Genomic DNA, 118,316 nt, shown 5'->3' on the forward strand with positions numbered 1-118,316 from the left:
GGACATGGTCATCCTCTCTGAGCAAAGGACTACAGTAAATGAACATCCAACCAAAATTGGGGCTTTCTCAATAAAAAACAGGAGAGAGGAGAGGTATTGGGTAGATAATCAAAAGTGTTTACTTCGCTAACAGATGTATTTATTTTCTGTAAAGCTTTTGTGTGTGTGTGTGTGTGTGTGTGTGTGTGTGTGTGTGTGTAAAATATCGTAAAGGGTATATATCCGTCTATTAACATAGTTTAAATTTTGAAATGGAACTCTGGGGGGTGGAATGAATGGATATTTTCACTTTTTATTTGTGACATTTTTATTAGTTTATATTCCTTTGGTAATTTAAGTTTAAACAGACTGCTTCAATCTTAAAGTGGGCTCCTAGAAATGGAACTAGGATTTTTTAAAAAAGAGTCAGAGAAGCATATGTTGGTGGATTCCATTCCCAGTTCTGACGCCCAGTACAGTCAGGTGCCGGTGACAGGTTTGTTCCTACTGAGGATTGGAGGCACAGGGTTCTCAGAGCCTGATGCCATCAAATATTTAAACCATCCAACTCTTTCTCCTCACACTCTCAAAGCAGGCTTCCCATGCAAATTTTCCTATAGGGGGAGAATTTGCTGGACATGGCAATCTGACGCCTGTAGCAGTTCCATTTCTCATAGTATATTAATACACTCGTTCTTTGGCTCAGATAGCAGGATAGGAGCTGAGTTAATATGATTTACTTCCCAAGCCCCCAATATATAGTCTCACTTTTAGTACTGTTAAGTCAAGTTTATGAGCTTGGACCATGATGAATTCACCAAGGTAAATGTCACCTCTGAGGCCACTTGGCAGCTGGCCAGCCAGCCTGCCATGATAATATTCCTGTCTCTTCAAACACATTTTCTTTCAGGCTCCTTTCTTTCTAGACACATTCATCTTAACCAGCTGTCTCTTTCTTTATCCCTCATTCGGTCTTTTCCTCCATGACTCTTTGTCTAATTCTGTCTCTCTCTTCCTACCTCACCACCTAAATTTCCTTTATGCTTTCCACACTTTCCTTTGTCCTTTCCTTTTTTATTTCTGGTTTTCACCTTACTTAACCATGGAGTTGAATAATAAAATATACCAGAACTACATGCCAAGCACTGTGCTGGGCCATTTATATAAATTATATTCTGACCTCATGATAACTTTGGAAAGTGTTTTCATTCCTATTTTACAGAGGATGAAGTAGAGGCACATAAAAGCTATGTTGTGTTTGATAATCTAAAGGTTTTCTCTACTTAATTTACAGTCAATAAATTAGATGTTTTTTGTTTCTTTTATCTTAGAAAATGGTTTAAACATTTGTTTATAACCTCCATCTTATTTTTGCATGTAAGTCTCTTGTCCTAGAAAAGCATTCACATTGGATTTTTTTATTTCTTCGGTTAGCAAGTGGGAGATGGAATGAAAGAGGAAGGCGACAAATTGGAGCTGTCCCTTTGAGCAGTAGGGCTTCTCGTTGCTCTTTGTTCCCTCCCTGTCTTCTTTCCTAAGATCAGGGCTTGACACCGAGTTCCCTGGAACAACCTTAGTATTATTCATGGGGGAAATTACTTTCCCTGTCCAGGCAGGCTTCATGTACTTTCTGCTTCTGTGCAAAAGGAAGAGACCAAATTGTCAGCCCCTGTATTTGTAACTTTCAGTAACTTGGAGATGGAGGTTGCGGTGAAGTTGGATCTGATCCATGGAGGACGGCTTTTCATCATTTGGTGTTCCCCCCATTGTCCTGGAGATAGTGTGGTAGAAGTAGAGAGAAACATCTCTTCCATCCTACCTCAGATGGGGTCTGGGAAGAGTGGAAGAGAAAACAGGAGTTTCTGGATGGATTCCAGGCCCCTCCACTTTTACCCTCGGGAGTAAGGTTGCTTGTTTCCTGGAGATTCGAATAGCTGCATCTTGGTGATAGGCTGGAATAGGCAGCGGGCCCTGGTCCAAGGATCAGACCGCGGTAGCAGAGAAGTCCCAGGTCTGATTTAAAATAGAGGATGCGGACTCTGGTGGGTTCAGCACCATGGACAGAAACAAGCCCGCCGCTGCCCGCGGGCTGATAGTTCAGCACCACAGCCTGAAAAATCATCAACCATCCACCACCACCACCACCACCAACAACAACAACAAACCCACTCCCCACGCTTACTATTTCAGGGAGGGATCTAACCCAGCCCTTAGCTGACTGGCCCCCAACACTCAACGTTTCAATAAGCCATGGCTTAGTTTCTATCTAAGGCCCTTCTGAATTTCTTCATGAGGTGTCTATTCCTCAGCCTCCTTGTAGAGTGGAGTCCACGTTGGAGCAACCCTTATTAGGATCCGGCTCATTTGCATATATCTGCATGCACTGGGGTTTCTCCCTTCTGTTTTTATTATAAATGAATCGTTCAGAGGAAGAAAAAGAAGCTTATTTCATTTCTTTTCCTCTTCTTTCCCTCATTCCTAGGGTCTCGATCTGGCGATTCCCTCGAGGTGTCTGCAGGTGTGTGTGGTGGGAGAGGGTGGTAACCAGACTCCTGACAGTCAGGGGTTTGTGGAACATCCTATGTGGCTTTCCCCAGATTATTTCCCCCTTATGCTTGGCTCCTGAAAGATCCTTGTGAGGCTCATAGGAAGTCTGCATTTTATTTTAGTCCACAGGGCCAGAACCTCTGCACTGAAGTCTTTGGAGCCACAGCTGGCTCCTTAGAGACTGCAGAGGGGATGGGACCTAGTTTTGGAGAAAGGAGTGAGGGGTGGTGGAGGGAAGACTCGTTTTGAAATGAAAGGAGTCCTGGGTCTCTAAGCAGCTTCTAAAAATACCATCTCCCAGCGCTGGAGGGAGGTGGAAGGGGGAAAGCGAGCGTGAGGAGAATGAAGATGGGAAGAAGTGTGTGTGTGGGGGGTGGTTTAAGAGCCCTTCTTCAGGTAGATCTGATTTCAGACCCGCCTCCCCTCCCTACATCAGCATCCAAGGACTGGCCGGAGGCCACACCTCCTTCTGCTTCCTCAGCGGGCTTCGGTAGTCCGAGCCCAGCCCCTCCTGATGACCTTTCTTTTTACAGGCAAATGAACCCAATTCCTCCCAGCTAGTCCTATTGCTACTGTCCAGCAGGTATGTCTGTGAGCAAGCAAGTGTGCTTGTACACATACTACAGAGAGAGAGACAGAGACAGAGACAGAGGGAGAAAACACATGAAAGCAGCTTGTAAATGGCCAGTGCTCTACGATGCCAGAAAATTTCATTACACTCTGTGCTCTCAAGGAGGTATGGACGGTGGCAGAGACGGGGTTGACCCAGGTATCCTCAGCACAAAGCACGGCTCCCAGTAAGTAAGTGTTGGTTGGAGGGGTAAGGAATACATATACATAAAATGCACAGACACACAGGCCACACAGGTCACGTAGACACAGGATTCATATTCATTCTCAAGACTTCTCCAGCTATTATCTCCTCCAAAAGGAGAGGGGTTGGCTCCCCCAAGAAAAGAGCTCTGAAAAGCCACAGGGTGGATGGAGCTTTCTCCGTTCAAGTTCAGCCCAGATGGTGGCGCTCAATAGCCGCCTCCCTCGTCCTGGAGGGCCCCAACCCTTCCCACACCAACGCCTTAAACCCTCAGCTTGCACATAAATGACCTTCACGAAGTAGAGGTCGTGTTCCACGTTTCCTTGCGGCTTCTTCAGCTCTGGTTGAACTCTGCGAGGATTACTCCGCCTTTCTCGCAGACATCTAGGAGTTCTGGCCACTGCGCTCCTCACCAGTCCCCTGGGATGGGCGTAGAGGGATTATCAAAGGGGGGAACTCCAGGCTCTGACCAGAATGGGGAAAGGGGTGGTTGTGAAGAGTGCTGCCTGCGTCCTCTTGCAAGAGCAGGAACCTGAGAAATCGATCGTTTATGCAAAAATCTGCCACTGCCCCATGCCGGCATCCACACAGTTTGCCAGCGTTGCTGGTAGGGTGGGACTCTTTCCCACTTCGTCCTCCTGTCTTGAGCAGCTCCCGGGGCCGGACTTGGCCCCTTCAACCTGCCGGTGTGTGTGTGTGTGTGTGTGTGTGTGTGTGTGTGTGTGTGTGTGAAGAGGGCGGGGAGAGAAGGGGGCGGGATTGAGCCATGACACGCCAGGAGCCGCAGACACTGGAAGAAGCCAAGAGCTGGGAGATAGAAGAGCTCCGCTGAGCTTGGGTCAGGATATCAAAACCCTCTGCAAGTCCTGGGAACAGCGGAGCTTCCAGACTATCTCAGAGGCTGCGCGTGTAGCTGCCTCCCCGAGGCTCGCCCCTCCGTCAGCCACGCCCACGTCGTCTACTTCTCAGGAATGAGGGGCTATGGGTTAGTGCTCCAGGCCACCGAGACAGCTCAGCCCCTTCCCCAGGAGTCCAGCCAGCGCTCAGCGCTGCCCTACCCCCACGATTTGGAGGCTGGCGGGACCCCTTCCTTTCCCCGTTCAGTTCACTGTTCCACCCCTGGCCTATGAAACTCCGCCCCTTCACCCTCTGCTGGCGGGGATTGGTGGAGCTCGGCAGCGGTGCCTAGTGATTGGTCCCTATGGATGACGGTAGCCTGTGAGATCCCGCCCCCAGCCGGCTCTGTGGTCTGAGGGCACTGCTCAGCGGTGCTGGGGCTGTCGCGGCTTGAGCCGCCGCCGCACAGACAGCTTGGTCTGCGGACCATGGAGACACGCGTCGGTCCACATCCGCTGCGCCTGTTCCTTTGCCTGATGCCACTCTGTCTCACGTTGCTTTTGGGACCAGGGAGACCCGGGACCGCCGAGGAAGGTGAGGAGGCTGGTGGCTGTTCTTGGAACCTGGGATGCCAAAAGATAGGGGGCTGAAGAACCGGGGTGCTGGGGAAGGAGTCGTGTGGAGAGACTGGAGTCCGTATAGGGGTTTGAAGCAAGCGGGCAGCGGGAATCAAAGAACTGGAGAGACACGAGACACGGTGGCTAAGCAATGGAAAGAGAGAGGCATTGAGGAGCTCGGGGGCTGGAGACCTGGAAGGCTGGGGCAGAAAGACCAGGAACCGTGGGAGCCAGAGGAGGAGGTCCAGGGGTCGCTGAGACGGACTGGTTGAGCGATTGGAGGTGGGAGGAGTGGGGGCAGGGAGAAGAGGAGAGCGCAGGAGACAGGAAGATGCGGAGGTGAGGTCGAAGTATGGGGGACGGGATGGAGCCCGAATAGCGGGGCTTAGGGGACCACTGTGCGGCCAACAGGAGGTGGAATGCTGGTAGGCGGTGGGGGGTGGGGGTGGGGCTGCCCGACGTGCTGATCCAGGAGGTGTCCGCAGTGCTGAATGTGAGCGTGGACGACCTGGAGCCGTCAGCATTGCCCGTTTGGGCGGCCCGCAGTACCAGACCCCCGAGTCCTGCCTCTGAAGCTGAATTTAGGGGAACTGTACACTTAGTTGAATCCAGAGGCGTCATATCAAGGTGCTGACTCCTGAGGAAATGGAATTTGTGGCTTTGCCCACCGGGTTCGTCCTGGACTGGATTTCTGACCCTTTACAGTATGCAATTCTAATTTACTGTCAGTTATACTAAAATCAGGACGCTGTTGGCGGCCCTGCCCACTATCCATGATGCCTTTGGGGCCAACCCACTAGAGGCCCTCACTTTGGGGCCTCATCCCTTTGCTTAAGCTCCAGATGAGTAATCTTTCAAGATTTCAGGATGGCCTGGGCTCCTATATCTGAGCTGCTGCTGTGCTATCCAAACCTGTGCTTTTCTGGGACAGATACTGAGAAGAATTCAGACTGCTGGGATGATGTCTTCTAGGGAAGAAAATTACTCCAAGCCTCTCTGGAACAGGAGGGGGTCATGGTTTTATATATATAAAAGGACCACTGACATTCTTTCAAAGGCAGTTGAGGTGAGAGCAGCTGGAAAAGGCGCTGGCTGAGAAGATGAGAGATTTTTATTTCCCCTGCTGCTGAGAGGGTCTCTCCATTTCGTTTTCCCCCAGAGGCCCTGGAAGTCAAAGTAAAAAGGTTCAAGTGTTGTCCATTCCTGCCTGGTGACCCCAGATCTCAGAAGAGCCCCTGAGTCTGAATGGATTCTGGGATGTATACAGGAATCTTCTGATACACTCACTTTTTCCCTCTTCTTGATGCTTAGTTATAATTTAGGGAATCTGGGACGGCCAGGGGGGGTTCACTGACAACCCCCCATTTTAAAGCCAGCCTTAGAGTACTTGCCATGTACTCTGTAGCAGGCTGAATAATGACTCCCCGCAACACGTCCACGTCCTAATCTGCACAACGTGTGAATGTTATCCTAAATGGCCAGAGACTTTTCAGATATGATTAAGGATCCTGAGATGAAGAGATTATTTGGATGGGCCTGATATAATTGCAATGGTCCTTATAAATGGGATGCAGGAGAATCCAGTCAGAGGAGAAGGCAATGTGATGACAGAAGCAGAGATTGGTGTGATACGTTTTGAAGATGGAGGAGGGGCCACAAGCCAATGAATACAGGTGGCCTTAGAAGCTGAAGAAGGAAATGGATCTCCTCTCTGAAACTCCAGAATAAACCAGGCTTGCAGACACCCTGTGGACCAGGGAAACTCATTTCTAACTTCTGACCTCCAGAACTGTAAGAAAATAAACTGCTATTGTTTTAAGCCATTTAATTGTGGTAATTTGTTACAGCAGCCACGGGAAACTAATACAGGCTCTTTCCCTAATTGTGTGGCTATCCTTCTCTGGACTTGAGCTACTCACACCCCTTCCTGGGGATGTATGGAATGGAAAAAAACTTGTCTGTGTCCTTTGTCACATTTGCCATCCCTTAACAAATTTGCAGTGAACTCACCAAAGGGGCCACCCTTCTGACCTTCTGGCTTTCTGGCATCTCTGTTCTCCCCTCCCTCTAGTCATCCTCCTGGATTCCAAAGCCTCCCAGGCTGAGCTGGGCTGGACTGCATTGCCTAGTAATGGGGTAAGTGCAAACCTTCCCTTCCCCCCCTCAGGGATCGTGTGGTGCTCCTGACTCGGTCGCATTAGCTCCCCATGGTTACTCAGGTTAAAGTGCTCCTTGGAACACGTTGAAGGCAGCAGCCCTGACTTCAAGGCAGAGTCGCCTATTAGAAAATGTTGAGTTTTCAATCAGACAGTCAAAATATAAAGTAAAATAAAATAAGTGAGGCGAGAACTGGCTGTGTCTAGGAAGAGAAATGTGGCCCCTGGCTGGAGCCACTGCTGGACAGTGTCTTGCATACAGTACATCCTCCAAGCAGTGGTGTTGGTTGATGGATTGGTAGAAGAAGCAAGACTTGGAATTCTAAAAGAGGCTTGGAAACAGGGTCGGTGGGGAGATGTGGCGGTATGAGAGCAGCTTGGTGTTACGGAAAAGGCCCCGGGGGGAGAGCCCGGAGGCTCCAGGCACTATTCCTACCTGTGCCAGTAACTCCACGTGCGTGTGTAGTCAAGTCCCCGTCCCTCTGGAGCCTCAGCTTTCCCATCCATAAAATTAAGGCTTGGACTCAGTTGTCTCCAACGTGTATCTCTGCTTTGCATTTCATAATTTCAGGGGTGTGTATGGCGAGTGGGGGAGACGGGGCGGCGAGGGTAGGAGGGAAAGGAGAATGTGCAACGACGGGGCAGGGGTGTTGCAGCTTGAGTCACCGCCAGGACTCGACCTACTGGGGGCGCCTTGGCTCTGAGCTGCCCACGCCTTTGTTCTCCTCCCCAGTGGGAGGAGATCAGCGGCGTGGACGAGCACGACCGTCCCATCCGCACATACCAGGTGTGCAACGTGCTGGAGCCCAACCAGGACAACTGGCTGCAGACCGGCTGGATCAGCCGCGGCCGCGGGCAGCGCATCTTCGTGGAGCTGCAGTTCACGCTGCGCGACTGCAGCAGCATCCCCGGCGCCGCGGGCACCTGCAAGGAGACTTTCAACGTCTACTACCTGGAAACCGAGGCCGATCTGCTGGCCCGCGGGCGTCCCCGCCCTGGCGGCAGCCGGCCCCGCAAGATCGACACGATCGCAGCGGACGAGAGCTTCACGCAGGGCGACCTGGGCGAACGCAAGATGAAGCTGAACACAGAGGTGCGCGAGATCGGGCCGCTCAGCCGGCGGGGTTTCCACCTGGCCTTCCAGGACGTGGGCGCATGCGTGGCGCTGGTCTCCGTGCGCGTCTACTACAAGCAGTGCCGCGCCACCGTGCGGGGCCTGGCGGCCTTCCCAGCCACCGCGGCGGAGAGCGCCTTCTCCACGCTGGTGGAGGTGACCGGAACGTGCGTGGCGCACTCGGAAGGGGAGCCCGGCAGCCCCCCGCGCATGCACTGCGGCGCGGATGGCGAGTGGCTGGTGCCCGTGGGCCGCTGCAGCTGCAGTGCGGGATTCCAGGAACGCGGTGACATCTGTGAAGGTATCCAGCGGGTTGGAGTGTGCGGTGTGGGAGTGTAGCGCGCAGGTGGCAATTTGGAAAGAGTGCCCTAGATGAAAGAGGCGGGCTGGGGGTGTGGGGGCGGGAAGTGGGGACGTGGAAAAGCTGTGGGTTGGGGAGACTTGAGTCCTGAGCTTCCCGTGGGTCCAGCTAGGGCCAATGAGTGAACTAACTAGGAGGTAAATTTGACTCTATATAAGGGAGCCTTAGGGGCCTGTATTTCAGGCACTATGATAAGCACCTCACCACACAGGTCTTCTCATTTATTCATGGCAGTAAAGTAAGTCATCATTATCTCTGCTTTGCAAATGAGGAGACAGAGACTCAGAGGGATTAACACCTCATTTGCAAAGTTAGGAAATAGGGAACCAGGATTTGAATCCAGATTTGCCCAACTCTCAAGTTCTTTCTACTACACCATGTTGCCTCCCTCCCTATGCATAAAGAACTCTATAGGGGCCCAACTCTACCAGCTATTGGCTGCTGGGATTGGCTACTTATAGGGAGTGCGCGCTCTCTGTCACTGACAGTTCGCAAGTCAGGCTGGTAGGGGGATTCTGGAGCTTGGGAAAGAGAGATTGGAAGGTTGCACTAGATGACTACTGATATCCCACCCAGCTCTCTCAACTAGAGTCACTGTACCCCCTGGGGTACCCTCTGTGTTGGGGGTTTTGTGGATTCTCAGGTCTGTGGGAACACCAGAAACTGATGTCTCCTTCTCTTCCCTTCTATGGCTCTGAGGACTGAGGGTGACGATGGAGTATGGATGTGTGCACTTAATGGAGAAAGAGCAAGTGATGCCTTTTCTAAGGCCGTGTCCTTTTCTGGGTGCCAGGGCAACTGAAATGAATCAGGCATAGTCTCAGCTCTTAAGCTCACAGTTTAGATGGAGAGATGTAAAAATTTAAAAATCACAACAGGGTGACATACTCATATGCTCTAATAGAGGGATTAACACAGTGGTGGGAAGACAGGGCAGGAAGTGGTGAAAGTTGCTTTCATTTCTTTATTCAACCATCCATTCAGTATGAATTGAGAACATAACATCTGCATTTACTGAGGGTTTATGATATGCATATACATGAATGTCATCATTTCTTCCCTGGGGAAACTTGTGACTTAGTAAGGGAGTTGGAGGAATGAACCTTCCTGAGCTCCCGAGGTAAGGTTAGGATCCACCTCTGTGCTCTAAAGGCACCTGTTGCAACCTCTATTTCTGCACTTACCTCATAGTATGCAGTGTTCTACTTATGTGTTTCCACCACTGGACTAGGAACTTCTGAGCTCAGGCAATGGGTTGTATTAGTCTCAGTAGCCCCAGTGTCCATAACAGAATGTGGTATAAGGTAGGTGCCCAGTGGAAATTATCAGGTGAATAAGTGGTTACCATAAGGTGTGATACATATCAGCAGAGAGCTGAGAAAGCCTGGAGAAGGGAGAAGCCAATTCTAAGGGTGGAGAGAGCCAGTAAGAAGGCCTTATCTTCCAGACAGCTGAGAGAATTCTGACTTAAGAGATTGTGTGCAGAAGCATGGAGACAGGAGAGAATGTAGCATGATAGGGGCTGTGCAAGTTAGCATGGCTCGAGCACAGGGCACCTGGAGGGCTGGGAGGCGTGGGAGCGATGGAGCTGGAGAGGGCTAGGGGCAAATCATGGAGGACCTTGAACATTGAGATAACGAGTTTAGACTTTATGTTTTAGACCACTGGGGAGGATTTGAAGCAGGAATCACTTGAGCTGTAATTGCAAAGAAAGGATTGGAGAAGGAAGAATGAGAGGCCAGAAGATAAGGAAGGAAGACGATACGATAGTCCAGAAGAAAGAGCACATGGCCTGTAGTAGAGATCATTGAGAGATGAGGATGGATGTGATAATGAGACAGCATCCACAACACTTGGTGACCATGGGATACAGGGCAACAAAGGAGTCTTTCGACTCCTATGCTTCTGGAGGATTGAGTGGACAGACGGTCATTCACTGGGGTAGAGAATACAGGACGTGGATGGACATACCGAATTTAGGGTGTCCATGGTGCGTTCAAGTGGAGGAAGCTAGAAAGTGGGTCTGGAGCTCAGCAACAGAAAGAGATGCTGCTTGGAGCTGGGGGTGTGGTTGGGACAGAGCACGGAGAATGTGTGGGGTAAGAAGCAGGAGGACCAATGATGAAGACTCACAGAACAGCTATCTTTACGGGGAAGTAGAAGAAACAGAGCCCATAAAAAAGGCAGTGGTCAGAGCTTGGAGGAGAGTGAGGAGAGTGTGATTTCATGGCAGCCATGGAAGATGGAGGTGTCTGGAAGGGAATGGCCTACAGTGTTGGGAGCTCTCAGATAAGGCAAGGATTAGACAATGTCTGCTCCGTGGCTCTGGTGACAGCAGTTTCAGTGGAATGATGTTTTAGTCAGTTTTATTGTTTTTAGGTACTATACAGACAGTACCCTACTAAACGGGCCGTTTTTACTGCCCCACTCCCTTGTTCTGTCACTGGGGAGAGCCAGTAGAGAAGGAACAGTGTAAGGTTAGGTGACTGGTGGAACGTAGTCTGGGAGGAGGTGAAGGGACAGGACCCAGAGTGAAGGAAGAGGAGCTGTTCTTCAACAGGAGGCTGTTCATCCCCTCCACTAGGCCTGGAAGAGAGGAGAGGGAAGATGGGAGTGAACGGAGGTGTTTGTGGGTTTGATGGCCAGACTTTGAGGAAATTACTGATGGCCTCTCTTCTTCCTATAAGGTGGGAGGGAGGGCATCTGTACCAGTGGACAGCAGGACGTTGGTCTGTTTTCTTTACTGCTGTATCTCCAGAGCATAGACCAGTACCTGGCTCGTAGCAGATGCTAAAATAAAATTGTTGAATGAATGGGTCAGCGGCTGGAGGAGGAGGTTTGGATGTACCAATCTGGGCAATCGCACCACACATGCGCACACACACACACACACACACACACACACACACACACACTCACTCAGGAACGCAATCCCACTCCAGAGCTGTGTTGAACTCCCTCAGGCTGAGACTGGACAAAGGTCACTTGTAATGGCATCAGCTCTGCCTTGGGGAGTAGGGTGCTGGGGAGGTTGCCAAGGAAAATTTCACAGAGAGGTATTATTTTGAACTGGGGTTTGAAGAAGCAGAAGAGCTTGCCAGGACAGAAGGGGTGTAGGATATTATAAGACTGGTAGGACCTAGGACTCATAGGTGCTAAGGGAAGAGTTCCGTGTGGCGTGAGTAGGGTAACAGCAGTGAGGAGCTGTTGGAGGGTTTCAAGCAGGGAAGTGAAATGGTCAGATCAGTATTTAGCAAGTGAAGGACATCCAAGGGCCTTCTGCACCTAAGTGGAGGTCCCTCTGTAAAGTGGATGGATGTGGAGGGGACGGAGCAAAGATGTTCTCTCCCCTTTTTGTTTTTCTCTTTAGGGATCCTGACTCTTGTACCCCTCTCCCAGCCACTAGAGGAATTATTGAAAGACTTTGGGAAAAACTCAGGGCATATGACCTGTGCCTTCAGATCTCTGTAGGACCACCTTGGAGCAGAGGGACCCCAGCAGATATGTCTTCTAAGGCTCCGCAGGGCACACTGAGACCCGTGATGGGGTGGGACGAGGGGGATTACAGGCAGGGAGGTTGACTGGGGCTCAACATAAGGAAGCACTTTCTAACTGCCACATTGTTCAGCGGAGGCAGCCTCAGAAGAGGGTGGGCTCCCCATCACCAAGTATATGAGCAAAGACTGTGGCAGCTGCTGGGAAAGCTGCTGGAGGACTAGGCCAGCTGGGAGGTGAATGAGATTACCTCTGAAATTCTAACTCTGACCTTGAGGAAGAGAGGGAGGGTCTGGCAGTCAGGAGTTGCTTCCATGAGTCTGCCCTTTAACACAAACCTCTTCTAAACAGAACCTCTCCAAGATAACCAGTGCTGTCTCGAATGGGACTACCCATCTCTAGGACACATATCCACAGAGAAAGGGAGCCCTCAGCATTCTTTCCCTACAGCTATGAGCCCCTGCAAACAGATCGCCTCTTTTATTCCACGACAGAGGTGGGCAGGCTATGGTTATTTGCATTTGACTGAGGGTTTCTTGAATCCAGAAAGGCATAGGAAGTGGCAGAGCTAACACTCAAACCCAAACCTTCTGAGTCCCTCCCAGCCAGGATCGCTTGCTGCTGCCCAGCAGATTACCGACCACACACAATGTTAGTGGGTTCCATGCCTTGTTCTGAGGCAGAGACTTCCAAAGGCTCCTGGGCTGCTGAGGCCCTGCCCAAAGCTGGGTAGCCCTGGATTCTAGGCAAGATGGACTCTCCGAAGCCTAAGCCCTGCAGGTGATGGAAACCCTCAACTCTTCCCCTCTTTTCCGAGGCAGGCTGAAAGTTCTTCCCAAGGGCTCGTCTGCATCCCTTCCTTTCTACTATGTCTTCTTGGGACTGGAGAGCAGTCAGCAGCAGCCAGCTAAATTACAAGGGAGGGACAGAGAAGTCCTGGTGGGGCTAGGGAGCAAGGTGAGAACCACCCAGGCTCTGAGAGGAGGGGCAAGAGCCACTGCCTCTTTCCCTGGCCCAGCTGGTGAGAAATTTTTAAATGTGGATGTGTAGCAGTTTCCACTTCAGGCTTGTGATGAAGGCACAGTAATTACAACCATTATTGTGTAAATGTCATCTGTACTTTGCTAAGCAGTTTACACATCTCATCTCAGTTAATCTTCTATTAACCATTTTGAGGTAGGTATTCTACACAAGGCTCAGAGTGGTCAACCACTTGTCCAAGGTCACACAGCAAATAAATGGTACGACTCAGCTGCAAACCCAGGATGTTCAGTGAAAAGCCTGTGCTTTTAACAACCTGTTTTCTGGGTGAGGTGAGAGAAGCAAAGTAACTGAGGACGTGTCAAGAGTAGAACCAGGGAACTTTCACAATCCCTGTTCTCTCTCTCCTCTCCTCCACCTGGCTGGCCCTATTTTAAAACTGGAACCAAATGTGTGAGTTGAGGATTTATGATGCATTAACCCCACATGGTGGAGGGAGGATGAGCTCTGACAACATGTGTGTGTCAGAGTATTTGTGTCTGTGTAACTGGGCGTGTGTGGGTGTCTGTCCCTCGGTAACTGTGGAGGCACCTCTCTTCTATCCTCACATCGAGACTGGAAGTTTGGCACATTTTCTTCCAGTGGGCACTGGGACGGTGGAATCAGTTTACTGGGGTTGGAATCCCACCATTTACTAGCTGTAGGACGTTGGGCAAGTTACTTAACCTCTCTGAGCCTTAGTGTCCTCATTTTGTAAATGGAGATAAAGTACATACTTCACAGGTTGTTGTGAGGATCAAATGAATTACTAAAAGTAAAACACTGCACTGTTTTAGAACACGTTAAGTGCTTACTAAGGGTTGGTAGTATGGGGGTGTTCAGTCAGGAGCTGCCACTCCATACATAGGGCGGAGAGTAGCTGAGACACCACCCCCCTTTCCCCACCACAATTAGGGACAACTCTCATCCTAATAAGGGCTGGCAGAAAAGGGAGGGAGAGAGAAGCTGTGTAGGAGCCCCCTCCTTCTCACATTGCTCCTCCTCGCAGCCTGTCCCCCAGGCTTTTACAAGATGTCCTCTCGGCGGCCCCAATGCTCGCCATGCCCAGAGCACAGCCGGGCCCTGGAAAATGCCTCCACGTTCTGCGTGTGCCAGGACAGCTATGCGCGCTCACCCACTGACCCGCCCTGGGCCTCCTGCACCCGTGAGTTCCCCTCCTGAAGGCCTTACAGAGCGGGGGGTGGGTAGGTGGGTGGGGAGCCGGTTAATAAAGGCAGGATAGAAGTGTTGGTGGGGGCAAAGGGCTCCACACTGGGGAGAAGAAGGGTGGGAGTGAGGGCCAGCCACCCCGGGTTTAAGGAGGGGAGCCTGGGGTGGGGATGGGAGCCCGGGCTTTGGGATGGAAGAACCAGGAAAACAGGGAGAGTCCAAACAGAGGCTTGAGGTTGGGCTTCTGGACAGATCACCCCGAGTGGCCCGCCCCCACCTCGTCTCACTCTCCAGCTAGAAAGCGGACCCCCGCCCCTACACTCTTCTCGACCCGCCAACCCCATCCTCATCCCCTCACTAACCTCCGTCCACATCAGGACCCGCCGAACCCCCCCCTTCATCCCACCTCTTCACTGGCCCCACGCCCCGCCCCTCCCCTCGCGGGCCCCACGCCCCTCCCCTCCCCCTCGCGGGCCCCACGCCCCGCCCCTCCCCTCGCGGGCCCCACGCCCCGCCCCTCCCCCTCGCGGGCCCCACGCCCCGCCCCTCCTCTTCGCGGGCCCCACGCCCCGCCCCTCCCCCTCGCGGGCCCCACGCCCCGCCCCTCCTCTTCGCTGCCCCACGCCCCGCCCCTCCTCTTCGCGGCCCCACGCCCCGCCCCTCCTCTTCGCGGCCCCACGCCCCGCCCCTCCTCTTCGCGGGCCCCACGCCCCGTCCCTCCCCCTCGCGGGCCCCACGCCCCGCCCCGCCCCCTCGTGGGCCCACGCCCCGCCCCTCCCCCTCGCGGGCCCACGCCCCGCCCCTCCCCCTCGCGGGCCCCACGCCCCTCCCCCCGCCGCCCCGCCCCCCCGCCACCCCGCGCGGCTTTCGCGCCCTCTCCCCCTGACGACGCGGCCCCCTGTGCCGCCGCAGGGCCGCCGTCGGCGCCGCGGGACCTGCAGTACAGCCTGAGCCGCTCGCCCCTGGCGCTTAGGCTGCACTGGCTGCCGCCAGCCGACTCGGGCGGCCGCTCGGACGTCACGTACTCGCTGCTGTGCCTGCGCTGCGGCCGCGACGGCCCGGCGGGCGCGTGCGAGCCATGCGGGCCGCGCGTGGCCTTCGTGCCGCGCCAGGCCGGGCTCCGCGAGCGCGCCGCCACGCTGCTCCACCTGCGGCCCGGGGCGCGCTACACCGTGCGCGTGGCGGCGCTCAACGGCGTCTCGGGCCCGGCGGCCGCCGCGGGAGCCACCTACGCGCAGGTCACCGTCTCCACGGGGCCCGGGGGTAAGGCCTCTCCGCGCCCTGGAGAGGCGCCCTCTCCTCCCTCCTGCGCCCTCCCCAAGCCTCCTCTGTCCGTCCCACCGGAGCACCCCTACACCCCGCAGCCTCCCCAGGAAACCACAATTGGTGCCAACGATGCCGCAAATCAGCGCACATTGTCTCTCCAGGAGACGAAGTGACGACAAAAATCCTCAAGCCAGTGACCCCCCATCGAGGTTCAGCTCCCTTATCAATGCCAAGGGGGGGGGGAGGGAGTGAGGGGGGCGCGCCAAGACTTTGCCCTACACTTAACTCTGCAGTTGCCTTGCCTCTACTTTCCCGGGGGAAAAGAGGTGGAGAGCCCCTCAATCTTTTTTTCTCACTTTTCAAAAATTTCAGTAGGAAGCAGAATCATACCTCCTCCGCTTCTGTTTTAGAAATAGGGATTCTCCATCCTTCAGCCTCTGCAACCTTGCTGTACCCGTCAGCCTCTTTCCTGGTCCTGGAAAAGAGCAAGGAAGCAGGAAGGGTCAGACTGTAGAGGAGATAGAATCCACTGGTCAATCCATAATAGTCACGTTTCTGAGTCTGGAACTGAGATGAATGAATAAAGACCAACAACCCTTTTATCCTACATCTTCCTCATTCTTGAAATTACTGTAGACCTGGCTCTCATTTAGCTGGGGTATACCTTCAAGTTACCTTTTGCAAGGATAGGTGAGTGGTAGTTTCTGTCTTTTCATATCTGAGAAGATAGGATTGGTTTGTGACTCAACTTCCCTGTCTTTTGACAGTTGTATTGCAGAAAAATCTGAGGCCAGTGTAATTTTTATTCTTTTGTAAATATATATACGTATATATTTACGTATATATGTACGTAAATATTTTACGTACAAATATATACGTATATATTTACAAACACACAGGTGTGTGTATAATTCTTTAACCTACTGATGAAAGTAAAATTTGACAAGTTATCACTCTCTTTTCATTGAGTTTGACTGGAACATAGTAAAACGTTTGATGTGCACACCTTTTTTTTTTAATTCCTGAAAAACTTTATTCAGTTATTGCTTTGACTAGAACTTCTGATAGTTCTAATATCTCTTTTAAGAATCTTTCTAAGCCTTAGGTTGTACATCTGTTTCCTGATTCTCAAATCTTGTTACTTCCTTTATCATTTTTTAGCTCTTAATCCATTTCCTCTGCCTTTTGGGAGACATTGTCCAATTTGTCTGGTTTTCTGGAACAACAGTTCTGGGTTTTTTTATTATCTCTGTTGTGATTTAATATTTGCTGTTTCATTTACATTTAAAAAATTTGTATAGAAAGAGAAAAAAGCATCCATAATTCTATTACCCAGGCACAAACAACTATTAATATCCTTCCAGTTTTTTTGTCTGTATCTTCATATCTAGAACTATCTACTGTAAAATCCGTTTTGTATAATATTATATGTAATACAAATTTTTTCCTGGTATTTCATATTAATAATCGTGTTGTTTTGATAGAAGTGGATTTAGAAATCATATTAAGGAAATACTCTTTTATTTCCATTTATTAATAAAAATACCAAAGTTCCACTGATTGAGCACTGTTCTGTGTTTGGCAATGTGCGATATGAATTTCTACATTAATTCATTTCAATGGAATGATAATCATCTCTCAAATGATGAAACTGAGGACAGAGAAGCCAAGTAAATTGTCCAGTTAACCAACTTGTAAGTAGAGACCCATCCTTGAACTCAGGTCTGTCTATTGCCCGAGTCCCTTGGCTATATAATGCTTCTACTTTTTTTTTTAATTGGGGAACAGTGTGTACTTCCAGGACTTTCTTCCAAGTCAAGTTGTTGTCCTTTCAATCTTAGTTGTGGAGGGAGCTGTTCACTTCAAGTTGTTGTCCTTTCAGTCTTAGTTGTGGAGGGCGCAGCTCAGCTCCAGGTCCAGTTGCCGTTGCTGGTTGCAGGGGGCACAGCCCACCATCCCTTGCGGGAGTTGAACCGGCAACCTTGTGGTTGAGAGCCCACTGGACCACGTGAGAATCGAACAGTCATCCTTTGGAGTTAGGAGCACAGAGCTCCAAATGCCTGAGCTACCGGGCTGGCCAATAATGCTTCTACTTTTTATTAAACATAAAAAAAAATCAGGAATGGATGTTAGTTTTATAAAATGCTTAAGCACATTTCAAGATGAGCACGTTTTCTTCTCCTTTGACCTATCAGTATGATGAGTTCTATTAATGGGTTTTTTTTCGGTGTGAATTCTCTTTGCATTCTTAGATTATACCCTACTGGATATGAGTTATTCTTTTAATATTTTGCTGAGTTAATTTGCTTGAATTTCAATATTTTTTCTATCTACATTTATAAGAGAGGTTAGTTTAGTGTTTTTTATTGTCCTTTATCAAGTTTTGGCATTATAGTAATTCTGGCTTTGGAAGAGGCATCAGGAAGAATCTCTTTTTGTTTTTTGCTCTGGAAAAGTTTAAATAGCACAATTATACATTCTTTGAAGGCATGCAAAACACCTGGGAAACTCTCTGAGCCCTGCACCTTTTCGGGGGGCAAGGTTTGATGATATTCTCAATCTTTCCATAACTTCTTGAATCAGTTTTGTTAATTTGTGCTTTCATAGAAAATCTTTGGATGATCTTTACCTAATTCATTAGCCTGGAAATGTATACGTGCATGTTAAAACTTTCCTCAAGATCTGGAGTTAACTCTGCTTTCTCCTCCTTCATGTTGTGTGCTTGTGAATTCTTTTTTCTTAATTATCTTTGCCAGAAGTTAATTTTATTGGTTATGTCAAAGTCAGCTCTTAAATTTATAAATTCATTGCTCTTTACTTTTGTTGCTTATTTTATTGTTTTATATTTATTAATACTACTCTCCTGCTTTCCTGAAGTCTTTTTCTGAGTGAATTCAGTGCTTAGTTATGTTTTGCTTTAATATTTTAAGCCTGTGAAGTTCCATCCGAGTATAGCTTTGGTCACATTCAGTATGTTTTTATACATAATATATCACATTGTTAGTATTGTTAGTTTTCTTTTGAGATATAATTCACATAACATAAAATTTCATGTACCTTTTAAAGTGTACAGATCAGTGGTTTTTTTCATATAGTCACATGGTTATGTAACCAGCACTATTTCCAGAACATTTTCATCACCCTAAAAAGAAACCCATTAAGAGTCACTCCCCATTCCTCCAGCCCTCCAGCCCTTAATAACCACTACTCTACTTCCTGTCTCTGTATTTGCCTATTCTGGGCATTTCATGTATGTGGAATTATACAATATGTGGACTTTTGTGTCTGGCTTCTTTCACTTAGCGTCAGCTCCAAGTTGTCCTTCAATCTAGTTGTGGAGGGCGCAGCTCAGCCCCAAGTCCAGTCGCCGTTTTCAATCTTCAGTTGCTGGGTGGGTGGGTGCAGCCCACCATCCCATGTGGGAATTGAACCGGCAACCTTGTTGTTGAGAACACACACTCCAACCAACTGAGCCATCTGGCCGCCCCTCCGGAAACTCAGTAGCAGCTCATTGTCTTCAATCTAGTTGTGGAGGGCACAGCTCACTGGCCCATGTGGGAATCAAACCGGCAACCCTGTTCAGAGCTCACGCTCTAACCATCTGGCTGCCCCATCAGTACGTCATTTTTTTAATGGCTGACTAATGTTCCATTACATGGTTATACCAGTTTCATTTATCCATTCATCGGTTTATGGACATGGGCTGTTTATATGTTTGGGCTATTATGAATAATGCTGCTATGAACATTTGTGTACAAGTTTTTGTGTGAACATGTTTTCTCTTGGATATATATCTTGGAATGGGATTGTGACTATGTTTAGAGATAGGGCCTTTAAGGAAGTAATTAAGATTAATGAGATCATAAGGGTGGGGCCCTAATCCCATATGACTGGTCTCCTTCTAAGAAGAGGAGGAGAGCCACCAGAACTTGCCTGCTGTCCCTGAGTGTACACAAAGGAAAGGCCAGGTGAAGCCACAGCAAGAAGGATGCTGTCTGCAGGTCAGGAAGAGAGTCCTTACCAGAATACAATATGAGTCTGCACGCATCTTGATCTGGGATTTCTAGCCTCTAGAACTGTGAGAAAATATGTTTTTGTTGTTTTGGTCTGCAGTATCTTGTTATGAGAGCCTAAGGTGGCTAATACATATGGTAAGTTTTTCCTTTTGAGGAACTGCTTAACTTTTTGAGGCATGGCCAATATTTTTATCTTTTCTGGATACTAGACTCTTGTATTACTTTCCTAGTGCTGCTGTAACAGAGTGCCAAAAATTGAGTGTCTCAAAAGAAAAGAAATTTATTGTCTTAGTTCTGGAGGCTAAAAGCCTAAAATCAAGGTGTCAGCAGGACCATGCTTCCTCTGGCTTTTCCCGGGGAGAATCCTTACTTGCTTCTGGCCGCTGGCCTCCCTTGGCTGTGGATGCATTATTCCAGTCACGTGGCCATCTTCTCCCTGTGTGTATTCACATCATCTTCCCTCTACGAGTATCTGTCTCTGTGCCCAAGTTTCCCCTTTTCATGAAGACATGCGTCATATTGGATTAATGACCTCATTTTAACTGGATTACCTCTGTGAAGACCTTATTTCCAAATAAAGTCACATTCTAGAGGAAGTGGGGGTTAGGACTTCAACATATCATTTTTGGGGACACAATTCAACGTGTAACAACCCTTATCAGATACATGATTTGCAAATATTTTCTCCTTCTCTGTGGGTTATCTTCCACTTTCTTGGTAGTATCCATTGAAGTTCAAAGTTTTAAATTTTGATGAAGTCCAATTTATCTATTTTTTTCCTTTGGTTTCTTGTGCTTTTGGTTTCATATCTAAGAAACCATTGCCTAATCTAAAGTCATGAAGAATTTACACCTGTGTTTTCTTCTAGTATTGTAGTTTGGACTCAAATTATTTTAGAAAATGTGTTTCGATTTCTGGATGACTTGCTTGTATTTATCTTTTTGTTTCTGATTTTACTTCTCCATAATTAGAGAAAGAGATCTGTACAGTTTTTACTCCCCGCTCCTTTTCTTCCAGCAGGGAAGGGGGATGTGGCTGTTGAGCAGGTTTCCAATAGTGTCCACTGTACTCTTGGCCCCCGCTTGGATGCTGGCTGAATCTCATCACAAATCTACAGAAGGAGAGCAGGTGCTTGGGCTCAGTTTTTAGCTTCATTCTCAGGATTTAGCAGGCTTTCATATAATCTCTCTCTGTGGGGCTGAAATGCAACCTTCTCCTATATCTACATCCTGGCCACCTGTTGCTTTCAACAAATGTTTCAAAAAATGACATTCCTGGGCCGGCCTGGTGGCTCAGGAGGTTGGAGCTCCATGCTCCTCACTCCGAAGGCTGCCAGTTCGATTCCCACATGGGCCAGTGGGCTCTCAACCACAAGGTTGCCAGTTCAACTCCTCGAATCCCGCAAGGGATGGTGGGCTGTGCACTTTGCAACTAAGATTGAACACAGCACCTTGAGCTGAGCTGCCCCCTGGATGGCTCAGTTTGTTGGAGCGCGTCCTCTCAACCACGAGGTTGCCGGTTTGACTCCCACAAGGGATGGTGGGCTGTGCCCCCTGCAACTAGCAACAGCAACTGGACCTGGAGCTGAGCTGCGCCCTCCACAACTAAGACTGAAAGGACAACAACTTGAAGCTGAACGCTCCCTCCGCAACTAAGATTGAAAGGACAACAACTTGACTTGGAAGAAAGTCCTGGAAGTACACACTGTTCCCCAATAATGTCCTGTTCCCCTTCTCTAATAAAATCTTTTTTTTAAAAAAAGGCATTCCTAGCTATTTCCTATCTGTGCCTTCTGCTTGTATCTCCAAGGGACTACGCCACCTCCTGGGATGCTTCATCACTCCTCTCCCCTTTGTGCCCACATCTTTTCTGGGAGCTGCCATCTCAAGTGGATTTAGGCTGAGAGGTGCTCCATAGGGATAAGGAAAAGCACTTTTCCTCAAAAGCAGCTATGCAGTCAAGTGATGGCTGTCCATTGTCCAGTTGACAAAGACATTGCTATTTTTTAAGGGTCAGACAGTGGGAGGATGGATAAAGGACCTTTCAAGTTATTTTTAGGATAGGAGGCAGTGCCACTCTGTGGGCAGCTTACCCTGGAAGTTCACTACAATTCCACGTCTCAATCTGGTTCCACTGGCTTTATCACAGGCAGGAAGATGCCAGTCCATACCTCCTCCCCCTCAGCTGTCAGGACTACTCTATGGTGATGTTCTGGGTTTTCAACTCTTTCTTTTAATTGGAATTCGACAAAGACTGGAGGTGGGGCTGCTGGATGGGTGCCACTTAAAACTGGAAGCCACATTCACAGACTTCAAAGAGTGAGCTACGTATGCCCTGTCTCCATTTCCTGGGCCCATCACTACCTGACATCAAGCTCCCCTCAGTGCCCTGGAGTCACGGGGAACCTCCATGTGGTGAAAGCTGGAGGGCACTTTGAATCATCTTTCCCCATCTCTTCTTAACACACCACGCTGCCAACCACTGGCCTCTGTTGTTGGCAAACTACTGAGTGCTCACCCTGTGTCAGGTATTGTGCTTAAGCTCTTTGCATTCATTACTTCATAAAATTCTCCCAGCAAGCCTGTGAAGCGTCGTCATTGTTTCCATGCTACACATGAGGAGACTGAGGCACTTGCTCATAGACCCGTAGCTAATAACCGGAAGTGTCAGCAGAGAAGCTTCTTAAATGTTCTCTTCCTGGGACTTCTGTGACCTTGTTTGCTCTAGGTCCTCCTGTTAATTCTCCGGCTCCTCCTTTCCAAGCACCTTTTCCTTCGTCTGTCTTTGAATGTTGTGGTTTCTTGGCTTTACTTCCTCGAAGTTTTTCCTCCTCTCCTTGTGGGTAGTTTTACCTAATCACTTTCTAATGGGTCTTGGATCTCCATCTTCCTCCCAGACACCTTTTGTGAGCCCTGGAACCACTTCCCCAGCTGCCTTTCCAGCTCCTGTCTTGGAAACCCCTTGGATCAACATTGCAGTGAAGTCGTGATCTTTCCCCCCAGTAACCTGGTGGTCCCTGGCTTAGTTCAGGCATTAGTACTTATTTGTTTGTTTTGCTGTTGTCCATTGGCGTTATCTAGACTAGTGGTTCTCCAGCTTGTCTACGTATTGGAATCACTGAGAGCTTAAACTATCTCTCTCTCTCTCTCTCTCTCTCTCTCTCTCTCTCTCTCTCTCTCTCTCTCTCTCCTCATAGTCTAATGCCTAGTCCCACCCCACAGAGAATATGATTTAATTGCTTTCAGTTGTACTTGGGCATCAATATTTTTTTATGTGGTAAAAAAAAACAACATAAAATTTAGCATCTTAACCATTTTAAGTGTGTTAACTCTATGCACACTGTTGTGTAACACATCTCTAGAACTTTTTCATCTTGCAAAACTCAAACTCACTGACCAATTGAACAGCAGCTTCTATCCCCCACGAGCCCCTGGGCAGTTCTATCTGGCGGTTCGTATGGTCATTCTATTTCTAATTCTTTGAGGCACCTCTATGCTATTTTCCATGGCAGCTGCATCGTTTTACATTCCTACCAACAGAGCACCAGGGTCCCAATTTCTCCACATCCTTGACAACACTTGTTATTTTCTTATTTTTCTTTTTCTGTTTGTTTGTTTTTTGGGGGGGGTTGATAGTCGCCATCCTAATGGCTGTGAGGTGGTATCTCATTGTGGTTTTGACGTGCATTTCTCTGATGATTAGTGATGTTGAGCATCTTTTCATAGGCTTGTTGACTATTTGTATATCTTCTTGGAGAAATGTTTATTCAAGTACTCTGCCCATTTTTTAATTGTGTGATTTGTGGGATTTTTGTTGTTGATGTTGAGTTGTAGGAGTTCTTTATATATTATATATATTAATCCCTTATCAGATATATGGTTAGCAAATATTTTCTCCCATCCCATAGATTGCCTTTTCACTTTGATGATTGATTCCATTGCTGCGCAGAAGTTTTTAACTTTGATATAGTCCCATTTATCTATTTTTGCTTTTGTTTCCTGTGTTTTGGATTTCATAGCTAAGAAATCATTGCCAGATTTGATATTAATTTCATGAACTTTTCTCCCTATATTTTCTTTTAGGAATGTTATAGCTCCAGGTCTTATGCTCAGGTCTGTAATCCATTTTGAGTTAATTTTTGTATATAGCATATGGTAAGGATCTACCTTCATTCTTTTACCTGTGGATATCCAGTTTTACTCACACATTTGTCGTAGAGACTATCCTTTCCCCATTGTGTAGCTTCGGCACCTTTGTTGAAGATCATTTGGCCATACAAGTCAGGGTTTATTTCTGGGCTTTCTATTCTGTTCCACTGATCTATATTTATTTGTGCCAGTAGCATACTGTTTGGATTACTGTAGCTTTGAAATATGTTTTGAAGTCAGGAAGTGTGAGGCCACCAGCTTTGTTTTTCTTTCTCAAGGTTGTTTGAATATTGATGATCCTTTGAGAATCCATATGAATTTTAGGATGGCTTTTCTCTATTTCAGTAATAATATGCCATTGGGATTTTGACAGGAATAACATTGGCTTTATAAATCACTTTGAATAGCATGGACTTAACAATATTAAGTCTTCTACTTCATAAACATGGATGTCTTTCCATTTATTTGTGTCTTCTTAAAGTTTTCAGCAATGTTTTACACTTTTCACTGTACCAGTCTTTAGCTTTTTTTGATTGTTTATTCCTGCGTATTTCATTTTTTTTATAAAAAGATTTTATTGGGGGAATGGGAACAGGACTTTATTGGGGAACAGTGTGTACTTCCAGGCCTTTTTTCCAAGTCAAGTTGTTGTCCTTTCAGTCTTAGTTGTGGAGGGCGCAGCTCAGCTCCAGGTCCAGTTGTCGTTGCTAGTTGCAGGGGGCACAGCCCCCCATCCCTTGCGAGAGTCGAACCGGCAACCTTGTGGTTGAGAGGACGTGCTCCAACCAACTGAGCCATCCGGGAGCTCAGCGGCAGCTCAGCTCAAGGTGCCATGTTCAATCTTAGTTGCAGGGGGCGCTGCCCACCATCCCTTGTGGGACTCGAGGAATTGTACTGGCAATCTTGTGGTTGAGAGCCCACTGGCCGATGTGGGAATCGAACCGGCAGCCTTCGGAGTTAGGAGCATGGAGCTCTAACCACCTGAGCCACTGGCCAGCCCATATTTCATTTTTTTTGATGCTATTGTAAGTGGGTTTGTTTTCTTAATTTCCTTTTCAGATTTTTCGTCATCCTTGCTCAGGGGCCATGCTAATCTTCTCTGTATAGTTCCAATTTTAGTATATGTGCTGCCGAAGCAAGCACCTCCTTTTCAGATTTTTCATTGTTAGTGTATAAAAATCCAACTGATTTTTGCATGTTGATTTTTTTATCCTACAACTTTGCTGGATTTGTTTATTAGTTTTAACAGGTTGTTGTTGTTTTGTGGAATTTTTTGGGATTTCTACATATCATCTGGGGACAGAGATAATTTTACTTCTTCATTTCCAGCCTGGTTGCCTTTTGTTTCTTTCTCTTGCCTGCTTGCGCTGGCTAGGATTTCCAGTACTATGTTGAATCGAACTGGTGAGAGTGGACATCATTGTCTTGTTGCTGATCTTAGAGGGAAAGCTTTCAACCTTTCACTGTTGAGTAAGATGTTGGCTGTGGTCTTTTCATATATGGCTTTTATTGGGTTGAGGTAGTGTCCTAATATTCCTAGTGTGTTGAGTATATTATCTCTTGACCAGATCATTAGAATAGTTCAGTAGCTGGCCTTCCTACCTATTAAGCTGTCTAATGTCTCTAATCCACAGAAAGTGTAGAAAGAGCGTGGGTGATTAGAACCAATCACCATAAGGGTACGCAGCAGGAGGCTGGGTGCTTCCCCCCCACCCCAGGAGCCACTGAAGTAGAGAGCTGTAGGGTGACAGGGAGCTTGCTTCCCTCTGGTCTGGACCCCTGAGGCTCTGCCCCTCAGGGACCTCTTGTCACACCCACAGCCCTTTAGACCATGCCCGCAGCTGTCCCTAGCCCCTCCCCCACTCCTGCATGCCCAGTCCTTCCAGCTCCCTGGCCTTGCCCTGCAGTTGGATCTCTGTTGAGAATCCCACAATACTTACTTTCAGGACCCTGGGAGGAGGATGAGATTCGCAGGGACCGAGTGGAACCCCAGAGCGTGTCCCTGTCATGGCGGGAGCCCATCCCTGCTGGAGCCCCTGGGGCCAACAGCACGGAGTATGAGATCCGCTACTATGAGAAGGTGAGTCGGAGCCTGGGAAGGACCTGGGGCTGCATCCCCGGCTGTGGTCTGTCCCCTTTGCCTGTCCACTTCCTCTTCTTTGCAACCTTCTCCCTGCAAAAGCCATTCTTACTTTCTTACTAAACATGTCCACTGGCCTCCCAGGCTGGAGTTTCTTCCTGTCCGCTCCACACCATGGACTCCCCTGTTCTTCCTCTTTCCCTCAAGTCTCCGTTCCTCGCTAGGCATCATGTCCGTTTTCACCACTTTTGCCTAGCGTGTACAATTGACAAAGAGCTTTGTCTGCGGGCTGATCCAGAGTTTGTGTGCCCAAATCATATGCATACAATTTGCAACACTTTTAAGAAAAAGAATGCAGAAAGATTATGTTGTTTCCATTTGTATAAAAATGTGTGCCTGTTGGAACACATTGCTAAGTCAGCTGGTATAATTGCACTGATACAAAGGATGTGTGACACACCATTTACAAATGAAGAATCTACAGTGCCCCTTATTGTAAACTCCACCTGCCATCGATTCTCATAGGATGCTTTTCTGACCTCGTGTCTGTTGTCAATCTGTGGGTGCAGTTCAATCATGATATGACGAATGGAGTTACAGTCCAATCCACTCTCTCTTTTCCCCATAAATATATTGTCTTTAAATCTGATATATAATGTACCGTTAAACTGTTTCTCACCTTGGTGCAAATTTTATTAAAGTGAAACCTGGCTTTCAACTTCAGCACCATATGTGTCAGGACTTCACTCACTTCTCAGTGACTCAAGGGACTTCTTTGCTGAATCAGACAATAGTTTTTAAATCCCTGAAGTCTATTGAGAACTATGAGTTGGGGCGGGAGGGATATCAGACAGGAAGGGGGAGGAACTTCTGAGTCACTGCTGGGCGACCTAGAGGGTAGGGTGCCCTGACTGAGGTGGAGAACCACTGAGGGGCAGGGGCAGGTTTGGGGTAAGGTGGTGAGCTTGGCTTTACCCACGTAGCATTCAAGGGGCCATGGGACATCCAAGTGGACTTGTAGGTCTGAAGCTGAAGGGAGAGGCGTGGGCTAGGGAAGGAGAGTTGGGGCTTTCAGCATACAGATGGTCGCGAAGCCAGAGGACAAGAAGAGATGCCCTAGGAGGGGAACGTGAGTGGGAGGAGTGGCCAGGACAGAGTTCTGAGGAGCCCTGCTGTCTAGGAGACAGCAGCAAAGGACACTGGGAAGGAGCGAGGCGCGCAGCAGTAGCTTAGAAAGGGCTCATTGAACTGACACTTGGGGATCAGAGTATAGACACAGAGTCGTGGAGTTGAGCTGGTGGATGCTCGCAGGCCCTCAGAGAGTGTGAATTTGCTGGGAACTAAAACCCTGGAAAGGAGGAGCCAGTACAAAAGGGACTATTTGAAGTCTTCAGGACCATCTCGTGGACCCCAGTGACTGGGGGTATTGCTGGAGCCACAGCGCCCCTCATTTGGGCATCTTTCTGCACCCCAGTCCAGCCTCCTCCGCAGAGGGGACTGCTCAGAGCTCATCATGCTGCCGCCAAGGTGGGCAGCCTTGCTCCTTTCCTCCTCCCCATCCCCAGCCTGCTCCATTTCCTAGGTCCTGCAGCCATTGCTTCACTGTTTTTCAAAACTGTTCACATGCCTGGAAGGGAGATTCTGATTGGCCCAGCTTGGGTCAAGTCTTCCCTGGTCCCTAAATACCATGACCAAGGGACTGGGGCCACAGGATGTCATGGAGGTGCCCTTCTGTGGGTGTGGCAGGGGCTCTAATAAGGAGGCGTGGGCAGAGGTGAAATGGTGGGAGTGTCTGTAATACCTGCCGTTATCAGATGTGTGGAGGCAGCATAATGTAGAACACAAAGCGCGGGATGTGAAGGAATGGAGCTGACACCCTGACCCTTCCTTCATGTGACCTTCACCTCAAAAGAAGATAGAGATGCTGTTGCGAGGATTGTAGGAGGTCGGGCTTCTAGAGGGTGTAGTACGGCACCTGACAGTGAGCAGGGCCTCGCTCAGTGACGTCTGTCACTGGGCCCACTTCTCCTGGGTGAGCTGCTTTACCCCTGAGCCTGATTTCCTTATCTGTGAAACAAGACAAACAAATCAAAAAGATAGGACAGTTATGAAAATCGATGACAAAGGGAAGAAAAGGCTTTGTGAGCTGACCAAGACCAGGCAGGTGTCAGGGCCCGTTTTCTTATTTTCCCTCTGAGGCATCAGGCCCAGCTTACCCCTTGGACTGCTAGGCCCTGATGTCCATCATCCTCTCATCCCCGAGAAGGAGGATCTAGCACCTTCTGTAAAGTTTCTCTTACTTTGAGGTGGGGCTGTGCTCACTGACTGTGGGGTGGGAACTTGGGGGGACACTATGGAAGAAACATGCGCAGTCCCCCAAGACGACTGGAGTCAGGTTCTCGTTCTCCTAAGGGTGCTCTCCAGCCCCCTTCCCTTTCCCCGTCCCTCTCCCAGAGGCGTGGTTCTGGGCCTCACGCCTCCATTGTCCACAGGGTCAGAGCGAGCAGACCTACTCCACTGTGAAGACAGGGATGCCTGCAGTCACCGTCACCAACTTGAAGCCAGCCACCCGCTACGTCTTTCAGGTCCGGGCTGCTTCCCCAGGGCCCTCCTGGGAGACCCAGAGCTTCAGCCCCAGCATTGAAGTACAGACCCCAGGGGAGGGTAAGTGCCGAGGGCCAGTGGACAGGGACCTGGGCAGGAGACAGATGGGAGAGGGATTATATGTGACATTAAGAGAGCCTACAAAACAGTTTAATTCATTACAACCTAATTAAGTAATAAATTGGGAGGCCACTAACTGATATCTACTTGGTGACATGAATTAGATTGGGTACCCGTCCTGGAGGAGCTCACAGGGAAGGGGTTCATGAACCCCTACACTCCAAGTCTCTGCTGTGGCTCCCTGCCTCACAGGACCTATCCCATGTCTTGTGGAAACATCCCTGCCCTCCCCAAGATTCCTGCTATTTCCTTGGAAGGAGTTCTAGTGTCATGGTCACCTCTTGTCTGACCGCTAAATTCTTGTTTCCATTCTGCTTCTTGCTCTGCCATGATGATGGACCCAAACATGGCACACTTGGCCTTAGAGTGTGAAGCCAACTTCACTGAAGGTGGGGGCCACGTAGAGGGGGTGCACTGCAGCAATCAATGAAACTAAACAAAACGAGAATTGTACACTTTCAATGGTGAATTGTATGGCCTGGGAATAATTTCTCATTGGAGCTGTTATCAAGACAAAATAAAACAGAAGCTGAACATTTAGCTATCTTGATCCTAAAACAGCTCCAGCTTCTCTACTGCAGTGCTCTACCACAGCCCCCCTTCACTTCTCTCCCCTGGTTCCTCTTCTCCCAGCCACCCCCAAGTTCCCTTTCAGGATGCCCACAGAGCATTTAGCTACCTCTTTTGTTGTTTCGCCTGCTGCTAACCCAGCCCTTGGGGTCTCACCTCTATCTACCCCAAGCAGCTCGTGAAAGTATTTTCCTAGACAAAGGCAATTCCCCCTAAGAGGCATTCTGGCACCAGCTGTCAAGATAATAATTCTTTCCAACCTGCTACACGAGTCTAATCCAAGATAGGAAGAGCTCTGAGCCCGAAGGGAGGTAGAGATAAAATGTTGAGGGAGTCTGAGTTCTGGGAAGGAAGACAGCACTTCTTGCTTGGATGCCTGTCTGCGCCAGACCGCAGCCAGGTGCTGGCAAGGGGAGATTAGAGCCATGTCTTGACGGCTGGGGAACATTTCAATGTGTGGAGACAGGCAGGGAAGGCATTTGGAGAAAGGAAGTCATCTGAGCAAAGGCTCATGGCTCTTGCTGGCGTGAGTGTGGTGTGTGTGGGGGCGCGGAGCTGGGGCTGATTACCTCCATTCTTTTGGTGTTTCTACATTAATAGCTACTGTTCAGCTCTGAAGCCTCCTTTGGGCCTGGCTATGGGGGCTGGGTCTCTCAATCAGCAGAGTACTTTTTCCAGTGAGCTGTGACCCCAAATCAAGATTATGATGAAAGCCCATGCTTCACCACTGTATTAATTATCTATTGCTGTCTAACAAGTTGCCCCCAAAATTTAGCAACTGAAAACAACAAACATTTGTTATCTCATGGTTTCTGTGGGTCAGGAATATGGGTGCAGCTAAACTAGGTGCCACTTGGCTCAGGGTGTCTCACAAGGCTGCAGTCAGGGTGACCGCTGGGGCTGTGGTCATCTCAAGGCTGAACTAGGGGAGACTCTGCCTCCCTGCTCGGGTTCTTGCTCGCTCTTACAGTTCCTTGCCTCATGCGTTTCTCCGTGGGGCTACTCATAACACAGGAACTGGATTCTTTTAGAGACTGTGAGTGAGCAAGAGTGCACCCAAAACAGAGGCACCATTTCTTGTAACCTAATTTTGGGAGTGCTATCCCATCACTTTGCCACATTCTGTTCATTAGAAGCGAGCGAATGTGTCCAGTCCATGCTCCAGGAGGAAGAACACCAGGAGGTGGGGACCCCGGAGGGCCGCTTCCCACGAACACCCTGTCTCCATTCTCCATTTCTGTGTCCACCTGGACCCCGCATTTCTAGCAGTCCTTGGCAACCACACCCCCTCTGCCCTGGCCAGACCCTGAGCTCTGTTCCCCACCCTGGAACCACGGGCTCTGAAATCCCCTCTTTGACCCTGGCTTTGGCGGCCTCTGACTCTCCCTTCCTCTTCTGTCCCTCTTTACTTGCTCTGTGACATCCTCCTAACAGCTCTTAGGGTCTGACCTCATTTCCCAGGCTGTCAGCCCCTCCTGGCCACACATCCATCTACCCAGCTACTGCTGCTTGTCCTGGCAGAACTACTCACCAGCTCTGCCTGCCTTCCTTCCCTAAACATCGTGCTGCACCTGCCCCACCAGCCCCCAGACTTGGGTCATCCTGCTCTGTCTGTCCCGCATGAGGCTGCCCCGAGAGGTGTATTTTGAAACCCCAGGTTAGTCTTCAGGGTTGGGCAGCATTTTCCATGCTCAGTAATTACCCCAGACCTCCACCTCTCACAGGCCTCCCCTCCCCCCACCCCCCAGCCAATACCCTCATTCCTTTCCCCTGAGGCGGACACTCTGTCCACTGTCCCCTGGCTCCCTGTGACCCACAGGATAAAGTCCACACTCCTTGGCCTAGCACTCAAGGCCTTCCAGGTTCTGTCTCCTCCCTGGTTCCCTGCATCCCCCCACCTTCCAGCTTCCCATCCTGCCACTCGCTGCCTCCACAGTCTCTTTCCAGCCACAAGAGACGACTTGCCATTTTCCAGACCCAGCATTTGCATCTGAGCATCAGCCACCTTGTCAGTCTTCCCGGTCAGACACCTCTTCTGGGAAGCCTTCCTCACTGGCTGAGGAAGAAATTATTGTGCCTCTGCTCAGCTGTGTTCATTTCTGTGTTTCTTTTTTCATTCTACAGTTAAGATTTTTGTTTCTGTCTCTGCCACTGGTCTGTACACTCCTCCAGGGCAGAGATTCTGGCTCATTAATTACTGTCTCCCCACTACTAGCACCAGCCTGGCACACATGATGGATGGATGGATGGATGGATGGAGCTAAGAGCCTGGGGTCCTCTAGGCCCCTCCCTTGGTGAAATAATTCAAAGCAGAGTCTTTTGGAATCAGGTTCAAATCTTAAGTTCATTATTTATTAGCTGTGTGACCTTGGGCAAATTACACAGCTTTTCTCAATGTCAGTTTCCTTGGCTATAAAGTGGAGACAGTAACACCTGACTGGCTTATTGTGATGATGAAGCAGGATCATTTGGTTAAGGCACATGGCATAATGTCCTGAATGGAGTAAGTGTGCATTAAATGTTAACTCTTATTATCATTGTTGGTGAATGGTCTGGTTTGGGGCTGGGGAGCTCAGACGAGAGACAGTTCCCCCTTCAAAGCTACCTTAAGTCTCTCATTACCCATCTGAAAAGTAAAGAGGGAGGCGCAGGCCAGCCTGCCTGGATCCCTGTTCTCTCTCAGAGCTGGGCTGCAGTGGAGGCACCCTGCCCTGGAGAGAAGGAAGCCTCAGGTGCCTCTTTGCTGGGGGCTGCCTCGTCCCTCCGCTGCGGGAAGGCCGGGGTCAAGTGCAGAGGTGCTGTGAGGTGAGGACGGGAGTCTGTCCTGGGGCTCACCCATGAGCATGGTCCTCTGCCTGCCTTTGCAGCTGCCTCCGGGTCCAGGGGCCAGAGCCCTGCAGTTGTCATCACCGTGGTGACCGTCTCAGCCCTGCTCATCCTGGGCTCCGTAATGAGTGTGCTGGCCGTTTGGAGGAGGTAGGTGGCTGGTTCCGGCCTGGCTGGCCCCAGTGCACATTAATGTGTGCTCACAGGCACGTCTGTACCCGCATGTCGCATGCAGATGTGCATATGCGCGCACACTGCTGTGGAGCTAAGGCCTGGCTAGCGCCGCCCTGGCCCCTCCCCCCACTTACGCTCTAGCGGCTGCCAGCACTGCAGCTAGCTCAGCCGCTCGGGATGAGGGGGATTTAGCTCCTTAACTCATTAAATGTCAGAAGGCATTACTGAGGACGGAATCAAGCTCGGCTGCTCCAGTGTGATTAGGATTCTCCTGAGGCACTCAGAGGCCCGCAGCCCCCGCCCCCAGGGGTCTTGAGGCCCTTGAACACAGCTACAGAGAAGACAGGCATAAATTGTGTTGCGTGTGGGGGGGGGGACGATAAGGAGGGGAACTCATACACCAGAACCCCCCAACCCCCAGCAGAAGAAAGCTTGCAGAAGAGTGGGCAGAGAAAGGGGATGGGAGGAGGGGAAAGATGTGGAGCTTGAGTCTGGCTCAGAGAAGATTCCAGTCCTTTTGCACACAGCAGAACCCTCGTGGTATATATTTCCCCCTTCTCCCCAGGGCCACACTACCACTTGCAGAGGTTCGCCAGGCAGGTGCCAGGGTGGGGCTGAAGTCAGCCTACTTGAGGGGTTAGACCGTCTACATGCAAAGGGCTGCATTGTACGGAGCAGAGGAGAGAAGTGGGCTGGCCAGGAGCCACATCTCAGCAGCCTGGAACTGCCTGTGGGCCGAGGGGACACTGAGCATTCATTTGGCACTGACTGTTTACTTGGCTGTGAGGCACTTGAAGTGACTGAGGCGGAGATGACCTGTCCTACGGGTCTGGGAGTCAGCTCTACCTGGGCCAGGTGAGTCAGGAAGGCAGGACGAGAGGATCCAGCTCTTTAGTCACAGAACTTAAAGGTCCATATGTTGGACCTATTGGGAAAGCAGGCAAGGACAGGAGCTGACAGCATCTCGTCCTGGCTGTGAGGTGAGCAGCTCAGAGAGGCAGAAAGAGGAAAGGGGAGAGGTGAACAAGGAGCATCTCTCCGGGAAGATTCTGCAGGGCCAGAGCAGCTGCCCAGGAGTGCCTCGGATACAGACGCACTAGGCAGGCAGAGTAAGCCAAGGAGTGGATTTCAAAATGTGCTCCAAATCAAATGCAGTGAAATGGGGCAGAATCAGCCGGTCTAGTGCTGATGGGCCTGGAGGCAAGCTGCTCCAGCAGGCGTGTCCCAACTTCGCAGACCTTAAAATCTCTCCCCTTCCCCCCCTTTCCGAATCTCTGTAGTGCTTGCTCTATGCAGTGGTCTCCTCACCTCCACTTTCCCTCCTCAGTCCGTCCTGGCTCGCCCCACTTCTCACCAGAGGGGGTCGTCCAGAGGAAGCTTCTCACCTTCTCTCCCACTCTTGCATCCATTCAGCCGTCCCATCATCTCTACCCACCTTTCCTGGATGTTCCCCTCATTCATGGAAGGCCTGTCACCACGCTGGGTGACCGCAGAGCCATTAGACCACCAGTCCCAGTTCTTGGCCTCTCAGTTACCTCACTTCTCATTCCCAAGGACCTTCTCTTCTGTTCCACCTCTGCCTCCCCCTCCCATATCCTGACAAGGACCTGGCCATCACCCCAAATACTGATCCACTTCTACTGTTGCCCTGCAGCTCCCTGTCCTTGCAGCGCGTTCCTTCAGCCCCATCTGCTGCACCTGCTCTTTAACCCCTTCATTAGCCCCTCACCTTCACGCCAGTCTTCTCTGGGCCTCTCCCTTCTTTTGCTCTAGAGGACATGTCTTCCTCTTAGCCAGGATCAGTCCTCCTACCTGGGACCTGAACCCACTCCCTCTTACATCTCAGGAACCTGTTACTATTTATAATGTCCCTTTCTCCCCTGCATAACAACTAACATTTATTGAGTTAGTAGGGTCTTAGTAAGACCCTTAGTAAGGCCTTTGCAACAGTGCCATCAGGCGAGGCTGTCATCTCTATCCTGATTTTATTAAAGAGAACATTGAGCCACCCTGTCCCACACCTGCCAAGTAGAGAAGCTGGGGAGCCGGTTGGTGCAGTCACGTTCCAGAGCCCATGCTGTTCACTTCCTGTTGCGACCACTTCCTCCTGTATGACAGCCTTCCTCCCCTTTCCCATTGGCATGGAACCGCGACCACCCCTCTCCATCCTCCCTTCATGCCGCCTCTTTGAGCCTTCACACGACCTCTCTCCCTGCTCCACTTTTCTTCCCTTGGTACCTAGACATAGCCACCCTGACTTCCCTTTATTTCCCTTCTACTTCTCCCACCGCTCTTTTGTGATCTCCTTGGCTTCCTTCTCCTGCACCCAATCTAAATGTTGGGGGTCCTCAGACTTCTTCCTCACCCCACTTCTCACAGCTCCCGAATTTGTATCTCCAGAGCCAACCTCTGTTCCAAACTCCAGACACACACGCACGCACGCATGCATGCACACACGCACACATGCGCACACACGCGCGCACACACACACATGCACACACACACCTAACTCCCTATTCATTGAATCCCCTGCTTATACCGTAGGCCCTGCAAGCTCACAAGTCCTTACATGAACTTCTGCTCTCCCTGTCTTGGTAAATGGCAGCACCATAAACTCTGCTGGGCAAGCTTTCTCCCGCTCCCTTCCTGCCTTCTAGCAATCTCCAAGCCCTGTGGCCCTGTCACCTAAATGTCACTTGAGTCCTCTCACTTTTCTCTCCATGGTCACCCCATAGCCTGAGCAACCCCCATCTCCTGCAGGGACAGCAACAGCAGCTGGGATGATCTTTCTAAAATGCAAATGGATCACAGCATCCCCCTGCTCAAAATTCCCTAGGGGCTCTCCTCTGCTCCTAGAATAAAAGCCAAAGTCTATCTGGGCTGCAAGGCCCTGCCTCAGGGGCCCCTAAATGCCAGGCTGTGGCTTTGTTGATTGTGATGCAGTCCTTTGTTCCACAGCTGCCGCTGTCTCAGGGAGCCGTTCTGATGGCTCTGGAAGGGGTCAGGTCCAACCATTATGTTGGTTTTCCCGACTAGACCCGAAGCTGCCCCTGAGTGCGAGGCCTGCCTGTTTGTTCACCTGTAGGCAGGGGGGCAGCTTGAGCTTAAAGTCAGGGGTGTGGATTTGGGTGCCTCTGGAGTGGCGAGAATGTGTACTATGTCTCAAAGTGAAAATAACTAGGAATGCTGATGGGACTGAGGGGTTAGGTCTGGAGCTAGGGTTACGTGTGTGCTGTGGGGAGGAGCTTTCAAGCCAGCAGAAAAAGAAGGTCCATCCCCTGTGGCACACATCTTGTCCTTTCGAAAGGACAAAGAGGTGCCGCCTTGGGATGCTGGTGAAATGGTAAGGGCTGGGGCAACCTGGCTCAGGGAATGGCTCTGACTCTGCACCCCCTCCCCTCCTAGGTCCTGCGGTTACGGCAAGGGGGGTCAGGACACCCATGATGAGGAGGAGCTGTATTTCCACTGTGAGTTGTCTGGGCCTGGCTTCAGGGGTGGTGGGCACCATCCTACCTCACTCCTCAACCCTCCTCCTTGCTGCTGTTACATGACTCCCACACTTCCCGCCACTATCCTCACTATCCTCAGGCCTCTTTCTCTCTCTCTCTCTCTCTCTCTCTCTCTCTCTCTCTGTTCCCAGTCAAAATCCCAACACGCCGCACGTTTGTGGACCCCCAAAGCTGTGGGGACCCGCTGCAGGCTGTTCATCTGTTCGCCAAGGAGCTGGATGCGAAAAGCGTGACTCTGGAGAAGAGCCTTGGAACAGGCAAGCTGGGCGTCCAGGAAACCTTGTCATTCTGAGAGCCCTGCCTCTGCCCTAGCTCCTCCCACCCTAGAAGCCCTGCCTTCACCCCACCGTGATTCTATAAGCTTTCCTCCGCCCCAAATGCTGCCCCCATTTCTGGAAGCCATGCCTTCACCCCAGTCCCCCTCCCTGCCTAAGAAGCCCCAAGTCCACATCCAGCCCCACCTCCACCCACCAGGTTCCAAAGTAAGGGCTGGCAGAGGAGTCTGTGACCCTGCCCTGCCGTCCTACCTTCTCCCTGAACCCAGGGTGCCTGAGATCTCTCCATTCAGGCCCTTTCAGAGCTGGTCTCTGCAGACTGCCACTGGCAGAAGTTTGGCCCAGGCCTCCATGGGGCAGTGGGGAGCGGCCTCTGCACACTTGGCGGCCAGACATACCCGAGCTTTAGTCCTGGCACTATCGCTGACCAGCTGCGTGATCAGTTTCTCATTTGTGAAGTGGTCATGATAGCTGCCTCAGCAGGAGCTGATGTGTGCACTTCACAAGCTCCGCACAAGGCCTGGCTCACGGTGGGTGCTCGCCCCCTAACGGTTAGTCTCCTGGTTTCCTTTCTTCCCGTCTACAAACCACCGGGCCCTGTGCTCCGAGAAGGCAGCTGCTGTCACCAGGAGCCTGATGCTATGCCCTGACACTGTTACCAGACCCACTGGGCAGAAGCCGGAAGGGGCCGTGGGGCAGAATGGATGTCATCATTATCCGTCCCGGGGCAGCCTGGGCTTTGGTAACCTTCAGTGTTCTGCCATATGCCACGTCCTCTCTCTGAGGCTCTGAAACCTCCCGCTGAGGCAGGCAGGGAGGAATCCCCGGTTCACACAGAAGGAAACTGAGGCCAAGAGCAGGAAAGAGAGGTGAAGCCCACCACACTGCTGGTCCTCAGTTTCTCGGGGGTTGACCCCAGGAGCTCTGAGTCCCAGACCAGAAACGCCCGTGATCCAGAGTTGCTCTCTCTTCAGCTCACCCTGCCGGGTTGGCCGGGAGTGGCCTCCAGGGGGGTGTCTGAGGTGCTGTGTCCCCACAGGGCGCTTTGGGGAGCTGTGTCGCGGCTGCCTGCAGCCCCCTGGCCGCCAGGGGCTCCCTGTGGCCGTGCACACGCTGAGGGAAGGCTGCTCCGACTCTCAGAGGCTCAGCTTCCTGGCCGAGGCCCTGACCCTGGGTCAGTTTGACCACAGCCACATCGTGCGGCTGGAGGGGGTCGTCACCCGAGGTAGGGCCCATGCAGGTGGAGATGACGGGGCGGGAGGGGGGTGCTCCTGTGCCCCAAGGCCCTTCCCTCAGCCTCGAGAGGCAGCGCCTGCGAGGCCCAGCATGGAGAGGCCTCAGCTTTCTTTCACTGACTCAGGGTGGCCCCTCTGACCGAGTGACCTTTCTGACTTGTGGTCACACTCTGGGGGGTGGGTCATTGGACCTTGGGTGATCTCTCTTAGCAAACTTGTTGCAGCTCCTGACATTGCCTTTGTCACCCTGCAGCTGCCTGCTTTTTTGTTCTTCAGCATAGGGGATCCTGGGCTGGGAAGGAAGGTGGCAAGATTAGGGGGGTATGGCCTTCGTTCTGGCCATTTTGGCCCAGGTCGGAACTTATGTGGGGGGAGCATGTATGCGGAGGGGAGCAGACAACTCAGCCTCTGTATGTTCCCCGTCCCTGGGCACAGGAAGCACCTTGATGATTGTCACTGAGTATATGAGCCATGGGGCCCTGGATGGCTTCCTCAGGGTGAGTGGCCTGGGCCCTGGGGGGTAGAGATGACCATTTTATTCTTGGTTCCTCACTTTTCTCTTGGGTGGGGCTTGGAGTTGAAAAAGTACCCACTGACCAGGCTGACCTGGTGGGTTACGGGGCAAACTGAAGCCCAGAGAGGGCCACATGACTTCCCGAGGTCACACAGCACCAGAGAGGCTGAGGGTACAGCCCTGGCCTCGGTCTCCTTCTCTCCCTCAGAGGCACGAGGGCCAAATGGTGGCCGGACAGCTGATGGGGCTGCTGCCTGGGCTGGCGTCGGCCATGAAGTATCTGTCAGAGATGGGCTACGTTCACCGGGGACTGGCCGCCCGCCGCGTGCTGGTCAGCAGTGGCTTCATCTGCAAGATGTCCGGCTTTGGGCGGGGACCCCGGGACCGAGCAGAGGCTGTCTACACCACCATGGTGAGGGCTTCCTTCCCCCAGGCAAGACTGCTCTATTTCCCATCAAACTGCCCTGGAGTCGCATCCCCCCGACTCGTGCCCCCTTCCCTGCTGTGTCAGGGTCACTCCCCCCACCTGCCTCTCCACCCAGTTGGTCCCGAATAAATGCCAGTTTGGACGTCTCTTTGTGGTTAGCTTGTGTGCCTTCCCCAGATGTGCCACTGGGAGGACGGCAGGTGGGGCTGGCTCTGAGGCTTGGTGGGGTGGGGAACCTGGGTATGACCCCGTCCCTTTCTGCCCCTGACCTGCGCACCTGCCCACAGAGTGGCCGAAGCCCCGCACTGTGGGCAGCCCCCGAGACGCTGCAGTTCGGCCACTTCAGCTCTGCCAGCGATGTGTGGAGCTTCGGTGTTGTCATGTGGGAGGTGATGGCCTTTGGGGAGCGGCCCTACTGGGACATGTCTGGCCAAGATGTGAGTGACCTGTGGCTCCAGCTCCTTGTCTTTTGATCCTCTTGCCCTCTGACCTCAGACCCCAGTTCCCTGACCCTTGACCTCCTAGCCCCAAGCCCCTCCTCACTGTTTACTTGCTTCTTGTCCCGCCTGGCCACCACTTGAGTCTTCCTTGGGATAGAATGTGTGTGTATGTTGGGGGGACCTAAAACCTCCTGTCTGCTCCCTCCCCGCCCCCATGGCCCAGGTAATCAAGGCCGTGGAGGATGGCTTCCGGCTGCCACCCCCCAGGAACTGCCCCTCCCCCCTGCACCGGCTGATGCTTGATTGCTGGCAGAAGGACCCAGGTGAGCGGCCCAGGTTCTCCCAGATCCACAGCATCCTGAGCAAGATGGTGCAGGACCCAGAACCCCCGAAGTGTGCCACAGCCACCTGTCCTAGGTACATTCCCATCTAGCCCCATCCACAGCACATACAGCTGACCTCTCAGCTGTCCACAAGTGGCCGCCCATGTGCCCTAAGTACAGCTGCCTCACCTGTTACCCCTCCTGTCTAGGTATGACTGCTCACCCAGCTGCCCCAGATAGAGCCAATATTCATGCCCACTTGCCTTAGGCACGTAACCTTTCACCCAGCTTAGTCACTTCTGCTTGTCTTGGATTTTGCTTCCCATTTCCCAAGTACCATGACCATTGACTCGATAAGTATATGTGGTAATAGTCCTAACACATTTGTCGTTCCAGTAAATAAAATACATGAAATTAGTATAAGTTGTCCCCAAAATGGGTCACTTCCCAAACTCTCCTCGGTATGTCTACTCCCCAAGCTGTTCAGATACTCCCAGTCCGTGTGGCTGGCTCAGGTGCAAGCCACTCACCTCCACCTGCCTGAGAATGTCGAAACTTCATCTGCTCTGAGAATGCCTAGCAATCCATGTGAGCCAGGTCTGCCCTGGGGCTCAGTTGCTTCCTCTTCTCCTGTCCTTTCGAGCTGGCCTCTCCTCAGGAGAGTGACCAGGTCTGGGCACCGATCCCTGCTGTCCGCTGACCACTTGTCGTGCAGGGTGTCAGCCGGGATCTGTGCTCCCGCTCCCCACATAAGAACACAGGACATGGTGAGGCCAAAAAGGAACACCCACGGAGCCATAGGTAGGGGAGTCATACCACTATGTTCTCGCTGGCGGCTGGGTTGGAGACACAGGAAGCAGGAGCCACACTGTTCGCAACCCTCACTGCTCCGCTTGCAGGCTCAGCCACCATCTTCTTGCTAGCCCCGATTTTCTGCTAGCGTAGCCACAGCAGTTATATTAGTGGCCAATGGCTCACTGGTTACAGCTGACGGCCAACTAGCCACAGCTGATGGCCATCCAATCACAGTTGATGGCCATTTACTACCTGAGCCAGCCCCTTTCTAAGTGAGGCCAAGAGCCTGGAAACTGCTTTCTGGGGCTCTGTCCCCACACCACTGCTCCTCTGCCTCTAGGCCTCCCACCCCGCTGGCGGACCGTGCCTTCTCCACCTTCCCCTCCTTCGGCTCCGTGGGTGCGTGGCTGGGGGCCCTGGACCTGGGCCGCTACAAGGACAGCTTCGCTGCAGCCGGCTACGGGAGCCTGGAGGCCGTGGCCGCCATGACTGCCCAGTGAGTCTCAGCAAGTCAGGGGCCCTGTCGCTGCCCATGTGGGAGCTCAGCCTGTCCTGATTCTGGGCCCTTCCCTGTCCAGACAAGGGGAGGGAGAGGAGAAGGGGGGCGTTGGCTTCTCCGACCAGCCCTTCTTTGCAGGGACCTGATGAGCCTGGGCATCTCTTCTGTGGAACATCGGGAGGCTCTCCTCAGTGGGATCAGCGCCCTGAGGGCACGAGTACTCCAGCTGCAGGGCCGTCGGGTACAGGTGTGAGCAGCCTCCCAACTCTTCCAGGCCAGGACCCCAGGGAGTCTGCAGACCCCAGCCCTGGCAAGCTGCTCTCCACTCTTGCGGAAGTGAGCATTCTCTTCCTTCACGTGGGGCCAGTTTCCTCCCATTTCACTGCCTACTCCTTCTACCTCCCCCAGTCTGAACACCTTGGCTGACTCAGGCCCCCTGGAAAAAGGGTCAGATCCTTGGAGAGGACCCTTGAGAGAACAGCAGGAGGAAATGCAGGGTCTCAGACACTGAGGGCGCGGAGGGAAGGTACAGCTTTAAATCCCCGGGCTCATGCCCTTCTGTCTTCCATGCTACAGGGAGCCCGGGCCTACCCCACTATCCCACAGACCCACTGGCCCACAGGCAGCACAGGTCACTGCTGGGCTCTCACTAGACCTGCCAGTGACCACAGCTGCCTGGTCCGCCCATCTTATTGGGCCCTGGAGGGGCAGAGTCCTCAGCTCCTTGTACTGGGCTCAGCCCTGTCTGGACACTTGTCCTGAGGCCTAGGCAGCAGAGGTGGCGCTGAGCTCAGTGCCCCGAGGGCCCTAGACCCAGGAGCTGACTTCTGCTTCCCCTGCCCTTGGGCTGACAGTTCAGGGCCAGGGTGAGGGTCGTGGCGAGGCCACTCAATGTCCCGGTGCTCCCACTCAATGTCCTGGTGCTCCCACTCAATGTCCCGGTGCTCCCGAGGCCCTGCCAGCCTCCCCTTCGCGCTCCTTTGATAAACTCTCTGGCCAGGACACCTGGGAAGAGCATGGGTGAGATGTTTCCTCCCCAGGGGGATCCAAGGACTTTGCTCTCTAGCCTTGGGGAATGATGAAGGAGAGAGTCTCAGAGATGGGTCTTCTCTCTCTGATAGGCTGGTCCATCCCTCCCTGTGCAGATGGGGAAAGCCGAGACCCAGTGAAGAGCTAGGGCCAGGCCTGGGCTGCAACCACGTTGGCCAACTTCCTGTCTAGGGGTGAGGTTGGATCTGGAGAGCGCGGCCTTGGTCCTGCCCTGTGATCCCATCACTCCTTCCTGAGGCAGAGATACTCAGGTGACCCCTGGTGGAAGCTCCACCCCCTGGCTACCATCCAGCCTCTAGGAGTGCCTCCTCCCTCTGGCTTCTGCAGGCCTCTGGCAGCAGTGGGTGCACTTAGCTGACTCCAGAGGTCCTCATCCAGAAGGTCTCCCCAAAAGTTGTGATGATTGTGAGGCCACGCTTTCATAGAATGGCAGGAAGGCAGCTGGGGCTAGATAGGGCCATGGGGGCTGAGTCTTTCCGAGTCACCCCTGACATGCCTGTTCTGGGTTTCACTGTGTATGTTGGGGGTAGGAAGGAAGAGCCAAGGGCTGGAGGAAAGGGGTAAATGAGACCCAGAGCTGGTCCTCGTAGGGCTCAGACCAGGTGGGGAGATGAGCTCAGGCACCAAGTAGCACCACAAGGGTGCCTTCCAGTAATGCCCCAGGGCCCCAAAGGAAACCTCGGGTCTGTGGGCTGGTGGGTGGAGGGGCAGACGGACACTCTCTTGATCTGTGTATTTGGGGGGTGTCTGAAAAGGCTTCTTGGCTGAGAGGCTGCCTGGGAAGTTGCCCAGGGTCTTAAAGGTGGGAGAGAGTTCCTTCTTTGGGTGGGTAGAGTTTTCAGCAGGCCAAGATGGAGGGCCTAGGACAAGAGGAGTCCAAGCAGATGGGCTAGCCTGAGAAGGAGCCTGTAGTGCATCTTTGGGGCGCGCCCATGGTGGGGGACGGTGCTCACAGCAGTGCCTTTGGCCTGGCCCTGCCGGGGCAGCTCTGCCCTCCTTAGAGTCCCTCCACCCCCCTGCTCCCCCATCTCCTGGGCAACTGCCCAAGTTCAGTGACTTTGGGGGTTCTGGGAGAGACTGAGCTATTGCTCAGTGCCAGGTGCCCTTCAGACTCTGCACCCCACCCCCTGCCCCCTGGGAAGCCTGGAGAGGACACTACATGGGACCAGCGTCCAGTCTTGGGTGGAGGGAGCCTCATCTCTGTCTCCAGCTCCATCTGTCATGCTCTGAAGGTCAAAGTCCCCTCCACCTCCCCCAGCTGTTCTGCAGAGGGGCTCCTGCTGGCAGGACTTCGGTGTCCAGGGTAGACCTCCCTCCACTGAGGAGAGAGGTCCCAGAACCCTGAGGGGTCCCAGGCCTCAGCCCTGCACGGGTGCTGGTGCGATGCAGGCTGATGGCTCTCTGGGAGCCCTCTACAGATCTATTTTTATATGGAACTTGTTCACTGGACAGAAGGAAGTGGCCTGCAACCCCCCAGTACTCCCATCTGAGCTCACCCAGGAAGGGAAGGGGCTGGTTGGGGAGGTGATTTCTTTGACTAAATGCTGGAGATGTTTTTATAATTCTTGGGTTCTACATGCAGGACAAAGGAATAAAAACTTGTGTGTGATATGGTGCCTCTTTCAGCGACAATTGCTTAACCATTAAGTAGCTTGTGTGGGAGGGTGTCCTCCCCGCCCGTTGAGGGGGATCTCCAGAGTGTGTCCGAGATCTCTGCATAGAGACGAAGCAGACAGTCCCTGCCATGAAACATCCCCCAGTCTAGGGGAGGACACATTTAGGAAACAGATGACAGCTCTGCTGAAGTCTGCCCCCTTGGGGCTCACAGCCAGAGCATGGAGGACCCCCTCCAACTCTTAACACAGTGCCTGGCACACAGGAAACACCCACTAAGTGATACTAGCAAGGTGTGAGGCAGCAGGTAGACATACAGTATGTGGCTGGGAAATGAAGTGAACGTCACTGGGCACTGAGGCTGCTGCCTGGTTGGCAAGGATCTGCTCCTTCAGTGAACATGTACTTCGCACCTACTAGGAAGTTAAGCCCTCACTGCCTAATAGGGGGAGTCAGTTAAGGCCCAGCGATAGGGATAAATCCTAGGTGTTGTGGAGTCCAGCGGAGGGCTTTGCCTGACCTAGGCCCTGGGGAGGTGTGAGAAGGCCCCCAGGGAAAAGCAGGTCGTGAGTTCACTGCCCTTATTAACTGGTGACTGAGTTCTGGACTCAGCTCCTTACATCACACTGCTCAGGACCGAGTAAAACTTACTACTGTATAGCACCCTCTCTCTAAATCTCTTTGTACCTTTGTCATGTAACGTTGAGTGTCTGCCAGTATCTTGAAAAAACCCCGCTAGTCTCCTCAGGATGTTTCCTATCCATATTGATAGCTGTCCCCGCCCCCTTCCCACCACCCCGCACCCCCACCCCACACCCCCGGTCTTGGGGCAACAGAGAGAAGTCAGAAACTCCTTCTGTTCAGAGACCTCATGATGCCTCCCAGCGTCTTGTGAGCCCAGCATGGGTATCTCAAGTCTCGCCCCAAGAATATGTTTGGACCAAGATTGCTCGTGTACGTTCAGAAAGACTAAAAATCCCAAACGAAGTTTGTTTCCCCATTACAGACACCTTACATCCCCCCGCAGTGAGGCTCCATCTAGCCCCTTCTTCCTCCACCACCACACGCCTTCTTGACAATCAGCTGGGGCACTGCTAGGAGTTGAGATGAGTAGGTTTGCCAGGATGACGTTTGCATCAGATTTGCAGGAGTTGTGTCTTTGGAGACGGGCATCTGCCTCCATCCTGATGGCTCTTGGGCATATTGTGACACGGCAGCATGTGCTTGTGGGCACTGACAATTTGCAGATGGGGAGCTGGGCTCTTCCTGGTATCTCGGTGCCAAGGGTATGTTGTGTCCTCCACCATCTCCATCATCCAAGGATCAGAAAACACCAACTACATAGATGCTAATATCAACTAAGGAGAAGATGATGGAAAAATGCAGGAGGCAGAAGTACGGGTTATAGCTGGTGGGGAGGAAATTGTGGGGAGAGGGGACTTGTTCAATCGGTGAGGTGATGCAGGTGGGGATGATAAGGGGCTGGGAAAATGCCTAATCCTGGATAGGGTGAAGAGAAGGCGCCTTAGCCAAAGTAAACTGGATTCGACTCCTGTGAAGTGGGAGCTCAGTATAGGCCCTGGTTCGGATTGGTCACTCTCATGTTGTCTCTTTTGTGAAGCCACATGAATTACCTATCAGCATGTAGGTCAGGCTCAGTTTTCGGTATGGGTTAACAACTGCCATTGTGTAAAATTAGGAAAAGCAAATACATTTATCAGAGTTTGTGCAAATGTGGACATTGAGACATACTTTGTTTTTCAGGGATTAGGACACATCGCGAACTCATTGTTGGTGATGGGGATAGTAGTTCCTTTGAGCTAAAAGGTATGTCTGATGCCATGAATGAATGACGGTTAGGTGATGTCCTGTCACACACACCCTAGGAACTAGCTCTTCCTATGAATAACTTAACTCTACGTAAGGCATTATATTTGGAATTCTTTCAATAGGAAACCCAAGGAGGGCTTTTGGAAAGATCAGGGGGCTTGTCGGGCAAAGAATGAACCTGTTTATTGAAATTCTAGGGTTCTGAACTCCAGGCCCCATCCTCCCTTCAACTCAGAGCAGCTACTTTTATTTACTTTATACACACGGGCAGTGGGTACAAAGTACATGGCCCACAGGCGTGAGGTAGGTAACAAAAGGAATTCTAGTAGGGATTGCTTTCAACGGGAAGAGGGTTCTCTAAGGGCCAAAGAAAGCTGCTACTCGACTCCAGTTGATGTGGCCTGTGTTGCCAGATCTTATTTTTGGAGGCTAGAATCATTTTTGTGAAACCTTGCAATTTTTAAACTGTTACCAACTAATTTGAAAAACAAACTCCAAACAGTGAAAGTATGTCTGTGAACTGGGCAGTAAGGTTTAAATTTTCTTTGCAACATTCCAGCCCTGTGAGTTCAGCCAAAGCTTTAAATCCTGGAAGGGGGAACTCGTTACCTTCCAAATCAGCCCCTTATATGGAATGGACTGCTCTCTTTTCATCACACGATTGGCATTTATTAGGCACCTACTACACACCACACGCTTCCTACAATTGGGTTCCTTTGGGTAGTGGAGCAAATGGAGTGAAATAGGGCGAGCCTGGTTCTGGGTAAAACATGTTGGATCCTAAGTGTTTCCTTGATGTCAGGCTCTTAACACTATACCAGGTAAAACGAAAAGATAGAAGCCTCAGGTTTGGGGACTTAATTACTTGAAATGTGTAACTTTTATTCCAAATGCTGTCACTGACCAAAGCGTTCTTCTCCATAAACTGGCAATGTCAGATGACCTGGCTAAGTAATGACCTCAGGTGGTTCTCTTCCACCATGAGTTCCATGCTGATCATTTTCAATGCAGAAAGAATTCTGGGAAGGCAGACCTGCCAGAGCCCCAGAACTCTGGGAAGTGAGAAGCAGGATCACTGAATTACTTGTGCCCGGGCTTTGTTCCTAGCCAGGGAACAAAGTGTACTTGACTGTATAGGTGAAGTATAGATACCGAGGTTTTGACCTCCCAGATGTAAATTTCTAGCTCATGGAACAAAGGTACTGGGGGAAAAGTTCTTGGGGTAGGTTACCTATGTCCTGGATTTGGGGGTGAGGGCCCTCTCTTCAGCTATCAGAGACATCCTGCCTGAGGTAAGATTTTCACATCTTGTGAGACAAGTAGCTATTCACAGACCCCCACCCTCACAGCTTCAGCTCCAACACTGCCTCTAGTCCAGGTAGCACGGCTTGGAGATGACAGGCAAGCTGAACACTGATGAAAAACACACCCACAATTTATTGAAAAAAGACACCTTTCAGTAGCTGATTAGAAGAAATCAGCCTAGAGATACCATTACTGAGGAAAACAGTATGTAAAAGTCTTAGGAAAGAGAGACTGAAAGAACCTGAAAAGAAGACAACTTACACAGGACTGGATTACTAGGTTGGTCACGCAGCAAAATGATACACCGTACAGCAGAGCCACACATGAGAAAAGTGCTCTCAAGCCTGGGGTGGGAGCTCTCAGCTCCCATATTCTTGAACCACATCAGGTGCTTCTTGGGGGCAGAGGTGCCAGTTGGTCCAGGGCACAGGCCACACGTGGAATGAGGCCACCGCACCAGTTACACCCACTGCCCCCACGAAGCCCACGAGAGAAGCGCTTTCTGCAAAGTGTACAGATGTGGCAGGGACCATGGGACCACGGAGAGCTTAGAGAGAGTTGGTCTGTGCCAGTCATGTAAACCCCCAGACTCATCCAAGCGCCACAATTCCTTTTCAAATTCCCACTAACTGGAGAGGTAGAGGAGCAAGACATGGAAACTGGCTCCAAACCAATTTTTGGTCTTCGGTAAACAGATAAATACAGAACGCAGTTCTATAAGCCAGCCTGAAAAACACTACTGAGCATAGCAATGCGATTCCAAAGCCCCACTGAGTACCCCCCACAGGAGGGGATGGCCGGGGAGGGGGAGGTGTGTCCTGCTGTGGTCCCTGCTGTGACTCCTCCTGTCCCACTGCATTTGTATGGTTCCTCCCAGCTTTCTGGATCTGCCCTGTCATGGCCCAGAGCTCTCACTTCTTTGAGCCCAAACCTCCCAGCTTCAAGCACAAACAGGAGAAACACCAGATGCAGAGGGTTCTGTGATGAGGGCGAGTAGGCAGTCTTCCCCAGAACATGAGGTTCTTCCATGCCACCTCCTGGGATTAGGGCGGGGTGCAGAGGACGCTGGGTTACAGGAAGCAGGCGGCTGGGGGAAGGACAGGAGGTTTTCAGGGCATGGACGCGGCAGGCAGTCTCTGTCACCCGGACCGGGAGGTGTGAAGAGCAAAGCTTTAACTGATGGGGGAACAATGTCTCCTCACTTCCCGAATTCTCCGAGAGGAGCACCTCTCCTTGCTCTGGAACTTCACACTCAAACACACAACAAGCTTTAAGGGAAGAAGGTCCCAGAAATGCCCACGGAAGATCCATCCTGTCAAGTTTGGCTTCTTGGACTAGCAGCCTCATTTGTGAGTCCGTATGCTGCTGCAGATTTGGGCAAGACGGCTCTAAGAAGAAAAGGAGACAGGCCACTTAGAGGAGATGACACTGGGTATGCTTGCCCAGTTAGCCACTTAGTCTACTGAGGAAACGCTGGATGTGCGGTCAGGCAGGGCTGAGAGAATCAGCCCTCCATTCTCTATTTGTATCACAAACGATTTCACCTTTCTGAATCTGCTTCTCATTGGAACAAAAGAACATCTCAAATGAGACAGTGAAGGTATAATTTGGGAAGAGTAACGCTGTAGGTCAGCTAGATGATGAACGTCACCAGATTGGGTGGCTGCGTGTGTGTGTGACCTCACCACGTTTAGTAGGATATGTTTGGGAAAGCAGCTGCGCCCTTGTCCTTGGTCCTAGGCTGAACCCTTCACAGGCTCCCCAGGAGGGTGGACCTACAAAACCATGTTTGTACTAGGTGCTCCCATCCACCACCCAAGACTGGACCTGGGAAGCGGCCCATCTGACCAAAACTGAGCCAATTAAATTCCTCCTCCTGAGAATTTAAACAAAGACAAGAAACTGGGCAGTTAGTGTTAGGTAATGGAGCAAGATAGTTACAAGTGTGGCTACTCAAAGGCACGACAAACCAATGTTCAGGGAGAGCAGAACCAAGCGCCTTTGTGGAGTCTGCTGAGGGACAAAGTGCAAGAGAAATGAGTGCATGGGGGCCCAAGACAGCAAGATGCTGGAGGGGCTGGCGCCCAGAGTGGAGCTCCATAAACTCCCGTCGCTGGCAGTCCCACCGCCCCGAGGCCTGGCTGTTCTGTGCTTTCTTTGACTCTGTGGGATTCCTCGTAACAAGCCCCTCCCCCATTCCTGAACTGTTGTGAGGAAGTTTCAGGTCCTGGAGTTCAACTGTGACCTGACACCTGGGCACCAACTACCTGAATTTTGATTCTGTTGTACAACTTCAGTGGCAGGTACTCTGGGATGGACTGAAACGGAGCATCAAGTAGGGACAGGATTGCTGCTAGGGAAGCAGGGTAACAGGCAAAACCCCTCGTGGGAAAGAAGGCAATACAATTGTTAGCTATAAAGCATTAGCCTAGACCCCACAGACAAAAAGCTCTCGGAGGCATCCTGGGTGTGGAGAGGAATATGACTTACGGAGAGCTGCTTGATGTTTCCCAAGGCCTCTGGATCCAGCTGTGCGATGTCAACCCTCTGCAACTCACTGGCCAACAGCCGCATGCTCTGTGTGGGGGGCAGAGGGCTTCGATTGGCATGGCCCTCAGGGCAGGAACCTCCCTCCAGCAGCCCAGTGCGCCCCACACGGTCCCCTTGGTGTCCTGCACTTGGGCGGGTGAAGCAAGGCAGACAGGACCCAGGCTGTCACTGTGTCTCTAAGGAGACCGTGACATCAGTGCTTTGCACTGGCCAGGGGCTGCATCACCCCGGTGCCAGGGTATGCACATCAGCTTAGAAACGCCCTGCAGACCACACATCTGAGATGAAGCACCCTCCCTCCCAGGTGGTGAGGTCAGCAACTTGCTGTACTCAGCCTGCTTCCGAACCTCTCAGTTATACAAAGTGGAAGAGACAGCTCGTGCTCCCCCTTTCAGATGACGCACACAGCCTTTAAGTCCCACGCACTCCCTTTAAGATTTCCATTACTGCACACGCCACACGATGATGTTATCATTAATTGGGAGCCTATCTGACTACTGAACTGCTTTTCAAGGGCAGGAACATCTTCTACATCTTGGACCTGCTGTAAGACAGGTGCACAAACATTAGCTGACGAACAAATGGAACCCATGGCTGGCAAGGACCTTCCTAGTCTGGGCCTCTAACCTGGGAGAGAAAACTGGGTTCTAAGTCCTGTGTAAATGTGGAGCCCAGGATCCGTACAACCAAAAGGATTTGGGGGGAAGGAAGTGGGTGACAGACCAGGCAAAGCAATACTGACTAGGCAGCACGCTGTGGCCCGGCTTCCCTCTGAAACACTTACCTCTCCACCTCCCACTGGCACAGTCAGGAAAATCTCTTTGCTGTCGGCAAGAGGGCTGCCATTCACTGAGATATTGTAAATCCGCTCTCGGGCTGCTGGAGTACGCAGGCCTGGGGTCTTGAAGACCCTATAAAGTGGGAAAATCTCTAAAGATGGCTTGGCAGAGTCAAGCACTCCAGGCTCTATGAGCCCTTGATGAACTCCATTTGGCCTCAAGCTGCAGTTTTCAAATCACACATTTCTAAGAAGGCAAGTTCTAAATTTAGGGGGAAAAGTCTTTTTAAGCAGTAATGATTAAACACAGCTGGAGAAGGGAGGTTGTAATTATCAAACATACATCCAGCAACAGTTAATTCTTTTCTATGTAAATTTTAGGTCAAAAGTTCCATATGAATATCAGTCATCCATCCATCCATCCACAAAGCCAGAAATAAACTATGGTTAATGTATTTCCAGGAGTAGCTAAGTGCTTCAAGAAGATCAAAGGAGGATGATTTAGAGATTATATCATTGTATTAATTCCCAAACTAACTTTCTCAAGATAGTTAAAATGCTCCTACATATTTTCCCCTAAATGTCCTTTGCTGTATACTCATGTGGGGGAAAAAACACATACCCCAAAACAAATAAGAATGGGAAATAAAATAGAAGTTGAGTCCTCACTCTCTCCACCCCAGAGATAAACTCTTTCAATTCTTTATACACCCTTCCAGAGTCGGAAAGCAAATGGGTCGTCTGGGACAGCCTGTTACAACAGCCTGGAGATGCTTGTAATCCGGACGCTCCTCTCCTACCAGCACATATGGATCTAGTTCTTTTTCACTGGCTACACAGCATGTTCTGTTTAGTTGACCAGCTTATGGAAGGGATTAACTTATGCTGCAAGAACTTCTTTTGTACACTTGTCTCCAAAACAGTGGTGTCAGTTTTCACCAAAGGTATAGGAGAATGCCTATCCACTAAACCTAACTAACTACCTACCTACCTACCTCCAAAACTTTGGCTCAGAATCGGAACAACCAAAAGTCACTAGAGGCCTCCTCGTCATCAGACGGCACGTTCTCCCTCTCATCAGATAATCATTTTGTTGCTGAAAACAGATGAACCTGCACCCGAGGGAGGCCCAGATGATTACCTTCCTCAGAGGGCTTCCCCGGAGATGGAGTCAGGAGTATTTTCTTAAACACCCTTTTTTCCAGACTAATGGTAAATGTTGGGCTCCCACCAAAATCCAAGCATTGCTCTCAATACTCACCTTGAGTCAAATCTGGGTGTCACGCCTGGAGTTGGTTTCACCATAGACAACTCCATTCGGCCCACAGCTGGGGTAACAGTGTTATAATTGCTTGACCTACAGGTAAGAAATGGCCATTAGGTGCATCAGCTCAGGTCAATGACCGCAGCAGCAGAGGCAGGAAACACTCGGAGAGCACAGACCTTGTCAGCTACTGTCCTGGCCGCCTACATAAACTCGTAACCCTTCTAACAACCCTACGAGGAGCGCCTTTATTATCCCCACTTACAGATACAGAAGCTGATTGACTTTACACAACTTGCCCAAGATAACAGCCAGTTAGGAGAGGGCCAGAACTTGGAACCCAAGCAGTCTCCCTCTAGAATGTGACTTCTCAATCAAGAGCTGTAGGCCCCCCAGCTGGAGTTGCTGTCCTCTTGCTAGGCGGTCACCACTGCTCAGGGAGACCGGAAGGAGTCTACTCCTTCCCAGACACCCGCCTCCCATGACGATTTTCCTATGCGTGAGACGTAGCTAGCTCCCACTCCTGAGCAGAATTAGGTGAAGCCCATGGTGATTATTTAGCAAGACCAGGAGGGACATTTCAAGGAACTAGTGGTAAGTGACAGCCACTTTGTGACTGGCCGTGGGGTAGCTCCACATATAGACTGTTAGGCAACTAAACAAAATATGCAGCACTTCCCAGGTTTCTGGGCCAAATGCTCCCTGTTTGCATGTTTTAAAAAGGTGGGGTGGGGGAAGAGAACGTGCGCAGAACTGGAGGCGGGCTTGGGTCAGATCATTTCTAGAGGCCCTCCAGTTCACATACTCTAGGATTTGATGACTTCAAGCTCTATTAGAACACGAGTCACAAAAGCCCCTTCGCCTCCTTTCACTGCCATGAATGTGGCTCTTCAATAAAACCAACAACACACAGCTGAATTTGGAAAACCCATTACCTTTTGCTTTTGCCTTTTCCTTGTATGGACTGCGTTCTCTTCTTGGATGGAGGACACCTTTTGACCTGAAGTCACAATGAAATGACACTAAGGTTACAAAAAGCCTGGCCCACAAAGGAGAAATATAAGGGAGAGGGGGACCAGCTCTGGAAAAGAAAACTAATATTGAACATAAGAAGGTTATTTTGCAGAATTCAGTGACTTAAATAATTCAACATAATTGATCAACTAAGGACTTATACCTGGCTTGGTCTTCAAAATAGTAGAGGGTTTTGGCCAAGATTAAGGGTAAATCTCTTTTGAACTGATTGCAGCCTGGCTGGTCACTCCACCCCTCCCCACCTTTACATAAAGTGTACCAACCACAAAGGTCATCTTTGGATTGGGTATCCCAGGTGCCCAATCCAAGGAACCCTCAGCAGTCCTCACCCTTCATGAGTCCTCGGAGATAACTGACAAGAGTTTCTCCTTATCTTCTGACAATTCTCTCCTCCCTTACCTTCCAAGATCGACCCACCTTCCCTGCTTCTCTGCTGTTCCTCTGCAGTCTGCCTCACAAGCTCCTCTCTCTCTTCCCTCAGCCCCCACCCCCTCCATGCTTTCCCTGCACCTCATCGACTCCCACACTGAGACAACCACCTGAAGATCTGGGAGTTAGTGTGGCTTTCATTCTCCTCCTCCTCCTCTCTGAGCTCCAGGCTGAAATTTCTGTGTAGGCTAGATGTCCTGAAAAAGTATTAAACACTCAACGTGCCGAGAGTTGACACATGAACTGCTCCCCTTTCCCTCAGCAGCACCACTGTTCCTTCTGTCCCACATCCCACCGGATGGCAGTCGCCGAAGCTAGAAACCATGTAGTCATTGCTGGCTCCTCCTTTCCTCCACCAATCTTGCCCGTTCTCCCTTTTAAATCTTATCTCAAAACGATCTCTTTTTATAGGGTCTGTTAGAGCCTCAGTTCAAGAATTACAATAACTTCCCAACTGGTGTCCTTGTCTCGTTTTTCCCCTCTCCCATTTATCTTGAATACTATTCTGAAATACTGATCTGGTCCTGTCCCTTCTCATTCCCATTACCTACCTGATGAAACTGAAACTCCTGAGCTTGGCGCACAAGCCCATGCATTACCTGGCCCCTACTCTACCCAGATTACCCTCAGAGTTTATATCCCGGCCATCCCATACTGCATCCTGTTCCTTAGAGGGCCACGTTCATAGCTCCTCTGGGAATTTCCTCCCCCTTCTTTCCAGCTAATGAAATCTCACTCACCTTAAAGGCCGGAAGGCCTAACTGTGTCCTAAGGGGTAGGTAAGACCTAATAGCTTCCTTTTCTATGTTCTACACACTTTGTACACACTTCTGTGATCACTTTTATTAGCCATGTTAAGAGCTGTCTTCTCTACTAACCTGAACTCTGGGAAGGCAATATTGTATTTTAAGTATTTCCTCATCTGTCAGTCCACAGCCCTGAATCTGAGTACCTACTTACTCTTGCCGTTTGAGGTTTCTTATTTTTCTTTTCTTCTTCTTCCACTATCATTTCATCCACTTGTATTACCTTTCGCGCTGTAAGAAAGTTTAACAGAGTGGTATTTCTCATGAGAATAAACTTTTATGCATTCACATTTCTTACAGGAAATAAAACTTAGGCAATCTTAGGCTGTAATCAAGAAATAGACCCAATATAAAGATGGCTTTTAAAAAAATGAGGGCTTAGACAAAGGAAACTAACCAGAGTGGTTAAGAAACCCCATATGATGCCTTGTGTGGGCAGCGCAGCACTGTGACTAAGTGTGCACACTCTGGAGATGGACAGAGCTTGAGGACTGGCCCTACCACTAACTACGTCATGTGGCGTCATGGTGGTGCCTCGGTTCCCTCATCTATAAAAGGGAGGAGTCACTTAGTAGGGATATGATGAAACCTGGAATGTGTGCTCCACAAGAACAGGGTCTTTGTTATTTTTATCCTCAAACCCTAAACGTGTCCTTATAAATGTCTATGTATTTATGTGATGAATGAATGTAAGCCCCTTGGACAGTACTAGACACATTGTATTAAGTATGATTATCTGCTATACTAAACTATTATTTATGTAGATGCCAGGAGGAAACAGCAGGTGTCTCACTGCTAAATATGTACAGTTAGGAGCTAGACAGTCCTAAATGGGGATTCTAGAGAGCGAATTCTGCACTTATTTACGGGTGAGAGATCAGACTAAATGACTTTTAAGCTTTTTTCTCCCCTGACATAGTAAATAAGAATATAATTATATTTACATTAAAAAATAGCTTACAATGCAGTGAAATGCAGTGGGCAAGAGGGCAGAAAAACCATTTTCCCTGCTTGTTGACATTGGTTCTGGTGCGTTCAGTTCTCGGGTGAAATCAGAAGACTCCCACAATGTACAGCAAGTAAGCAAAATTGGTAGGACTCAAAAGAGAAACTCGTATTACCTAAACGTAGAAATACTACAAAGTGACCCAACAGATTGTAAATACGTGGCTGAAGGGAACTCTGGGAACACCCAAGTCCAATTACATCATAACTTCAGGGAGGCAGGCTTGGGATATGGCACTGGAAGAGTGAACAATCTCCCCATGCTTTCTTCACACTACAAGCCATTGCTGACGGAGGGCAAGTGGGAGGAAGAACAGGACCGTGTTTCTGGCCCTGCCCAGTGGAGCGGGTTGCCCGGGTGGGGAGCCCAGAAACCATGGATGGCCTCACAGAGTTGGACACACTGAGTTACCAAAGATGGTGACAGTGACATTAAGTCCACAAGAGAGCCCATCCTGGCCTGACTAATTACAACCAGCTTCCCCTAAAACTTTCCCGTAAGTGTTTCTCAGAGTGTGGGGAGTATATGTGAATTTTACACGGATGCGTCACTGAACCAAGTAACACTGAATTACATGTTGAGCAAGTTAGTCCTTTTACAATTCTCTCTCAGCCCTTCTGATAATCAGGGAGAGTCACCGCTTGTATGGCTATGTCTTGTAACACCTCTCAATCTTGCTAACCTCTCCAACTCCGGGGAAGCAAGCAGGTAACATGTTCGGTTTTTCCAGCACAGCGTTTGTTTTTTCTCCTTTCACTTTCGCTCACCCATCAGTCCGCAGAGTTAGGTTAGTTCAGTCCTGCATACAACTACCTGAATGAGGCGGCCAAAATCCAATTTTTCCATTTGTAAGACCGAGGCCCTTGGAGGGAACAGGCTCCATCAGTGAGGCCTCCCTGAGCAGCCAGCCAACCACCCTGGGCTGCAACTCTCTTGGTTCAACAAGGGATTTTAAAAAGTACTCACTTCTGGCAGATTTCAGGGGTGTCTGAATAGCTTCTGCTGTTAGTTTGTTTATTTCTGTCATATCCAGGTCAGCCTGTAACAAACACCAGGCATATTCCATCAACTATGAGGAACAATATTTTAAGATGAAAAACAATTCCTTTTAAAAACACATTATTTGATACATACAAAAGATTATTACGTTACTTATAACACAATATAATAAATTCCCATCAACCCACCATAAAACCCAAGACTCAAAACATTGCCAATAACTTGCTCCTAGCTATGTATTTTTCCCTTTCAATTTCCTTGTCTCTCCTCCGAAGGTGACAAGTCTCCTGACTCTGTCATTCTCCAGAGAAAACCACTATCATCCCATTTGCTTAAGAGTGTGTGTTTTCACAAATATATATGTGCTTAAACAATATTTTGTTTGGTTTTGTTTCTGACCACTATTTGTGGCTGTAGTTAATCTTTTTTCACTGCTATATAATATCCCACCATGTGGATTTGTTCAATATCCTGTCCAGACATTTGCTATTACAAACATCGGTACTTTGAACTGTCATTACATATATCTGACACACATGTACAAGTTTTCTCTTGGCTGTATACTTAGAGGTCGGGCATGACAGGGTTTTAGGGTACACAAATGTTCAGCCTTGATATTACGCCAAATTACTTTCCAAAGCAGTTGCTCTTGTTTCCATTCCATCAGCAAATACAAGTTCCTAATGACCCTTGCTGCTGTGTCAGACTTCTCATTTTTCTCTTTTTAAGTCTAGAGGGTCCATAAGATACTCCTGGGCCTTTCAACAAGGCTCCCAGTCACCATTCTAATTAAACTTCACAGTGGTGACCACCTACATGTCTGGGAATAGCCAAGAGCAGGCATAATTTGTAGGCCTTTCTTCATAGGGCACGCGTAAATGTCAGAATAATTTGTTTACAGACTACGAATGACACAGGTTTCATCTCTGGATTGGTAGGGACTACATGGAGTGCTCAGAGATGGATTCTGAGGCTGTCCGGGCTTACCAAGAAACAGTACTGGAATAGATTAGTGATGTCTGAAATGGCTGATGGAACAAAGTGGTGGCCAACTTTCTGCCATCTCTAGGAACAACTGGCATGTTATGAAGGTATCACTGGTGGCAGGCCACTGATCACCTAATGTGCAGACGAGTTAACCAGCCTAAGACTGATAGCCATGGAAAGACCTGTTTACATGGCTGGCCCATGCCTGGCACTAGAACTTGGATTTCCCAGTTCCCACTGTTCCCTGGTAAGAGTGGCTCGCTCTGCCTAAGATTTGTACAAACAATATGGTTTATGCTGAACACCTGCTTTTCTTCTGGAAGTCTGGAATTTTGGTATGTGCTAGGTAGGAGATGCCTGTGTGACCAGGTGCCAATGAAAACCCTGGGCACTGAGTCTCTAATGAGCTTTTCTAGTAGATTACAGTTCACACGTGTTACATTAAGCGTGTCTTGTGTGACTCTATTGGGAAAGGACTCTTGGAAGCTTGCGCCTGGTTTCCTCTGGACTTTGCCCCATCCACCTGTTCCCTCTGCTTATCTTCTGTCTCCTTTCACTGTAACAAATCATAGCAGAGTATGACTACAGTAGTCCCCCTTTATCCATGGTTTCAGTTACCCATGGTCAACCACAGTCCGAAATATTCAATAAAAAATCATAAGTTTTCAATTGCACACTGTTCTGAGTAGCATGATGAAATCCCACCAGATCATGCCTTTGTCCAGCAAATCCACGCTGCATATGCCACCTGCCCTTTAGTCACTCAGTAACAGTCTCAGTGATGAGATCACAGTGCTTGTGTTCAGGTAACCCTTATTTTACTTCAGAATGGCCCCAAGCACAATAGTGATGTTGGCAATTTGGATATGCCAAAGAGAAGCCGTACGGTGCTTCAAGTGAAAAGGTAAGTACAGTATATTTTGAGACCACATGCACCTAACTTTGATTATAGTTGTTATAATTGTTCCATTTTATTATTAGTTATTGTTGTTAATCTCTTAATGTGCCTAATTTACAAATTAAACTTTATCATAGGTATGTATGTAGAGGGAAAAAACAGTAGTATGTACTGGGGGTGCCAAAAAATGTATACAAGTGGACACTTTGGTCAATGTTGCTCAAGCAGTAGTTTGCCGTAACCAGAAGTGTCTGGATGCTGATGGTAACCACTTTGAGCACCTCTTGTCATTGCAGAAGTCAATCGTGAATTGTATTCATCTTCTGTTATCAGTATATATTGAGTATTACAATTTTAAATACAGTTTTCCCTTCTTAAAATGTGTATACATATTTTTGGCACCCTCTGTAGAGTTCAGTACCGTGTTTCCCCGAAAATAAGACCTAGCCAGACAATCAGCTTTAATGTGTCTTTTGGAGCAAAAAGTAAGACCCAGTCTTATTTTACTATAAGACCAGGTCTATAATAATATTATAATATAATATAATATAATATAATGTAATATAATAAATATAATATAAAATATAACATAATATAATACTGGGTCTTATATTAATTTTTGCTCCAAAAGACGCATTAGAGCTGATGGTCCGGCTAGGTCTTATTTTTGGGGAAACACGGTAGGATCTGTAGTTTCTGGGGGTCTTGCAACGTGTCCCCCGTGGATAACGGGGACTACCGTATATGCTGAACCCTGAGTGTCCTCCTAGTGAAAATTACAAATCCTGGAAGTCATCGTGGGACCCCCCCCACATACCCAACCATTGAGAGCTACATTACTAAAGTATCATTCCTCCCCTGGCTTTGAAATCATATTAACTAAGGCTAATATTCTCTTGCCGTGGTGTGGTGACACCGGCTATCATTAGAAACTCTGATTTGTAGTTCTAAAGAGGGTGATGCATTAGCTAGTAATGAGTATAAATCATCTCAGAAGTAAGTCTTTTGAAACATTAGATCTGAATGTGTATGTGGGAGGAACATATAACAAAGAAAGAGAAAGCATAGACCAAAAATGTTTTACTAGTTCTAATTTTTATTTTTCAGTTATCTCCCACCCCTCTCTTACAATATTTACCCCCAAACTCTCGAATTTTTTCCTGATTGAACAATTGGCTCCTAAGTATCTTTAACTTCTGAGGCTGGTGGAGAGCCACTAATTAGTGCTACCCTTTGTACTCAGATCACTTCAAAATCTTGAGATTCCAATGATTCTAATCAACTCAGAGAAGGATGTAGATTTTTTTGGTTCACTTTGTAAATCTGATGAAGGCTATAATAATTTTTTCCCCAGAAAGATACACAAATGGATTTACACACACACATTGCTCACGAATGATTTTAGAATGCCTCGGGTCCCTGTGAAACCCATTTATGGACCAGCTCCCAACACTGTCTAATAGAACTTTCCGCAAGGGCTTTCCAATATGGTAGCCACTAGTCACATGTGGCTTCCAAACATCTGAAATGTACCTAGTGTGTCTGAGAAACTGAATTTTTTATTTTATTAATTAATTTAAATAGCTACATGTGGCTGGTGGCTACCGTACTGGACAGTACAAATTACACTATTTTGCCTCCCATCTTAGTGTCTTCAGTCCTGGTATTGATGCTGGGAGGAAGGAAGTGAAAGGGGGTAGGGAATCCTGAGAGTCCCTAAGTAAGAGCACAATTTCTATAGCAAGACAGAATAAAGCAACAGTCTTTGTCACCTAGCAGGTTTCGGTTACCATTTTATGACCCAGGAGCTTGAAGGAGCTTGGACTTGAGGCTTTTTACTTTTCCTGAAGAGGTCAGGGCAAAGGACTATAAAAGAACCTGCCCAAAACAGAACTGCCTCCCTTCGTAGGGCTCAAAACTATCATATATGAGCTTCATCTGAAACTCAGCATTTGACAACTGTGATTTTTTGGTTGACATAAACAGATAATGTCCCCTATGGAACCTCTTCCGGAGTTAAGCATCCACTAGTTGGATTTTGTGAGCAGAACCAACTTAAAAAAACACCAACAGTTCCAAAATAGGACAAGTCACTTACTGTAGCTGCCTCTTCCAGGGCCTGCTTGTTTCCTCCCAGGGCTGTAAAAAGAACATTTTGTATAGTTACTATCAGATTTTAATGATAAATCACCTTCCCTAATGTGACTAGTTATCTTTCTAAAACTGGACCAGGTTAAGCCCTTGGTCCCACAATCAAGGACCTTTGTAATCTAGTCCAATCTTTCTCCAGGCTTGACCCCTCCCTACTCCATGTTCCACCACATGCAAGTTCCTGTTCTTCCCATATGTGCCACTGTGTCTCATGACTCAGTGGCCTGGTACTTATCAGTTCCTCTGCCCCAAATACTCCTCGGACCCCACAAATGTCTAATTCATCCTTCAAAACTAAGCCCAAACCCAAAACTCTTATTTATTTTTCTATTATAGCAGATTACTGCGAGGTGCTGAGTTACTCATTGTCACCATACCCAACAACTACTCAAAGTGGTTTAAGTGTCCACCCTATCTTGAACTGAATTCCTTGAGCACAGGGATAATATCCATAGTTTCTAGCAAAAACATGACATACAGTAGGTATGTAGTAAATGAGTGTTGAATGAAGAGGTCTGTGCAAGCTTAGATATAAAGTTAGGTTAGGTCCTCCTGCTAGAAACTCTTATATGTACTGTGTTTCCCCGAAAATAAGACCTAGCTGGACCATCAGCTCTAATGCATCTTTTGGAGCAAAAATTAATATGATACAATATAATATAATACCAAGTCTTATATTAATTTTTGCTTCAAAAGACATGTTAGAGCAGATGGTCCCACTAGGTCTCATTTTCGGGGAAATATGGTAGTGTCCTGTGTGACAGTTAAGAACTCAGGCTTTGGAACCAGAACATGCTGTATCCAGATAGACTCTGTCACTCACCAGCTCATCAGATCTTGAGAAAAGTAACCAATGTTTCTGGGCCCTGATCTTGTTATCTATAAAATAGGGATACTATTAATAGATTGTTATGAGGATAACATTAGTTAATACAGCAGCTCCTTGAATAACGTGGTTCCATTCAACATCATTTCATTATAATGTTGATGAGAGGGAAAAAAAACAATTCCGGTCCAGGCTACTGTCTGTGTGGAGTTGATACATTCTCTCCATATCTGTGTAGGTTTTCTCTGGATTCTCCAGTTTCCCCCCACATCCCAAAGTTACGCACGTGAGGTACATTGCTATGAATTGTCCCTGTCCGAGTGAGTTTAGGGCTGGGAGTGAGCGGCCCTGCGATGGAAGGACATCCTGTCCAGGTTGGTTCCTTCCTGCCTTGTGCCATAACAGACTCTAGCCACCTGTGACCGTGAACTGGAATCAGTGGGTTGGAAAATAATTCTTACTTGTTTCTATTAGTCTTTCTTCAATATATGGAGAGGTCACACTTATTTCAATGTTTAATATTAGAAGTGTTTTGGGTCTTTATTTAGAAATTTGGTGATGTTTTTCGTGACCATAAATAAATAAGCCATAGGAGCTTAACTTTTATTTATATCAGCCTATGGTAAATTGATTCTGTTATATGTTGTTTCACTTAAAGTTGCAGTTTCCAAGAACCTATTGATATTAAGTCAGGACTTACTGTACATGTAAAACACCTGGTAAATGTCTGATGTGTGTCTGGCGTAGGATGCACTATATAAATGTGCTTACTGACCACTGTACTATCTCTTTTGTAGTACTTACAAGTTTATATAATTGTGTGAATTTTTTAAATGATTCTTCTCTACTAACTTGTAAGTTCCTGAGAGCAGGGACAATGTCTGTTATTCCCCAATGCATCTTTATTTATTTATTTATTTTTAAATTAAATTTTAAATGTTTTAAGGAGGGCACAGCTCATAGTGGCCCATGCAGGGATCACACTGGCAACCTTCGTCCTACCAGCACCACGCTCTAACCATCTGAGCTAACCGGCCACTGCTCCCAATGCATCTTTAGCACCTAGCATTGGGACTGACACATGCTCAATGAATATTTATAGAAATGTGCAAAAAAAAATAGATTAATAAATAAAAAGGCAAGCCAAAAAAGATCATTAAAATACTATTTGAGTAGAGTATGCATTTCTATCCAGGAAGGAGGTTGAATACTGAGTAATTAATAATAAAAAAAAGTAAGGGTAACCCAGCAGAAAGGACAATCTCTTGCATTTCCTAGGACATTTGACAAGGGGATAGGGTACAGGTTGGGATTTTTCTCTGGCTAGGAAAACTCTTAGGTCCTTGCACTTCACAAATTGATTTGCCCTTTTTAACTTGGCAATTCCCATAAGCTTCAGAAAGCATCGGGTAACTTTCATCTGAGCTCTGGTAACAAACCAAGTCTTCATTCATTCATTCATTCATTCATTCACTTGTAAGTTGTTGGATAAAATATCCGGATAAAAAGGCTATTGCGTGAGACATGCAACTTATGTGAAAGTCCTATGTATCAGTGTGCCCAAAGGTAAGTTTTATTTAACACTTGCATGCCCATTCGTTGCAGCTCTGTTGGAAATGTAACAGCAGAGGGGGGTAGTTGCACGGAGAAGCCTCCGGCCCCGAAAGCCTAAGCTCTTTACTGCCTGGTCCTTTGGAGGAAACGTTGACGACCCGCAGGGGTAAACGACGCGTAAGCGCCAAGGAGGAACAAGAGCAGGGAAGGGAGCTGGGAACGCGGCTGCACTTTCCTGTGTTGCCAGGGGAGGCCCGGCGCGCAGGCTGTCCCGGGAACCACGGGGCTCCAGGCCGAGGCCGCAGGGAAGGCGAGCAGCTCTTACCGAAGTAGTCGAGCCAGTTCATGTCGCGCAGCGCCTTGGGGAGCCGCAGGATCTCGATGTTGTACAAGTTATCCATCTCCTTGAGGAGGTTCTGCCTGTCTGACTGAATCTGCTTGGACCGTATCTGCACTGTGAGGGCGCAAAGCAACCGCACGCGGGTCACCCGGCGGGGAATGGCCCGTGAACCCGGGTCCGCGGCCCCCTCCGCCAGCACCCCGCCGCGTCCCACGGAGCCTCCACGACACCGACGGTGCCCCTTACCTTCCCGATCGAAGTCCTTAAGAAAGGAGGCGAGCTTCCGGCTCCGTGACGAGTTGGTCTTGGCTACCCGACTGCTACCCTTCCTCGCCGGAGCCATGGCGCTTCGCTGGGGGCTGGAGGGAGCGGGGATGGGGAAGGACGGTAAGGGGGCCGCGAAGGGGCGGGACAGGACGGGCCCCCCCGGGGGTTAGGGTGGGCTGGGGAGGGCTGCCCTCCGGGGCCTGAGCTAAACGAGTTACGAGTACCGTACCTGCGGGTCTCAAAACAAGGGCTGAGGAAAACCTCCCCGCCGACGCGCGGAGGGAGCGGTTCAGTGCCTAACAGAACGTGCGACCGCCGTCACCAAATTCAAACTGCTCCGGGCTGCCGAATGAGAAGTCGCGGTCTTAGAAGGAGGGTCCACAACGTCCAATCACAAGGAAGCTCCACAATCAGCCGGCCGGCTCACACGTAGGACTACAGCACCCAGAAAGCATTGCGGTTATACGACATAGTTCCTCGACGTCGCTGCATTGGGGCATGCGCAGAGAAACTGCGGGCGCAGGCTGGCTGCTCTGGCGGGTCCTCAGACTTGGATGCCTTTAGCTTTAAGCGTTCCTGCTGGTTGAAGGCAAGGAGCCAGCAGTCTCAAGGAGAGGACACAAGATTCCGGCTCCGGAAGCCCGGGTCCGGCGAGGGGGACACTGGGCTTCGGAATCCGCCGTCGGCAACAGCGGACTGTCCTAGCCCCCAAAGAGCCTCCTCCGAGGGATAGTCGGGGAACCTTTCCCGAGGTGGGAGACGAGGGCCCTGCTCTCCAAGAGCCCCTTAAAGGTAAGACGGCGCCTCGCACCAGAAGCTCCTGTCGGAAGGGATAGACAGCCCTACCTGAGGAAACCCTAGTTTAGTTGAAACGCATTGAGAACGGAAATAATTCCCACCCTTGACCCGGTACTTCTACCCACCTGGGACCCAAATACTGTTTGTTTGTTTTCCTCTGTTGTTGGTTTTGTCTTCAACAGAAGATGACTCAGGACCGACCGCTGCTCGCCGTCCAGGAGGCCCTGAAGAGGTGCTTTCCCGTGGTGGAGGAGCAGCAGGGCCTGTGGCGGGGCTCTCTGGGGGACTGCCGGCCGCTCCTGGCCTCGCTCAGCAACTTGGCGGAGCAGCTGCAGGCGGCGCAGAACCTGCGGTTTGAGGATGTGCCGTCGCTTCGGGCCTTCCCCGGCTTACAGGAGCGGCTGAGGCGCAAGCAGCTGGAGGCTGGTGACACCCTCCTGGACAAGCTAGGGGAGAAGCTGTAAGAGGCGCCATAGCGCTCTTTCTTGGCGGAATTTTATTTTATTATCATTAAGAAAAAGAATTTATTGGGGAAGGGGAGCAGTGTGTACTTCCAGGGCCTTTTCCAAGTCAAGTTGTTGTCCTTTCGGTCTTAGTGGTGGAGGGCGCAGCTCAGCTCCAGGTCCAGTTGCCGTTGCTGGTTGTAGGGGACGCAGCCCACCATTTCTTGCAGGAGTTGAACTGGCAACCTTGTGGCTGAGAGCCCACTGGCCTATGTGGGAATCCAACCGGCAGCCTTTGGCATTAGGAGCATGGAGCTCCAGCCTCCTGAGCCACCGGGCCGGCAGAAGTTTAAACCCAGGTGTTCTGTAAGTGGCTAGGATCAGTCAGGAGAGTGTTTTCCTCCTTACTGGGAGCATGGCATTTGGAGGTGTCTCAACCTTAATCCTTTGCATCCGTTTCAGTGGGACCTCTGTCAAAAAGCCATTTTTGACATTTCCCTTGTCAGAGGCTAGGCATGGCAGTGGTAGACTTAGGAGAAGTTGCAGAAATGGAACAAAAAAGCAGTGGAGAAAGTTATTAGTTCTCTACAGTTTTCTTTGGTAAAAAACAGTGAGGCACTATAATTGACCCTTGAACAACAGGCAGGGGTGGGGAGAGTGTTAGCGGTGCCCCCCTCCTGCACAGTGGAAAATCCTGGTATAACTACAGTCTGCCTCCACAGGCCCCTGGTTGGGTATCCCTCCGTGGATACGCTGGAACAACTCAGGTTTGAACTGTAAGGGTCAAGTGAAAAATATCTCCCTGCAGAGTTCAAGCCCGTGTTATTTAAGGGTCAACTGTATGTGTAAACTTGGTGGATGCCAGAGCTAAGAGTTGTTACATACATGACCTCAGAAAACCTCAACACCTCTGTGACTTAACCTCATTTAATCCCATTTTGCAGGTGAGGAAACAGGTTCAAGCAGATTGCCTCTGGTCTCACAGCAAATAGCAAAGCTGGGATTCTAACCCTCGTGTGCCCGGCACCAAGGCCAGACTGCTTACCCGCTACTTTGTTCTGCTGTACATTAGTGTCTTTGGGCCCAGGGCCAGCTCATCGCTCAGCCCTTATGATGCCTAATGTTAGACTCTCTATCTTATAGAGATTATGGATTAGAGGACAGAGATTATGAGGACAGAGAAAAGACAGGGCCCGTGTGGCCTCTCCTTGACCAAAACAAAAGACGGTTCTAGCATATAGAGTCTGTGCCATAGACTAACAGGAAACTGTCAAAAATGGGAGCCTTCTTTATATTCAGTTGTACGAAATACATTTATTAATCACCAATGGAATGCTAAACACAGGGTTCTGAGAATACAACAATGAACCAGACTTAGTTCCTTAGTTGAGTAGAAGGGAGACATTCAGTGAACTAACTGAAAATAGTGAACTTTTATTTTAATTAATTACATAGTTGTGTGTGAGTACTGAGCTCTTATTTTAAATCTATTTTTCAGTTGCGAGTCAAACATTTTGAAAGCCACAATTCTAAACTAGGGTATGTCTTGCCTTGGGGGAAGTTGTAGCCTTAGTCTTGGTGTCTGGGCCCCTTGGGGTCACCAATGGAATAAGAAAGATACTAACTGTAAGCTAGGAACTTCCCTAAGCACTTTATATGCATTATTGCATTTAACCTTCACAGTAACCCTTTCCATTCATTCAACAAGTGTTCTATTGCCAGTCACAGTGTTCTAGGTACTTAGGATGTGCAGTAAGCAAAACAGACTTTTTATACACGATTGTCAATAAGTAACTTTCCTATGATCCACAGTCGTCTGTGAGCATCGAGAGCCTGAACTGTACTGAATTTCAAGAACTTAACTATGTTGGGCTAGGTAGCATGTGGATAGTACTTAGTTGGTTGCTTCAATTTCTTCTTGGTTATTCCTTTCATGTACGTGGTATGGGACGGTGTGAGCAGTTACTCCTTATGGCAGCTGCAGAAAGGCCCGTTGGTCTTCACTTTCTTTGGCAGCTGGGCTTATCACACAGGTTTGAGAGCCATGTCACTTCTTCAGCTTCTCCATCCTTAAGTCAGTTTTTAAGTCTTGGGCCACTGTCACCAATCTCCATAGATGAATGAGTCTCGTTTGGAGGCAGTTTTTCCCACTGAGACATTTGATACTATCTGGAGATGTTATTGATTGTTACAACTTGGGGAGGGCTGGGGGCATGGTTTGCTCCTGTCATCTAGTGGCTGGAGGCCAGGGAAGCTGCTAAACATCCTGCAGTGCAGAGGGCAGCTCTCCACCACAAAGAACCATCTGATCCAAATGTCAGTGTGCCAAGCTTGAGGAAACTTGCCTTCGGCCTTGCTCATGAGAAGCCTAATGTCGGACTCTTTCCCTCAGAGATGCCCTCCTCAAGGTGCGTGACACGGTCAGCAGCCACGTGGGACAAGTGCTTCGGATCTATGAGCAGCACGCAGACGCAATCGGCATTGATGCTGTCCTGCAGGCTTCAGTTGTGAGCCCCTCTGTGGCTGACATGTTGGAATGGTTGCAAGATATTGAGAGACATTATCGATTTTCGTATCCTTTGCACACATTTCAGATAGTGTCCAGAGCTTTTCCAGGAAGTCTTTTTAATTTCAAAATTCATAAGAGTACAAAACTGTAGAGTATGGCTTAGTTCTCTTTGGCTCCTGAACTTGGTTTCTTCCTGCATTCCTTCGTACAGTCATTCCTCAACTCATTTATTGAGTAGTTACTACCTGCCAGACATTATTCTAGGTGCTGGGAGATAGACAATAGAAAAGGAAAACATAGGGGGTGGCTGGTTAGCTCAGTTGGTTAGAGCGTGATGCTAATAACACCAGGGTCACCGGTTTGATCCCTGCATGGGCCACTAGGAGCTGTACCCTCCTTAAAAAAAAGGATTAATAAAAATAAGTAAGATAATGATTTTAAAACAAAAAGGAAAACAGAATAAGTGCTATGTAGAAAAATAAAGCAGGGGAAACGAGGGGTGAAGGTGGGGTTGTAATTTTAAATAGGGTGAGCAGGACAGGCCTCACAAAGAAAGTGACATTTGAGGAAAACCCTGATGAGCGGGAGGGAGAGAAGCATGTGCTATTTGGGAGAAAGAGTGTTCCAGTCCGAAGAAACATCACGTGCCGAGGCCCTGGTGTGTGAGTGTGCCTGATGTTCAGGAACTAGCAAAGCGGCCAGGGTGGCTACAGCAGAGTGAAAATGGGGAGCCTAACAGGAGATACGGTCAGGGAGACGGGCCTAGAGCATGTAGGCCTCAAAGGTCTTTGAAAGGATTTGGCTTTTACTGTGACTGAGACAGAAAGCTATTAGAAAGTTCTAACATAATCGAACCTATGTATATTTTTTTTGTGTTTTTTTTTTAAAGGAGGGTGCAGCTCACAGTGGCCCATGTGGGGATTGAACTGGCAACCTTGGTTTTATGAGCACCGCGCTCTAACCAACTGAGCTAACGAGCCACCCCCCACGAGTATGTTTGTAACAGAATCACCCTGGCTGTGTTCTGAGGAAAGACTTGTGGGTGGTGTGGGCCGGCTAGAAGCCGAAAGACCAGTTGGTTGGGGTCTGGCTTTTTTCTCAATTTTTGCCTGATACTCACATTTATCTGCTGGTTTAAGGTTCTACATTCATTTGAATAACTTCAAATCCAGTCTTTATTGTTATGTCTAATTTTGATTTTCAGTTTCCTGGAGATACCTCAAACTGGATTGCTCACAGAACTACAAAGTCAGATTTACAATCAAACTCCTCTGTCTAGCCCTCACATTTAACTCCCTTTTCCATTAGTTGTAGAATCAACCCTGTCTAATCACCCAGTCTGGAAACTTAAGTAACATCTTCCCCCTTTCTCTCTCTCTTTCTCTCTCTCTCTCTCTCTTTAATTTTTTTATTGCGGAACAGTGTGTGTTTCTCCAGGGCCCATCAGCTCCAAGTCGTTGTCCTTCAATCTGGTTGTGGAGGGCGCAGCTCAGCCCCAAGTCCAGTCGCTGTTTTTCAATCTTTAGTTGCAGGGGGCGCAGCCCACCATCCCATGCAGGAATTGAACCGGCAGCCGTGTTGTTGAGAGCTCGCGCTCTGAGCCATCCGCCCCCCCACCCCTTTCCCTCTCTCTTCTTTTTTAATTGCAGTATAGCAGCAGCATGAGCAGTAGGAGCTGTAACTGCAGCGAACATTACTGAGCACTTACTTTGTGCCAGGTACTGTTCGGAGCATGTTTACACAGTCACTTGTCAAGTCCTTTGGTTCTGTTTCCTGCTGCTTTTTGTACTTTCCTCTTCTAGCCCCACTGCCTCTTCCATAGTTTCTTACTCCTCACTTGGACTTTAATCGCATGCAGCCTCTTGACAGGTTTCTCTGTCTCTACTTCTTTCTCTCTAAGCCATCCCCAGTGAGTGACCTCACTCCATATATCTTCAGGAGGTTAAGTTCTGATCCTGTTGCTTGTATAGGAGATTTTGGTAGCTTGTGTTGCGGGGAGGGCAGGGCGCAGACGCCCCATGTTGGTCTGTAGTGCTCTTTGTGTTCTGGCTCAACCTGCCTTCTCAACCACCTTTCCTCCTACTCTACACATTGTTCCATACCAGCCAGACTGGAAGGTTTACTTGTCCCTGAATCCATTCCAGGCTTCCCTACTTCTGTGCCTTTGCTTGTGCTTTTCCTCCCAGCTGGAATCTTCCTGCTACCCTCTAAACTGGATGAACTCATCCTCTGATCGTCCACTGAGTTTTATCTCACGTAGTCTTCCTTTTCAGTTTCTGGTTTTTTCCTCATCGTGGTGAGATCCTAGGTTGCAGGAGCAGTGTTCCGTTCCTCTGTCCATGTAGCACAGAGCCATGTGAGTGAAGAGGTGCTCAGTAAAGTCGGGTAGCCTAGGCGAATCCTGCCACTGAAAAATAGCTGCACTTTCACTTTTATGCCCCTGTAGCTCTCTTCAGGGTATTGTTTTCCTTCAGCGTACTTCATTTTCTTTTTGAGCAGTCCTTAACTTCTAGGAAGGTACCTGAAGAGAAAGTACCTCCTGTGCTCAATCCACTGGGGAGACTTGCCGAACATCCAAGCTATGCCCAAGGCCTGGGACCGGATTTCGGAGGGTGAGCACCAAGACCTCGTACAAGGTACTGGTTCTCACTTACTCCCCCATGTCTCCTCACCGCCTTTTTTGCCGTGTCTCTCTTCTTTGGAAGCATTGCAGAGATGCCTTCCCACCACCTCTGTATCCTTTACCAGTCTGATGTGTTGTGTTCTCTGGAGAGGTGGTATGTCACAGTCTTTCTCTCTTCCTATTCCAGATGTCCTATTGAATGTTTCCTTCTTCCTGGAAGAGTAAGGAAGCTGTGTATTTATCTGGAGGCCAGAAGACTGATAGTGCTGCTCTCTGGTATTTGTAAAGAAATTTCAGTATCGTAACCTGACACGTTTGAAAAATCAGTGTGTAGAGCCTAAGGACTGACTTTCGGGAGGATTGTGCTAAATGTTTCTGATGTTGGGGCTTCTCCCTGCCAGGTCATGGCTGAGGGTACATGGGCCACCTATCACCCTTTCCTAAGGCTCAGGGGAGTGGATGGAGGTAGAGAGAATGGAGGAAGAGCAGTGCAGAGGAACACGGTGGGGCAGGAACAGCAGCCACAGAAGTGGGAGGGAAGGAAAGGATGGGGCTAGAGACTAGTGCCGCCCTTGGTGTCATCCAGCGCTCTGAGCCTAGTTGATACCAGGTCCTGGTTTTGTGTCAGTCCTCAACCCCTTAACGAAAGAGAAAGTGACTTTGATGATTTAAAGAAATAGAAGTGATGTTGATGGAAAACAGTAATTGTTTTCTAATTGCCAGAGCTCCTTATCATCAAGCCCATTTTAGTTTCCAGAGCCTACCACCAGGGGGAGCTGGTGCAGCAGGAAAGATTCTGAATGCTTTGTCTTTGAAGGTGCTCTCTCATTGCTCTTAATATCTGAGCGTAAGTAACAGGATAGTGGGTCTCCTAAAATCACAGGGGTTTTTTTGAACCAAAACTGGCAACTGATTTGCCACATTCCTCTGATCTTGGAGTAGCTGCGTGGGTGGGAGAACACTACCCCCGAGTCCGGTGATCAGGTTTGTGTTTCTGAGGCCTGGTGGCTTCATCTGTGAAATGGTCGTGGTACTTGCAGACCCACCGACTTCCTAGGCTGTTGTAAAAATCTGGGTCGTTGGGTGTAAAGGGGCTTAATAAAGAGTATAGATAATTTTCAAAATAAAAATGCCTTTTTTTTCTTATTACAAAAGTGATGTATGCTTTTTAAAAAATCATAGGAAAATTTTTTAAAAATTTAATGTACAAAAGTACAAAACAAGCTCCATCAGGGAGATTTTGATATGTATCCTTTCAGTGTCCATATTCACAAAATATATATATATGGTATCGTTTATACATAGTGTTAAATGTCTTTTCCAAAAATATATAATTTGGCCATTTTTTCATATCAGTAAATCTAGACCACCACAATTATGTACCATCATATACATTATCATATTCCATTTTATGAATGTATTTTACATTTTACCTGTTTTTTCAGATCTTCATGTTTACCTGCCTGTAAAGATAATACATTCTGATGGTAAAAAATTGAAGTATTAACAGAAAGTGAAAGTGCACATTTTCCACCTACCAGATAACTGTTTTTAACAATATGACATATATTCTTCTAGGATTTTGTTTTAAACTATCCTATTACATGCATAATAATTGTAAATAAAACTTAACTCAAAAGACGTTTGGGTGTCAGGTCTTGTGATATGTTCTGAGGACAGAGATGAAAGAGAGCTTTAGAAAGGTTTATAGTTCAACCAGAGGAAGATTTAAACCAGTGTTTCTCAAGCTTTAATGTGCATATAAATCACTGGTATCTTGTTACAATTTAGATTCTTATTCCGTGGGTCTGGAGCGGGGCCCTAGATTCTGCATTTCTGAGGTTCCAGATAATGGTTTTTTTGTTTGTTTGTTTTTGTTTTTTAAGGGGAACAGGACTTTATTGGGGTACAGTGTGTATTTCCAGGACTTTTTTCCAAGTCAAGTGGTTGTCCTTTCAGTATTAGTTGTGGAGGGTGCCATTCAGCTTCAAGTTGTTGTCCTTTCAGTCTTAGTTGTGGAGGGTGGAGCTCAGCTCCAGGTCCAGTTGCTGTTGCTAGTTGCAGGGAGCGCAGCCCACCATCCCTTGCAGGACCGGCAACCTTGTGGTTGAGAGCCTGCGCTCCAACCAACTGAGCGATCTGGGAGGCAGCTCAGCTCAAGGTACTGTGTTCAATCTTAGTTGCAGGGGGCACAGCCCACCATCCCTTGCAGGACTCAAGAAGTTGAACCGGCAACCTTGTGGTTGAGAGCCCACTGGCCCATGTGGGAATCGAACCTGCAGCCTTCGGAGTTAGGAGCACGGAGCTCCAACTGCCTAAGCCACCAGGCTGGCCCCAGTTCCAGATAATGTTGATGCTAATGATCCCAGGACCAGAATGAGTTGAAGAGATTTAAATTATAATACAGTAATTAAAGTGTTGTATTTCAGGTTAAAACAGAATGCTGTGGGAGAACAGAGGTGACAACTAGTACCTGCTCCTGAGAATACTTTGTAGTGACAGTGATAGTGACACCTGAGGTAGGCTTGAGGCTAATTTTACTTGGTTGCTAGGAGAGGAATGTGGGGCATTCCAGGCACAGGGGACAGCCTGAGTGAAGGCAGGTTTTGAGAAAGAATAGAAGGCAACATGTATCAAAAGCTTGTGTGCCAGGCATTGTGCTTATTGCTTTATACAAAATTCAAAGCGTACAAGCTCATATTCAATGAAAAGGTCTCCCCCAGTTACTCATTTCCCTTTCCTGGAGGCAACCAATGTTAAACGTTTCTGGTGTATTCTTCCAAAAATATTCTTTGCCTGTGTAAGTGTAGTGCTGGGTATCCTCTAAGCTAGCCCTCTGTGATCCCCCTCTAGTCGTTCACGCCGTGTACATCTCCTCCCCTTCAGTGTGGGCTGGACTTACAGATTTCCTTCTAGAGAAAAGAATACTACAGAAGTGGTAGGATGTCACTTCTGAAACTAGGTTATGAAAAAAGACCTCTGTGAGAGACCGATGCCTGCCAACAACCACCTGAGTGAGCTTGGAGGTAGAGCCTCTCTTCCCCAGATGAACCTTCAGGTGAGACCACAGCCCCAGCTAACAAGTTGATTATAACCTCATGAGGACCTAAGCCAGAGGCAACCAGCTAAACTGTGCCCGGATTCCTGACCCATGGAAACACATAATAAATGTTTTAAGGCAGTAAGTTTTGGGGTAATCAATACTATTATACAACAAGCAAATATGTTTTTATGTGTTTTCCATAATTTTGTATGAATAGTAGCATATTGTATACCCAGTTTTGCACCTTGTTTTTTCTACTTACTATATCTTGGAGATCATTCTATGTAAATACATAAAGAGCTTCTTCAATTTTTTCTAAACAGTTGCATAGTTTTCTGGGTATACCATAATTTATTTAGTCCCTTACTGACGGACATATAGGCTATTTCCAAAGTCTTACTATCTGTTAGGTATCAGCAACCCTCCCTCAACTCCCACCTGCTCATGATGCCTTTTTCCCTGGAATTTTTCAATTAGCTAATCCCACCCTACCCACTCACCCCCCAATAAAAAAAGAATTCTGTTTGTATTTTTAGTGGAAACATATTAAATTTAGAAACTAATTTTGGGAGAATCGTCATCGTGGGAGTCCTTCTAGCCCTACTCCAAGCATGCCACTGGCTTATGTGTTGAGATGTCAAATGTGAGTTCTTTTCTGTTCCCTCAGTTGGGGAAACAGACTCTTTGTGTTCAGAACCCCCTTCCCTGTCTGTGAGACAATCTGTTGGGATGAATGAGGAATTTGGGTTTCTTTCTTTTTCCTGTCTCCAACCCATCCACATTTAGAAATCAATCACAAGATTCTTCTGCCAGGCAGAGGAGGGGTTTTTCAAACCCAGTGGGATCCTAGGCTCTAAAGAGGACTTCCCCCTGCCCAGCGTCTGGGCTTTTTGGTGGTTATATTATATCTGACTTTAATCAGGCTGATAGGGGCCAGGCGCCATCTGCAACTTGTAATTCTTCTCCCTGGGAGAAGGTAGGGAGAGTGCACAACTGGGGGCGCAGGTTCGGGGATGAGGGGAAAGAACCAGTGCACTGATAATCAACCCAGGGGAAACCTCGCCGAACTGCAAATGACCAGACATGGGTTCAAGTCTCAGCACAGCCAAGTGATCTGGGGTAAGTCATTTCCTCTCTGTTTCAGTTTCTTCATCTGTAGAATGGACAGGATATATGTCCTTACACGGTTATAAATTTGAAGTGAGAGGAGGTATGTGAAGGCTTTGAGGAAATGTATAAACATTTAAGCGGTTGAAATTCACTTGAGATTTATTAGTCACCTAAGTGTGTAACTCTGTGCTGTGAAACAAGTATGCCTTGAGAGACATAGTGAGTTTTCGAAGTGTCCACAGCGTGTCAGTGACAGTGCCAGAATTCGCACCAGGGTTTTATTGGTTCTGGTGAAAGGGGTCTTTCCCTTACCTCACTGTTTCCTCTCTGCCATAGGAAGCAAAAGCATCCCTAACACCTACGCAGTGGCGACAAGAGTTGGGTTTCCTGAATACCCAGCCCTGCTTAGAACATGATTCTTCCAAACAGCAGGAATAAGCGCCACCCTCATCTGGCTTGGCAGTGGCACAGGAGGCAGCCAAGGTTCTCTCAGGGCAGCTGCAACCTGGCCAGTTAATCTCCCTTCTGATCCCATAGCCAGGAGGGCTGGAGTGAGGCCTGGGGCTGTCTGCCAGAGTCTTACACTTTTGCCCTTAATGCCAGGTGCTAGGAGGAGAAAGCCAGTCCTTAGGGAATGATGGGTGGGGGTGGGGAGGCTGCCCCTTCCAGGCACTCTCCCTCCTCCCCATCATTCCTGGAAGGCTCCTTCTTGGTTTCTACAAAGTGCAAAGGAAAGTCATTTTTTCCAAGACTAGTACCTGGTACAGCATATTAGGGCCGCAACCACAGGTTCTGATCCAATATATGTAGGGAGGGTCTAGGTATCTGCCTTCTTATCAAGTACCCCTCATTCTGCTGTGGGGTCATTCTTTAAGAGATAACCTTAATCCCGAGAAAAAGGAGAGAGAGAGAGAGAGAGCAAGAGTGAGCACTGGGTAGAGTAGCCACAGATTGCCCTTGGGGAAGAAACTAGCCTTAACTTCCTCATTGTACCCCTTCTTCCCTTTTTCTTGCTTCCCAACACCTAGCTCATCTTCAATTCCAGCAGGCACCTCAGCTCTGTCCCCCGCACTCCTCCATGCTGTATGCAGTGGGGTAGTAGGAACGTCCGTGGTATGTTGCCTTACAGCCTGCCACATCCATATGGACTCAGAGGCCTCCCTGACTGCCCAGCACACAACCGATTTCCGGTGATACAAAGATCAGTAAGAGAAGCACACAGTTTAGTAGGCTAGGCAGATTCATAAGCCTGTTGTGAGAAATGCTATCAAAATGTTCAGGGAATGCCATGGATGGAGAATGACTGATTGTTTTTGTGGGAGGCAAGAAAGGGGAATGTAAGAGCAGATCCCCAGCAACTTGATTCCAGCGAGCATCTTCCCTCTGGTCTCTAAGGGAGTAAGTGACGGGGGAGGGGGTCAGCATGGTCCCTTGGCCATCATGTGAGCAGGGAGCAATGCTCTGCGCTCAGGCACTTGTCTTCCCGATTCAGACATGCGCAGTAGTTCTTAATTCTCAGAGAGCCCAGACTAATAAATCCACTATTCAATCGCAATCCCCACAGCGCGTTTATAGGCAGCAGCTGACTTTTATCAGCTAGTTTGTTCTTTCATATAAGGATTTTATGAGGGTCTCCTGAGCTGGCTCCTAACGTGATGAAACGTCTGCAAAACTTTAACCATAAATCCCCGACACCTGCCAAGCAGGGGGTGCTGTTTTCCAGGCACATTTTGTCCAGCTGGCGGCTCTGTCCCCTTGCCCAGTTTGCATTTTTGCACTTGTCTCTTTAAACTTGGATTTGTTTTTTAGCTCTGTGCGGCCCCTTTAAAGGCAACTGAAAAAATGAGGGGTAGGAAAAAGGAACTAGAAAGTTACGTCTGTGCTAAAAATTACCCCCGGCTTATGTTGCTCTGAAAGTTGGTTTTGATCCCTCTGGTGGAAGGGAGACATCAGGCTTCCCAGCCACACGAACCCCTGCATAGGGGGCTGGAGGACCATGCCAGCCGAGCCCGTTATTAATACTTTGATTCTTTTCTGGGCCATCACACTTGGTACTTGCCAAAGGCCCCTATCCTTGGTTGTCAGTTCTGTAAATTAACGGAACAGCTCCAGAGGCCTTTTTCCCAGATGGTCTCCAAGCATTTCAAGCTCCCCCAAGATGGAGATGAAATTTAAATGCCATCCCTCCTCCAAATAAGGCAAGACCTGGATTCTCTGAGGATGCTGGTTGGCTGAGGTAGCTTGGTTACTTGGGAAAGCTATAAACACCTCGGTGGAGCATGCTGTCCGTCTAGGAAATGTGTCCAGAATTATTCACTTAGGTGTTTATAGGGTCTCTTTCTTTTGGTCGGGAGGCCACTAGGATGGAAGACGACCCCTGTTGCTGCCCTTCACGTGGCCTCATCCTTTGCTCACTTTTCCTAGACCCCACTTCAGGGTGGCTTCATGGGCCTGTGACCTGTACTTACCAGGGTCCCCCCCCCCCGCCCCAGTTTGGCTTAATGCTCTGCTGTCACCCTATTGAAACTTTTAATAGTTTTTGAACAAGAGGCCAGATTTTCATTTTGCGCTGGGCCCTGCAAACTGCGTCGTTGGCCCTGCCCCACTTCCTTCTGCAATGCAGGTAGCTGCCCCAGAGCTGTGGACGACCCTCTCTCCTCCCAAGTCCAAGTCCAAGCCTGCGCAGAACAGCTTACTTACCTGTTAATGAGGAATGTGGCCTTGCCCCACTCCCAAAGGCTCCCATTACCCCGTCTTCTGGTTATAGCCAATCCCTGTCACATGACAGTATCTCTAACCGCCCTAAAGAGGTGCCAGCCAAGCCCAACTCAGTGTCGCGTCACCTGCTCCTGGCCCCTTACCACCTTTCAGTAAAGACTTGTAGTTAAGCCCACTCCACCAGGAGAAAGGTGCCTGTTCCTCTAGGAGCTGGGCCTGCTGATGGAAGTGACACAGGACAGGAGCAGATTCCCACCCAATGATGAAGAGCCCCAGGCCAAGCTAGGCAGAGCATCCCCCCTCCCTGCTCCAGCTCCGCCCAGCGTGGGTTCCCAGATCCACTGGGCATTGCTACACCAGAGGAAACGGTGGTTGCCCTCCCAGCCAAACCCTAAGACTGTGGCGACAACCCCATCTGGGCCCAGCCACCACATCAAGGACAGGGCTCCACCCTCCTCTCCACACCCCCTCCCACCTCAGGCTTCTCTGCCTCGCTCTTTCCCAGAGAACCCAGGGTGTAACCTCTGCCTGGGGCCTGGGTCAGTCACGGCCTCTGTGGCTGCTGCCTTGCGGTGAAGAAGGTTCTGGACAGGGAGTTGGGACATCTGTCACTCATCCCTGCGGGACCTGAGCAGGTGACTTGACCTCTCTGGGCCCATGTCTTCATCGAAAAAACAAAAACAAAGTGGGGTGGTAGATAAAAGTTTCAACTTCATTGGGCCGCTGCCAAAGTGAAATGGGCTAATACACGTGAAAGAACTTTGAAGTCGTATCATACAAATTTACGTAACTTTTCTCTGAAAAGCAGCAGGCTGTAATGGAAAGAAGGATTTGGGAGCTTCTAAGAATAATACTATACTTACGATTTATTGAGCAGTTTCTCTGCTTCAGGCTTATGTCTAGTGCTTTTATATCCATTACAACAACACTGAGGCAGGTACTATTTTCCAGGTTTTACAGATAAGGAGACGGATTTAGGAAGGTCAAGCGACTTCTCCAAGGTCACATCGCTGGTCTGAGATTCCAGTAGTTGATGAACTCTAGCATTCCAGTCTCTGCATAGTCGTCTGAGACAGAGCTAGCCATGTGTCCTTAGTCCAGTCATCTAAAGCTGTCTGTGCCTCTTTCCTCCCCTTGCGACGGAGACCATTATCTCCCTCTGATAACTGCTGGGATGCAAGAGCCCATGTACAGAGAGTAGGGTTTCCGGGCGGAAATTCCTGCCCATTCTTGGGAATTTTTTTCCCTTTCCCATTCTGGAATTCCGAGAAAAGTTGGTTGGGAAATCAGGAAAATCGGCTCTTTGAACCCAGTAATACCCACAATGGGAAATAAATGTACTACTTACGATGTATCTCTTAGACATTTTTCCTATTTATCGCTAGGGTTTCCGGGTGGGAATTCCTGCCCATTCTTGGGAATTTTTTTCGCTTTTCTGTTCCCGAATCCCAAGAAAAGTTGGTAAGGAAATCGGGAAAATCGGCTCCTTGAACCCAGGTGGTTGATAGTATTGGCTGTCATTTTGTGGAAACGATGCATCGTGGAGAACAGAAAACAGTTTGTATCTTGGGATTCGGGAATGGGAAAGTGAAAAAACTTCCTGAGAATGGGCGGGAATTCCCGCCCGGAAACCCTACCGGAGAGTACCTGGCACAGTACAGGGCGCCTTTTCTCTCCCTCGCTGCCCTAACCTCAGGAGCTGCTTTGGGTGGGATGGTGGCTGATTCCAGCCTTTGTGGGGAAACAGTGGTTCCCAGAACAGTGATTCCCTGAAGCAGGCAGAGGTTCTGGTGACCCCTCAGTGAGGAAAGCCTTGCTCATCGCTTAAGGTGTGTCATTTCCTAGAGACACTTGGCTGCACTTCAGAGGCAAGGTCAGAAGCTGTGATCCTCCTTTCTGCCCGCAGCAATCTCTATCCACTGGATAGAGATGCTAAATGATTCTATCTATCATTTCTATCTCTATCCACTGGAATCATCATTATTCTCCAGGCGTCGCCAAAGCACCAGAATTCCACACCATTGCATGGAGGGAGAATGCAGCCATACAGCAATCCCTGCAGATGTGTGTGAGATCACCAGCACCCACTCTGTAGGCTGCAGATCCCATCGCTTTGGTCCAAGGATCTGAGGAGGGCACTTCTCTTCCATGAAGGACTTCAGCCTGATAGTTTCCTCCACCAGTCGCCCCTAAGCCTGGCAGCCTGACCCAGCACAGGACAGGCAAGACGTCGAGTTGCCAGGGTTTACACCCTACGTAATTCTCACCCAGTGGGGAATAAATAGCCCTCCATCAGTGAGGATTTACGAATTTAGACCAGTGGTTCTCATTCTTGGCTGCAATTGGAGTCACTTGGGGAGCTTTATAAAGCACTGACACCTGTGTCCACCCTGAGATTCTGATTTAATTGGCTGGGATGCAGGAAGTTTAAAAACACATCCTTCCCCGCCCCCCATGACTTTACCATGCAGCAAAGGCTGAGAACAACTCCTTTTATACTACTCATTAATTTAAGAATCTTTTCTTGAGTATCTACTGTGTCTCAGGTGCTATGTGGGGCTCTAAGGTGAACAGAAAGGTCTGAATCTCTCTACCCACATGGTGTTTGCATTTCAGTGGGGAAAGACAAATAAGCAAGATGGTTAATTTCAGATGGCAATAAGTGCTATAAAGAACATGGAAGTAGTAACAGGAAAGAATGACTTGGGAAGGGAATAGGGGGCAGAGAGGGCTTTCTGAGGAGGTGACATTTGCACTGAGACCTAAATGAAGTGAAAGAGAGAGACACATATCCTCTGCACAGCCGTTGTCAAAGTGTGGCCTGGGGACTCAGACCCTTTCAGGGCGCCTGCCAGGTGAAACATTTACTAAGACGCTATATGCCTTTTCTACTCTCATTCTCTCTCGAGTCTACAGGGAGTTTTGAGATGCCCCGTGAAGTGTAATGACATCAGCTAACAGGGCATGGACTTGTGTATTCTAGTGTTTTAAAACATTCTCAGATTGAATTTCTATTTTGGCAAGTGCCGATCGCTATAACCCACATGAACACAAACAGAAACACTTCTGGATCCTCAGTTTCTGAGCAGGAAATAGAGTCATGGGATCAAAGAGTTTGAAAACTGCTGATCTGGTGGAAGAGCCCTCTAGAGCGTCCTGAGATGGGAACAACTCAGCGTGTTCAGAAAAGAGCAGGAAGGCAAAGGGACTGGAGTGACAAGGGAAAGGGGTCGGTAGCAGATGAGGTCAGAGGGGAGGCAGAGACCAGGCATGCGTGGATGTGGAGGGAGGACTCATTCAGGCCCAGGAGGACCGAGAGGCTGTCCAGATGTGAGATAAAATGACCGAGCCAGAGTGCCAGCAGTGGAGATGGAGAAAAGTCGATTCCAATGATACTTGGAAGGTGGAATCAAGAGGATCTTGTGATGAATTGAATACAGAGAGTAAGGGAGGATGGCTCCAGGTTGCTAGCCATTCCCAAAGTAGGGGACACAGGAGCTGATGAGTTGTAGGGTAGGGCGTGGCAGACAGAATATTAGAAGTGTCAGGGGTGGGGGACATCCCATTTCTGGAATAGATGGGTTTGGACGTCCCTAATGGAGTCAGGGCTACAGTGATAAAGCTTTGGGAGAATGTGTACAGAGAGAAGGGCCTCTGAGGCACTTTGCTGGGGAATCGCAACCTGGGCAACATGGCCTAAGTGGGTGTCAGAGAGGGTCAGAGGAGATCTAGGAGGTCCTGGGGGCCAGGAGCCAAGGAAGGAGACAGTTTTAAGAAGAAAGTTCTGGGCTGGTCAGGGTCATGTAGGATGAGGACGCTGTAAGAAGCGTTTCTTGGATTGGAGGCAACACGAATTTGCACTGGGCTGAGGGTGAAAAGAGATGAGGATGGGCACGTAATGGGTGCAGAAAGACTTTCAAGAGGGAAAGGGAGAGAATAACTTAAAGGAGATGTAGAGGGGGTCTTTTAGGATGGAGGAGACAGGAACCTTTTGTGTGGGCTGAGAGGGGATGGCTGATGGCACCAAGCCCCAGAGCACAGGAGAAACCAGCTTAGGACCAGGGGAGGGAAGGACGGAAGCAGTTACAGTGAGTTTGAGGGGAGGGTTGGAAGTGGAGGGGGTGGCATCTAGATGGCAGGTAGGCACTGTGGGTTGCTGAAGGAGGAGCAGGCAGGTGGAGGCTTAAAGAGGGGAAGATTTGGACGGCCGCTATGGATGCTGGGTGAGGAAACTGCCAGACTCAGTGGGAAGCCTGGGCTTAGGACTTCTCTGTCCTTGTACCTAGAGTGGACCTGGAGGGCCCAGAAAACACCAAATGGTGGACTGGTTCTAGGCAGTGATTCCCCTCAAAGATCTGTGCCTTCTCCATATTGGGAGGAAATGGAATTGGGGTGGGGATTAACATTCTGATTGATGAAGGAAAATAGAAGAGAAGCCCTCACAAAAGTTCGGAAGGCAGCAGGACCATAACTTGGAGGTCCTGGTTCTCTGGCTGCGGCCCACTTGGACAGCCACGCCTGAGGAGCCTCCCCTCCTTCCCGCCCTGGCGCTCTCCCTCCCACCAGCCACTCGGGCTCCTCAACCTCGACTTCTCCCTCTTATCTGCCACCTCATTCCCCTCCCCTCCTGTGCTCCAGCAGTCCCCAAGGGTCAATGTCCACACCTCTCAGATCTGTCCTTTCTTCTCCTTTCTCACGGCCAGCACTATTGCTGGCCTTTGCCCCCAGTCTCTCTCCTCTGGTTCATTCTGTGCCAAGAGGATCGATATAAAATATAAATCTAACCCTACTGTCCTCTTACTCCTGTCCTGTCAAAGATCCCCAGAGTTTCTAGGTAGCAACCCAAACTCCCGTGCCTTCCTCCCCTCCTCACCTGGGGGGGTTCTGGTCCCCTTTCGTGGTTCAGTTGAAAGGTCACCTCCTCTGTGAAGTCGGCCTTGCCCACCCATGCTGTCACCTCCTTCCTCTGCGTCCCCCTAGTATTATGTCCTCCAGTAGGTCAGCCCATCCCACTTTGTGTAACTGGCGATTAATACATCCGCTTCCTTTCCTTCGGCTGTGAGTCCTCCAGGCCAGGGCCCAGGACTGACCCTCTGTTATGGCCCTACAAGGAACAGAGCTTGGAGTCTCATGGACGCCGAAATGAATGAATGAATGAATGGTGTTCTCATGCATCCTATCAGTGTAGGAACCACTGCTATAGCATCTTTATTTAAAAATGTGTGATCCGGTTTTATACAATCCAAAAATGCATAGGGGTTCAAAGACCCAGGGAAGGGGACTTTACAGCACACGTGGAAGAGGACCACTGGCACCTTGCACCAAGTTACCCCTGCAGACTCCCTCCCCAAGGCCGTTAGCCAGGACTCCTGGGGAGTCCCATCCTGACAGCAGGGTCCCAGTGGGCCCCGATGCCCAAGAGACCCAAAAGAGAGCAATCACTCCTCAGCTCAGGCTGGCACAGGTCTGCCCTGCCTGGAGACAGGAGGCTGCATGGAATGAATCCTGCTCCAAGAGGCCCTGGCGCCCCACGCCTGCGTGACAGCCCGGACAGTTAAAATGGCTGTGCATAGTCACATCTGCAGGTAATTTCTGCATCCATCTGCATTGAAACGGATCTCATTCAATTAATTAGAACAACACCCTTTGTCCCAGCGCCATCTTTCAGGCGGGAGGGGCCCCCGGCTCTCCTGGGGAGCACGTTGCTCAGGCTCTGTGATGGAATCCACTGTCTCCTAGCTGGCTCTAATTGCATTAGGAGCAACCATGAGGTCAGTGGGCATGCTCGTAATGGGCAGCCTGGCCTCCAGCCGCCTGGGTGCGTGCTCAAGGAGCTCCCAGGCCCTGCTGCCTGACATTTGCAATCGTTTAATGGGAATAAGTTCCATCTTTGAGCTCTGTTCAGCCTTTCATACAGCAGCCAAACTGTCCACCCTGGACAGGACATAAATCCTGCTGGCGAGTCACCAGGCCAGCTCTCCTCCTGGAGCTGCTTCCTTGCCAGAGCTCACCAGGAGCAGCTGTTTGCACCCTCGTTCGGGAAAGGCCCTAGGGAACTGATGGGGTGTAAGGGAGAGAGAGCACTGTATGGTGAGCCAAATTCCAGAGGAGCAACGTCCAGGCTGGGTAAGTTCCTTAGCTCTCCGAGCTTTGGTTTTCTCATTTGTAAAAGGGGATGATACCTGCTTCTCTTAATTGTTCTAACAAGGAAAGGCCCTGAATATGCCTAACACCCTGTAAGACACACATAAACTGCTTCCCTCCATTATGTATTAGCTGTGTAACCTTGGGTGAGATACATAACTTTTCTGTGCTTCAATTTCCTCACCTGTAAATTGAAACTATGGTCGAGTCTATCTCATAAGGCAGGTGGTTGTGAGGCCTGAATGAAGTAACACATGTAAAGTGATTAGAACAGGGCCTGTCACATGGTAAGCATTCAGTACACATTAACTGTCATTGCTTTGATTTCTTTGTAGGACGCAGTAATGGGAGAAAGGCCTGGTAAATACATTACTTCAATACTTTGGAGGTTAATCCTTTCCTTGGTGGGGCTCAAAGCTGAGATGTATTGCAGTCTGGAAGGAAAAGAGCCAGTGGGAGGGGTAAATTCCTGACTAACCAAATGTCTTGTTCGTTTAACAAATGTTTATTGAGGTCCTACTGTGTGCCAAACATTGGGCTAAAAATAGGGAGTTGATAGGGACATCTCCCCACGTTATGGTCATTCATGTGATCTGGTGATTTTATTTCTCTCCTCCCTGGGCTATCCGTTTTTTGAAAATCAGTGAAAGGAAGAAGGCTCCTTGCCACCGCCTAGCTGAGCTGCTGGGTGTATCTCAATGGGGCACAAGTCCTGGGTGACATCTTTCTAGGATGTTCTGTTTACTGCCTCCCGTCTTTTTCTAGTCTCAGACTCTTCCTCCAGGAAGTCCTTCCCAATCCCTCTGTAGACTGCGTCCAGTGTCCTGTCCTTGGTTCCTGATTCTTTGTTACTGACAATACATATGGTGAAGTTGCCCGGTTCCTCATCCATGATGAAGGATGGGCAGGCACCATGTCTCTTGTTCTCTGCTTTTCTCCAAAACCCAGTAGATGCCTGGCACAGAGAAGACACTCGACTCATATTTGTCAAACAAAGGGGTGAGGTTCAGACTTCGGGCCTGTGGCCAGGTGTGGGACTGGGGCCCCTAACAGTAACCTATTTCCTCCTTGGACAGCCCCTCAGGCCTCCACCCAAACCCAGCCCCCATGGAATGTCTCCAGGGCCAATGATTTCACCATCTTCCTCTGGCTCCCGTTCCTGTTTTTAAGCCCATGTTGGTCAGGAAGTTCTTCCCAATGTCTGCCTAAATCTCCAGGAATAACTTAAGCCTGTTGTCCCAGAGCCAGGCAGCATGGAGGCAGATGGGTGTCCTCCCTAAATGCCTCTCCTTGCTTCCTCAAGAAAAAGACTGAATGCGGGACCAGAACAGGAAAGCAAGTGGCGGGAGGGGGCAGGTTAGAAATGGAACTGACAAATGTCAAGCACATGTTTCCAAGGACAGAATGTAGTTGTGGTGAGCGGGGCTGGCGAAGTTGGCCTGCGTCTGACCAGAATCTTAAGAGCTTTCCTGGTGGAAGGGCACTGGCAATGAAGAGGGGTGAGCTCTCAAGCCATGGGCAGCCAGGCCTCCCCGAGTGTGTCGTGGGTGCCAGCTGGTGCACAGTGGGGTGTCAGGAATCCTGGAATGCTCAGCAGACATTCAGTGGTGGAGGAAACAGAGTCAGGGCGGGACCCTCCAGAACCTCAGCCTTCCCAGGCTGGGCTGGGGTTGAAAGGAGCAACTCAGGCCGGCCTGGACAGAGGACCCTGGAACCTGGGCCAGGACTACTCGCCACTAGGCAAGAAGGGGCCTCTGCAGGAAGGAAGGACCCTATCTACAGTCGGGGTCAGCCCCAAAGGCAGGGGCCTCCAGCCTGACTGCAGATGGGCCACTGCCATCCTCTCTGCCCTCACCCCAGTGTTCACTGTCCCCTCTGCTATGCGGGCCTCGTGCCCTGAGAAATGAAACAACCTCGCAAGACCCAGGAGCATCAACCCCTACCCTCTTTCCGTCCTCCTCATTCCCTAAGGAGCTGTTTTTAGTCTCTGTCTGGTTTCCTGAAGTCATGTTGTTTACTCCAGCAGAGGGAGGTGACTGGCAGTGAAGTGCCAGCTTTGTGTGACTTTGGGCAAGTCTCTTCTCTCTGAGCCCTGAGGTTATTTCACCTGCACAGACTGGGCGAGGGCCAGGATTTTTAAATGCATTGGTTTTTTTTAATATAGTAGTGGACACTTTAGTAGTTTGGAGAGAAATCTGAGGTGGAATATCCATATGCAAAAAAAATAAAAGCAGAGCTGCTCTGGTTGGAGTCGGGGAGGCATGGGGTCCTACCTGCTCAGCCTTGGGCACCTCCCCCAAATCCATGGCTGAAAGCCATGGGACCACATGACGTCTAAGGGACTTGTCGCCCTTAAGCTCAGTGGGGCTCCTAAGCGGTTCAGGACTGGGAGATTCAAGGGCAGTACTATCAGCTGGAAAGATGTCGGGTTCAACAGTAGGGGTAGGAAGGCCAGGCCCGTTGGTCCTTTCTCACGGAGACGTTTCTCAACTAGAACTAGCTTCCTGGGGACGGTCTCACTCCAGCGGCAGCCGCAATATGATCAACTCCCTCCTGAAGCTGCCCATGCAGGGAGGCAGGTACTGGAGCTTTCCTCGGATGACTGCTGGGGACACAGGCCTGCATCTCTGGGCAGGAAGCAGGATGTGGAGGGAAGCTCAGAGCATGCATGCCCCGACCTGGAAGTGCCTTGAGTCCTCAGGCCCAGCCTTGCCCTCTCCAGGGAGAGCTGGCTTTGAGAGCAGCAGAGCCCCTGCCTCCAGCCTCTGCTCCGGAAACCCCCTCATTCCACGGTGTCTGCTTAATCCCTGTTAGCAGCAGGCTGACCTCCTGCCTCTGAGCCTCACACTGAGCCCGCCCTGATCCTCATAGGCCCCCTTCAAAAAATAAATAAATACTTTCTCCATTATCCCATTAGCAACTTCACAGGTTTTTCTGCTCTTGGTTCCCAACTTCAGTGAAAGTGGAAACACGTGTCCTGAAGAGCCCCCACTGCCTGCCCACTGGCCACTTATTTTCTGGTGCTAAAGTGGGGAGTAGCTGTGCCCATCCACCTGCAGCTGCCTATGGGCGAGACAAGGTTTCAGAACCCCCAAGCTCCGTCAACTCCAGCAGATACCAGGGGCCTCCACCCACGGGATGAGGAGCTGGGCAATACAACATCTGCACACTGCTCCTCAGGGGCTGTGCGGCTTCAGGCAAGACTCTTTACCTCTCTGGGCCTCAGGTTCTTTTCAAATGGAAGAGTTTTGTAATTCCTATCTTGAAGGATTGGAGGTTCAAAATCATCTGCGAGAACGAGGAAGGGTCTTAAAAGGCACAAGTGTTGTGCCAATGGGGTGGGGTGTTTAGGAAAGATTTTACTTTTCTGGCCTTTGCTCCTGCAGATTTAGAAAAGGAAGCAGCCAAGCCTGCCCTCACCACACTATCCTGCAACCCAGGAGAGGGGCCTTTGGAAGCTCTGGAGTTGTCCTGCCTGCCTTTCCCTTGGTGCCCACCTTACTCTGCTTCCCGTGGCCACAGCTCTCAGAGGAGGAGCTGGGAAGCCACATCATTGGCTCGTTAAGGTGGGTCAGGGAGCTAGCTGCCCAGTGGCCTCGTCTAACCGCTCACAGCCCAGTGCAGGCCCCGGCATGGACAGAATCAGGCTGGGAGCTGGGGATTTCTTTGTCTCCCCGTTCCATCTGGACCCGTTTTCCCTTCCTCCGCTCATGGCTCCAGGCAAGGGCGCCTAGGGCAAGGCCAAGCCAGCCCGTCAGCCCAGGTATGCTGCAGTGTGGGCTGTTTCTGGCTGCCCACTGGGCACCAGGCTGCTCTAGGATTCTGCGCAGAGCCTAAAGTGCAGGATCTGCTGTCAGTGCCTGTGAGTGAGGTCACTGCTCTGCCTTCCTGCTTCTAACGATGTGGACTGAGTCCCAGCTCGGACATCTCTACACCCTCTGTCTCCTGGGCACCTCCCAGCACCCTAGCCCTCCTTTACTTCTCTTGTCTGTGAGCTTTGTGAAATAGGAAGGGTGTCTTGTTAGCCCTGGGCGAGCAGTGTTGCCTGGGCTGTGGAGTCAGCCGCTCCCTAAGCAGCGCCATTCGGTGCTGAGTTTGAATTATGATTGACTATGCAACCTTAGACCCGATTTCTCTGCGCCTCTAATTTTTAAACTGCAGATAGCACACTGCGTTGCGGTGAGGGTCTTGTGAGATAATGCATTAACACAGTACCTGGCGCTTTGCAAGCCCTCTGAAGAATAAGCTGTTATTTCTTTCGCCCTATTCCTGGAACTCAGCACCAGGCTGGGTAGAGTGTAGCCAATAAGTGGGTGAATGCATGCTCAGTCCCAGGCCCCCGGCTCCAGCTTCCTAACCCCTCCTTCCCATCCCTGGCCAGGTGGGAGACGCTGTCAGCTCTGCCAGAATGTGGTTTCTTGGTGGCCAAAAACCTCTCCAGACACCTGGGAGCAGCAGGATGACCATGCGTGGGCAGCCTCACGGCCCCCAGCCTCCCTGGGCAGACAGGACCCCGGGTCCTGGGTAGGGAGCTGGATATGCCCATCTGCACCGGTGAACTTGGCCTCAGTGTCCTGCCTGACGAGTTGGCTGCATCTTACCAACCCCTTGCTCCTTGCCAGGGGTCCATGTCAGCTGCATGGCCACACCTGGCCTTCTTTTCCCTTTCCCCAGAAGTCTCTTCTCACCTGTCATCCCCATGGTTCCCTCAAGTCTCATAAGGAGCTCGGACCAAGGCATTCTCCCACCTTGGACCTGCTAAGGCCCTCTCCAAGTCGCCCTTGGAGGGTGAGATGAGGCTGGGGGCTGATGGGGATACCTTAACTTGCTCCCTCTGTCTTGGCCAATGCTGGTCCTCCAGGGGGCAGAGGGGAGGGCAGAGCCTTCTTTCTTCCTTGGGGGATCCTGGGCTCTCTCTCATGCCAGGGCCTGGGGGCAGTTGGGGGAGGATCTGGGCCCAGCCAGCACTTGGGCATGAGGCTCCTTGCAGGCCATGATGGGGTGGGCAGGCCCAGCCCCCTCTTGCCAGACATTGGTCGGGGGCTGAGCCGCATGGGGAGCTGGCCTGAACAGGCAGAAGGCAGGGGGCTGGACAGCCTGACCTCCTGTGAGCCCAGAGGCTACAATTTCCTGAGTGAGTCTCTCCTCTGAGCAGCTCTCCTGGGAAAGCTGGCAGGTCTGGGTCAGGGGAGGGCGTCTGGCATGGACCATATTCAGGGGCGGATTAGCTGGAGGAACTGCTCCCACCAGCAGGGAGGGGAGAGATAAAGCCTGTGAGCTGGAGAAGGGGGGCCCAGCACCGAGACATTCCCTCCCCTGACCCCAGGCCCGTGCAGAGCCGGGTCTGTGATGGGGGAGGGGGTCACCCCCTTTCCCAGGATACTGGCCGGCAGTGGAGCCCAGCACTTTCTCAGGCCCTTTATTACATTTCTCAGGAGCCAGAGGGAAGGTTATCCCTCCCCCTCTTCCCTGGGCTCCCCTCCTTTTGTCTCCCTCCCCAGGAGGGTCGGAAAGGAGCTTTTCTCATTATTGTGGTTATTAAAAAATAAATGAGCCAGAGACAGAGAGACAGAGACAGAGACAGAGAGGCTGAGAGACAGAGGCAAGCAAAGAGAGACAAAGAAAGACAGGCAGATAGGAGAGGGAGCTGGGAAGACAGAGACAGAGGAGGTAGACAGACTTGGAGGGACCAAGAAAAGCAAATGGAGGAGAGATTCTAGGAAGAAAGGAGGCTTTGGACCGGTCGGCTCTGTTTGAACTCACACTTGGTACGTAGTGTGGCCTTGTGCAAGGTTCTTCATCTGCTTGAGGCTCAGTTTCTTTACCTGCAAAATGGAAGTAATAATTCTTACTTTGCAGTATCACTGTGAAACATAGAAATACTATCTAGACTCTAGACCAGGCGTGTCCAAACTGCAGCCTGCGGGCCAATTGCGGCCCGCAGTCCATTGTTAATCGGCCCGCAGCAAATTCCAAAAATATGTTTAGTTTACTTAAATAAACCAGGTGAGGCAATACGTACTTCACCTCGAGTAAGTGGCCCGGCTGTTTGTGTATTTTACCGCATATGGCCCTTGGTGAAAACCGTTGAAAAAAGTTTGGACACCCCTGGTCTAGACAACACTGAGTACAAAGCCTGGAACTCAACAGGTGTTCACACCACGGCTTTATATGTAGTATATGGTATGTCTGTGTACATAGTGGAGGGGAGGACAGTGGCAGCCAGAACTCAGTGGTCCCTCGTGAAGCCCCCAGTGCCAGGGACACCTTCCCTGGGGAATGACCGTTTCTGGAGTCCAGGCCCCTTCCTCGTTCCTCACATCATTTCTGTAAGCCAATTCTTGGCTACTGAGTGGAAAACAAACGTGTTTTTTGTTTTTTTCTTTTATCTCCCAAATTAAAGCACTTGAATAATGGGTTTTGAAAGCAAGCAAACCTGGCACAGAATCCCAGATATTTACTATGAATGTTTTTAAGGGCAAAAGGACTAATAATGTTTATCTCATAGATTGTTTCTTACATAGCTTTCTTGGCGGATAAAATGTACAAGCACCCACTTTAAGTGTTCAATGCAGTGATCTTGAGTAAGTGTACAGGTGTGCAGCCATCGGCCCAGTCCCATTTTAGACTCTCTAAATACCCCTCATGCCCAGTTATAGTCACTCCCTGTTCCTACCGGGCAACTACTGATCCTTTCTCTGCCTCTATGGATCTGCTTTTTTCTGGACACTTCCTATGAATGGCATCATATCATGTGTGGTCTTTGGTGTCTGGCTTCTTTCACTTAGCATAATACTTTTGAGGCTCATCCTTCCATGTCGCAGCATGTACCAGTACTGCGTTCCTTTTCCTTGCTGAGTAGTAGTCCATTGATGGCTGCAGCACATGTCATCTGTCCGTTTACCAGTTGATGGACATTTGGGTGTTCAGAGGGTATTTTAAGGGTTAAATAAGATACTGTATGTAAAGGGATTAGATCAGTCAATATCAGATAATTTTCAATAGAGAAAGGAGAGAAAAACTTCTCTGCAGGCTTACGCCGCACCAGACACAGTAGGGATCCCTGTATGGTCGTTTACTTCTCACATCACCACTCTGGGGTGGGCAGGACTATTGTCCTCTCTGCTTTATGGAGGAGGAAACCGCAGCTTGGAGAGGGGACTGGTTTGCCTTCGGTCACTCCCCCAGTAAGTGTGGAGCTGGGACGGAGCCTGGCGAGCTGGCCCCCACCCTGCAGCTGCTCCCTGTCTCTCCATGGCAGAGGGGCCAGGGCCGAGGGAGCTGGAAGTCACCGAGGCTGTGCTCTCAGCACCCAGCACCTGCCTCTACCCACAGGACCTGCTGCCGTATCAGCTAAATCTCTGTCTCCCCGTGGAGACGCCAAGTGTGACACACCTTTTCTGTCGGGCACGGCTTCGCGGGTGTCGCATCAGTGATCCACTTTAATCCTCTGGCAACCCTTGGGTGTGGGGGTGTTGGCAGGAAGGCTCCGAGAGGCTCAGAAACTTGCCGGAGATCACAGTGCCTGTGCAAGTGGTGGAGCCCACATTCCAGGGTCTGCAGCTGTTTGATTCCAAAGGCCATTCTCCGGCTCCCTCTGTTCCCCTGCCTTGCAGAGGCTGGAGCTCCACATCTGGCTCCCAAATGACCCCCCCAGGAGGGAAGGTGATGGCCTGGGGACACTGCCGCAAGGGAAGGGGGGCTTGAGGGGGTAGGCAGAGAGCCTGGCTGGCCTTCTTCCCGCGGGCGGCGGGCAGCTCGGAGGCCCTCCATAGGGCTGCACGGTGCTGAGCTGCCCTCTCCTCTTCCCAGCTGCTTCTGGGAGACAATGTGCTTCACATTAGGCTGGTGTTGGATTTTGGAAAACCGCACGTCTAATTGTGAAGGTTGGGGGTGTGAGTAACTGCATCTCGTGTGAGGGGAGAGCAGTCGGGCCCCTCCCACTTCCCGGGGTGACTCCCAGCACTGGAGACAGCTGTGCCCTTGTCCTCAGCGAGTGCCAGCCTGGAGGGTCAGGGCGCGGGCTTCCTGAGAGGAGCAGGGGGTCCAGTGGGGCTGGGACCAGGCCACGCTGCCTTGGTCTGCATCCATCTGTGCACCCAGGGATGGAAGAGGCATGCAGCCCTACGCTCCTCTAGTGGCTTCCCTCCGATCAGGGCTCCCCGAGGACAGGGCTGGGGCTCCTCTGAGTAGTCTTTCAGGACCAGGGCCCCCTCCCTCAGCCTTTCCCCATCAGCAGGACAGCGTGGGGCTGCAGAGCTGCGGTGGGGCACGCTGCACCCGCCCACCCTTACGTAGTGTGAGTTCACAGCAGAGAAGCTGTGTAATAAGCATGTAAGTGAGTTAGGCCCCTGGGAGCCTCCGATGGCTCCGGTTTCCTCCCCACTCAGAAGGTCTGTCTGGGTGACTGCGAAGGGCTAGGATGCCGCCTTCTCTAAAGTTCTGAAATCCTCTGAGAGGCTGAACCAGGCCGGGGAAGCAGGGTGTAAATGTCAAGCTGCCAGAGCTCCCTGTCACTTCCCACTGTACACAAACATGCCCTGTCACAGCCACCTAGGCACACGGAAACCCATGAGACCCTCACTCCCGGTTACTGACATGCACGCACGCACCCTCGCACTCACAGACGCACGCTCCCCCAGACACACAGATGTTTGTACTTCCAGCCACACACAGACCTTGCCATGTACTAACACACGTGGACATGCACACAGCCACCCCATGTAAGCACTCAGAGTCACACACTCAGACACTTCTGGGGACACACACTCAGGCACACACGTCAGCAGGCTCGCAGATACACACGCTGGGGCCTGTTGCAGACATACTCAAGCGTGTCCTCATTCTCAGGGCAGGGTGACACGTAAGGAACCCTAGGGTTCCATTGCTGAACGGGCCTTGAAAGTGCACCTGGTCCAGGCCCTGCCCGCAGGCCCTCCCCAGCCCTCCTCAGGGGCTGCAGTGTCACCAGGGAGAGCCCCAGTTCTTGGGCCTGACTCCAAGGTCAAGGGTTCCGTGACATCTGACTTTAGTCAGATGGACCTTGTTGATTTGGTCCTTTGGGAACCACTTCCAGTGACTCAAACTGTCAGGTGCTGGAGCCTGAGGCTGGCTCTCAAAGGGAGGGGGTTCTGGACAGGGGTGGGCCAGTAGGAGGATTCCCAGGGGGCTCCGGCCAAAGAGAAGCATTGGTTTGGATTAGGGAGGACAACTTGTCCTGTCCAAGCTGAGAACATCTGGTTGGTTTCCTTAAAAAGGAGGAGCAAGAGGCCAAGGTCTGTCCCTGTGGTGTCATCAACAGACAACACGCAGGGGTGGGGACCACAGCAGGGACAGGTCAGGGTACCTGAGCAGGATGGCTAATCTGGCCCCCCGACTCTGGGCAGCATGGCTTGGAGGGGAGGAGTGGCTTTGGGGTGAGGGTCATGTCCACAGCCAGAAGGACCAGAATGAGACAGAAGACTTGCCTCTGTTGGGGCCTGAGGCCTGAGCTCTAGGTCACCCAGTTCCGTTCATTGACTCCCCTCATTCATTCCTGGCATACAGCCTACCTCTCTTCTCCCATGGCTCCTGGAGTGCCACTAGTCTCTCTGTATTGGGACCAATTACCTGCCTCCATCACTAGATGGTGACCTTATTTTATGTTATTCATTCATTCACTCATTCATTCATTACCAGCTGCATACCTGGGGCCGTTAATTCTCTTCTCTAAAAGATGGATAGTAGTACCCTCCTCAAGGATTCTAAGATCGAATGTGTTATAGGTGAAGCTCATGGATCAGCACCTGGCACAAGTAAGTGCCATGCAAATGTTAGCGTGAAAGAATGTACAGCCATATGCCAGGCATGGACAGGCACTGGGGACATGGCAGTGAGGAGGGTGGGCACAGGGTCTGCCCACAGGGAGCTTGATCAAGGATGGGGATAGGATGAGGTGCCATCCTTGACCAAGGAGCTACACTACTGTGTGAGGGCTGTTGTGATGGGGGAAGGCAGGATTTTAGGGGAGCACCAGGCAGGGCCCCTCACCTAGGCAGTGGATTGGGGAGGTGCCTCCTGAGGTAGGAACATGCAGGGTGAGGCCCCTTACCCTCACCCACACTCCTGTCACACTTCCCAAGCAGGAAGCAGGGCGTTCTAGACAGCAGGAACAGCATGTACAAAAGCCCAGAGGGCACCATGTCTAGGTTATTGTCAGAAGCTCCAGAGTCTGGCCCAGAGGAAAGCCCAGGTCAATATTTGTTGAATGCGGCATTGGTCTTTTTCTAACCCTGCAGTGGACATTCACATTTCACCCCATGGAATCTTCGTAGCAACCTTGTGAAATATACTCCCATTTCACAGACAGAGACACTGAGGCCTAGCCGCTCATATAGGTGACCAAGGTCACACAGCTAGTTGGTCAGGGATAGAGTCAGGACCGTCTGCCTTCTCTTTCATTTGGAGGATCAGAGGAAGGTTTCTTTGCTGCTACTGTAGAGAACTCCTGAACAAAGACCCAGGCAGGAACTGGCAGGCAAGGGACAGGCCCCGGAGGCCCTCTCCTTTGAGATACAGCCCCTGGGGTCTCTGAGATCCAAATACCTTGAGCCCAAATTTCTGGGAGACCCTGTCCATCCTGAGCCTGTGGTCTGACTTCCTCCCACACTCAGTTTCTTGATGGCCTCGATAGGAGGCCTTGACTCGCTAGGCCTACCTCTGCCCATCTCTCCGTCCCTGGAATTCCTGGGGGCTGCATCTGGCTTCTGTCACAGCAATGCCTGTAGGCCTCCATTACCCAGGCAGTTCTCAGCAGTGTGTGTCTGCAACTGTGGCAGATGTAGGCCTGAGATGAGGCCATGATGAGGGGTGGGCATGAGGCCTGTCAGGACACCCTGTGTCTGATGCCCTTCTTGGACCCTTGCCCACACCCCCCCGCCCAGTCTAGCCATAATTTTCTCACCAGACCCTTCAAATTGACACATCTGGGGACGGAAAGGGCAGTGTGTCCTCCTTTGGAGAGCTGAAGTCCAGAAGGAGGCCTGTGTGTGAATGTAGGGGTGCTGGGGCCAGGCCCAAGGAGGGCAAGGCCAGGGACGAGGGCACCTGTGACTAAGGGCTTCCTCAGGCCTGGCTTATGGCCCTCAGCACCACGTCTGGCCAATTGTCGGCCTGTTGCCAAGTTAAAGGTGCTTCTTCCTTAAGGTGCCAGGTCTCAGATCCCAGAACGAACACCAAGCCCACTACACAGATAGGAAAACCGAGGCCTGTGGATGTTAGGAGGCAGTCTGTCTGCCCATCTTCCCGGGGCAGTCTGTCTTTCCTGGGAGAGGAGAGGCCAGTCTGTCCTCCCACCCACCCATCCTTGGGCCACTGTCAACCCCCGACCCTTCGCAGTGCTCCCTGGAGCCTGTCCCCAACGACCCCCTTGCAGGGAATGTGATGAAAGCTCTATTTATTATACTTTAGCTCGCACAGTTGTTTCAGATGTTTCCAATTCGTTAGCCTGCTCAGACATCTGTTCCTGGTTGAAGTCAGAGAAGAGAAAGAAAAAAGGACAACTCGATGCATTTTGCACACCCTCACTCAAATGCACATGGACTCGCACGTCCCTGTCATCTCTCTCTCTCTCTCTCTCTCTCTCTCTCTCTCTCTCTCTCTCTCTCTCTCTCTCCCTTGCTCTCCCTTTCTTTCTTCTTCTCCCTCTCCCCTCCTCTCCCCCTTTCCCCTTTTCCTCTTTCACCCCCAACAGACCCTCACAATTCACTCCTTTATCCTCACCCATGCTCAGACCACATTCACTTTCACTCCACCACACACGAGTGCTCACACTCCCAAGCCTACCTCGGCTTCCACAGATGTGCTCAAACCCCAACACAGGCACACCTCGTTTTATTGCACTCCACTTTATTGCGGTTCACATATGTTGCGTTTTTTACAATTTGAAGGCAAGTCCCACCAGCAGCAAAAGATTACAACTTGCTTTATTGCCATGCTTGCTTTAGTGCAATGGTCAGAAACCGACCTGCAATATCTCCAAGGTATGTCTGCACACCTAGTCGGCACGTGCAAACCAGCATGCGCAGCCTCATGCCTACACGCCTCCTGTATCTGTCCCCTTGTGGGGACTGCCATCCCCTTCCCCAGGTCCTCCACCATCTGAACACCTCACAGGCTAAGATGAGCATCACAGCACCAGAAGGTGGCCTGTAAACTGGGTTCCAGTCTAGACACTGACCCTCTGAGTCATGTGGCCTTTGGTTCTCTGAGCCTCAGTTCCCTTATTTATGGAATGGGGTCGTCGCCTCCCCTAGCTCATGGGGCTATTGTGCTTGTTAAAATCTTGTATGTAAGCACCTGGCTTGGTGCCTGGCAGCTGGTGCTCCTGGACCAGCACCTGTCATTGTTACTGTCACTATTTCCCCCACCCTCCCCATATACACACTTACACATTTGCTCCTGCACTAAATACATGAGCACAAGGTGGGATTGAAATATCTCTAGGGTCCCTGGGAACCTTGAGCTTCTGTGTTTCTTGCTACTCCCCCCTTACAGATGTGCACAGCTGCATATGCATGTGTGCTCAGCACCCCAGTTCAACACACACGTGAACAAACGTACGTGCATTCGAAGCCAAGCCTCCCACTTACACGTTCCTTACCACATGCGCACCACCACAGCACTTGCCCTTTACACCCCTTTCCCTCAGCCGTTCACACATTCACACCCAGCTCCACACACTGGAATGCCCGGGGGAGGGGCTGGGATTAGTGGGGTGGGGGAAGGTGGGTTCCGGGGTCCAGAGCTGGACTTGCTGGAGTGGGGACCGAGGGAGGAAGTCAACCTCTCCCCATCTTCTGGGCAGGCTGAGTGCATTACTGTTGGCCTGGGGGGGGGAGGATACAGCCCCACCCAACTTTGGGGCTGGGGGTGGGGAGGGTGGGGGGATGGTAAACACCACCCTGATGCCTGGCAGTGACCACCCCAGTCACCCCACCTCTGGAGAAACTTCCAAGTAGCTCTGAGTGAAAGAGAGGCTAGAGGTGGGGGTGGGCGAATCAGTAGGGGCAGTGTGATTACTCCTCTATCCAGATAGTCCATTGGTTGTCACCTTGTGTCCACGGACCCCAGCACCCAGATCTCCACCATGAACTTAGAAACAAGAGCCTCCCTCTCTCTGACCTCCTGCCTCTCCCAGTTCCCGCCCACCACAGGTGGCTTCCAGAGTGGCTGAGTCAGAGCAACCCCGGACCTCTCTTATCTGGAGCACTCCAGACAGGCTTAGCTGAGCCCTCCATCAGGACCCTGGAGCCCCCAGTATGATGGGCATGGTGGTGGACTGCTGTGGGGCTGAGGAGCTCTGAGAAGCAGGCATCATAGAGAAGGGTGTCTAGGACCCAGTATGCTGCCGCCCTCCACTTCCTCCCAGCTGACCGACCAGTATCTCTGTCTATGACATGTGTCTATGAGTCACAGCTCCTGCTCCCCTAACCCAGAACCCAAAGCAGGTGGGAAGAGGGCTTTTCCTTGTTAGATTTCCATGAGCCCAGGGCATCTGGGGCACCCCCTTGCCCAGCACCTAGCTTGGAACATGTGTGTGTTGGGAGGCCTGAGTCAGAGCCTTGCTGCCAAGGGCCCTCAGATCCCCCAGCTCCCCTTCTTTCCCTGCTTGAGCTCTGGGCTCTTAGGCAAACTGAGGCCTCCACCTTCTTCCCTCTGTTCTTGGAGTCAGAACAGACCCAAGTTCAGATGCTCTCAGCCATTGACTTGCTTGATGATTTGGGGCAAAGCATTCAGCTTCTCCGAGCTTTGGTTTGCTCCCCTGCAAAATGGGAGGATATAGGCTTTGTGGTGAGAACCCATGGAGATAGTGGGCACAAAGGGCCTGACACTAAGTAGGTGCTCAGCGAAAGCTTGTTGACTCAATGCTGGAGTCAGGTAACCTGTCTTCACTCATGGGCAGGCTACATGCTCGGGAATTCCCTCTTTCGGCAAACACTCCCTTTTGAGTCTCCACCTCGGTAGGAGGAAGATCCTTCCTGGATGAGGAGGGGCAGTGTCTCCCACTGGGAGTCTTTCCTGGCTCTTCCAATCTTCCCGTCAAATCTCCTACATCCTAAGACTATAGACCCTTGGAAAAGGAAGGGTGCTACTGGGTGGCAGGTGGTGCTGGTGGTGCTTGGAGCTGCCCAGTGCACTCCAATGGAGATCTTCCTCCCAGCCATAAGGGGTGCAGTCAGGACAGAGCCCTTCTTCCCCTCCTCATCCCAAGGCCAAGGGCAGCACTTGCTACTGCTATGCTTTTAGCTATTGCACCTCTGCAGGGTTTACTCGGTGCACCCTTGAAAAAGACTTCTGGGCTCGAAGGTTTTTGGGCTGGAGTCAAGAACTACGGAGGGAGGAGAATGGGTGAGGAGAGGGGCTCTTGCCTTGCTCCTTACCTAGGAAATAATATCAGGGGGAGGAGAGGGTAACAAGTAAACATTTATGGAGCACCTACTCTGTGCCAGGCATTGCATCAGGACAATACACATAATAGTATGTGTCTACCAGAAGGTAATTCCATGAGGGCAGAGACTTTTCTGTTTTGCTCACTGTTGTAACCCCAATGCCTAGCACAGTGCCTGGCACATGGTAGGTACTCCATAAATATATGTTGACTAAATTAATACCTGTCCTTCTCTCATAACTCTATGAGGCAGGTATGATTATTATCTCCATGTTATATTATCCTCACCTGAGGCTCGGAGAGGTTGAGTAACTTGCTCAAGGTCATACAGCCAAGTAAATAGCAGAGCTGGGCTTGTCTGGCTGTAAAACCCTTGCTCTGCTCACTTTCCTCCTGCGCAGACCCAGATGGTCCACAGACACACACGGCACGATGGGTACATTCCGTCCGTCATGGGCATTCCTGTTTGACTCCTCTACCTGCCCCATCCACCCTGTCTCTCCACCACATCTGAGCTCGCTTAGGCCCTGAACATCACTGCAGCATTGGACTGAGCTGAACTGAGGGTTCGCCGTGCAGGATGGGGGTGGGGCTCTCCATCCAGCCTGCTCTGTGTAGCTCTTGTCCTTCCGAGGCAGGCTGGCAGAAGGAGGGCCTGGCAGAAGTGCTCAGACAGGCCCCTACCCCCCGCCTTGTCCTTGCACCAGGCCGGCTCTCCAGCTTGGTCTCCAGGGGACCCAGGACCGTGCCCTTCCTCCCCCTCTGCCCAGGTGCCTGTCTCTCACTGGCCTCCTTGCCTGCATGCTGTCCCCCTCACCCAGTGTCACCCAGTGAGGGTGGCCTGTCTCAGAACTCTGACCATGTAACACCCCTACTAAAAAAGAAAGGAGGAGTTCCTAATTGCCCTCAGGATAAAGAACTGACTCTTCCCCTGGCCTTGCTTATCTAGCTTCATCTCTCATTATTCCATCTGCAGGGTGTCTCCTCCATCATCTCCTACTTCCTTCAGGTCTCTGATGATGACTTACCTTGAGACCCAGGACTTTGCATGTGCCCTTGTCCTCAATACAGAACCTTTCCCTCTCACTGTTAGCCTGACCACTCTGCTCTCTGGTCTCCGCAGAGAGTCACTTTCTCCAGGAAGTTTTATGGCTCGTCTCACTCTGCTCAGGGCTCGGCACTGCCTCCAGTTCATCTCAAGGGGAGCAATAGTCCTCTGAATTGTAATTGTTGCATTACTTGTCCCTCTCCTCTGGGCTGCCCTCAAGGGCAAGGACCAACTCTGTCTTGTTTGTCAGTGTTTTCTGGGTTTTTTGTTGTTGTTTTAGTTTAGAACTTGATACTGTGTTTCCCTGAAAATAAGACCGGGTCTTATATTAATTTTTCCTCCAAAAGACGCATTAGGGCATATGTTCAGGGGATGTCTTATTTTTTCATGTACAACAATCTACATTTATTCAAATAAATGCCATCTCCTTCTGGAACATCGTCATAACGTACTAAATGCATCCGTTTGGCTGACGATCTTACCTGGGGCTTATTTTCGGGGTACGTCTTATTTTCAGGGAAACACGGTATACAGTAAGTGCTTCATAAATACTAATTGAATAAATGAAATGAGTGAGTGAATGAATGACACCTTCAGCACAGTCTCCTCGTCGACAACCTGGTATTGCTTGGAGAGGTTGGGTTCTGTTCTCTAAGTTGCAGTGTGACCTTAGGCGAGTCACTGTCCATCTCTGGGCCTGGTTCCCTCCTCAGTGAGGTAGAGGAAAGCTGATGGCCAGGTGCTTCCCGAGGCCCTTTCCACTTGGCCACTTATGTGCCCAGGCTCTCAGGATCCAGACTCGGCCACTTATAATTGGTGTACTCATGGGCAAGTCACTTAGCCTCTCTGTGCCTCGGTTTCCTCATCAGAAAACTGGATATGGTAATACCTCCCCTGTAGGGGAGCGTTTGATCAAAGAAGGAGAGTGTCCACGAAGCACACTGTCATGTGATCCTTAAGGTCAATTTGTTTGAAAACTGCTTTGTACTCAGGCCCCTGACAAGGATCTCAGATACAGGAAAAGCCTGAGATCCAGTTGCTGCCTGTTTTTTGAGACTCATCATCTTACCTGGAGAATGGATGCGCATTCAGGAGCCCCGTGGGACAAAATGATGTAATCTGAGGGAAAGGGCAAACAACAGGCTGGGGGAAATCGTTGCAGTGACTATTCAGATAATTACAGTTCTCGCCATAGAATGATTTCATACAACTTAAGGGGGGAAGCCCACAAAGACCCCAGAGATGAACGGACAAATGATGTGAGTACAAAATTCACAGGCGAGAAATTATAAAGGTTTAGTGGTAGACATTTGTTAAAAAACATTTCATTTTATCAACCATCAAAGAAAGGACATTTAAAGCGATAAGATTTCTGCCTATTAGATTAGCAATGTTTCTTTAAAGAGAATACACAGAACAGGTGATATCATAATGAAGAAGATGACCTCAGAAACCACCACCTTCTGCATTCATCAATTCAGTGTTTCTCAGGTACATACTGTGTACCAGGCACCGTTCAGGGGGCCAGAAAGCTTGTTGGCAGTAAGGCTGCAGGGCCTGTAAAGCTCTCACGCCAGCGAGCACAGAGAAGATGCGTGTACGGCATGAGCTGACATGGTGGTGGTTCACAGAGACATGGGCCCAAACCCAGAGTGTGTCACTAGTGGCTGTGACACCTTGGAGGGGCTGGCTACGTGGTCAAAACTAGTTTCCTGTTCTGTACAACGAGAAGCATAACATCCAGCTTACGGAGTTGTTAACTCTAAGCAAATGAAAGTGTAAACCAGCAGACCTCGAGTGGCTGCCCAGTCAGTGGCAGAGCCTGTGGAATCATGATGTCCATTGTGCATTACTTATCGTAGGGGAAAAAAAACCCACATGTCTAACAACGGAAGAGAGGCAAATCTATGTTGTTATATTCACCTACAGAAGTACAAAATGGTACTTCAAAAGGTCTTCAAAGACACAGCCCAATACTAGCAAAATGACTATTGCGATAGACTGTATGGGATGAGTGACATCATTGCTGCAAAGCAGCGTGCCTGGAAGGAACAAATTCTACGACAATGGGTGCTTGGAGCAGAATGATGGTAGAAGAACTGGGATGTAATTCGTGGATCCAGAGACCCTCTGGAGGCAAAAGTGAAACGATTTGCTGATGTTTCCGATGTAGGGAGTCAAGAAAAGATGCCAAGCAAAGATAAACACTCTTAGGTTCTGCCTTGAACAGTCGTGTGGGTGCAGACGCTGTTTATTGAAATGGAAGAGAGTGGGGGAGAAGCGAGTTTAGAAATGTCAAGGGGCTTAGATAAGATCAGCCAGCCAGCAAGTGGCAGAGCCAGGACTTGGAACCCCTGGGTGTCTTGACTCTCAGGCCCAACATGATTGGATATTTGAAATAATCTCATTAAGGAAAAGACTTTAGGAGATTTTTAGTTAACATTTAGTTAACACTTATGGTATTAGAATTCTCCATAGAAACAGAACCTGTGTGTGTGTGTGTGTGTGTGTGTGTGTGTGTGTGTGTGTGTTAAGGAATTGGCTGACATGACTATGGAGACTTTGCAAGTCCAACATGTGCAGGGTAGGCTGGCAGGCTGAAGACCTAGGGAAGAGCTGGTGTTGCAGTTTGAGTCCGAAGGCCATCTACTGGCAGACTTCCTTCTTGTTCAGTGGAGGTCAGTCTTTGTTGTATCAAGGCCTTTGACTGATTGGACAAGGCCCACCCACATTATGAAGGGTAATCTGCTTTACTCAAAGTCCAGCAACTTACATATTCATTTCATCTAAAAAATGCCTTCACAGAAATATCTAGATTCATGTTTGTACCATGGCCTAGCCACACTGATACATAAAATCAACCATCACACTTATTTGACTGACTATTGGACATTGTGCTTTATATCAGTTCATGGTTGCAGAGCAGAGCAGAGGGCCAGGAATAACTTTGGGCTTGCCCACCGTTCAGTGCCAGGAGGAGAGGTAGGCAGGAGAACAAGGACCAGGAGTTGGGACGGGGGAAAAGCATTCCAAGAAGGAGGGGATGTCGAGAGTTGCACAGAGAGAAAGTAGGAGGAAGACAAAGGAGGTACAAACCATGGGGACGAGGAGGTTGTTGGTGCCCTTAGCAATGGAGCATGCAGGGAGCGTGAGGATGGTGAACGGAAGAAGGGCTCTTTCACATGCAAGCACTGCGAACTCCAGTCTAGTAGGGGAGCCAGCGAGTAAATGATTACAAAATGCAATGTCCAGTAAAACACAAAGGCAGCTGTGATAGGAAACAATAGGAAACTGCTTAAATGGAAAGGTCAGGAAAGGCCTGTCTAACAAAAATGATGTATACGCTAAGATTGGAAGGAAGAAAAGCCGCCCATAGAAAGACCCAGGGAAAGGACGAGCCAGCAGAGGACCTGTGCAAAGGCCCTGAGTCGAGAACGAGTTTGGCGTTCTCAAGGAATTGAGAGAAGCCCAGTAAGGTTGAAGCTGAGAGAGGGGTGATAGATGAAGCTGGAAGGATGTGGCCTTATAAGGGATGGTGTTTGGATTTGGTTCTAAGTGCGATGGAAAATCACTGGAAAAGTTTAAGCAGGGAGTGAGTGATGGGATTTGCTTTATAATTTTTTAAGTTTTCTCTGGCTACTGTGTGAAGCCTGTGTCGGTGGGGGGCAGAGTGAAAGCAGGCGAACCAGTGAGGGATGCTTACAGTCGCTCAGGTAAGGAGCGAAGGTGGCTTAAAGCAGTAGCAGTAGGTGAGCAATAGATGGCTTTGCGAAATGGCCTGCAGGTACATCCACCAGAATGTGCCAATGGAGTGGATGTGGGAGGTGAGAGAGGGGGAAGAATGAAAAACAACTCCCAGTTTCCTGTTTATCAGGTTCATTGCTGTTTACCAAGATGGGGGAAATCTGGGGAGAGAGTGGTTCTGGGTAGGGATCACAAGTTTTGTTTCAGGGGCAGAAAGTTGAAGCGCTTGGCTGTCTCGGCTGTCTTGATGAGGGTGGGGCCTGGGTGGCTTCAGGGAGCGACACTGGTGACTGAGGGCCCAGCTGAGGCTGGCTGTGGATTCGCCGTGGCACTGTCCCAGGTAGCTGGAGGATTCTCCTGCAGAACTAGCAGGAAGAGGCAGAGGGTTTGCAGGACAATTGAGATGTTGAGGCGAGGCGGAAATCATTAAGTGGTTGAAATGTCAAGAATCTGAATTGGGAGGAAGTGTGCAAGAGGTTGGGAACAGAAGGAGGTTCTGGTAGGGGGTTGGGAGCCTAGGGGTCTCGGGAGGCTCAGGAGGTGTTGGGTGTGGCACTGACATGCAGAATGAGGTCCTCAAGATGGTGCTGGAGCCTGTGGTGGACAAGAGGACCTTAGGCAGATGTCAAAGTCCTGTGTGAGAAAGGAGGCACCAAAGGGCACATGGTGGGTCCCAAAGACGAAGAGAGGAGGTGACTTGCCAGGAAAAATGTTGAAAAGAGCAAGAGCATTTGCAAGACGGTGAATGGAGGGCGAGGAAGGGAGGATGAGGGGAAAAGAAGGCTGATGGTCGTTTTCCAGACCTTGCCGAGTGAAGGCTGCAGTGTCCCAGGTGTGTATTAGGGGACCCAAGTTCCCTCCATTACACGAGGTGGAGAATCTGGGAGTGTGTGTTTATAGTCTATTGGGTTCCCAACTGACACAGCTGGGCCTCTGGAAGGAAGGTTGAGAGAAGAAAGGGGAGAGCACAGCAATGCTCTTGCAAATGAGCCCCTTCCCTTCTCTCACTGGGGCTCAGCACCCCCTCTAGTCTCTCCCTGTCAAATTCAGCCTTTAAAAGAGCTACCAGACACTTCTTCTAAAGCACAACTCCAAACCTGCCTCTCACTCACCTCATAACACCCAAGGGGCTTCCCACTTCCCTCTTTAACCTGGTACCAGAGGCCCTTCTGGAAGGATCCCAGCTTCTGCCCCCCTCCCCACCCCTCTCATCCTAAATCCCCACAAACCAGAACTACTTATTCTCTAAGGGCGTCAGGATGCATCAGGCCTCTGGGCCTTTGCACATGCCATTCCCGCTGCCTGAAATGCCTTTTTCATCTCATGTGCCTGGAAAATGCCAACAAATCTTTCAAGCCTCTCCTCCTTGGAAAAGTTTCTCTGATTCCCTCAAGCAGTCGTGATCACCCCTTCCTTCGTGCTGTCACTCTGCCTCATCTGCCTTGTCTTATAAATCTTCTCTCCCTAGAGAGAGAGACTAGGAACTCCTTAGAAAAACAGTGTGCTATTCATTTCTCTATCCTCCATTTCCAGCCTGGTTCCTGGGATACAATAGCACTCAGTGAATAGTTAATTAATGAGAGGACAGAATTATAGTGAACTATCCAGCATATACTAAGTAAGGACTCACAATAATTCCTACAGCAGCATTAAGCTCTTTAAATGTGCTACCTTATGTTACTCCCATAGGAACTGTGGTGGGATAGATATTGTTACTATATCCATTTCACAGATGAGCCTCAGCGAGGTGAAGTACCTTGCCCAAGGACATTGAGCTAGTTGGTAGTAGAGATGGGCTGTGAACTCAGGCAGCATTCATTCCAGTGTCCCTGCACTATATTGCCTCCATGAAAGAGAGAATGACAAGATCTCAGAAAACAGTGGGGTCACGGAAACTACGGTTTGCAGAGGAGTCTGCGCGAACTTGACAATAACAAAGTCAGCCTTCCTTGGAGTAATAGCGATGACCACAAACACTGTTAGTAGTCTCCCCCAAAGCCTCTTTCCCTTCTTCAGTGCTCAGAGAGTCCTGCTTTTGTCTGTGAACACCCTTTCCATGTAATGCAGGTGAATCCCAACGGGTCTAAGCAAATCTTAGCAGCACCATCCCTCTTATCTCTGATTGGTTCATTGGTGGGCATGGGATCCAGTTAGCTCCTCTTAAAAAAAAAAAAAGGTTTTTTAAATTGTAAAATACACATAACACAAAATTTACCGCTTTCACCATGTTTAAGTGCCAGTGAAGTCTTTAAAAGAGACAGCTGGAGTTGGTTGACAAAGATGTAGTGCCTGGAGCTGCTGCAGCCACCTTTCAATCATAAGGATAGTTAGTGGCCAACACACCGAGGATGATAGAATGGGAATGTGGGAAAGACTCTGATGTGGCCGCTGAGCTACTTAATCATTCCTATCTCAGCCCTTCTTGATACATGAAATAATGAGCCACCCAGCTGTCTAAACTGTTTTGATTCAGTCTTCTATTACTTGTAACTAAAAGTATACTGATACAGTGATAATGCAGCTGGTGTAATCGTTTTTTGCCCAGTCAAGGATGACATCAAGTATAAAGAACTTTACTGATCTCGAGGAGTTACTGGTCTGGTCCCCTGACCTTTGGTCGTCTAATGAGGATGATGATCTTGGCCCGAGTGAGTAGTGATAGTGACCTGATTTACAAAAGGTACAATCCTGGCCGCTTGGGGGTTCAGTTCACTAAACGTCAATTAAGGATGTACAGGGTGCTGGGATCATAGGGACGTGTCAGACACAGTCCTTGCCCTAAGGAGCTCCGTGGGAAAGACAATTGCAGGCTAGTGATGAGTAATGTACAGTCTATACAAGGTCGGGAGGTTGATGTGCAAAGTGGCCAGGTGAAACTTCATGGACGCGTTTTGAAGGATGATAAGAGAAGGGTCAGAGAAAAAAGCATTTCTCGGCAGAATGAAGAACATATGCAAACTCAGGGCAACACGGCTCTCTGAGGGAAATTACAAGTCATTTAGTACTGTAGGAACTGGGCTGGCCACTTTCAGGTCATGTATCTCTGCGCAAACGACTTGACCTCTCGAAGGCTCAGAATTCACATTTATAAGATAAATAGAAAAAGAAAAAAGAAAGCAAAATGGTTGCAAACTTAAGTAACAATATATAAGCAAGCACAGTGCTTGGCATATATTAGATGCACAAGAAATGCTCTTCATTATTCATTGTCACATGGTTCTAATTCATTATCTTCTCCGACCCAGGTGGCTTTCTTCCCTTTCTCACTCATTCCTGAGCCTAGTAGTGAGCCCCTTTAACTCCCACAGACTTTTCCTCAGGCAGGAAATCTGAGCCCACTGCCTGGCCTAAGACAGCTTCTAGGGCTGGGTGGTTTGTGTTATTCCTTCTCTTCTCTCTCTCTCTTTTTTCCCCTAAATGCAACAAAATAAAGCCAAACAAAAAGCCCAACGCCTGGCGTGGCTTGTCGGGGAGTTATGCAAGTGTGTAAAAAAATAAAATAAAATAAACATTGAGTTTTCAGCATTTGGGGCTGTTTGATTAGGCACGGAGCAGAGCCAAGGGCCAGTGAGACCTAGAGAAGGCTCAGGATAGAGGGGAGAAGGGAGGGGCTGTATGGGGGTTGGAGGGGGCCCAGGACCAACTCGGAAGTGACTATTTGCCTCCTGCAAACTTGGCAATGCTGTGGCTGACTGAGCCCAGACACAGTGCCTTTGGGACCCAACTGCGCCACTTTCTCGTGTCCTCCACCATCCCTGTTCCTTGGCCATTAGACACACCAAGGGTCAGTCCATCCATTCCCCTGACCCTGTAAAAGACTCTGTGCTCTTGTCTCAATAGCCAGTGTTCTCCCCTCCTCTCCTGAGAAGATTTCACAGCCTGTCTTCATTACCCACCACCCCTACCCCCTACACACACACACACACACACACACACACACACACACACACACACACACGAGCAGTATAGCTTTTCTGCTCTAACTTAACTCCTGCTAACTACAGTTTTAGCCCATTTTCCTTTACCGGCTCTGAAATGAGGCTGGAGAGCCGCTGGGTGCCACCCTAAGAAGTGAGCCTCCCTGCCTGTCTTCTTCGGGCTTGACTTCAACACCTTCTGGGTCCCTGCAGGTGTCCGCAGCCCTTCAGGGTCCATCCCACAAACACTTATGGAGCCCCTACCACTTACCAGGCACTTGGACCCCTCATTTCACTGAACCCTCAAAACAGATGAGAACCCGGAAGCTCAGAGAGATTGAGTAACTTAGGCATGGCCACACAGCTGGTAAGTGATTGAGTAGGGATTTGAATTTAGGTTTTATTTCCAAGGCTCCCTCACTCTCCTACGCCAGTTCCGGTGTGGAAGTGTCCTCACCTGGGTTCTAGGGGTCGCTCTTACAGCCTCATGTTTTCTCTGACCTGGGAAGACGCTCTGAAGACTTGACCCTCAGAGGAGGCGGGCGTGGCCAAGACGACAGACCCGGCTGAGCTGGTTCTTGTCATTTTCCGGGATCCTGATAGGGAAACTGAGGTTTCCCCAGGCTCCTCCGCCCAGTTTTGACCCGAGGATGCCTGGAGCTGCGGCGTCTGCTCTGGCTGCGCGGAATCCCCGGGATGCAGGGCGGGGGGAGGAGAAGAAGGAGGGCTGAGGGTCTGCGCCAGGGTCGAGAGCACGCGTGCGGCTGCCAGCCCTGCGCTCCCAGCGCGGCGCCCCAGCAGCGGGCCAGGGCGTGCGGGAGGGGGCTGCGGACTCCCGGGCCTGGCGCTCCAGTCCGTTTTTTGCTGTGGATCCCGGGAAGGGGGGCCGGCGCGGAGGTGGGACTGCAAAGGGGGGGATTCCCTCCCTCGTGCGAGCGGAGGACTGGCTCCTCTCCCGGCTGGGAGCTCCGGCCGAGCGGAGGCGCGACGGCAAGCACGCGCACCGGGAGGAGAGCCGGGAGCGGACCGCCGGGAGGGACACGGCGGAGAGCGAGCGCCGGACACAGCCGCGCCGCCCGAGGACCGATGCGCCGGGTGGGGCGCTGGCCCCGGAGGGCGTGAGCGGAGCGGCCCGCAGATTGAGCAACTTGGGAACCCGCGGGCGGAGCGCGGGAGAGCCGGGAGCCGGGGACAGTCGTACGGCTGGCGGGTGAGCCGGCCGCGCCTCGGCCCTCCCGGGCCTGCCCCCCCGCGGCTGGCAGCGTGGAGGTGAGTGCCCCCTGAGCTGCCCCTTCCCCGGGGCCTGGGGAGCCGCGGGCCGTCCCGTCGGGGCTTGGCGAGCCGAGTGCGGGGCCAGACAGCAAGAGGAAGGGGACTTCTGACTGCTCTGCGGCCAGCGCGGGCGGCAGAGGGCACCTCCGGGGTCCCCTCCTGCAAGTCCTGCTGCCCCCCGCCCGCGTCACCCCTCCCGCCAGTGCGCAGCCGCCTTCCGTTTGCTGCGTCGGGTTCCCCGCAGCCCCGAGGACCGTCTGCACTCGTAGTTCGGACCTCCCCAAGTCCGCCAGCCCTATTCCACACCACCCGCGTTTCAGAACCTTTGATCCCTGGTCTCATCCCCTCGCATCCCTCCTAGTCCTGCGGCCCCTGGTTACCTACTAGCCACACCCCAGCGCTGCGGGCCGGGCCCGGGTCCGACGTGGCAGGCAGCTTGCGCGGCGGCCCCCGGGAGCTGCGAGGCGGCGCGGCTCAGTGTCCCGCGGGGCAGGATGACATTGCTTGGTTGGGGGAGGTGGGGGCCGTGTGTTCGCCCCGCGCTCCCGAGGGCAAGGGCGGGTTTTGAGTACGCGCACTTGGGGGCAGGAGTTTTCTTATGAAACCGGTCTCTGGGACTTGGAGAGTACTCTTGGATTTGGGGGGCGGGCGGGGGCAGTCGGGGAACTTCAGGTCTCCCCTCCCCCTGCACCTGTCGGGCCCCTTCGGGATGGTCGCGAGGGGAGAATTCGCACGCTTGGAGCGGTGACGGAGGGACGACAGGGAGCCTTCCCCGCCCTTGGTGCTGGGGGCGGGGGTGGCGGACACTAACCCCCACAGGTCAGGCGAGCAAGCACTGGGGCCCACCCTCCGTCTAGCAAGTCTTCTGCCCCCACCCGCCAGCCCACTGCCCCCAAAACTCTACACCCGTAGCGGGTCCTGGGGAGGGCTAATGAGAAATGATGTGGATGGTTTACATTTTTGGGACTGTGTCCGCCCCGGACGGAATACCAATTTATCCTGATAGTGTTACAGGCAAGAAGGTGAAAGGTATTCCAGCCCTCTGGGGGGACTGAGTCCCCGCCCTCACCTCCACTCCCAGCTGTGTCCCCCTCCCTAGCTTGGGCGCTCCCCTTCCCCGGACCACCTAGCACGAGTGGCCTCTCGCCTCGGTCTCCCACCCGAGCTGTGCCTCTGCCTCCAGCCCCTTCCCCACCTCTGTGGGTCTAGTCTCTAAGCTGGCTCGGGCCCCCACCCACCAGCTCCCTGCTCTTTGCCCCGCCCTCCAGCTCCCCAGTCCTCCGTAAGTAGCTGGTCACTGAGGAGGTTTATAAGTGCAAGACCCTTAACCTCTCAGTGCCAGTAAAAGGGGAAGAATTTTACTTTCCTCCTTGAGGAGTAAATGAGGGCCTAATACAGGGCAGGTGGTGCAGGTCCGTGATGAATGTGAATCCCTCCCTCCCACCCTGGCTGAGACAAAATGCCCTTCCTCACCCCCCACAGATGCCTGAGACCTTGATCACTGCCAGCACTTTCCATTGCTGGCTCTGCCTGTGAAGAGTAATGGGCCTCAAAAAATGAATTGCTTCTGCCATATAACCTACGGGGCAAGGGAACTAATAGAAATGAGGCAGGCTACTTTAAAAGAAAGTCATCAGCTCCTATCACCTCTCTCAGCCCTAGCCCACGTGGTAGTGTGTGTGTGTGTGTGTGTGTGTGTGTGTGTGTGTGGTGGGGAAGAGCAGGGATGAGCTGGGGCTTGGTACTGCAGGGTTCCTAGTCTGGGACCCATCCAGCTTTTAAAATCAGATTTCACATAAAATTCCGAATTTTCAACTTTTAAAAAATCGTATCTGGCAGTATCCAGTCATTATTTCTGCCTATCAACAACCAACTGGAGTTGAACAGCATATGCTCCCTTTAAATGGGGCATTTGCCCTTTGCTTCCTTCCCCCCTCACATACAGATGCACATGCAATTTCCTTCCTATTTGTTGCTTGTACCCCTGGTCTAATAACTCTTAGGTCCTTTTCAGAGTAGATTGTATCTGTACATATTTTTTCAAGTGTTTGGAACTCTTCCCATCCAGTGATGGGTAAGAGAGACCAGTGTCACTAGCTCCAGTGACATTCAGATCTAGACCCTCCTCCCCATTTCCTACCGTGTTTCCCTGAAAATAAGACCTAGCTGGACAATCAGCTCTAATGTGTCTTTTGGAGAAAAAAATCATATAAGACCCTGTCTTATTTTACTATAAGACCGGGTCTATCGCATAGAATAGGATAGAATAGAATAAATATAATACAATACCAGGTCTTATATTAATTTTTGCTTCAAAAGACACATTAGAGCTGATGGTCTGGCTAGGTCTTATTTTCAGGGAAACATAGTAGCTGAGATCCTGGTTCAATGGTGCTTTGAGCGGGCGTGGGCCAGGACTTGGGAGAGCATGGCAAGAGCAGGCTGAAAGCTAAGTAAGACCTGGGAGGATTGGTGGGGAGTGGCAGGGAAGTAGAGGGAAGTAGAGGAAGGCAGCTAACCTTTGCTGAGCACTAATCCTGAAGTGCCAGCTTCGCTTGGAGCAGGGCAGGCACAGGGAGTGCTGAGGTGCGGAGGAGACCTTTTCTGTGCCAAGGACCCCAGAGGTGAGACCTGTCTCACAGACCCAGGATTTAACACCAGGTGTTTCTCAGGTGGTCTTCTCCAGGGTCTGTCAGTGTAACGACCGATGGTACCCCGAGGATCTATCTGCCTGGGGTCCTCAGACCTCAGTTTGAGAAATGCTGCAATGAAAGGTTAACGCTATCACTCTGAGGGATCACGCTGGGGGCCAGGTGATCAACCATAGAGAGAAATGCAAATATGGGCCTTGCATAACAGTGCTCGGTGTTAAGATTCATATCTAGATGATAACAAAAACGGTTCACATTGCTTCTTAGATGACCATTAGAATGCAGCCACAAAGTGAAGTCTTGCTCATAGGAAATACAATGAATATTGTTGAGTCCTCGCTATGTGCCAAGCATCATTCTAAGCAGTTTCATGTATTAACTCACTGAAACTGTAAAAAAAAACAACCCCCTTGCAGATAAGGAAACTGAGGTTCTGATCAGCTAAGCAATTAGCTCAAAGTAACAGCTAACACGTAGGGGAGCCAACATTGGAAGCCAGGCAGTCTGACTCTGAAGTTTATGCCCTTGACCGTCATGCTCTCAGGCAAACCTCTGAGACTATGTACTTGGGGCTAAAGACCCCAGTTTGATAAACTCAAGGTGATGGAAGTGTGTAGTGGGGGGTGGGGAGGAATGGGAAGGCTTTTGCAGGTCACGCAGGGAGTACTAGAGGAGCAGGTAGGGGCTGGCAGCTCACAGGGCATTAAGGGTGGCTGGGGGCATCTTTGCTGGCTCTGGCCCCAGCACCAGGTGGGATCCATCAGCCTCATGTAAACACTTCTCACAGGCAGCTTAACCACTTGAGTGTGTCTGGCCTTCAAAGCCAGTGGGAGAGGCTGAGGAGGGAGGTGCTGATCTTCCCTGTGGAATCATGATTTATCTGCCATGCAGGTGGGCTCTCCTGGGGCCTCTCTGAGAGGCAGAAGGGGAGCTGGTTGGGACAGGGGCTGGGAAAGGCACCTCTACTCCAGCAATTCAGATTTCTCATTCGTAAGCCAAAACTCGGCCAACTCAGAGCAAGCCTGTGAAATAGGCATATTTATCCCGGTCTTATAGATGAGGAGTCTGAGGTTCAGAGAGGCTAAGCAACTTGTCTAAAGGCATCTAACCAGTGGGTGGGAGGGCGATCCTTCCCTGGCATCCACAAAGCCTCCTGAAGACTCCCTGTTTCCTCCTATCCCTGCGTGAGGGGACGTTGGTATGCAGCAATGCCAGGGCTGGCCTCTGCTATGAGTGCATTCGATCTTGTGAGTGTGCACTGGGGTTCCATCCTCTGACTCCCAGGTTGGTCTCCAGCTTCCCAGACACATTTTGTTGGGGAAGGACTAGCTCCCCCTGCCCCCATCATCCAGCCAGCCATCCGGAGACCTGGCTCTCACTGGGCTGGGGATTATCCCCATTCTCTATGTCTCTGGCCAGAGCAGGCATAGCTGCCTCTTTTATCCTCTCACAAAGGCCAGGCCCACCAGGCCTGCTGTGTCAGAGTTTCTGTGGCCCGGGAAGCCTTACTTCCTTTTCTCCCGCCAAGCCCAAAGGGCTACGCAGAGTCTGCCAACTTGTCAGGGGCCACTGCTCTAGCTCCAGGATAGGTGAAAGGCATAGGGGTGACGCAGCACTGGGAAGAGAAAGCTGAAGGGTCAGTCACAGAAGGACAGAGAGAGCTCCTCTTCAACAGACATGATGTTACTGCAGCATGAGGTCTATAGGGTAGACCTAAAGAAGGACTTCCAGTTAGAACTGGCCAATATTGGGTAGGGATCAGCTGGTTCCCAATGATCCACAAGTTTAGTTTGAGGGTCCACCATATTCCAGCTGCTTGGGTAGCCAGCTCTAGTCCCAGGTTAGGGAATTCTGCAAGATGGGAAAAGGAACAGATTTCTCCTGTGGGGGTGCCAGGTGGGCAACTTGTAATGTTCAAACATTCTGAGTTCTCACAGTCTCCTGGGCAGGAGACCACCTGGCAGTATAGGAGGCATAAATTGGGGGTACCCCATAGTACCCTGGAATTAATCATTCTCTCTCCTCCCACAACAGGTTGGGTTTTGGAGGTGTCCCTGCTGAAGTGACAACGAGTTCTCCCATGTGACATTCCCAAGTGCCTTTGAGGAAAGCTCTCTGGACCTCCTTATGGAGAAGTGGGCTCCCTACACCCACTCTGTCCCCACCTGAGGTTATGGTGGATTTGGGACGAGGCCCAGGCCTGGGCCTCCTGCTGTTGACCCAGCCCCGGAGGCGTTAGCAAGAGCCCTGCGCCATCCACTGCCCCAGAGACCACCCCTCCTACCAGGGGCCTAGAGCTGGCAAGTGACTATGCGGCTTGGGCTGTGTGTGGTGGCCCTGGTTCTGAGCTGGATGCATCTCACTGCTGGCGGCCGGGGCATCAAAGGGAAGAGACAGAGGCGGAGTGAGTATCAACAGGGCGACAGGGCAGGAGCCATGGGAGTGGGAGGGGGCCCCTGGGGACGGGCCTGGTGGCTTCATTCTGTGATGCCTGTTGCCGATCTCTACTTTGTCTATTACAGATGTGTAGATTGCTCAACAGATTGTCCTGTTTGTGGATTATCCAGTTTGTGGATTAATTTGTTGAGAGTGCCCACCACGTAGATTCCTCACTTTGTCTATTTCCCGCTTTGAAGACTCTGCTTTCTATAGTAACCCCTCTCTCCTGCGGATCCAGTGTGTGGATTGTGCCCTTTGACATAACAGCAGCTTTATGTGCTATCTGAGGGGATGTGTCCTGGCTTTCGCCCCAGGGTGTTTGGTTCCCTCTTACTGACAGTTCAGGGCCCTTTCTTTTAGTGGTGGCTCACGTGCAACCCCTTTGGGACAGGAACTTTGCCCAGCTTGGTGGTGGCCACAAGTCTCCCCTGCCCAGATCGTGGGGCAGGCACCGTGGAACAGGAGGCTTAGACTGTCCACCCCTGTGGTTTTTAACCCTGTCCAGTGGGAATCAAGGAGATGCACTGGGGAGGAGGGGTGAAGGGAAGGCAAGTGGGCAGGAGACAGGCCCTACCGCCCCTCCTGCCAGAAAAACTTGGCTCTTCCCTGTTTTCTGTAAGATTCCATATAAGATATCATTGGAAGAAAGAGTTCTCACAGCTTAAAATAAAATAAATCCTATCATTGTACAGATGGGGAAATTGAAGCTAAGAAAGGGGAAGAGATGACAGGCCTACGGACACACAGTCCGTATTTTAACCCAGGTCTTCTGATTCCTGTGAGTCTAGTCTTCTTGAAGACAGAGCTTGATAGAGTTCAGGATGAACTTGTGCCCACTGCCCTCACTGTCCCTCACAGAGTCCTGTCTTAGGTGCTCCCAAAATTTAGGTCCTCCAGCTTCTGCTAAAAGTCTCCAGTGATGGGCGTTCTGTACCTGCTCATTATTCTGTGGAAGTGGCCAGTGCATGTGAGAGACACATGTAGGGAGTGGGGTGGAGGCCTGTGTTTACATCCGCCATCAGAGATGTCACACCCATAGGCAGGCAGCTCCTCTGAAGCCTGGTCCAGCCACCTCTTAGCTCACTTTTGAGGGCTGCAGACTGAGGCCTCCATTAAAAGTTGAAAGGCAGCAGAGTTTGGTTGGGTCCCCACGGGAGCGGCCAAGGGCAGAACCCGGGGAGAGAAGCTCAGAGAACTGGTGAAGCTGAAAATCCCTGGCTTAACAAACAATTAGAGACGGTTAGGTTTAATCAGCAGCGAGGCCTTGATTTTCCTCCCTTCTCATCTGTCGCCGCCAGTATTTTGGACTCCACGGGCCAGATGCGGTTTAGCGGTTTATAATCAGTCTCCTCAATTTCCGAGATGAGACAGAGAGTATGAGAGGAACCCCTCTCAGGCTCGTGCGTTGTGCATTAGTGGTCATGCTGCCCCTCACACGTGCAGATCCACACTCCACCAAAACCAGGGGCAGGAGACCTGTTGTTCTAAACTGTTGCACAAAAAAAGAACTGCTCTGGCCATCAGAAAGGGCCCAGTCCCAGCAATGGCCAATCGAATATAGTAATTTTGACAGTTTCGCTACAGCCCACCCCACAGCCGCGGCAGCAATAACCCAGTGGTGTAAGTGACAGACATCCTTGGTGGTGAGATATGAGATTGGGGTAAGGTGAGGGGGAAAGACTCCAGGTGCAGTGAGGATCTAAGAGAGACATGGGCTCAGAGAGAGATGAGGATGGTGGATGTTGCTAGGCAATACTTATTAAATAATAACCGTAAAGCTGCAGGTGTCATTGTATAGGAATATAGTTAGGCTTATGTGAGATGAGAGATATATATAGTGAAACCTTGGTGAAACATCAAGCTGCATGTTGACTTGGGGATGCATGTCATTGTTATATAAACAATGTGGTGACCATTTTGCCCTTGGGTATCAGGGGGAGTGGAGGAAGGAAGACAGAGGAGTGAGATAGCTGTGTGTGGCCTCCAGACCATGTGGAAGGCACTGTGTAGCCAGTGGGGCAGAGGTAGCTTGCTAGGTCTCTGGACTCTGTCCGCCATCTTGTGACTGCTTGTTGGTAGAGCCACCAGCGACCACCTGCTATAGCTCTGATCCGGAGCCACACATCAGTTCTGAGCCCAGAAATGGCTGATCTCGGGTGTGACTGATGGTCTCCCCCTCTGTGGAGGGGGAGACGTTGAGCACGTAATTCCTTGGCTGAGTTATGAGCCCTCGCAGGGCATCCTTCCCCTCCTCCACTCACTGAGGACCCACCCTCACTCGAAGCACACTCTTCACTCACCCTCACTGTCCCTCACCCTCTCCTGACTGCCTTCCCACCTGGATTTCCTGCCCCTCACCCTCCCTCACCTTGAGTGCCCCCTCCCTTTACCGAGACCCTTCTCCTACAGGATTCTTGGGCCCCCTTGCTCAGTCTTACCCCGCCTCCCATGAAGCCCCCTTCCTTCACTGAACCCTGACTCCTCCAGAAGTGGGACCCCTTTTTTGGCCCTTCTTGCTGCACTGTTTTCCACCTGGAGTTTTTGTCCCCTTTCACACTAACTTGTAGAGTCTCTCCACCCCCCCCCCTCCCCCGCCCCATTCATCTCTTGGGCTATTCCACAAACATCCATTTGGAATCTACAGAGGCTGGACCTGGGTCACAGAGATGAATCTTGAGGAGTCCCTGAGTGAGAAGGGCAGGGGAAGAGACAATTTCAATCTAGTGTCAAGTTGCGAGGAGGAAACAGGAAGCAACCTGAGGGTGGGGGAGGGGCTGGGAGGGCCAGAGCCAGTGCCTCCTGAGTTGTTTTTAGAGCCCAGTAGGTGATCTCTTGGCAAAGGTGTAGAAGGTGGGGGGGGGGGGGGAAGGCATTCAGGCCAAGGGACCAGCACGTGCACAGGTGTGGAGCTGGGCGGAGGCTGAGAGTGTTTGCTCAGGAAATGGGGTATAGCTAGTAGCGGTAGCTGGAGAAATAGTTTCTAAGAAGTTTGGGGGAGCCTAGGGTCTTAACTGGGGCAGCTGTGCTCATATCTGTTTCATACATGGAGACTCTTTTCTGTTGAAAGGAAGGGTTGTGCTGGTAAAATAAAAAGCCCGACACCCCAGAGGCCAGGGCTGCCGGGGGCTGAAGGGGCACCCTGGGGGGATGACACCACAGAGTTCAGATGGTGCTTTGTACGCGTCATGCTGAGGAGTCTGCACTTGACCTGACTGGAGCTGTGGGTAATGAGGAGCCCCTGAGAGGTTTCAGTCAGGGAAGCAGCATGTTCCAGCTGCAGAAGGGGTGAGGGGAGGTGGCTTGAGGTGGGAGGCAAAAGGCCAGTTCAGTCTATTTGGGCCCAGGTGAGAAAAAGTGAAGGTCTAAACTAAGCTCCCAGTTGAGTTAAAGAATGCTAGATCTTCCTGGGGGGTATGCCCCAGGATGACCCTGGGCTACAGGAATAGACACATCTCCTGGGAGAGTGTGAAGCCTGAGAAGGGCCCTTGCTTCACTGAGGTCTCATTCTCTGTCACCTCCTACCCCACTCCCACTAATTTAACTCAGGTTTCTTACTAGAAATCAGGTCTCTTACTGAATCTAGTTCCTCGAAGGCTAGATACGAAGGTCATCCCTCTTCTGGGTCCTGGCGAGTTCCTCTCTACCCCTCATTGACCTTCACCCAGTCCACCCCAAGCCCCCATTCCTATCCATTCCCTCTCCCCACACTCTGTCAAACACACAGTGCGCTTCACCCATATGCTCTCTTCCCCGAGCCTCTGCCTCACTCAACACATCTCCAGCCCTACATTCTGGGGGGAATCCTCATCCTGTTGTGGGGCCTCACCCCTTCACTGGGCTACCATTCAGAAATGAGATAGGCTCCGCCCTCCAAAGCTCTTTCTGGTGGGAGGAAAAAGCATATTAGCAGTGAAGAATGACACATGTTGATGTCTACCACAATGGATTCAAGTACTGGGGGTGTGGGAACACAGAGATATATTCCATTCAGTCTCTGCAGGGATGTGAGATCAGGGAAGACTTCCTAGAGGAGGTGACTTTAGTTCTGAGGCTTGAAGAAGTTAGTCAGGCTCAGGAGGAGGCAGAGAGTGTTCCAGGTAGAAGGACCAACTTGTATAAAGGAATAGAGGTGTGAAGTAGTGTGATGTGCCCAGAGAAACAAAAATAGTTCCATATTGCTTAGGGGCAGTGTTGAGAAATGAGGCAGGTAGGATCTGCTCATGGGAACTTTTTAGGACAGGTGGAGGAACTGAGTCTTAATTCTGCAGGCCTAGGGAACTGTGGGTGGATTTTAAGTAGGGAGGTGACACCTTCAAAATTTTGGTTTCAGAAAGATCCCTGGAGATGAGAAGGTTGGGGAACTATGAGAGAAATCAAGTCTCTTTAAGAGGGGGAACTATGGCCAGAAGCCAGTCTTCAGGGAGGCAGGGGCTCTAAGCCACCCTGGGGCAAGGCCTGATTACAGTAATATCAATTTGAAGGGTTTTGGACAAGGATGGAGCAGGAGGAGAAGCAACAAAGAAATCGAGGAGGGCAGAGCCTTGCCTTCCTGGCTCAGTGAAGTGGGCTTCATTAAGTGCTTGGGAGCCGAGGGAGAAGGCAGGGTGGTTAGCGAGGGCTGAGCTGTGTGAGGGGGGTTTGTGAGGAAGTTGGGAAGGAGGCTCCATCCCCTCTCTGAGCCCTCGTGCACACACACAGGCACACATATACACACACACACGTACACCCACCCACCCACATACACACACATATACAACACATATATACGCACATGCACACATATACACACATACACAACACACACACGCACATATACGCACATACACACATACACAACACACACATACACACACATACACACATATACACACAACACACACATACACATACAACACACAACACACATACACACACAACACACACATACACATACAACACACACACAACACACATATACACACAACACACACATATACACGTATACACATACACACACACACACACACACACACACACTGAGCCAGCTTTCTTGGCCAGGCTATAGCCCTTCAGGGCTGCTCCCCTGCACACTTCCCCCACCCTCACGGCCATCATAGACACAGGAGCCTCAGGGAGCCTGTCAGACTGTGAATCTGACCATGCCCTTCTGTGGTCCCTTTGCCAATAGAATAAAGCCCTAGTTTCCATTCTGCGGACGCTCGAGGACGTTCAGATCCTTTGCACAGGCTGCCTCCTGCCAGGCACACCCTCTTCACCTAGCCGGCTAGGCCAGGTGAGGGAGTGCCCTCATTGCTCCTCCATTCACCGCAGCGCACAGCCAGCCCTGCTTCCCACATTCCGAGGTGGGCCTGTGTTGCTGCACTTCCACATTCCCCGCTCCTAACACAGCTCTGGGCATGTGTTAGATGTGCAGTAAACGTCCACAGAAAGAACGAGTCCTGGCTTTTCCGTTTAAATCATTATGTAACGTCCACTATCTGCCTTGGACACACACACAGAGCCTCCCTACCCTCTGGCTCTCCATCCCCTCCCTGCCCATCCGTTAGCCTTGCTAAGCTGAGAACACCCTTTGGTTCTTATCCCCTTTGAGAAGCATCCTTTTCCTCATTGAACTAACCCCTGCCCATCACTTAACCCCTCTCCTCCTTCAGAGCCCCAAAACCTCATGGAGCTCAACCCCCTAGTCCCTTGTCCCTTGTCCTTGATCCTGACCTCAAGCCCAAGGCCAGTCCTACCACCTGAGCTCTGTGTCTTGACCTTCCCCATCCTTAGGCCTTTAGCCTACCTCTGAGTCTTGTAATCATAGTTCTGCTCCCAGCTGGTCTCTTTCCTCTCTCTATGTTCTTGGACCCTCTGTCCCTCTTGCTTTACTCCCACGTCGATCCTTTCTACTGTTCAGCGCACTGTGGGTTGGCTTTCATCCCTGCCACTCCACCAAAACTGCACTTGTCAAGGTCACCTCCTAACGCCAGCCTCCCAGATTCGCCTCAGGGCTCCCTGGCCGTGATCTCCTCTCCGTCCTGGTCCCTGCGGTCTCTCCAACAGTTTCTATTCCCTCTCTCTCTCAGTCCCCTCCCACCTTCCCATGATTCCTTCTCAGCTTCTCTCTGCACCCCTCTTCCTCTTCTTGTCTGTGGACTGTGAGTATTGCCCAGGCCTCAGCCCTTGGCCCTCCTCTCCCGCTGCACAGCGTCTGCCCTGAATGCTTCTCCTCCCGCGGATTTAACCACAATGACAGCGACCAGAACGGATCCCTGAGTTCTCGCCCCCTTTCCACAGCTGGTTTCCTGAAATGAGATGACCCTCTTTCCTCACCTTCCTTTTCCTCCTTAACTACTGCCCCTCCTCTCCACCCCCACCCAGAGTACCAACAACCTGTTTCTTGCTGTTCTTTACATGACACCTTAGCAGCAGTTGTCATGTGACGCCTCCTTCCCCTGTTGAGTATACTCTTCTCTTGGCTTCCATGATGTCATATGCTTTTGAGTGTCCCCTCTCCGTCTGGTTGCTCCTTCTCAGCCTCTAAGCTAGCCTTCCTTTTTTTGTCCTTCTCTTAAATTTCTAATTCCTAGTCTGACTCTCTACACCTGCTCTCCTTGCCACCTCGTGGACCTCCATGCCTTCAACGACTATTTATATGTTAAGGACTCCATGTCTCCATCTGCAGCCTAAATGTTTCTCTTGAGCTCCAGACCCACAGGTTCAACTGCCTAATAGAGCCCTTCCCTGGGTATCCCACAGAAACCACAACCTCAACAACCTACAACTCAACTACTCATCACATCCGCACCCAAACCTGCTCCTCCTCAGTGAGGAGGCCACAGCTATCCTGTCGCACCTCCACATCATCCTCAGCTGTCCTTTCCTGACATCACCTTGTCTTGTCTGGCCTGCATAGCTCACGTGTCTTCTCCCTTCCATCCAACCCACTCTCTACACAACAGCGATCTGCCTAAAATGGAATCCTGACCATGGCTCTTATTTTAAACCCACCGCGCTTGCTCATTGCCTTTAGGATAATGTCCAAACTGCTCCCTATGCATTTAAGACCCTTCCTTGTCTGGGCCCTGTTTCCCTCTCCAGCGTCAGCTCTAACCACGGACTCCAGATTCCAGCTATGCTGAACTAATTTCAGACGCCCACGTGTGCCATACTTTTTCTTGTTGTGTTACTGACAGATCTGAAGGAAAATGCCCTCTGAGATTTGTTGTTGGTTGGACGGGAGGCAGGCCGCAGCATTCTGAGAAGGCTTTTTGCAAATCTGTCCTTAACGAAAGTGATAAGGAAGGAAAACATGATTATGAACGTAGCTGTAGAGGCTGCAAATGGGACACCTGGATGACTTCAGTTATTGAAACCGAGGCAAAAACCAAGAGGGAGCATTCATTTCAACAACGAATTCAGTGAAATCCTTGAGTAATAAAGGATTTAATATCTTTGAAGTAGAAACGGTACCTCGTATCCGCAGTGGTTTATTAATTTGTAATATCGCTGCATAAAGGCCCCAAGTGGAAAAATAATCCCAAGGGCTCTCTCATGACTCCAATGTAACATTTGGAATAATTTTCCTCTCATAATAATTAAACCAACAAGAACAATATTAATTTCTTTAATGTATTGATTGATTCAATAACGTTGACGCTATACAAATAAATTCTATGTTTTAAAAGAAATCAGTCTTGGGCCGGCCTGGTGGCTCAGGCGGTTAGAGCTCCATGCTCCTAACTCCGAAGGCTGCCGGTTCGATTCCCACATGGGCCAGTGGGCTCTCAAAAAAATAAATAAATAAATAAAAATGGATAAAATATT

The 118,316-nt window shown here is 50.3% G+C and overlaps 4 protein-coding genes across 8 annotated transcripts in view; 3 read left to right on the top strand and 1 right to left on the bottom strand.

Moving 5' to 3' along the window:
* The first annotated feature begins 4,145 nt into the window (after nucleotides 1-4,145).
* Nucleotides 4,146-50,283, top strand: EPHA10 (EPH receptor A10). 4 transcript variants are annotated; one of them, XR_013993899.1, is made up of 19 exons: nucleotides 4,146-4,771; nucleotides 6,866-6,930; nucleotides 7,684-8,365; nucleotides 13,950-14,105; nucleotides 15,023-15,373; nucleotides 25,487-25,620; nucleotides 28,113-28,284; nucleotides 31,782-31,890; nucleotides 35,320-35,381; nucleotides 35,555-35,680; nucleotides 36,738-36,923; nucleotides 37,369-37,430; nucleotides 37,656-37,859; nucleotides 38,162-38,311; nucleotides 38,538-38,731; nucleotides 39,773-39,928; nucleotides 40,070-40,267; nucleotides 44,360-44,422; nucleotides 49,778-50,283. XR_013993899.1 is itself a non-coding variant. In XM_081057894.1 (17 exons), exons 1-17 carry the CDS (start codon nucleotides 4,666-4,668, stop codon nucleotides 40,182-40,184), a joined length of 3,030 nt encoding a protein of 1,009 aa, XP_080914020.1. In that variant the 5' UTR covers nucleotides 4,146-4,665; the 3' UTR covers nucleotides 40,185-42,592. The 4 variants fall into 4 exon arrangements, 2 of the variants coding, with proteins under 2 accessions (XP_080914020.1, XP_080914021.1); XR_013993900.1 differs by lacking the exons at nucleotides 44,360-44,422; nucleotides 49,778-50,283 and adding an exon at nucleotides 41,053-42,592; XM_081057894.1 differs by lacking the exons at nucleotides 44,360-44,422; nucleotides 49,778-50,283 and having other exon boundaries at nucleotides 40,070-42,592.
* On the bottom strand, nucleotides 45,844-61,971 carry CDCA8 (cell division cycle associated 8). The gene is made up of 11 exons (XM_081057901.1): nucleotides 61,850-61,971; nucleotides 61,600-61,712; nucleotides 61,339-61,467; nucleotides 58,581-58,621; nucleotides 54,565-54,637; nucleotides 52,747-52,823; nucleotides 51,258-51,322; nucleotides 50,320-50,415; nucleotides 49,065-49,191; nucleotides 48,221-48,307; nucleotides 45,844-47,118 (listed from the first exon to the last, which is right to left on the bottom strand). Exons 2-11 carry the CDS (start codon nucleotides 61,694-61,696, stop codon nucleotides 47,074-47,076), a joined length of 837 nt encoding a protein of 278 aa, XP_080914027.1. The 5' UTR covers nucleotides 61,697-61,712; nucleotides 61,850-61,971; the 3' UTR covers nucleotides 45,844-47,073.
* A 128-nt stretch (nucleotides 61,972-62,099) lies between these two features.
* On the top strand, nucleotides 62,100-69,628 carry AIRIM (AFG2 interacting ribosome maturation factor). 2 transcript variants are annotated; one of them, XM_081057710.1, is made up of 5 exons: nucleotides 62,100-62,412; nucleotides 62,601-62,878; nucleotides 65,254-65,433; nucleotides 67,884-68,006; nucleotides 68,181-69,628. In XM_081057710.1, exons 2-4 carry the CDS (start codon nucleotides 62,604-62,606, stop codon nucleotides 67,984-67,986), a joined length of 558 nt encoding a protein of 185 aa, XP_080913836.1. In that variant the 5' UTR covers nucleotides 62,100-62,412; nucleotides 62,601-62,603; the 3' UTR covers nucleotides 67,987-68,006; nucleotides 68,181-69,628. The 2 variants fall into 2 exon arrangements, with proteins under 2 accessions (XP_080913836.1, XP_080913835.1); XM_081057709.1 differs by having other exon boundaries at nucleotides 62,109-62,412; nucleotides 67,888-68,006.
* Nucleotides 69,629-104,676: 35,048 nt separating this feature from the next.
* Nucleotides 104,677-118,316, top strand: part of RSPO1 (R-spondin 1) — a 21,535-nt gene continuing 7,895 nt past the window's right edge. Inside the window, exons 1-2 of the mRNA XM_081055817.1 lie at nucleotides 104,677-105,414; nucleotides 110,103-110,472. Of these exons, the coding sequence (XP_080911943.1) occupies nucleotides 110,379-110,472 (94 nt within the window). The 5' untranslated portion in view covers nucleotides 104,677-105,414; nucleotides 110,103-110,378. The remainder of the gene's footprint in view (nucleotides 105,415-110,102; nucleotides 110,473-118,316) is intronic.

Source organism: Rhinolophus hipposideros, assembly GCF_964194185.1.
Source record: "Rhinolophus hipposideros genome assembly, chromosome: 8".
Classification (NCBI taxonomy): domain Eukaryota; kingdom Metazoa; phylum Chordata; class Mammalia; order Chiroptera; family Rhinolophidae; genus Rhinolophus; species Rhinolophus hipposideros.

Bases quoted from the DNA above. Each gene is read 5' to 3' on its own strand.
- EPHA10 (XM_081057894.1), top strand. From the start codon at position 4,666: ATGGAGACACGCGTCGGTCCACATCCGCTGCGCCTGTTCCTTTGCCTG. The intron at 15,374-25,486 runs GTAAGGCCTCTC...ACTTACTTTCAG, and splicing joins CGTCTCCACGGGGCCCGGGG to GACCCTGGGAGGAGGATGAG. The intron at 37,431-37,655 runs GTGAGTGGCCTG...TCTCTCCCTCAG, and splicing joins CCCTGGATGGCTTCCTCAGG to AGGCACGAGGGCCAAATGGT.
- AIRIM (XM_081057709.1), top strand. From the start codon at position 62,604: ATGACTCAGGACCGACCGCTGCTCGCCGTCCAGGAGGCCCTGAAGAGG. The intron at 62,879-65,253 runs GTAAGAGGCGCC...TCTTTCCCTCAG, and splicing joins GACAAGCTAGGGGAGAAGCT to AGATGCCCTCCTCAAGGTGC. The intron at 65,434-67,887 runs GTATCCTTTGCA...ACTTCTAGGAAG, and splicing joins GAGAGACATTATCGATTTTC to GTACCTGAAGAGAAAGTACC.
- CDCA8 (XM_081057901.1), bottom strand. From the start codon at position 61,696: ATGGCTCCGGCGAGGAAGGGTAGCAGTCGGGTAGCCAAGACCAACTCG. The intron at 61,468-61,599 runs GTAAGGGGCACC...GCGCCCTCACAG, and splicing joins TAAGGACTTCGATCGGGAAG to TGCAGATACGGTCCAAGCAG. The intron at 50,416-51,257 runs GTAATGGGTTTT...TCTTACCTGTAG, and splicing joins GGAAAAGGCAAAAGCAAAAG to GTCAAGCAATTATAACACTG.